The sequence below is a fragment of the Astatotilapia calliptera genome, chromosome 17, assembly GCF_900246225.1.
Source record: "Astatotilapia calliptera chromosome 17, fAstCal1.2, whole genome shotgun sequence".
Lineage (NCBI taxonomy): Eukaryota > Metazoa > Chordata > Actinopteri > Cichliformes > Cichlidae > Astatotilapia > Astatotilapia calliptera.
In genome coordinates, this window is record NC_039318.1 from 15,294,534 (window position 1) to 15,427,766 (window position 133,233).

The window sequence follows — 133,233 nt, forward strand, 5'->3', positions numbered from 1 at the left end:
GTAAACATTAGCTAGAGGTAACGCAATAATTCATGTCTTATTGGCTCATGAATCTTGTCCCCTAGCCAAAGGCTGTGTACCATTCAGCATGAAGTTGGGTAATGGCTGAACAGCCTCCACATCGCTGTCCATTCAGGCCGGTGATGAAGTTTTATAAGGCTGCTTTAGTAGTCAGTCGTGGGAAACTGCCTTAATAACCACCACTATTTCAGTTGTTGGAATGCAAACATTGTGTGACTACTTAAAAAGGTCAGTTCATTCAAATTACAATGTATTTATCACACAGCTCACGGGGACAATAAAACACCTTTTATATTATTACTATCAATCATGTCACTTTCTCTAGAGAAACAAAGATGTTGTGCCCTCTGTATAGGTCTGTATAGATCTTCCAACTTAAATTAACTCAACATCTGATATATGATCATGCAAATCTCATTATCTGCTCAAACAACTGTTTTTAATTTTTTTTTTTTAAATGTCCTCTGTAGTTCAAAATGTTTATCCAAATCATCAGTGGAGTCCTTTTGTGGTTCTTCTTGTATTTGATTTGTTTGTTTGTTTGTTTTTTCACCCAACTTAGGACAAGAACTACCAAAACTAAAAATATATACGTAAAAATGATAAAAGTATTATATGTCCTTTAAGCTGGCTCATACTGGAATGGATTCACTTGTCACACATCACTTTGAAGCCGATTGCCATTTGGTTGCCTAGGTAACCGATTCGGATCTCTAATCAGCGGTATCCCGCGCTCTCATTGGTAGCAATTTCAGTCATTTTTGGCATTTCTATACCATGTCTGAATACCATAGTTAAAATGATTAACAATCAACACTAAAACACTTCTAAAGCGTTGGCAGGTTAACTACCCACAGAAAACCTTTTCTTGAGCGCTAGAAAATGATGGTTACTTTCCAGTAAACATCATTTTCCTCAAGAGGTTTTCCTCTAAGCTTGTTGTTTTATATAATTTACAACAGCTTCACGAGTCCATTTAAAAACTCGGATGCTAAAAAACATGTGGGTTGTGCTGCTGCGTGTGCACATGTACTTGTATTACCTCTACGCCATCATATTCCTGCTCCAGTGCTGTGCAGTACTGTGGCAGTCCCAGCTGACTCAACCATCGGGAAATAGACTGATGCTTCATGGTGACAGATCAACCACACAGATGCACGCAGAGTTGAGTCTTTCAGAGACTAAAACACAATTTTTTAAAAAAAGATTGAGAGAGAGAGAGAATATGTGTTTAATGAGCAGTTAAACATATAATACAATAATACAATTAAGTTGCAAATTTTAACACTACAAGTTGCCTATTTCAGTGTCGGATTTGGTGCTGTATGCAGTTTCTCACACATACACTAAGATTAATCAGTGTTTCTCTGCTTAGTGACCTTGTGTAACTAATGGCTCTGGAATTTGCCAATTAATTATGAGCTGGACTGAATGGTGCAAAAGACTCGCAAACTATGATAAATATTTACCAAACTAATTTCTGTGTGTGCCTGGATGATATCCGTCTGTATCTGTATGATATTAAACTGACAACTTTTCTTCAGTCTTACTCTTTATCATTCTAATGAGCTGTTAGCAGTATCGCTACAGGACACCCCAGAGCGATGATGTCTCAATCTTAACTGATACTGATAATGCAAATCAAACTGTCTGTGCCTGTGCTGCCAGGGCCAAGATACACCCTGAAATCATTTTAAAAAATGAACATGATACTGGGGAATAACGCTGATATAACCAAAACGCCCTTACCGATTACCACCACACATCATTTTATCTAGAAGCCCAAGCTAACATTCACACATGAGCACAAGTCAAACATATAGTCAAACATAATAAAATGCATTCAGAAAGTATTCGCTTCCCTTGGATTTCAAATTTTCTTATTTTGGAGCCTTTCTGGTAACCTGTGTTCAGAATCACTCAATTCAGAATAACTCAAGAGCTCAATAGGAAACATTTGACTGATGAACAGTGAGTAATCGCTCTCTTTGCTGCACATCATTACGCTTTTTCTTTTTGAAAGCTAGTATCATTGTGTATCATCTGTGTGATCATATTATTTATACATTGTGTCATGTAGGTGGCAGAGTACATATGGGGTGGTATTGTGTTTCATGCATGTCTGTGTGTGTGAGTGGTGGCATGTCACATATAAAGACAGAACATCTAACAGCTTGTCAAGCAACGACGGAGTGACTGAGCACACGCAGCGACCCCCACCCACCCCAACCAATCACATTAAGTGACGTTATGAGGATTTACATTTTATCAGTGACGTCCCCAAAGGTTGTCAGAACCTACCAACATCAACCAATGCTGGGATCCATCATCCATATTAATCTAACCTGTGTGTGCCATTATATAGATTAGAGAATAAGAGTCAGTCACGCAGTATAGGGACTCCATTCAGTGTCTAACACTATTTCCAGTTCAGCCCAATAGAGGTCATTTGAGAGAGTAATCTCTGTATATTACTCACCAGCATATATACAGTACATACTCTACACAGTGTATATTATAGGCATCAGAAAAAATATTCACTCCTCCTTAATCTGGATACTGAAGGAAGTTAACTACTGAAGGGATAGAAAAAAATAAATACTACATTTAAACACATTTTGCCTCACCTTCATCCAGCTATCTGGAGACAGGAGGGTTGCATTTCTAATCTGCTGACAACCAGTAATTAACTGTAAGTAACAATGTCAGGAATATTTATGTTTATTTGAATGTGACTTATCTGTTTGACTTAAGTTTGACTTATCTGACTGTTTTAATTCGCTTAATGCGCCTTATGGTCCAAAAAAATACAGTGATAAACTCCAAAAACAACTGATTGTACGTTTAAGGCTTTTTGGATACGTCAGCAAACGTTAACACTGAGTGTATTTTTTCATTTGTGCAAACATCATATATAAAAAAAAAAATGCTGTCAATAAAACTAGCCAATACTTATTTGATCCGGATATAAAATTCTCTATATGGCCATTAACTTACAGTGAAAGCATTTCTGTGCAAGCTCACCTATTCTCTCTCTCTGTGTGTGAGTGCACATACATACACAAATGCACAGTCATTCACTTTACTGTCCAATTTCATTATGGTATTATACTATCCCTGCAAACACACACACTAATATAACTAATCTCCGTACATTATTTGTGAGTTGATCCATCAAGCTGTATTGTTTTCCTAAACATTACTCCAAGTCAATTTTATGAGTACAACTGTGCCACACAATGCAACAAGACACTAATGATGATTAAAGTCAGTAAAGGACTTGTATCACAAAGTAGCCCTATAGCATCTACAGACACAGCAAACAAATTATCTAAATGGCAGAGCTTCAGCTTGATACCCCATTTACTGAACACTAAAATCATCTTTGTGACAGCTGGTAGAGAAACAAACAAAATATGAGACACGGGAAAAAGGTAGACAGTCATTATTCTAATGAAAGCCACTAATACTGGCCACAGTGCTGTTGTTTTGGTCGTCCTTTACACAGATGTGTAGTTAATGTAATGTTTTTGTAAGGTTTTATGGTAAAACTGACATTTTCTAAGGTTTAACAAAAATGAGTAATGAGTACTGGGACGCCACGTTTTAAACACTAAATACATAAATACACACATATTCTGACTCACACACCTTATTACACTTTGGTCACAGGTAACTGGTCCAGTCATCCAGTTTATGATACATTAGCAGACAATCCAGAGGCTTAAAACTCGTTGAGAGTTTTTTTTTTCTAAAACCGCATTATGAGATCACTAGCATAAGCTTTTTAAATTTGTTCTCAATTTTAATCTACTCTTCTAGCATGCCTTATGTGAAGCAACTCGCAAGAACAAACAGAAATTGATCTAAGTGAGGTTCACAAACTGTCCATTTCACTTTCGCTTGTTAACAGATCGAGAAAGGTCGAAGTTACGTGGTTACTATAAAAATTTGCCATCCAGTCTTGGAAATTTAATGACTGGGTTAACTGAGCTTGTGCAGTACAAGGATGCTAGTGAACCAGTGTTGGCCACACCCTGTCTACTACTGATATCAAGACCTTTTCACTGCATCTTTCAGCCAGATGCTTCGTGTAACAACTGAGTAGCGTAGACTATTGAACAGCTGTATATCATTTTAAAGTGTTGAGGCTTCTCCCAGATATTGCGAGTGGTTTATCTCATAAAGATTTTACAAGGCTCCACATGGCTGCTGGAAGATAACAGAGTCTTTCCAGATGATCCCAAAATCTAGGAACAAATCTGAAAACTGTGGTGGAGGTTTAAGGGAGTTGGATAAGTTGGGGGAAAAAGTCATATATTGCATGCCCTTCTTGCCTTCATAAGGCAGTTCGATAGAGATGACAACAACTGGGCAAAGAAAAAGGTCTCATCAGAAATTTCTGGGATGTCTTTTCTACATTTTTCTTTAATATACAAAGAATGGGATCTGCTAGCATATTCCCAATAGAGCTGCCAGAACATAAAAGCTCAGAAGAAACCAGCACATGAGTACAAATAAAGTGAGCAGTAAAGAATCATACAGGAATTTCCAGTAGAACCAGTCAACAAGTTCACCATCAAGAAAACTACACTCTGTCCCTTGAGAGTTCTTCGTCCTCTCCTCTCCACTTCCTGTTGGTTTGACCTCAGCTGTTTCCCATGACCACATTTCTCTGGGGCGCTGTCACAGCATGCATTTTTATTATAGCATATAAATAGACTCCCTTGCTGTATGATCTAAAGAGGCCAGGCTATTTGATAGATACTTACCGAATACCACAGCAGCTATGGCAAACAACAAATTCAAAGGCCAGAGAAGCCAAGACAGCATTAGAGGACAATTTCCCTTCCCCCCCCAGCCACTGTCTAAAGCCTGTATTGGCTGCCTTTTATGGTCCAAGGGCATCCATTTTGCCAATCACATTAGACTGACACAATCCAACCAATTGAATTAAGCTGCAAAAATAACATCAGCATCACCACCAAGGCAATTCCAGCTCCTGTTACTCAGCATCGCAGCAAAGTGTTTGATTATTTTAAATGAAGGGCACTGTGCAGAGAGAAGATGTTTTCCCCTCACATAGAACAAAAGGCCAACATTCCAGGTGGCAGGTAAGGTTTCTTCACGTTTGTCTGCTGAAATGCATCCACCAATTTCAGCTCACTTTGCACATTTTTCAAATGTCATACTCTTTATGCTACTGTGCTATTAGCTGGAAAAATGCAAAAACAACTGGGGGAATTTTAGTTTTTTTTAAAAAGGGTGGGGCCACTTATAGAAGCAATACATAGCAAGAGACATAATCATAATAATGAGGTATTAAAACAAACTTTTGCTATTATAAAAAGGAAAAGAAAACCTTATTTTTCATATTGTTTCTATATGGTGTGCTATTTGTAAAACACCTACCCTTAGTTATGGTAATGCGTTACTGGAAGACAAACAGTTGGACCCAGGCAGCTCCCATCTTTCAGTATTTATTGTAAACTCAAACATGCAGTCATTTGCAACTGGAAATTATCACAGATGGCAGATCCAGCCATCTAACAGAACTGATTCCCCCATTTCAAATTACACACCACGCATGCATCTTTTCATTACTGATCTCAGCTGCTTGCCAGCATTGCTTTGCATCACTGCAGCTCAATGCAGGGTACATTTGCAATACTTGGGCTTTGCAGGGCTTACCTGGCATAAATGTCTGCAGCACATCAAAAACCAAGTAGAAAAACCATACATCTATAATGTGAGCACCATAAACACCAATTTACTCGCTTTGAATGTGTTCACTGAAACTTGAACTGTGCACTGAAATGCAGGCAACATTATAGTTAGTCAAAAAACTCCCCGACCTCTTCAGAGGTGTGAAAATAAATATGTGAATGATGTGGAATATCATTTTCTCCCTGTGGTAGGAGAACAAGTCTGAAGCCGCCTTCAAAACATGTTTATCTGTGGGTTACAGTAACTATAGAAGCAGAAGAAATATAACAGATGAGGAGAAGTCAATGAGTTACCATAGTAGGACAAAATCAAAAAACCTTTCTTGTTGCTTGTTCTCCTCTTAGTCTGCAAAAATACTTTTGAGTCTCTCCCTTTTCACTTTATTTTCTTTTTGAAAAACTTCTTCTTTTCCATCTACTTCCCCTCTCTTCATTTTCTTTCATCATCTGTGTTTTCCTCATCCTCCTCACTTCATGTTTGTGCATCCTTTTCATTTTCAGCTGTCCTCCCTAAGAGAGTGATATTATACCCCTTATGTCAAACCGAGTGATTTATGACCCCCAATAAATTATTCATGAGCTCCGGAAGTAGGAAGTAATTAAGGAAGTAATAAAAACATAATATTCATAAAAATATGATATTCATAAAAATATGATATTCATAAAAAATATGAAATTTATAAAAATATGCTAGTTCATAGCTCATTGCTTTTTTCCCCCTAAAAACAACTAATTGATTATTTAGATACTTTCTTATATATTAAATAGCATTCTTTTATTTTTTAAGCCATTAAAAAGTTTTTACTTTTTTATGCTCAAAAAACGCCATCTGGTGGCGGGTCAGTGTGTGTGCGCGCGCCCGCGCGCGCCCGAGGCTGTGTGTCTGGGTGCGCGGGGGCGCGCCCGTGTCTCCGGACCGTGCTAGCAGAGTGAAGCTGACCCCCCACCCACTTGAAACGTAAAGGCAAATAGGCGGAGCGGTTAGTGCTACGTTTGTGCAGATTTGTGCAGGTAAAATTAGCGTTTGTGCTGCTACGGTTTCCGAGATATTAAACTTTATTTTATAGGTCATTCAAAGGTCACCATCCCCCCAGACTGCTCCAAAACGGGCCAAAATGGTCTACTTTTTAGTGCTACGTTTGTGCAGATTTGTGCAGGTAAAATTAGCGTTTGTGCTGCTTCTGTTTTAAAGATATTAATGAAAATGTAAAGGTCAACCAGCCCCCCCACATTACCCAAATCCAACAAAAGTGGTATCAAACGTTTGTGCTACGTTTGTGCTGGTTTGTGCTGCAGAAATCCCACAGTGCCAGACGTGTTCCGCTGCTGAAGCCAGTGCATGTCCAGGCCCGTCTGAAGTTTGCCAGAGAGCACATGGATGATACAGCAGAGGATTGGGAGAATGTCATGTGGTCAGATGAAACCAAAGTAGAACTTTTTGGTATAAACTCAACTCGTCGTGTTTGGAGGAAGAAGAATACTGAGTTGCATCCCAAGAACACCATACCTACTGTGAAGCATGGGGGTGGAAACATCATGCTATGGGGCTGTTTTTCTGCCAAGGGGACAGGACGACTGATCCGTGTTAAGGACAGAATGAATGGGGCCATGTATCGTGAGATTTTGAGCCAAAACCTCCTTCCATCAGTGAGAACTTTGAAGATGAAACGAGGCTGGGTCTTCCAACATGACAATGATCCAAAACACACCGCCCGGGCAACAAAGGAGTGGCTCCGTAAGAAGCATTTGAAAGTCCTGGAGTGGCCTAGCCAGTCTCCAGACCTCAACCCCATAGAAAATCTGTGGCGGGAGTTGAAAGTCCGTGTTGCTCGGCGACAGCCCCAAAACATCACTGCTCTCGAGAAGATCTGCATGGAGGAATGGGCCAAAATACCAGCTACTGTGTGTGCAAACCTGGTAAAGACCTATAGTAAACGTTTGACCTCTGTTATTGCCAACAAAGGTTATGTTACAAAGTATTGAGTTGTATTTTTGTTATTGACCAAATACTTATTTTCCACCCTGATTTACGAATAAATTCTTTACAAATCCTACCATGTGGATTCATGGATTTTTTTTTTTTCACATTCTGTCTCTCACAGTTGAAGTGTACCTCTGGTGCAAATTACTGACCTCTGTCATCATTTTAGGTGGGGGAACTTGCACAATCGGTGGCTGACTAAATACTTTTTTGCCCCACTGTAAGAACTAGTCCACTTCCCATATTTTGAACCTGTCTGTTGCATGGTACTTTGTTATTCCTTTGCATCCTACTGATGTTTAACTGAATAAAAATTGTTTGGGAGTCTGGAAGCATCTTGTACTTTTATATATCCTTTGAGCATAATTGACTCAGGAATGGCTCTTCCTGCTTGGTAATGCTAGTCTTAGCAAGTCTGATGTGAATTGAAGAACCTGCAACTAAGCATCAGTAAAGTGGGGAGTTGGTGCTGGATTTCACAACTTTTATTGAAGTTGCTTTTTTTTTTTCTTCATTTAAAATAAAATAAAATAAAAAAGACACAATAGTTACTTATACAGCGGAATTGCAGCTTTCAACCAGAAAAACCTGTTTTATGAGTTTGCAGTGACCAGTGCCATCTTCTGAAGTATGCTTTTGTAGTCTGCACTACATCAGTTTTGTTTTCATTTGTTTTCCAAAAACTGGAAATGAGTCTTGAACTTGAGAAAAAGTTAAAATTCCTGTCAACATCCACAAACATATGTGAAAAGTAGAAAATTAGAAGGTGATGCATGTGTACTGTACGCAGCATTTCACTCAGTGTTGCTGTGATTTGCTTTTTCATTGCACTGCTGGCAAATTTTCAATAAATCAATTCTGGCAACCATCCGACTTTCCTGCTGTCTAACAAAAATGCTTGTTAATGTCATTAACAATAATATTTAACACTAAATTACACAGAAATACAATGTTTTTGCACATTTTGCGGCATGTGTAAATAAATGACATTATTAGGAGCTAGGCTACTTCCAGGCTATTTTTTAAAAAAGGACACATAAACCTTTGTAAACATAAGAACCATATGACACAGCTATAGCCGAACATTTTTTCCAGTTTCTACATCAACAGCTAGTTAAATTAAAAGTGTTTTCAAATGTAAAATGAAATCAAATAAAAATGAACCAACATTTTTTTGGCTTTTTCAAAAAAAACTTTATTACATTAGGTATTTTTTACAATATAACAATCTTCCGGGCATCTTCCTCTTATAGTTTAGGTGGTCCAGCAAGTTTCCATCCCTCCATCTTGCCCACTTTTGTAAAGAAAGCCAGTGTTCCAAGACCCAGGCACGCAGATGTACCAGTTATAGCACTGTGAGCTGGAGACACACACACAGACACAGCACACAGTATGATTTTAATTAGGCAAACCAAATGCTACTGTAGAACTGCAGAGACATTTTCTCTGTTACTGAACAGAATCTAACAGTATGTATGATCTTGTTTTCCCCTGAAGGAAATCGGTTGTCCAACATGCACAAACATTTGACCACACAGCACATTATTAATGTCTTTGAAAAGCAGCTTAGAGATGGTGGTGACTCAAAGTGGAGCCAATGAGCATCGTGAAGGGAATCAATAAGAGATATTGATATTAGAATCAGAATCGCTGAATTCTTATCAGTTCCCATCCCCACTGTGACTTTAAATGAAAAATGTTCAGAACAGATTTAATTAGCCATAACAAGCCGTCTACCATCATCACCTGTTAGTGATGATAAGAGTCACTGCAATTCCTAAACTTCTGATTAAGCAGCATTTCCTCAAGCAGCAGAGCGGAGTTTACACAAAGAACTGGGACTTACTCTAAGATTTAAAGAAAGTATACAGAAAACATATCTTTAAATTCTTGTGAATTTTATATTTATATATTCTTCATACTGGCCAATAAGGGGTTTTTCTTTTGGCCACAATCCATTGTGCTATAAGAAATAGTGCAGAAGGTCCACAGCTGTGATTCTCAGCAATAAGTAACACAAAAAAAGGACTGTTTGAAACTTATGCAGACGTAGTAAGTATGATCAAGTAAAATGTCATTTAGAATTACACTCCAGTGCAGTCCAAGTTCATTTTAGTTATACAGCTGATTATTATTGTGGCACATTAGCACAAATATGCTCTAAAGAGTGTAGTGTGTTAATTGCACATCACACTTTTTATTTAAAAAGGACTAACTTTTGTTGTGTTCCTGAAAAAAATAAATAAAATTTTGAATTCTTGTCTAGTCACATCTGTCAGGACTGATACTTACTTCGTGCTCCCAAAAAAATCCCCGAGGCACAGCCGCCGATAAAATAATTCAGCGGGTCGTCTGGAGCTTCACGGGCCTGAGCACTGAGACATGTTGTCATTCCAAAGATGGCTCCCATGGCAGCTGAAAACAGGAAGACAATTTCCCTCATTATTTCAGTCATCCAAAAAAAAGAAAAAAAAATTATGGGATCCAAAGATCAGCAGCTAAAACAGCTAAACCCACTACAGGACTGAACATAGAAAATATATCCTTGTTGTGTACTGCAAACTAGAGCAGGCGATATGACCAAAAATATTTATCACGATATACATTTGAAAATTTGCGATAACGATACAATTGACGATATAATTGACACTAGACAAAATACTTTACAACTCCACAACTTTATTAGTGCAAAAAAAAAATCAATGTATTTTCACTTAAACAAGCAGCTGCTTTTTTATGTGCATTAAAGTTATATAAAAAAAAAAAAAATGTAACAGTGCAAATGCAAATCCTTGCTGACAGTTTAACCAAAAGGCATTTCCAGTGGAAATTGGCCGACATATCCTCAGCATAACCATGTAGAATATCCACAAAATATAAAAAGAAGTCTCTCACACTCACACTCACACACACACGGTAATATTATGTTGAAGCACAGTACGTATCACTCCGCGAGGCTCCTGCCTACGGTAGCCGTAATGCTCCGACAATCCATCAAGCGGTGCGGCTTTGTAGCTTAGCAAAGTTGTACAAAAACATTTCAGATTTTCGAGCATCGTGTATGACAAAATCGTTTCGAGGTCAGTAAACACAACCAGAATTCATACATAAGGCACACGGGATTATAAGGGGCACTGTCGATTGTCAGAAAAATCAAAGGATTGATTTTAAGTGTGCCGTATTTACCAAAAAACACGGTAATAACGACGGCCCGCTAGCATGCTCTACCAAAAATAGTGCTTTGTTGTGTATCTGACGGACGAAAGCCAAACCAGTTCCACACCACTGAAGTTGCAGCTTTTTCACAAACCAATTCTGGTTCATCCGTTCCATTCAACGATCCGCTTTCGCCCTTCTCATACACCGCGGTTTTTCCACGATGTGCGTATGAAAACAAAGGCACAACGCATGCGCGTTCTACCCATATTCTATCGCGATATTTAATTTTCTTATCGTTGCCCAAAATTACACCGGTATTACCGTGAACGGTATGATATGGCCCAGCCCTACTGCAAACCTGAGATTGAATTTTTGACCATTCCTCCAGAAGCGCATTTGTAAGGTCAGACAAGACCTGGCTCGCAGTTTCTGCTCTAACTCATCCCACAGCTTGTCAGGTTGAGTTGAGGACTTTGTCCAGGCCAGTTAAGTGCTTCCATGCTAAAGTCGCTCATCCGTGTATTTATAAAACTTTGCTTTGCGCACTGGTGCACAACTGGAACAGGAAGGGGCCATCCCCAAACTATTCCTACAAAGTTAGGAGCATGAAAACGCCCAAAATTCTTGTATGTTGAAGCATTAAGAGTTCCTTTCACTGGAACTAAGGCGCTAAGCCGAGCTCTAATGACTGAATGAATGAATCTAATGATTATTCTATCAGTTAACTGGATAAGAAACACCGGTGTTATTAAGAGCATTAATGAATATTCAGCTCCATGTTAAACTATGAGACCATCATCATCACTGCTGCTGCTGCTGTTTAACAGTCTTTTTGCTGAAACTCTGGGGTGTGTGTATGCGCTCAATGTCAAACTTTTTGATATTTATATGCTGTTCCTAAATACGTTTGTATGCAGGTCTGTTTTCAGTCGAAAATGTGGGTCAAACAGTCGCGTTTAACACGTCGGCACGCTACAGAGCCGTGTATTAAATGAAGCATCGAAGCAAAGAATTTGTCTTATGGATGTTTTTATAATTGAATTACTCGAATTAGTCAATGAATCATTGCAGCCCTTATACCACCAACCGTTGACTGTCGACTATTTATCAGTGACCGGCATCCTATCACGGTACCACGCTGGAATTCACCGAGCTCCTGAGTGTGACCCATTCTTTCAAAAATATTTGCAGAAGCACTCGGGATGCCAGAGTGATGGATGTTACACACCGTTGGCCATGGAAGTTATTGAAACACCTGAATTCAACTATTTGGGCGGGTGAATACTTTGGGCAATATAGTGCATTTTTACTTTGGCCAAAACTTTTATGATTTACAAACCTATAAGAAAATGAATGAATGAATGAATGAATGACCTTTTAAGGCTGTGTTTTCAGATGGCATTTCTGCACTAGAAAAATAATTTACTGTTGTAAATTCAATTAGTTAGTCAAAGAAGTGACGATATTGAGTGCAGTGATGTTCAAGGAATTAAAAAACAAAACCACAAAAGTTGTGTTCGGAGGGTTTTTTGCACTTAGAATTTTATTGCCATCAGGGCAGCACTTCACACTAGGGCTGCACGATTAATCGTTAGAAAATCGCGATCTCGATTCATGCTTATGTGCGATCTCATTTCCTAATGACAACGATTTAAAAAAAAAAAAAAAAAAAAAAAAAAAAAGACGACGACGATTGCACCGCATTTTGATCCGGGACGTAATCTGCATGAAAACAAGCGCTCACTCTTCCTGCTCAACAAATGACGAGGGCAGAGCCTTATACCACGTGATACAGAAGCTGTGCCGTGTGATGCTTAAATTAGCAGGGAAAAAACAACGGAGAGCACGTCAGGGATGACGAGAAAGTGACTGGAGAAAATCCGTCCCGGTCAACCACCCAAACATCAATAACGGGAACCTTATACAGCGCTTCCCTATACCCGTTGAACTTCCGCAGGCACAAAGAAATTACGGAGGCTATCACTTATCACCTGACCAAAGATATGGCTCCCATCAAGACTGTGCAAAACGAGGGATTTTGGAAAATGATCAACACCCTAGACAAACGCTACACAGTGCCGTCCCGCAACTATTTTTCTATTGTTGCGCTACCTGCTCTATACATGCAGTGTCGAGCAACGGTGGAGACGGAATTTCAAGCAGTACAACATTTTGTGGCAACCACAAAACGTGAGACATTTGTTGTTTTTATGTTTATTTATTGTTTTTATGTTCAGTCTCAACTGTTATGAAGTTGATGTGCAGTTAATAAGTGCAATAAATATTTATACTGGAAAAGAAAATCGTGAGAGAATCGTGATCTCAATTCTAAGCCAAAAAAGTCGTGATTCTCATTTTATGCAAAATCGTGCAGCCCTACTTCACACAATTATTTAAAGTATGGAATCATAGAAAATCACTGTGTATAGATAAAGAACCTTACTCAGTCGTTGTTGATGATAATGTTATCATCATCATCATAATTATTACTATTATCATTATCACTACCTGTGAATCATTACAAAAGTGACGGCAATTCCTAATCTTCCCAGTACTAAAGAAACTGGAGAAATCTCAGTGCTTCTGACCTTAAGGAGTGGAGTTTTCAGACATGCAGACAGATTTAACATAAACCACATACACTGAAGTTCTTGTGGAGTTTTGAATGACAATACATTTACCCATGGTAACTGTTGAGTTGGTAGCCCTCTGTAACGCTGCCACTGCAGAGTCAGGTTGGAACGCCACTATGTGATAAGCTGAACCAACCAGCCCTGAAACACACAAAACAAACAAATTAAGAAACTTTAGAAAAACAAAAAAAAAGTCAGTTTTGCTGTAGGGCTGACAATCACAATCACTTTAGACCAGCTGGTATGAAGGAGTTTTTAAATTGACAGCAACTTGTATTTATTTATAATCAGTTCATTCTGATCACTCCCAGTGAAAATATTCTGCTCCCGTCTTTTTCTTAGTGCTGCAGTCTCTAAACCATACATCATAGCAGGTCTCACTAAAGTCTTGTAAACCTTCCCTTTCACCTTTGTGAAATCCTTCTGTGACAAATGACCCCTGACACTCATCTTTCCACCCTGTTGTACTGCGTGTTTTGCTGTTATCCTCTCCGTTACTTTCACCATAGAGGACCTCTTAGAGATTGGACGTTCCTCTGGGTATTTTCCCCTGGTTTTCATCGACCCTGACGACCTAACTGAAATTCTGGTTGGAGGTGCAGCAGCACGCCACTGCCCAAGATGCAGACGTGGCCAGCGCACTGGTTCGCTCATCAAGCTGCACCAAGGCTCCAGAGCGGTTGCATCGCTCATGGCCGCAACCTCGTCTCGGTCCCTTGTATTTCTACCTGTTGTTAAATTGCAACAAATAAAATATCTTTATAAAACATGTTAAGTGGCTAAAAAAGATTTATTAGAATATAGAACACGGTCATTAAGATCAGAGGTCTCAAGGAATTAGCAGTATTATATTAGCAGAAGACGTTTGAACTGAAAAGGAAAGTGGATGACGAACGCCGACATCGGAAAGATGGACACTGCTGTATTTCTTTGTTGAGTTGGGTGTAGGTGATGTGCCTTTTAGGTAAGGAGAAACTTGCTATTCTGAAGGAATATAATCTCAAGCGTCATTATGCGACTAAACATGGAGAGCATTATGGAAAGAACAAGGGAGAGGAGAAAATGAGCCAAACAGCTACAAAGAGGACTACTATCCCAGCAAGAACTTTTCCACAAAGCCAGTAAGGACACTGATGCTGCCTTCAAAGCAGGTTATGTGATTAGTCAATTAATCGCTAAGGTAGGGAAGCCATTCAATGAAGAGGAAGAAAGAAAAAAAAAGTTTGTTCAACAACGTTGCTGTCGGCAAACAACGTGGCAGAGCGGAATAATACATTATCAAGTAATATCTATGAACAAAGGTCGAAGTTTCACTGCCACTCCGTGGCGCTTGATGAAAGTACTGACAATGCTCAGCAATTTTCATCAGAGGTGTTGATCATTAGTTTGAGGTGACAGACGAAATGCTGAGTTTGTGTCCCATGTATGGCCCAACCAAAGCTAGAGATATGCGTCAGCAGCTGAGCAGTTTGGTGTGGCATGAAACAGACAGAGCACTGTCCAGCTTTTTGCAGACCCCTTCTCAGCTGATGAGCGTGTCCCCAGCATGCTGCAAAATGAACTTACTGACTTGCGGTGCAACAGTGAACTGAAAACTAAGTTCCGAGAGGCACAGGGAAAAGCAGACCAGACTGCAAAGTTTCTGAGAGTTCCCTTCATCCTTGCAAGAGCTGTCCAGAGTTTTCAGTCGTGTAATGCCCCTTTTTGGAACCGTGTGAGAAACTGGTCTTGACAGTGAACTTTAATAAAAGCAAGTACAGTTCAAGGCTTGTTACTACGCAAACACTCCAGAGGGCTTCCAATGAGATGACAGTGCCAGCAGTGGTCGCCAAGTCATTGAAGTTTGAGACCTGTGAGTAAGATGGTTGCGAAACAGGTCATTTCTATATTTTATATGTAGCCCCTTCGTAAGTCACGTCGTCAAAAGCCTATTTACCAATATAAGCAAAAATATTACAAACACAGAAACATCGGCAATCATTTTTTGGGAGATTACGACCTGGTTATTCCACAAAGCATGTGTGCGTCAACCTATTAGTTGAGCATGGCGCTATTGTCACGGTCGTTGGTTGTTCGTGTAGTCTAACAAAACAGTCACGTACAGACTTCATATTGACCGTGTCTGATTTTTGTATCGAGGAAACGCTATGGCGCCATGTTCATCTGTATTGTTTCATCGCCCATTACTATCTCAAGGTATTCTAGGTTGTAATTTAAAAATCTTACAGTACTGGTTTACGTGATTATCTGCTGAGCTGAAGCAAACGCACCGCTAACTAAATAATTCACTGAATGTTTGTATTTTAGGAAACCCAGGTCCATCCTTTAGCAAAAGCAAACCTAGCCGTATGTAGCTTGCTAGGCAATCTTAATCTGCAAGTTCAAAAGCGTTGACTAACCCACCACACAGATGACCTGCTTTCACGACCCTGCACAACATAACTTGCAAGTAATTATGTCACCAACGATAGTTACCTAAAGCCGTGCCAAGTTTCGTAGTAATCCATGTTTTTTCCACACAGTCTGTACCTTCCGGTAGGTCCCAGTACCCCATTTCGGACTTATCAAGGACACAAATCGAATTCTCGCGAGAATTGCTCGTGTGGTTTTTGGCGTCTGGCGAACCCACTGGTGCACTGTCGACACCTGCTGGAGAGTGAAGTAAGTACACTAGCACTAGCATATAACTAGATTGCAATGAATAGTTGTAATGTCTACGGAAGTATATTTTGCACTGAAATTATATAAAATAATCTTTAAAGAAATACACAGGATGCGCATATGAAATACGTGACTAATTTACTCAACGCTTCATATACTCTTCAGTATATCAGGTCGCTGTGTTTTAGATGCTCTGCAAAGATCAGACTGCAGAAAAGATATGTTACATCTGAAAACATTTAACAAAAAAATAAATAAAAACACAGTTAACTAGACTAACTAACCAATAATCATCAGCAATTTTGAGCAAACCAACACCATCACTCATTAAATGACTTGTCAGCCTGCAATAGATATGACATGACATCACGGTCATTTTGTAACAGTGTGGCTATGACAGTGTTGTTTAAAGTACAGACAATGGTTTGAGTGGAGACTCTCTTTTTTGTTCTTAACACTTTCTCTTAAGCTCTTTATACAACATACCTTTGCTTCTCTCTGCAGCTGACTGACAAACTAACAACAGCACAACCAAGAGTAGCCCACAGACAAGTTTTTTTAATACTGCCTTCACCTGACAACTACTCTGCAAACTACCACTAACAGAGAATATAACATACAGTATCATAGGAAGGAAAAGTAGGAAGAACACAAGCTCACTGAAACTCAAGTTGTTCCTGATGAAAACCCCTACCCTTCTATTTTTAACCAAAAGGTACGAGTCTACATAACTTTTCAATTTACTTTATTGAAAATAAACAAGGAAACAGCAACATAAAACAACAAGATATATTTTTTTACTGTTCATAGCAACATGACTGAAAACATACACGGACACATACCTTCTATGCTTCTTTCATGCAGTAGTAGCATAACAAAATTCTACCTTTCACTGCAAAAATGCCCCTAGCATGCTCAGCAACTAATATATAAAATTCATCAGTAGCCATAGTCAAGGCCATTTTCTTTTATGTGATGGGTATGCCAAATCATGAAAGGACTCACTAAGATCCAAGAAGCCAATCAATGTCTGCTGTTTTGAAATGTCTGTTTCTGCCTTACAGACTAAAATACTGTCAAGTTCAGCAGTATTTCCAGAAGTCTCTGTTTCAAGGGGGATTAAAAACTGAACTGGTGTGGACATTACCCAAGTACAACTCAATCGCAATTCAGTTGGTGATCCCTGACATTTTGCAGTATCACTTAAGAATAAACAAAAAACAAAACACAGACACATAACTTATTTTTTATGGATACTGTATGAGTATGCTTTGCATTTGCATATAAAACTCTTATTTCTTCTTCCACAAGTGGCTATATTTGTCCACTTTGAAATCATCTTCATACTGGACTCCTGTTTGTTTTTGAGGCTTCTTCACTTCTCTTTTCTTCAGCCGTACTCGACGTTCCTCTTCTGACAGAGTAGACAGATTTACCGGCATCTTTCAAAACAGATGAATAAAATAAAATTAAAAACAACACATCAGCTCACATAAGCAAAATATTAAGTGACATGCTCACTGGCTTCTGCTACAGGACCTGAGCAATTTGTTTTTTTTTTTTTTATTATCTATTGAGTCTGCTTTCCTCTTATTAGCATGTGGAGGGCTGGGTTTGGGTTGTATACAGTAGAATGTTGGAAAAACTAACTGTAAATTTCTTTTAGACAAATACATACATTATTCATATTAGGGGTGGGGGAAAAAATCGATACTGTGTAGTATCGTGATATTTTGTTTGCTAATAATGTATCGATACAGGGACAGCAGAAATCGATATTTTGTTACAAAAAGGTTTTTGTGCTCTGACTTCAGAGCATGTTGATCCTTTTTCTGAGCAAGAATCCTGACATTCCTTCACTGTCCAAATGGGTTTAACTTTTTTTATGGCAGCAATAAACATGACAGTTTACTTATTTTAATTTAAGACATGTTTTGTTTTAATTAAGTTTAAAACTTTTTTATTTAATGTAAAATTATATTTTGTTTTAATTTACTTTTAAATTCTTCAGTTGCTGAATGGGCTGCATAGTTTTCATAAATTGCATAGTTCAGAATAGCTATAATTGTACCAGATGGTTGCATTCAGTTAAGTTGGACTAGACTGTAATAAAAACCGTTCAGTTTGTCAACAATAAAACTGACTGAAACGAGAGAAAGACTGAGTGTGAGACTTTGATATTAGATAAAATGAATATTGATAAAGTTTACCTTTATGTACAGAATCTGAATATCGCAAAATATTTTTAAAAATTGCGATAATATCGTATCGTGCGTTAAGTATTGTGATAATATCGTATCGTGGGATGTATGGTGATTCCCACCTCTAATTCATATATGCTCATTAAGTCATCTAACTGAAAAATGACAGGTCTTAGAAAATAACAGTGATGATGTAATTTACATGATCTCTTCTTTTTTGCTTTGAGACTGCACATCTATAAGACTCATGACAAACAGCAAGCCAGGGGATTACTGGCTTTTAGATATGGTAAACTAACCATTATGATGCGTCTGGGTTCTTTGTATCTGATGCTGACTGTTGACCCATCAGGACGGACTAACATCACAGGATACATCCTCTCGTATCTCTGCCGACCACAGCATGCAACTGACGCTCTGTTAGAGTTAAGCTGAGGAATCTGAGTGTGGAGCAGCTTAGCCTGGCCGTGCCGATGTGAACGGGTGAACAAAGGCCAAACACAGCTGCCTATACTGAAAGACGAAAGAAAATCAGTACAGACACATAAAAAGCATGCCACAGACAAATCCAATCTAAGCAACACTTTTCTCTTTTCCAAGTATAACGTTAACATTAGCCTCCTTGATTGAACGGAATTTGAAAATGACTCTTCGTCTGAACTAAGAGAGTTTAATGTTTAAAAAACAAAACCAACAAAAGAAATAAATATATTTGTAAACATTAATACAGCAGTCTAACCTTGATAACGAACCACGTGAAGCACAAAGTTTGGTTATAAACATGTCGAGCATTGGAAAGGTTGCTAAACTGTGACAGGAAACTCTTCAATAGAAGGTCGGACACAGGAGTTGATATAATAAAGGTCCCAGTGAAACAGTATATGGCCCAAAAACGTTCCGGGGCGAGGGGATTCTGATTTTCGTTTTCTGTTACGATTTGGTACGATGTTACTCATGCTTCCCAAATGAGTATTTTATAGTTATTGACGTAACTAAAATGACATTAAAGTCAAACCTGGTGGTGGTGGGTTGGCTCCTTAAATCGCCGAGGTGTTCAGTCATCTTAGCGTACCAATCAGATTAGCATATATTTAATTAATAATTATTAAATGTACGCATTTAATAATTCGCACTCTAGAATAATTCTGTCTTGTGTGGAGCTTTCAATTCAGAATACAGACGACAAACGGTAAATGAATGATGTTTATTTAACGTAAGGACATACGGTTAGGGTTACTGCTGGTGTTGCAGCGTATGTGTGCAGTCAGTGTGCTGCATACATGCCGATCTGACAATGTATGTTGACTTGGCTGCAGTGGGGATTGAATAAAATAAAATACATCTTGTTCCTGAACGTCATTAAACAATTCAATCCACTTTTACATATGTAGCAGCAGCAGCAGCACCATTTCATCTGTACGCATCTTTATAGCTGAGTTACCCTGCGGAGGGCAGTAGTACACATAGAAGCGTCTGTTATAGGACGAAGAAGATATCCCGTGATCTGTTAGGGAAGTACAGCTGAGGACGTGTTTTGTCGAGTAGTTTTTATATGTTCGGGTAAAGATTTATTCGTTCATTACTTAACGCAAGCCTATTGCTTTATTATTTGTGTGTACGTGTTCTTTCAGACCAAATAGGTAAGATGAAGACATCGCTTTATCTCAGACAACTTTGTTATTTTATTCGACTTCATTTGATGCATTTGATTCCTTGGAAGATGCGTTTGTCTTGTCTGATCTATATAAACTTGGCTTTGGTGCGCTATACTAAAAAAAAACCCCTCTATACTAACAGTGATAGTTGTATTAAACTTCCTTGTGGTACATCCCCTAGATTTTCTGAAATGTGGGGGAGGTTCCGTCAGTTCAGTTTATTTCTGCTGCACATCAGTAAAATCCAACTATTGAGAAGCAGAGCTACGTGGGGCTCACCTCAAACACTCCATATGAAGACGAAGTGAATAGTTTTAGGACAGAGGCAAAGTTTTTGACTGTGGACTGTGACTATCACCACTTATCAAGGGCAGGTATACCAAATCATGCAGCCTTAAGGCTGAGGGTAACACCATATATCCAAAAGAGAAGAATTTTCAAGCAGGTTGGCAGCATATCAAGGAAGACAACTGTGAATTATTTTACTAAGCTATACTGGTATGAATCAGCTCAACAAGTTTAATTTAATACAGTATATTTAACGAAACACTGTTTTGTAATGTTAAACGTAGAATATATTGACATGGACATGCATTTAGGATGACCTGCTGGTTATCACTTTTGTCGGTGAAGCAATGAAATCAGTGGTAGGCACTACAGCTCCATTTCTAAACTTTCTATGCCATGTTTCATGCTGAAATACACAGCATTTACTTACCTGCCAACTGGAAAGAAATTATTCCAAACTGATTCATTGATAAACTTTGGTTTCCATCGTGAGTGATCCGCTACTCAGTGTCTTCTTTTTAAATCATGACTATCGATTTTAAATCAAATCAGTCACTCTGAGGATAAACACAAACAAACAGCCCAGCTGATGTGATGAAAGGTGTGATGAATGATGAGGCACATTTATTTATTTTATACAATATAATGAGTTAATGCAGCTGTATTATAATCATTTGCAGTTAGCTTAATTTGGATTGTTCTCTGAAGATAATATTGACACCTATATGCATTTTCATGACCTGGGAATTGCAGTCTTCTTTTTTTTTGTGAGGTCAAATAAACTATGATATAGCCTGCTCACAGAAATTGACAAATCTGCAGATGCAACATCTGGAACACGGAGAGTGAAATATGTAAACAAATCTAACTAGTTAACATGAAATCCAGGTAACCCGGGAAACAGATATTTATCTGATTAATCTTATTAAAACATGAAACAAAAACAGGACCTTTGTACTTTCACCTGTGTTTGGCTTTGAATAACAGACATTAAATGATCTACAGCCTACATTGTGTTTTCAGTAATAGTTTTTACTAGGGCTGGGCGATATGAGGATATATCGTGATACACAATATATATCATGATATGTTTAAAAAGCCTCCAAAAAAATATTTATTTTCAACCCTATAGTGCCTAAAATTGCCCTGGTATACTCATTCAAATCGGCCATTTTTTTCAACTTTGAATACAACAAGTCTGAATGAATTGAAATGTTTTATTTTAACCATTTGTTAACCATCAGTTGCACACAGAGGTTTTTCCACAAATGACAATACTGTCACATTAAGTCTCTTTCTGTGGTCAACACTAGACCTTTAACAAACAAAAGATCACGGCAACAAAAAGGACATCAAACAAGAATTCATGAGACAAAATAAAACAACTGAAATTAAGCTGGTTTATTTATTCATCAAACACGGAAAAAATTGCGATAGATCACGTACATGCAGTATAAAGCCCACCCCTAATTTTTACCTGAAGTATCTGTTTAATCCTCTTATCTTACACTATAATTATGATTGCATTGGATAGCTCTGATTTCCAATGACTTCTGGCTGCTTTCTTTTCTTTAGGTTTTCATAATTTTACAGAGATGACAGGCCAAGGTTTGGGAAAGAGATGCCTACCTGCTCAGCTGCTGGTGTTCTGGATGTTGACCAACATGTCTGGTGATGAACTGTTATGATTAAATGAATCCGTTTCACTGCAGAAAAATACATAAAATGTGAAATTAACACTAACGCTGCCCTCCAACACTCTGCTTGTACTTCAGAATCCAGATTGAGTTTGTTTGCTCCTCAGGCTGTTACACTTGAGGAATACTCTAAAAATGCCGTCGTTATTACTTCCAGGTAATAGTATTTTAGATAAGCCATATTACCAGTGTAGATATATATAAGTGTACTTTCTGTGTTTAATAATAGAAAGCCTGTTAAAATTGCAATAAAACGATTCTGTATACAGTACCAGTGTTTTCAGCATTTAAAACATTTACTGGGAAACCTTTTTGATTCTGGGTTAATTGAAATAATTGTAGTTATCATTTGTACTACACATTGAATTATTTGCAAGACTTTTATAGCTACATCATAGTTTTAAAGGATACAGAACTTCATCTCACAGTCATCAGCAACCTTTCTGTTTTTTCTTTTCTAAATCCATTGTTAACTACATTACATAGCAGATAGAACCAAAGAGAAGCGATATTATACCCATATGAAGTAAGATGTGTTACTACTGGCATTTAATATAGACTTTGTTATTGCAAGCGTTAACATTTGTATTGTTCCCTTTGGTGTTTCGTGTCTTTGTGCAGTTCCCCTCTCAACCAGTCAGCTGTGATTCACCTAAATGTAACACACAGCTCCAAGATAAACTACTCGTCTATAATCACAGTGCCTGAGGAGGTAAGAAACCAAACATGAAAAAATGATGCTGCATATGAGGCAACAAAACATGGGCTTAACAAAACATTTCAAGCTAGGATACTTTTGAGGAAGTCAGGTTGGATGTTTGTTTTTTTAATAACTTTGTAATATCATAATATGAACACAACAACACCTCTGATTACAGAAAGGTTAAAGAATGATTGGGTATAAAAAGAGCCTCTCAGAGGTTGATGGAGTCCATAACTATTATCATAGGCCAGTTCCTCTTTTGCTGCTGTTTTTTGAATTTATAAGACAAAATCAGACCTGGGTTATCTAAGTTTGATGAAACTAAATTATTATTTTTTATCAAAATGTATTTGTGACAGTAGGCAGAGACCAAAATCTATGTGAGTTTTTTGTTTAGGTCATGATGCCAGTACAAGCTACCGCTGTCAGTTTTAATGTGACAGCCCATGATGTTGGTCAGGTGACCACATATCTGGTTACCAACAGCACAGAGCTCAACAGGTGGGTGTCAGTCCAGCGCAAAGAAAATAATTTCCTTCACTGAATGCAATAATTGAATATCTTAAAGTGACCACTTTCTTCTTCAAATTTGGTGTCCAAATCTTATAAACTGAGTCTTGGTGCCAGTGAATCTCCTGTTAAGTTTTTAATTCTCTCCAGACTGTACAAGCTATTACAAGACATTGGTTGAAGCAGCAGAGCACAAACGCACTGAAACGTGTTTTCTTTGTCCCCTTTTGTCACGCAAAACGTCTGGATCTCAAAATGGTTATAAGCTAATGGTTGAAAAGATAGAAAGTTGTTAATTCTGCACTACTCAGAGCTAATGATGCTCACGATGAGATGGAATTTTCCTGTTTTTATTGTAAAGCACTTTGGTGTACTGCTGGTGCTATACAAATAAAGTTGTATTGTATTGTATGGATGGAGGGATCCACCAGAGGCCGGCTGATGTCTGCTGCCATTTTATTTTTTAACTGATTAACTGTCCAGTTTCTTTGTGTACATAAGCTATATCTTTTTTTCCAGTGTGCCTGTCAGGATCCGCTTCATAGTTGTCCATAGCAATGTCCTGTCCATAATTAGTGAAGTCATTGGTTGGATTTACTTTCTGGCCTGGTCAGTGTCTTTTTATCCACAAGCCTTCGAAAACTGGAGGAGAAAAAGGTAGTTTTCAAACATCTTTTATCTGTCCCTATGTATTTCCTTCTTATTATTGTTATCATTTTGTAGTTAGACTGACATCTATCTAAATGGTTTTACGTGTGATTTTTTTTTTTTTTTTCCCCTTCATCTTTTTGTTTTTAATAGTTTTGCATTCGGCTAAAGTAAATCACTACTGGTAGCATAAGGCGGTACATCAGTACATAAATCAGTGCCTTTGTCAGAAGGTTTGTTGTGTCTCCAAGTACAGTTTCAAGAGCATAGAGATTTAAGGAGACAAGCAGTTACTGGACCACAGCAACCTCCCTGAACATGATCCAGTAATCATTGCAGTGGCAGACACCCAAGAAAGGGTTTCAAATTTGAAAAGTTAGACAGAACCAGGCCTTGACACGATTTATACCTAACAAGACTGGCTACGGATACATATCTATGTTAGCTTCTTTACATAGATATCGAGCTCAATTCAAGCCCAAAAAGAGTGAAGGTAGTCAGGTATGAGTGGATTGTACTACTAGAAGACAACATTGCAGAAATTGAGGATAGCTGTAAGTACCTTGGAAGGCAAATGAGAACCAGGAAGAGTCCACTATAGAAAAGCTGCAACTACCTGCAGAGAATAAGTCACGGCCAGAGGAGTAAACTGAATGGAAAGAACAAGAGCCAGGCAATCGACACCTACGCCCAACCTAGTTGTCAGAGCTGGTCAAAGGAAAAAATAGAAGTCACTGACTTCAAGACAGGAAAGCTTTTTACCATGCATGAAGGGTTTCACCCCAAGTCCAGCACCCTGAGACTGTACGCCAAGCAGAAGGAAGGAAAGAGGACTAGTGAGTGTCAGAACTGCTATTCAGGATAAAACAGCAAAGGGCCATGAGTGCATCAGCCACAAGTGATCGTGTGCTTATTAGATACCTCGGGCAGCAGAAACCTGAAAAAGGACCCGAGCAAGAAGAGGAACTAAGAAGAGGAATCATCGTGGAAGGACAGGGCACTGCACAGCATGTACTGTTGGCAGGCAGAAGAAGTCTAAAAATCTAAAAATCCTACCAGCGGCTGGACAAAGCTGGACTGAAAGACAGCACAGAGGCACTAATCATGGCAGCACAAGGTCAAGGTCTAGGCACAATATCAGTAGAGGCAAAGGCCTACAACACCAGGCAAGATCAAGAAAAGATCTGACACAGGGCGGAGGGGAGGGAGAATCTAGAAAATGAATGACATTGATTGCCCTGACTTTTTCTCTTCAGTCTCTCTTGTGTGTTGGGTTTAATGTGGTGTGAAATTTGTAGAATGTTTTAAAAATAAAGTTACTCAAAATTAAAACTAACATGTTTGTCTTCAGTGTTGTAGGTCTCAACTTTGACTTCCTGGCTCTCAACCTGACGGGTTTCATTGCTTACAGCGTCTTCAATATAGGACTGTTCTGGATACCGTCTATAAAGGTAACTCCAGCCACTGAATGGACACTCCATTGTTTATACACATGAAGAATAGGATACCAGCCAGTACCAGTGAGTCTAGAGAAACCTTTGAAAGTTAAATGCTTAATTAGATTTATAACTGTATTTAACATAGTGTCTCCTTGAGTACAACTCTACGATCTTTTCACTCAACTGTCTGTGAATTTGAAGACATTCCATCCATTTGTGGCATTTCTTGATGATCAGTTGATGTTTTTCATGACTACACTGGACGATCCACCTAGTGGCTGTTGCCTTTGTATAGAATAACATTAGGTTTTGCATAATACATACATAATACTTTTTGTTAAGCTACTGTGTGCTCCTCCTGTAGGAGGAGTTTCTGAAGAGGAACCCTAATGGAATCAACCCTGTGACTGCTAATGATGTTTTCTTCAGTCTCCATGCTGTCCTGCTGTGTTTGGTCTACTTCAGCCAGGCTACTGTGTATGAGGTATGTGTATGTCATTTCATATACTTACAGACTTTCTGCTTTAAGACACTTAAAGCAGAGGAGCAGAATAATTTAATGTAATGACTTTATTGTTAAGACTGAATACGACATGACTCTCAAAATCACTTTTATCACAGAGTCAGTTTGTTTGGCAGGATGTCTCAGACTCAGGACGGGTGTATAATGCTAGGTGCCATTTTTCTTACAGAGGGGTGGACAGAGAGTCTCTCGGACGGCCTTGGTGTTATTGCTGATTGGCTGGATGTTTGCTTTGATCAGCTTATTTGTTGCTGTAGCCAAAACAATCACCTGGCTGGACTACCTTTACTATTTCTCTTACATTAAGCTAGCAGTGACTCTTATCAAATATGTCCCACAGGTAAGACTCAAACACAAACTGGACTTGCACATTAAATAATGAATACTAGACTGAAACCATATTAAAAAAAATCTTGCGTTGTTGGATGTTCCATCGATTTAATGTGTTTTGATGCCCACCTTCACTGCCCACCAGTGGTGCATCTGTCTACATTTCTTTTACAGTAACAGTGCCACATGTTAAGAGATTTATTACAGTAAACATGTTTTAGAAATACAATGTTCACATCTAACCTGATTAATACACTGCTAAACAAAACACTTTTTAATTAGAGTGTGTCATTAAGTTGGGATATTGATCTTGGTCAGTTAATTAGCAGGGGGTTATTAAAGAGTTTTAGCTGCTTAATGTTAATGAAATTAACAATAGGCGCACTAGAGGGGCACCTCCTCTCTTCACCTGATATGACCTGATGATTTTTGAGCAGTGTACAAGTCTCAAATGTTCTATGCCATATTTATTTTTATCAGCAGTGAATACAGTTGATGGCTTTCCTGTGTTTCCAGGCATACATGAACTACAAAAGACAGAGTACTGAAGGATGGAGCATTGGCAATGTGTTACTGGACTTCACTGGTGGATTCTTCAGCATTCTCCAGATGATTCTGCAGTCTTATAACAATGGTAATTACAGTAGTTTGCTTACTGTACATACAAAAATATTTAATGAAATAAGCAGGATTTCTGAAGCGACGGAAAGAAAGGAAATGTTGACATGAAAAGTAAAAGTGTGTTTACTGTGCTTATTTTACCCCTCAGCTATAAGAAGCTGATGGGTATTGTTGTCACCTCGCCCTGTGGGCGGCATGGAGAAGTGATAACTTGAGAAGAATTAGGATTTTTAAATGGTTAAATAGGTGCATCTACTTTACCACCTGTACTGTTGATGTGAGCACTGGAGCATTTTGACGGTATCTCTGTATTAATTTTGATCCTCAGATGAGTGGAAGCTGGTGTTTGGTGATCCTACAAAGTTCGGTCTGGGTCTGTTCTCCATCGTGTTTGACATCCTTTTTATCACTCAGCACTATGTTCTCTACAGACGATCGTCACAGTATGAACCACTCGTGAACCAACAAGGAGACTGATACTCGCTGGAGTGACCCAAAGAAGCACATTTATGTACAGCTTTAAAGAGAACTTATGGTTGTTGTTTGACTTTCATTGTGAAAATAATCTGGCCAGTTTCTTCAAAGCAGGGATTTACACGTCTCATTAACACCAACTCACGTATGAATATTAATTAAGAAAAGGGAAGACAGAAATTAATTGAAAAAGCAACTGTAACACTAACTGTTATTATCCATGTCATTCGTAATTAAGGTGGTAAACCTGTTATAAACCAGGTTACCATAGCGAGTCAGTTTCTCTAAACTTTCACTTCTAATCATTTTCTGACAACTACTGTCTTGAATCAAGACTTTACTGCAAATGAAACTGTGATAACTAAGTAATTTGCTGTAACACAGACAAGAGACCTTTAGGTGTGATAAGTTACTAATGAGGATTAATAAAGTGCTTTTTCATTGTACTCTTTGTCTTGTAAGCTGCCATGGAAGTCTTGTTTCAGTGTACTCCAGATTATGTGCTACAAACTTTCTTCGCTAAATTACGCAAATAACCACCACATGTGAATATTTGATTCTATAATGCAGAGGCTGTAGTCCAAAATTACCAGGAAAAAAAAAAAAAAGATGCCATGACCTTGACATTCCTTTACAGTATCATTAGACTTTTATTTTCTATTTACAACCAATTTGTTATATATAAATAAATTACATAATTTCCAGAAAAGATTTCAATTCAAGTGCATACAAGAGCTAAATGACAATATGTTGAGGTTAAACACAGTTTGACTCACTGGTCCAGAAACAAAATACAACGTGTGCATAATGAAATTGTAGACTGTTAGAGAATGGGCAGCAAATGCGGTTCAGTCGTCAGTGCCCATTTTGCCTTTGAAAGGACTGCAGACTGAATAAAAAGATGTACAATTCAGGATGTAAACAGCTCTTCTTACAGTATTGCAAAAACTGACGGAACAAATGCTCAGTCTATCCAGGAATTTATGTCAATGGTCCTTGAATGGAGTTAAAACACACAGCACGGTCTAGAGGTGCCTGAAGACCATCGGGCTCGTTTCAGGCATTGCTGATGACTATAAGAGCAGGAGTAGCCGTCTGCTGACTTGTCTCACACATGATGCTCTGCTCAGATGGCTTGGCAAACACTCTGGGAGTGTTGAGATTGTAGACTCCCGCCTGAAGGAAACAGGCTTGCAGTGTTAGACACAATACCTCCTTGGGCTTTAGCTGCAGCTTGTACTGGGACTGACCCACCCAAGCAAATGAGCTGTGGACCTCCAGGGACTCTGGGCTGGAAGAGACAAATAGAAGTGTTATGTTAAAAAACAAGTACTTTTGGAAAAGAATGCTACATTTAAGAGGTCACAACTTATCACCTGATATTAGAAAAATGTGTTATTTTGACCTCATGTTAGAAACCATCTTCACATTCTGCCTCAAGTATCTGTGGTTACTGTTGGATCAACTAACCAAAGAAATGCTTGCTCTTTGACTCAATTTGTTCACACAGTTCAATGGAGTCTTGATGGTCTACTTTTTCAGTTATTGAGGCCCGTGTACTGTTGGGAACACTATAAGCTTTACATCCTGGTCCTAATGTGTGTATCACTGCAATTTAATTGAGATGCTCTATAGAGAGTTGACTTCTTTCAGTTGTCTACTAGTGGATACTCAACCAGGATGCATCACAGGATAATTAGGAGCTACAACAAAGGGTTTGAATACTTCTGTGGCTCAGATTTTCTACCATTTTCCCCCATGGTCATTCCGAGTTCAATCTAAACTTGAGCTAAATTTTAATTATAAAAAATATATCTTGAGGTAATATGAAAAATAAATACTTTCTCAAGCCACTGTATGTATCAGCTGAATTTTATACTGAAAAAGAGCAACGTCAGTCTTATTTAAGTGAAATCCACTGTCCACAACAGTTTTGTCTCCATTTTCCTTACAAAGTAATCATGTGAGGAAGGAACACATGTTGTTTTAAGAAACCTACCTGCTGCTTTTGTGTCTTAAGTCAATGATGACATCTACCTGAGCCAAGGAGCAGTTGGACAGAGTCAGAGTAACTGGCACCAAACAGAGACTAGGCACAAAGAGAAACGCAGCTTTTTATTAACAAAAAAAATATTTGCGAATAGGAAAAATTCTAAACAAACAATAAAGGTCTACAAACAGAGGATGGGATGGATAAATGTAATAATGCTAAATACTGCCAAACATGGTAACATCTTATTATCCTGTCTTAGGATGGCACTGAAAAACTGCTCTGTGCATGTGGTTATTATAAGCCGCACAACTAATTTTTTAAAACTGCAAGACATTATTTCTAAAGAGCTTCACTTATCACTTTATTTTTAAAAATCCAAACAAAGCCAAACAGTCCCAAATAATCGGCCACCATCATATCATAAAAACCCATAGTATCATATATTTGATCCTGAGTTTGGATATGTGAGACAGAATAAAATCCAAGCTCTACTATAGGTAAGGCTTAATGCTCCTTTGTGATAATGCTTTATGTGCTTATAGCTATATCAAAACACCCTGAACCTTCTCTTATGTTGCTATAGACAAAGGCTGTTTAAGGAGCTTCCACTGAATATGTACACTGACCTCTTTTGACTCTCCATATGTTTAATTGTGTAACCATCACTGCATACCATTAACCTTTAAATCGTCTTTCTCCTATATTGTTATTTGTCCTCTCTCTTCTTTCTACCTCACTCTCTAACCAGCTAGCAGCCTTTTGCTTTACTAATTACTTTGCACAGTCTTCTTTTTATTTTCCAGCAGTAAAGATGACAAAATAATCCTAAACTTGAGAAAATAAGGAGATCACATAAAATTTGAATGTTTTTCCTCATTTGGTGGTTCTTAATGGTTATGGTTACAATAAAGACTTGCAAAAAGGAAATCTGTGTTGGTCTAGGTGCCTAAGGGTCTTATGCAGACCTTCAAAAGAATTCATTTCCAACACAGTGCCAAACAGAATTGATGAGATAATTTAGTTCAGCCTGGAGTAACTTCTTGAGTTTAACTTAACTCTATGGATCCCAGGGGGCTTTCCTAGTGTGAAAGCTTTTTTTTAAAGCGAGAGCTATACATTAACCTTTGCTCGTAGTCTGTCCCATCTCTTATCTGAAGAATACGTTTCTAAATCTGATAGAACATTTCAGAGAGATGCACCTGTTTAATAACCTTTTGTAATCACTTGGACCAAACATTGTGTTAGGAAAAACAACACGCCAGGTGCCTCACCTTTCCTGCACAAATGGGTGTGTGCAGGTTTCAGGGTAGTGTAGATTGGTTTTGATGAGCTGACAAAACTCTGCAGAGGGAAGAATGACTGGAGGAGGCAGGTCTGATTTAAACTTGAGGAGCACCATCTCCTGAGCTTCCTGAAGATGAACACACATACACTATTAAAGAAGACTTGCTCTAACAAATAAAAGTAATCATACCAGCATTATATAAAATATTTAAAACCCTCCTGAAATAAAACATTATATTAGCTTTTGGGCTTAAAGTTCTGCATTATTTCTAAGAATAATCAAAAGTGGGATTAAGTTTAGGTTTCTTATGCTGGTTTTATTTTAGAAAAATAGACTAAAAACAAAGAGCTTGCGGTACCTCCTTAGCAGTCAAAGAAGTGGCTTCTTTTCCGATGGTCTGCAGTGCAACATGGAGTTGGCCCTCCAGGATAAGCTGTTTGTTGTCCTCAACCACATAAGCCTAGTTAGACAGACATGCACAAAATGGTTATTGTCCATCAAAATATCCATCCAGGGTTAATATGATCTAATGTATATTGCACATTTAAGAATGATCCCTTAATGAGTATGAGCATGTATGATTTCATTGGTGGTGGTGACTTGTATTTTTGTTTTTGGTGTATTGTTCTTTTATCTTATTTTCTGGCAATCAATCATTGTAACTACAGCGCCACTCACTGGTGGAAGGAAAAAAACACTAAGTGTGAGAAAGAGACTGTAGTGTGGATAGCAGAAACCAGCGTGACGGAGAGAGATTAAACTGCCAAGCAAGTTGAGAACAGATGCATTTATATTATAAACCTTGTGTCCGACTCCAGCCTTTATGGTTAAAATCTATCCTGATTACTTATGAATGAGGATTTGACCTGATTTTTGTTTGTTTTAGCCGAGTGGACAACTTTGCTCTGTGAACCTGTAAAACTGAGATTGTGAAACCGTGATAGCGAGCCACCCCTAAGATAACTATTCCTGCTGGATCAACTTATATTCAAGAGATAAGAACACATTTCTAAACTGTGGTAAGACTACACCATCATTTCTGTCACTGCTACGCACAGAGGACTTAACTGTATTTTTGTTTTCTTCCATTATTTATTTTTATGCTGCAATTTGGATGAATAGATTAATGTGCATTAGAAATTCTCTCTATATATTTTTGTGTGTTTTATATCCCATAAAAAAGCCAGCATTTAAACATTTACAGTAGTCTGGATTTTAGGATCTCCAGTTATAAACTGCTCTTGCAAACCGAGACTCTGGTGCTCGCTATCTGTAAATATCTACAGTGCTACACATCTATCCATCCATGTATCACTAAACTCTCTTACCTTCCAAATGACAATTATGTTGAGGTCCAGCTCACTGCACTCCTTGGCAATATCTGTCAGGTCTGAACTTCTGTTCTCAGTGGGTACAGAGCCTTGACTCTTGCTGACTGATGATATCCTGGATGATGCTCCGTATGCTTCCTGAGTTTCTAACGTCAGGCAGCGGAAGAAGAAATCCCCACATGGTGTGGTAGAACTGATGATCTAGACAAAGACAGCACCATTCACTCTCTATCACTTAGACCCTCTCTCCATGCAGGCCAGTCAGTTAAAGGAAATTTAAACATCGACACAACTGAACTTCGCCAACGTTCCTCCTTAACTCAGGGATACATTAATAGATGACTGTTAGACAGCATATTGAATTAAATAATGCTGCTACATCACTGTTTTCTTGACAACACATTTTCAATTCCACAAAATTCAGAAAGAGTTACTGTTTGTTAAAAAGCTTACATAGAAGTAGGCAAACATTTCTAGATGGTTCCTTCTAGCTTTAAATTTGTTTTACAACAAACACGAGGCAAAAATGTCTTGATGCATGCTCAATCATCCAGATAAGGAAATCCCAAAAGGTTGATTCTGTTTATCTGGACGTCGAGTTTTCAGTGGGAGAAACGTTTCGTCAGTCACCCAAGTGACTTCTTCAGTCTCAGCCGACTGCAGGTCTCCCCAACCTTATGAACAGTAAATCTGCACAATAACTGAAACCAGCCTACTGAGTAAATGTAAATATCCCAGCTGGACATTTGTCAAAGCTGGGAAGGCTCCTAAAGAAAGCTCCAGGTGATCAAGGAGAGAAGGACAACTGCTGCCGAAGTGAAAACCTTTAGCGATCCCTTATCTGTCAGAAATATCGGAACAGTTGAGACACATTTTCTCTAAACACAGCATCCCTGTGGCTTTTAACCCCAAAACATGTTACACCAAAAACTGGTGCACCCCAAGGATCGGGTCCCCCAACACAGAGTAATATAGTATATGCTGTGAAGTGCCAGGAGGATTGCCAGGATTTATACATCAGGGAAACCAAACAAACTCTGGCGAAGCGGATGGCACAACACAGAGAGCTACCTCATCAGGCCAGGACTCTGCAGTCTATTTACACCTACAGGCCAGTGGACACTCTTTCAATGATGAGGATGTAACATCCTGGACAGGGAGGAATGCTGGTGTGAGTGCAGAGTCAAGGAGACCATTTACATGAAAAGGGAAAGACCATCTCTGAATCGAAGAGGGGGCCTAAGGGTACATCTTTCACCATCTTACAATGCTGTGATTGCAGCCGTTCCCCAACTCTGTGAATGGTGCTCATGGCCATTGTTCAATAGGCTTTGATCAGTGGTTGTTGATCGTTGGTCATGACAATTTGCATATTAATGATCAAGCTACTGACCTCAGAGCACATTCTTCTTTCAGTGGTTTCAGTTATTGTGCAAATGTACTGTTTATAATGTTGGTGAAACCTGCAGTCAGCTGAGACTGAAGAAGTCACTTGGATGACTGACGAAGCGTTTCTCCCACTGGAAACGCTTCGTCCAGATGAAAATAATCAACCTTTTGGGACCAAACAAAAAACATCCCCAAAAAACAACTATGACAAAGCATGAGAACATACAACCATAACAGAAAATTGTATATTGTGAAGTGTATGTTCTACTCACCTGTTCATTTCCCATACTCAGGTCTGAAAAAGTGTACTTCTCTACAGCCTTAGAGGTAGCTAGAAATAACAGACAGAACTGTGAAATTCATGCTCACTGAAAATGGCCTAACTGATGGGGTTTGTTTTTTCACTAAAAGTACCTTCACTGGGTTTGCAACGTGTGGCCCTAAAACACAGCTTGGCTCTTTCTCTGCTGCCAAGTTTACATTCTGAAGGAGAAAAGGAAGAAAAAGACAAGTTACGATCCACATCAATATCCAGTTTCTGTCTGATTTCTTTCATTTAATCCATTATTAGACTCAACTCACTTCTCTCACAAATATTAAAGAACTCACCCACCACTTTAATCACACGCTAGATCTCGTTCTGACATATACCAGAGACACTGAAAATGAAACAGTATCCTCAAAGTGCTGTAACTAAGTTTAACCATATAATCCCTCCTTTAATGTTCGCCTTTGACAGTTATACCAGGAAGTCAAGTACTTCTGATTTGGGGGTTTCTTTTTCAAATGATCCACAGTCTCCACAGTCACGCGCAGTGACGATGTAAATGTATTAAGAAGATAATCCGACCTCTGTACAACTAGATCAGATAGCTGCTCCACACTGTTGGCACATGGCATTGAAGAAGAAAACAGTGGAGATCACTTGTATGGTGGAAAGAAAATGACATATCACTAATTCAAAACACCTTCATGTAGCCTGGAAAAAAGTTTGTTGTTCATAAAAAAGTCCTGCATGTTACTGTCCCTCACTAGTTAAAGGAAATAACATTAGGTTTCTCTTGATGTCATCCATATAAAAGAAGTGCTTACTGATTACTCTGTTCTACAGACTATATCCATTGATCTAGTCATTGGTAGTCAGTGGTACTTGCTGGCAACTTGTGCAATTTCCTTAAAGTTGGCCTCTAGTGTTGTTCATCAGGATCCATGTGTGAGACATTGAGTCGTAGGATTTCTTGCAATCAGTCCAGGTGGTGTACAGACTGGTCACAGTCTGATCTTACAGTCTTAATTGACTGCTTTATCTGCTAGTAACTGGTATTTCTGCCATTTCACTCATGTATTGAGCTATGTGCCTGTTCATGTTAGCAGCTATGATACCTGACCGGAGCTTCGATGTATTGCTAATATACTGACTGATCCCTTCTGGGGGATTATTTCCAGGTGCAACTCATCCATTAGCAGCTGGTTCATTTATAAGTGTAAGTCTAAGTGTATTTTTGTTTTCTGACAGTGTAGTATTTTATTCTGTTGTATATAGTATGTTATTCTTATTATCTTGTTCCATTGTTTTTCTTAATTTTTGCTACTGTAACTTTGCACTGTCCACTTTCTGCTGTGACACAAGTTTCCCACGTGTGGGAATAATAAAGGTTTATCTTATCTCATCTTATACTGCCAGGCGCTCATGAATGCCGTTAGCTTCTTCAGTAGGTAGGCGTGAATCATGTTGGTGACTGGTGCTGTCCAACTGTTTATGATTCAGACTTTGTCTTGAATGTCTGGCCTCCTGTATGGGCAGCTTGCTGTACTTCTCAGACATTCCTTTCTTAATCACACCTTTCTGCAGCTCTAATAGTTGGCTAACTTCTCTTAGTGCTGCCTTGATATTGGCCTTCAATCTCCTTCTCCATGGAGAGGTCTGCTCCATGACACTGTTCATCTTGTAGCCAAGGATCTCAGTGATCACTGCTGCTGTGGTGTAGATGTTCCACTTTCCCAAAATGAAAGTGAAAGAGGCATGATTTTGAACCTCTGAAGGAGATCTAGCTTCATCACAAATAATTAAAATTCATGGGCACAGGACCGGTCAGCTGCTGCTCTAGAAGCAATTGTTTTTAATGGGTTGAATCTTTGAACTTCACCATAGAAAATTATATTCATCAATCATGCTAACACTGTATGGAGAAACTGAACTAGCCCATTAAATGAAATGAAGCACAAATCTCCTGGTGTACCAGACCTCACCTTTATCCTTGTTCGGGTTGATGTACTTGTGAAGGCGCCAATGTTGGCTGCTACTCGAGACCTGAACGATGTGGAACTCTCGCACACCACCTTCATTCTGTGAGAAGAGTAATGTTCAATCGTTATTTGTGCAGCAGGCATGATTTAACTATGTAACTGTGTGTGCTATGCTGAGCATCTCACCGTATTGATGTTCTCCACATCAATAAAGACAAGGGTTCCACTACTGCCTTTTTCATCCAGACAGTGATGTGGAGGAACACTGCTGCGACAGGCTGATGCCTGTATGCTCAAAGACCGACTAGCACAGATAAATACTGTGTGGCGCAGCACCCGGTGACTTTACATGCGGAGAGAGGGAAAAGAGAAAGCCTTATTGTTTTTTCCCAAGGATTATGAGAACTTTCAGCACAAACATACACAAACCTGAACTATGGCTTGTGCCATTATGTGACCCCACACACAGCAAACTAAAAAAAATAAATTTCTTTGTTAAGGTCACAGTCCAGTCCGTGCGTACCCAAAACAGCCATGTTTAATCCAGATAAGGATATGATTTATAGACTTTGTCACACAGAACGTGTAAAGAACTTTGTATACATTACATAAAAGTTATAACCTGGTGATATTAAATGATCAAAGTATTTGATCCCCTACAACCTAGGCAGAGTTCTGGCTCACAAAGATCAGCTGCGTGCCCATGTGGCAAACAGATTTCAAACAATTCCAGATTAACTTGTTGCACCCTTGTCCACTAAATCAATTCATTCACACTCCAAGCTCTCCACCACAATGGGCAAGACCACAGAGCTGTCAAAGGATGTCGGGGACAAGATTGTACACATCCACAAGACTGGAAGAAGCAAGAAGCTTGGTGAGAAGTTGACAAGTGCTTGTGTGATTAATAAGAAATATAAAACACCTATCGATGGTTCTCAACTGAAGCTTTATACAAGATCTTGCAATAACAGGATGAGGATTATCATGAGAAAGGTGATATATCATCCCAAGAATACATGGGAGAGATTTGTTGATGACTTAAAGGCAGTTGGGAGGAGAATCACCAAGAACACCATCGGTAATACACTACTCCATTATGAATTTAAATCTTACAGCACCCGTGAATTTGCCCTGCTCAAAAAACGGCACAAGTACAGGCCCATCGCACGCTTGCCAGTGAACATCTAAATGATTAAGATAAAGCATTATAATCAGATGAAACTAAAATCGAGCTCTTGAGCAACTTGAACCACCTTATTTGGAGGAAGAGAAAAGCTGAGTATGACCCAAACGTGGATGACTTCAATACACTACGGGACAAGGTCATAGCACCTGCACGGCTGTGGCTCCAAGCAATCAGAATGGTACTAAAATGTGACGTCATCAGACTGCATGCCACCAATTGGCTGGTCAGTGGCGTCGTTCGATGAGTCATGAGAGTGTTTCGTTCACAAAATTCAAAACTGCCATTTTTTTTTGAAACGGCAACAAGGGAAAGGGCCCGAACAAACAAAATCCAACACAAACACCAAAACAAACAAAAACAACTCCGTGATCCCCTCGACTCTGATCAAAAGCCACAGACCGAGCAGCAGGTATATTGTTGCCTTGACGTCCACCTTTGCTATAGCATTTGTGTCGCATACTAATTACATCACGGGACGCTCGGACACGTTGCTATATCAATGACCACGCACATTAGGTGATACTTGATCTAAGTTGAATTGTGGTGAGCCGATCTGAGTAGGTACTAATGGAAAAAGGGCTTAAAGTTTATGAGTAGCCAAGCCAATCTTCTTCCTCCGTCCTATAGAAAATCTGTAGAGGGAGCTTAACTTCAAGTTTCTTGAATGCTGCCTGCCTGGAGTTAGAGTTTCTGTAAAGAAGAGTGGGTCAAAAGCACCGTCTTGCTGACAAAGCACTTTGCAAGCAAGGGCTTCTCCAAAAAAATACTAAATCATGTTTTGCTTGGGGACCAAATACTTGACATGCAAATAAAATTATAAGGTTTATGTAACGTGTTTATTTCTAGAATGTTTTGTTGATATTTTATCTCTCTCCATTAAAACTATCATTTCACATATAGACTGTTTATTTCTTTGTAAGTTTTCTCTTTACAAATTCAGCAGGAGATCAAATAATTATTTTCCCACGGCTACATGACCCTTTTCTTCACTGGTGCCCCGGCACTGAAATAATCTACTTTTTGTCAATATAATCAAAAAATACATACATAGAAGTATTTTTCAATCCTTAATTTATGTAAGTTACATTTCAGGCTGATCATGTTTCTTTGAAAAATACTAATATGTTCCAAGAAATGATATGTATGCCTACAGGTCAGTTCACAAAAGTGCTTAATTTTCAATTTTTACCTTATCTTGAGTCCTTTCTCTGCGCTCTCATAATAGAACAGAAAGTTGATTTCATGGACTCCCTCCTGGTCTGGTCCTCTCAGCCAGAGAGGCAGCTGAGTGGACTGCCCTGGTTGCAGGATGCTGCCATCTATTGGAATTTCTATCACACCAGATGGCTGTCGGAAATCATCAGCTGAAACCAGACTCTCAGTGGCTTCTGAGGCCCGCTGGAGAGGTGTGGCCACGGTTTTATAAGGTGAACAATTTTCAGCTGACGTCGGGCTGAGGGGTGTCGTGGCCTGGCTGCCAAAGGTGAAGAAAGCGGCGTGTGTGGACACCACTCGCAGGCCACACAAAGCAACACCGCTGACATTACAGAACTCAACATATGCTTTTCGGATTTCGCCACACAGCAGAGCAGTGGGAAACTGCAGGAAAAAAACCTGACATACAAACACACACACAGAGTAATAAACAGAAAGCAATACTGCAGCATCACCACACATAAGTGAAACTACACTTGAAAGCATAGATATTCAAGTAGAGGTTCATTGGAAGCCTGTTTTAAAAGCCCAGCTGCTACTACTAATTTCTAATTATGCTAATTTGTTACACATGTTTCAGATCATCAAATTTAAATATTAGACAAACAGTAAACAATAAAACGAAAATGCAGTTTCTGGTAGAAGATTTAATTTATAAGGACAGAAAGCTGTCCAAACCCACATGGCCCTATGTGAAAAAAATGAATGTCCCACAGCTTGAATCATTCATTAACAGTAATAAACCAGACCTGTTGAATCAATAAGTCACTTCAATAGAACATGTCTAACAAATTTAAGTAGGCTAAAACATCATCATGCAACACATCCTGTCACGATGTCAAGAAACTCAAGAACAGATGAGAAAATCATTGATATCTATCCACCTGGAAAGACTTAAAAAGACATTTCTAAGGCTCCAGCCAACAATAATGGAGTCATTATCCACAAATCAAAAAAACAAAATGAAAAAAATAATAATTCTTTTTCACAATTGTTTTTTAATAGTTCATCCATCTGGACAGGAGTGTTGACTGACCAGTAGCCAGTATGTGTCTGTTGAGCCTTATTTGAAACAAGAACTCTCGACTGTGTCTGTAGTGTAGATGTCATTTTTTGGATTTGAACTGAATTCTGTGACAGATATTCATAATATATATGATACAGCCTGTCAAAAAACTAACATTGCATGTTACTGTCGAATTAGATATGTTTGTCCGTTAGATCCATGTGTATGTGTGTTTATAGTTTCTGTTCTCTAGCAAAGCTTGCTAGCATTATTTCAACTTCAAACTCTACCCTCCCATCAAAGTTTTCCCACATCTGACTCCATAGAACTAACATAGAAAAAAATGTTTTCAACATGCAGAATCTAAAACCCAGTAAAGTGATTTCATGATGACTACATCCATGAAGGTTTTCAGAATAAGTCCTACCTCCATCAGGGGCATAGGTGCTGTTATGATGGGATTCAGACGTCGATCAGGACCATGACGAACTGACATCTTGTCCTCTTTGGTCAGATTAAGACGTGGGCCAAGGATGTTCAAGTCCTGTTTCCCACGAACCATCAAATCTAGAGTCTGCTGGTCTGTAAACAAGAGGAAATCCATATGGTTTCTAACTGGCAGCAAGACAAAAAAAAAAAAAGTACAACATATTGGAATTTTATTTATTTATTTTTTTAAATACCATGTAATGCATAATGCAAATGGAAAAACATTCTGTCTTCATCAAATAATAATAAAGCATATGAGTTGACATGAGGTCAAATTTACCTTCAGTGCTAGAAGCCATTTCGCCAGAGGAGCCTGCAGCCAGGTTGTACACTACACCCACAATGTTCAGCTGACCAGTTCTGTGTGGCAGCAGCTTGAGTCGGGCCTGAGATCAAAGTGATCAGCACAAAATAACTGGATTTCTGTTTAGCATTAGGTATTTGTATATGTCATGATGCATGCTCAATCATCCAGGTAAGGAAATCCCAAAATGTTGATTCTGTTCATCTGGATGTTGTGTTTTCAGTGGTGTTTGCATTATGCATTACATTTTGTCACTCATCCAAGTGACTTCTTCAGTCTCTGCTGACTGCACGTTTCCCCAACCTTGTAAAGAGCACATATGGGCAATGACTGAAACTAGCACCGCTGGTAAACAATGGGTTGCGATGTCAGTTTCTTGATCATTAATATGCAAATTATCACAACCATTTATCAACAACCACTGATCAAATATAAAATCTTAGAAATATGGTATCTAACCAGATTCTTACTCTGGATAGCATTACCTTGGCCTCCAGTAACACTGTGAGGAACCTTGGAGTCATTCAATGCACATATTAAACAAATATGTAGGACTTCTTTCTTCCATTTGCACAATAAAAATTAGAAACATCCTGTCTCAGAGCGACACTGGAATAACTAGTCAGTTTATTACTTCCAGGCTGGACAACTGTAATTCATTATTATCAGGATGTCCTAAAAACTCCATGAAAAGCTTTCAGTTAATCCAAAATACTGTAACAAGAGTACTGACAGAGGCGAGAAAGAGAGACCATATTTCTCCTATATTGGCTTCCTGTTAAATCCAGAATTGAATTTAAAGTCCTGCTCCTCACATTCAATGTCTTGAATAATCAGGCCCCATCTTATCTTAATGATCTTGTAGTACCATATCACCCTATAGACCACTTTGCTCTCGCACTGCAGGCTTACTTGTTGTTCCTAGAGTATTTAAAAGTAGAATGTAGGCTCAAATTTTACATTTCAGTAATGGTAAAGGTGAGCGCTGTCATGCACTGTGAGAAGTTTCCTGGTTGAACCCAGACTGGGGCCTTTCTGTGTTGAGGCAGAGCCTTCATCTTTAAGGCCCCTCTTCCATGGAACTGATCAGTGGTCATGGCAACTTGCATATTAATGATCAAGGAACTGAACTCACAGCCCACTGTTTGTCAGTGATGCTAGCTTCAGTCATTATGCAAATGTACTGTTTATAAGGTTGGGGAAACCTGCAGTCAGCTGAGACTGAAGACGTCACTTGCATGAAATGTTCCTCCGACTGAAAACGCTACGTCTAGATGAACAGAATCAACTTTTTTTGGATGAAGAGAGTACAGTACAGTACAATTAGTATCTAGCAGATATTTTAAATACTCTCTACGATTTTCTGAGGCCAATGTGAATACTTTTTGAGCATCAAAGGCCTATTTCACCAAAGTGCATTCAGTTTGTGCTGTCACTTTTATTCGCCAAAACAGAACGCACAACACTAAAACTGAAAAGATTAAACTAAGCTGTACTTAAGATATGCTTAATGCTCACTGGCATTAAGCATATCTTATTGTACAATTTCACATGAAAGATTATCACTATGTGTAACCTCCTTCCTCATGTGAATGCAAACACATGTTGTGACTCTCTTTGTATTTCCCAACACTAGGTCAGAATTGTTAAAAAATGTAGCAGCATTATGAAACAGAAAAGATTATGAAAAAAGATCCATGAATTTACATTTAGAGACCAGCTTACCATTTTGGTCTCCTCTGGACCCAACTGAAACTCCTGGATAGTCTCAGAGGTTACAATATCATCTTTCTGTGTCATCTGCAAGAGGAAGCATATAATGAACAGATTAGAGAAAAAAATAAGATTAGACCTAAAAACAAGGTGAAAATAAATCACAGTTCCTAAGAGCATATTTGTTCATGTTGCCCACCCCTACAGCCGAGGTCTCCTCATTGGTAATGGTCTCTTCTGTCATCTCCTTTGATGAAGATGAACCGTCAACAGTAAACCTCCACAGGAGCGAGAGGCTTGACAGGGCCAGAGAAACCTTCAAAGGATTCCTGAATGTCACCTCCACTATGATTGGCTCTGTAAAGACAAAGAAGATTGCATAGCGTGTGGGCACAATTTATTAGACATGGGATGGCTCAAACTTTACATTTCAGTAATGGTACAGGTGAGCGCTGTCATGCACTGTGAGAAGTTTCCTGGTTGAACCCAGACTGGGGCCTTTCTGTGTTGAGTTTGCATATTTGTATTGTGCCTTCATAGGTTTTCTCTGGGTACTACAGCTCAATCCATACATGCGCGTTAGGTAACTGGTAATTTTAGCTTGGCCACGGCAGTGACATTGGTAAAGTGGAGAGAATAAATACTATATGAATATATGGTTAAATGTGGCTTGAAGTATTAAGTGCTTTGAGTTGTCAGGAACCAGAAAAGCACTTATAACATTTTAAAGTTCCCGTGTTAGTGCTGAACACATCTTACCTTCAACCACAGCCAGGGGATGACGGAGGTTGTCTGTCTGACTGTTGAGGCAGCACTGAGTGGGCTGAAAATTTACTGGGACAACACCCCCATTTGCAGACGCTACAAGCTGCTCTTCTAGATGGCACCACATGGCTGACAAATCCTGGTCAAACTCCTGGTCCAGTGACACGTGAGTGGCTGCCTGCTTTTCTCCTGAACAGATCAAATATCAGATTAAATACAAACCAAAAATGCAAACCACTTAATTTTGCTGTAAAAAGTCTGACAGTAAACCTCTGCTCGGGTATGTCAGCATCCTATGTACACTCTACATTTTCATGTTACGCTTTGCATTGAAAACAGGGTTTAGACAGGGTCCATAATGGTCATAATATATACAAATATTTGCAAACTGAACGCTAGTGTCACAAGAATTCTGGATATCTTAACTTTAAATGGACTCCTTCACAAGGTTTTCTACTTTTATTTTCTTGGTTAATAACAGATTATGATTCACACAAAACAAAAAAATCTAAGAAGCACTGAATTTATGTTTGTTTTTGTGCTGCAGCAGCCTGTATGCTTCCCATGTGCTTGTATGCATGCCTGACAACATTAGGGCATGAGATGACAATGAGACGACAGATAGTGTCCTGGGAGATCTCCAAGATTGGACCAGTCATCACTGACCTAGTGGTGACCCATCACTGGCCCATCTGACGCTGCAACCTGGGAGCATCAGATGGGCCAAAGCATGATGTCCTAGAAGTGTTCTATTGTATCTTGGTCAGGTTAATCTGGAGGGCAGGCCTATCATTTCCTTCACCCTCCTGGAACTGTTTTATATCCCAGCCACATGAGACAATTCATGCACTGGGAGGGACCCAGAACCCACTGCACCCCTGACAATAGGTCCAAGAATTTCATCCCAATATCTAATGGTAGTTAGGGTGCCATTGCCTTGTCTGTAGAGGTCGTGCATCTCTCCATGGATATGCGTCCTTAGACTATTACTGATCCATCAAACTGGTCACACTCAAAGATGTAATAGGCAGCAAAATGTTCTCCATGATTTCTCACATGTGCTCAGGGTGAACCTACTCTCATCTCATCAAAAAAAAGAAAAAGAAAAAAAAAAAAGACCCACAGGGTGCCAGTGGCAGACCTGGTAAATCTGGTATTCATTTCCACAGTGCCAGGCAGGTAAACACAGGGCCCACTAGAAGACATTGGGCTGCCAGGCCACTCTCACGAACTCTTCAATTTTGCCCAAGCAATCAGAAACAGACATCACACTGGTGGCCTGCTGGGGGCCAATTTGGCTCTGGTAGTGGTGATCCTGTTCCTTCTTGTACAAAGACGCAGATACTGGTCCTGCTGCCTTGTACTAGCATGTCCCGCTCTCCTAGAGTAACTAGCAACAGTGGGAAGGACAAACTCCTTGTTAGCAGTAAGAAACCTCTGGCAGAATCAGGTTTAGGGGTGAAGCCATCTACTGCGACCAGTTGAGAGTGAGGGGAGGAAGACTGAAAAAAGACGCACTATCGAAGAGAACAAAAAACTGATAAAGCCTAATGATTAAATGCAGAGTGGTATATAAACACATTAGCGAGGGGAAAAAACATCTAAAAAGGTGAGTGAAGAAGAAACACTCAGTGGATCATTAGAAGCCCCCAGCAGCCTAGGGGAGACAAATCAGGGTCACCTGATCCAGTCCTAACAATGGGCTTGATCAAAAAGCCGTAAGCCCAATCTTTAAAAAAAAAAAAAAAAAAAGAGCGGTTGTCCGTCTCCTGAAATCAAACTAACAGTTAGTTCACAGAAGAGGGGCCTGGAACCTGAAGGCTCTGCCTCCCATTCTACTTTTAAATACCACAAGTAAGCCCACAGTCTGAGAGTGAAGTCCTCTAGTGGGAGGTGCGGTACTATAAGGTCAATAAGATAAGATGGGGCCTGATTATTCAAGACATTGTACATGAGGAGCAGGATTTTAAATTTGATTCTGGAATGAACAGGGAGCCAATGAAAAGTAGCCAATATGGGCGAAATGTGCTCTCTTTCTAGTGCCTGTCAGTATTCATGCTGCAGCATTTTGGATTAACTGAAGGTTTTTCAGGAATGATGCTGATCTGTATACAAAATAAGGCTTGACACTTACAGATGCGAACCTTGAAATTCACACAGCCCTGGGCATTTCACATTGTGTGTGACAGTCTCCAAAGCAATAATGTTAGTTATTGTCTTGTGGATTAAAAGCCATACATAAGCATGTGCCTCGACTCCTGTAAAGTTTATAGAGGCAGCATATGAGTCGTGTGTGTTACAGTAACGTTGTCATTTATGCCGCATTGCACAAAGTCACCAGGCAGATAATATCTTTCAGCTGCTGATATATCGATAGGTGTACCCTGCACCACTTCCCAAAGTGTTTTGTACACTTTGCTGCTTAGTGATAAAGGAGTAGGCTCGAGGACATTACCTTCTGCAAGGCGGCGTTCGTGTCCAAAGTAGACTCTTGTTGCTGAGCTGTGGATGCAGGGCAGAGGAAGCTGGGGAAGGCTGACTTCATTTCCTCCCAACACGCTCTATAATAACCGAAACAAAACAAAAAATAATACGCAAACATAAGAGTTTTTGAAAGTTGTTTTTTTTCTGAACCAGGTCAAAATGCAGAAATGTTACTGATTACACCAGGTGCTACACACAAAATCCCCAGTTTAAATTTTCACCATCATATACAGATAAAGGAATATATATAATAGTTTTTATTAATGACATTCTTAGACTTGTGAAGCTACATGCTCCTGGGACCAAAGCTACATGCAAACCACGTGACAAAGAATCCAATTTAAAACTGTTGGATGAGGATAAACAGATTTGGTGTGCTTGTAATTAACGTCAGAGGCAATAACACTCTGTAACCTCACTATAATTAATGTTGGGTTGGTGTGCAACTTTGACAAAATAAACTATAGTTCCTTTGTGATAAAGCTATTAAACTAGGGTGCAATCAGGTCACAATCTCATATAATGCTGCTTATATGCCACTACTGAATTTTTACTTTTATTTTACTATTTAACTGAATGGCAAATAGTACAATGGACTGGTTCTTATATAGTGCTTTTCTACTCAACCTAAACACAATATTAAATTTTAATATTAAATTCTATAAAATGTAGATAGAACATAATGTGCAAAGTGCTTGTACCAAGTCCACTGTGGAACGTTTTTGTAGCCTGAGTAAGTAAGTGTGTTATCGTGACACATTAACTAACTAGTGAGCAGGGTAAGAGGGCGTTGTTAAGTACTGACAGCCTGGAGAAAGAAAATGTTCTTGTGCTGTCAGGTTTTGGTTGTGATGGCCCGTAGCCACCTGCCACAGGGAAATGTCATAAACAGTTTATGTTGTGAAGTGTCAGCAGCAACCTTTCTTGCCCATCAACTGAATTGCTGAAATGAAATATAGTGTCTATTCACGTAAATATAGCCATTGAGCTCCTATGGACCTTGTTTTGCTTTATCCACCTCCCATATGAAACTTTAGGAAGGAAAAATAAGGCTGGACACAATATTGTGGTATCCCAGCAAAAAGTGGACATTGATAGTATGTATTTTGAAAATAAAACGGGACAAAAATCATAGAAATTTTTTTTTACATTACCTTGTAAACATAGAGGTACTCTCTCAGAAAGGCGCCCTGCTGTTTAGCCGTCTGTCTGCTGTCATTGATCAGGATCTGTCTGAAAGCTGTTACAGCCTCCTCTGGTTGGCGAAGTGTGAAGGACTGACGCCCAATTGTAAAGTTGATGTGATCTTCTGCCAAAGACCACCCTCTCTCCTTATACACCTGCATGGCTTGGCAGTAACACCGTAGTGCGTGCCTCCTCTACATTATGAAACAGCAAAAAGGATGGGAGACAGAAGGACAACATGAGGATATAAATATATAGAAGACGGAAAACACTAGAGGAGATGAGATGATTGCTGTTAGCATGAGGCCATTTATTATCTACTGCTGGACTACACACTTTATCACGATAACGGTGTATAAAAAACATTAAATATAGGGGCAGCAGAATAAGCAGATAAGCCCAGACTTATTACTCCACAGCCACCTCCTCCAGCTTGTCTGGGGGAACACAAAGGCGTTCCCAGGCCAGTCGAGAGATACATTTTCTCTCCAGCGTGTTCTGCGTCTGCCCCGGGGCCTCCTCCCAGTGGGACACCTCATCCAGAAGGCACACAGGAGGCATCCTTATCAGATGCCTGAACTACATCAACTGGCTCCATCCAATGTTGAGGAGCAGCGGGTCTACTCTGAGCCCCTCTTGAATGGCCAAACTCCTCACCCATTTCTAAGGGAGAGGCCAGCCACAGCTCATTTTCGCCGCTTGTATCCACGATCTTATCCTTTTGGTCACTACCAAAGCTCGTGACCATAGGTGTAGGGACATGGATTTAGCAGGAAACTGAGAGCTTTGCTTTTATGCTCGGCTTTCTTTTTACCACAAAGGACCGGTACGGTGTCCGCATCACTGCAGCTGCAGCACCAATCCGTTTGTTGATTTCCTGCTCCCCTCTCCCTGCACTCATGAACAAGACTTCAAGATACTTAAACTTCCCCACCTGGGGCAGGAACTGGTCCCAGACCCGGAGTAGTGTGGATACTTTTACATTTTGTTTTTTGTTTTTTAAACAAAAGTGAAATGATGCCTAGTTCTGATCATAAATCTATAGTGAACTGTATGCATGTGCTTGTATTTATATGTTTATGTATATATGCAACACTAGAAAAGAACTTCACACGCACATGATTGATTACAAGGATCACAAATGGACGTCTGCAGCCTGTCCACAGCTCGGACACAAAACATTTCACTGCATGTTGTACTCTGATTGTGTATGTGACGAATAAAGCTTGTTTGTTTATGTTGTTAAGTTCAGTCCTGCCCATAAGTCAATAAAGTCTATTAAATAAAAGTTGTAAAAGGGAACATTTTTACATCACAATACAATGCAGGTGTAAAATGGAAGGATAGATCAAAAATGGCAGAAAAGACTCACCTGTCCTGCTTTGCTGAAACGATGACCAGACAGAATCATATGGAAGGCAAATTTGCGCACCATAGGGTTTCGCATATTAATGAAGCAGTGGGCAGCCTGCTCCAGCAGCAAGGCACTCCGTAAATCAGAGTCCTGCAATAATTAAAAACCTCTATTAAGTTTCAAGCAGAATTCTAATGCAGTCTAATTTAATACAGTCTTCTTAATAACTGCACCCCAAGCTGATTTCAAAATAATAGTTTCCTTACCTCACTGGTCATTTTAATGAGAAGAGTGGCAGCTTCTGAGTATTTTCCCTGACTCTTGAGTATTTCAGCACTGAGTAGAGCACAGCGCTCAGCCAGCACCATGTTCCTGTAAAGAGATGTGGGGAAATATACCATCAGGAGAAGAGATACTAACAGTTCCAGTTCAGATGCTGGTACCCCTCTGTTTGTACACCATCTCTGTACATTATGTCACATATTAAACAAAATCCTAAAAAGACCAATTGTCTGTATGATCAACTCGATCACACAGGTGTGTCGAACTCCAGGGTTTTAGATATCACCCTGGGTCAACACACCTGAATCAAATAATTAGTTCATTACCAGCCTTCTGGAGAACCCCAAGACATATTGAGGAGGTAATTTAGGCATTTAAATCAACTGTGTTGGATCAAGGACACATCTAAAACCTGCAGGACACCGGCCCTCGAGGCCTGGAGTCCGACACCTGTGACCTACAACATCTGAAAGTTTCTGGCTATAAACCGCATCCAGAAGACCTTGGATTTTGAGAACAAGAGATAATGACACTATGGAGGCAGAAGAAACAATGTTCTTATATTATGTTACAGCTCTCTTCACTTTCCACTGTTTCCACTTCACTGTTCCAGTCACTGAAGCAGTGGATGTAGTTCGTAAGAGATAACAGGATGAACCCAACTGTTAAGTCTCAGGAGGATTGCAATGATTTATTCATCGGGGAAACCAAATAACCTCTGGCTAAGTGGATGGCACAACACGGAAGAGCTAACTCGTCAGGCCAGGAGTCCGCAGTCTATTCACACCTACAGGCCAGTGGACACTCTTTCAGGTGATGAGGATGTACACATCCTGGACAGGGAGGAATTCTGGGACCTAAGGGTACATCTTTCACCATCTTACAATGCTGTGATTGCAGCCATTCCCCAATTGTCTGTGAATGTTACCCAACGCCATTGATCAATGATCATTGGTCGTTGGTCATGACAACTTGCATATTAAATGATCATGAAACTGACCTCACAGCCCATTGCTCATTCAGTGGTGCTAGTTTCAGTCATTGTGCAAATGTACTGTTTATAAGGTTGGTGAAACCTGCAGTCAGCTGAGACTGAAGAAGTCACTTGGAGTGATGAAAAATATCTCCCACTGAAAACACCAATTCAGTAAATGCACCATCCTCTTGTTTACAAGAAGAACAAGCTTCTCAATAATGGGGTCTTAAAAAACACACAAAAACAAAACAATAACATGCAGTCTCTACGGAGTATTCACAACCATTTTTTTCTCCCACATTTTGATATGTCATGGCCTCATTCCAAAACTGATTAAATTCATTTTTCACCTCAAAAAGTTTCCACTGATCTGTCACATATTTCTGCAACTTGACTGGAGAAATTTTACATTACTACATAGTAGTAGCAGCATCATGTCTTATATATGTTTTCTGACAGCAGGAAGTGAGAGACTAGTCAGTGTTGAGGGAAAGACTGAACTGAAGCAACGTGCAGAGACATGCTTGATGATAAGCTGCTCCAGAACGCTGTGGACATCAGTGACCCTGAGCACACAGCCAGGTAGTTAATGAGTGGCTTTCAAGTCCACTCTGTAAATGTCCTCGAGTGGCGCAGCCAGACCCTGAAATGAATCTTAAATGATTAAATTATGGGATATTGTGTGTGTTGTGTGTAGGGAGCATTTTATAAGCGTAAAAGTTGCTTCAACAGGTACAACAGGTAATTCAGATTTACATTTTTTCTTGCAATCCATGTTTGCATGCCTTCAAGTACACATCTTTAAAGCCTGCCTTTATATGCTAGTGAGAGTTCCTCAAACAACAAAGGGTTGCCTTGTTTAGAGGGAAAATAGAACGTGCTAGTTGTACATTGGCTCATCGTTGTAGTGTTATTGGCCACTTATTACAAACCAGTGCAACATGAGGATGAAGATTTTAGAGGACTGTAATTGTGTGTTGGATTGTCCTGCATCATAAGTGACATATTTGTGGGAATCAAGTAAATTATGCAAAATTCCCACAATCCCAAACTGAAATTTATCCACTGAAATTAAAACACCAGAAAGAAATAGATGATGTAATTAGTTAGTCATCAGTCATACTTGCAGACATCTCTGTACGTTTGTATTGCGGTGTCCATGTAGTGTGCTGGATAAGGTCTCGAGGCTCCACCCTGCAGAAAGGCTGACACCGCAGCCATTTCCTACAAAATAATCAGAATGAATAGATGAAAGATAAAGAGTAATGGTAACAAGGAACAGAATAGAAAATAAAAGTGAGCAAAATAAATATCATTATTCAGAACCATATCCTAAGGAGCTTGGAAAAACAACGCGTGGACTTCATTCTTGAAGACGTTCACCTCTCATCGAGGACGCTTCTTCAGCTCTACAAACCAAATGGTGCCATCTAATTAAACCCTAGTTGGAGCTGTCACTCATGAGGGTCGTTGACCCACTATTTATCATGTTCCTCATCACATGAGCCAAGCTCTTGATGTATACACATTCATCCAGTAAGTAAATCCCCAAAAGTTGATTCTGTTCATCTGGACATAGCATTTTCAGTGGGAGTGGGAGTCACTCATCCAAGTGACTTCTTCAGTCTCAGACTGAAGCAATGTACAGAAACATGCTTGATGACAAGCTGCTCCAAGTGACGAAGCTCCCACTGAAAATGCTACATTCAGATGAACAGAATCAACTTTTTGGAGGCACATGATCATTATCAGCAGAGGTTTTGGGTGAAACCATTGAGACATCTTGCCTTACCCTATCATGTGACCCACTGAAATCATCTGACACAAGATGTGACTGGAGTTGAGGTGCCTGGGAAAGGATCTCAGTCTAGGTGGCAGACAGCTGGTATCGTAAGCCACTCAAAAGAGTGAAATCCTTCAGATGTACAGCCGATTCTTGTCCTGTCGAAGTCTGAGCACTCTGCACTGCGCAGCATACACTATGTTGTTAAGTTTGTGTTTGGGAGTTCTGTCCTTGGGATGAAACAAATTTTGTCTGAGGGTGTTGTGAGGGCTGAAGTGCACTTAGATGTAATGCTTGGAGAAAGTTCTCCTGAGTTTCTCTGATAAACCTGCTAGATAATGGATGACAACGGTGCTGCGTTTGTTATTCTGTTTCTCCCTAGTTGGTTTCTGAGCTTCTTTCCTGTTCATCCACGCTGATTTGATGAAGGCCCAGTTGGGATAAGAACTTGATTTACGAGCTTTCTTTATATGTGTGTATTCCTCTTGAAGATGATTTAAAAAAGGAGTAAACACGTCCACTGTAAACGACCATCTTTGAACAGAGGGTATGGCTTACAACACCAAGAGTCTGCTATCTACAGTGAGATCCCTTCCCAGGCGCCTCAACCCTCACAGCGTGAGCAACGTCCCGAAAATCTCTGCTGATAATGACCCGCATGCCTTCTTTCACACCTTGACTCATGTGATGAGGCACATGATCAACAGTGGGTCAACAACGCTGTTGAGAGACAACACCCACCAGGATTTTTTATTCCTGGGACTCTCCACCATTTGGTTTGTATAACTGAATGAGAGGTGAGATGTCTTCAAGAAACTTAAAGACGTCCAGCTGCTTTCTTTCAAAGCTCCTTAGATTATCATGACCTAAATGACTGACAACATACATAGACATACGCGGCATATTCTTTGTGTTACAGTTTAAAATCTTTTACTTCGAGCGCTTTGAGTACTCCGGGAGAGTAGAAAAGCGCTATATAAGAATCAGTCTACGTACCATTTAAATAAGTAATACAACACTACTGTCAGCTCACTGTAGTGAGTGTAATCTTGAAAAATAAGAATGTGCAAATATATCAGATATGTACACCTAATAATCTTAACAGCATGTGAATGTTCTAATTACTTTACAGTGACTAAAAGCAGGAGCAGTTTAGACCTCTGTATGGAAAATCCTGTATTTATGTGTACTGTAACACTCTCTATCATTATTGTGTTTTTGTTTGCGATACACAGGATATAATAGGTAAAAGTGTCTGAATTTGAATGACTGAATGCTAGTAGTCACTTTAAAAGACCGATAATGTTACATTTCCAGAGTCTATTACGAGGTTAATTCTCTTGTCTGACGGCTGACTTTAGATAATGCTAAATGTTCTGAACTTGTATTACTTTGTACTAGAACTTGTTAGTACTTTGAATTTACTTTTTAATATTGTAATGCTGAGTTCAAAAGCTTCCTTCTGATTTATTCCCTCAAAAGTTTACTGTGGGTCACATATACAACTCTTTTTGCTCTCTAGGACACTTAACAAAACAGAATATTCCATCACTGCAAAGTTTTAATTGAAGTGAGATTTTACAACAAAAGGCAGAAGAAGTTGTTCTGATATCATCACGGTCTGCAGACAGATCAACATGCGTGCTCTCACCAGTGCCCCAGCAGCATACAGCATGGCCTGGTCTGACAGGAAGTCCTTCTTGGCAGTATGATAACAGCTGTAAGCCAAGTCATAGTGCTGAACCAGGAGGCACAGGTCAGCCATCTTCCTGATCTGCAGTTCTGGGGCTTCTGGGGGATATCTGGTATGACAGAAGGGAAGGGTCAAGGGCATTGCATACAATATACAGGGTGTTGCATGGGCTTCATTTATAAGAATAAAATGCATTGCAATGGAGCTTACAGAAGGCCACATGTGCTCTTTGGTTCACTGATGCTCTTCTCTGGAGCTTTTCCTCCACCAAACCACTTCTTTGTTGCAGTGAACAGAGACCGACTCAGGCCCTTCCTGGATACTAGCTGTGGACAGGGAAGCAAATCATGTTTCCAAGTGCTGGGAGAAGTCAGCGAAACAATAGAATTGACTGAAATGGCTAGTGTACTCTCACAAGCCATAAACTCAAATTATGCCATTATGATTAATTTTACAGTTCCAGGGCAGAAATATGAAAGAAGTATACATATTGTTTCAGCATAATGCTCAACAAACTACATTCTCTAAAACAGTTAATATAGTTAGTATAATTTTACATTGCCTGAAGCACATCACAATCACAAACAACAATATGTTGAGGGTCAAGAAATGAGTCGTACCTGATCGTTCAGCTGTCTGATGGTTTTCTCTATGTGTGGCAGTAGACCTCTGAAGGTGAATTCTTGGATAAACTGTCTTATGTAATCATGGTCGTTCAGGGTCAGACAAGCCCCATGGCTACCTGCAGCACAGGCTGGGCTGTTTGAATCTTTAGCACCTTTCTTTAGGTCCGTATGTACAGCACTGAGGTTGTGCAGGTTTGCCATGCTGCTGTCCAACTGGAGAGGATGCCCTTCCAAGCTACTGGACATCTCATCTGCAAGGAAATAGTGTAAAATATAAACTCATAACAATAACCTTACATAATATAAAATAGTACCACTATTTATGCACCCAGAAAAGTAACTACTGCTGGTGCAAGGATTATGTGGAAACTGGTGTTTCAAGCAGTATAAAACATACGGCATAGTCAACCTTTACAAACAGATTTGGTGCCCTTCTGCTCACTTCTGCTCACTCTTGCTGTTGGTGCCAAATTACAAGATTCAACCACCAAAGATGTCAACAATAAGCCTGATGAATACTGGCAGGATGGTCTTTGTTAACATTACACCAAAAATAAATAAAAGGGTTTAGTTCTCATCGAGACTAGCATGACTGGCAAAGAACCTGGTCAGGACCAACACAGCGAATACATAGTGCTAACTAAAAAAACATGGAAAGCGGTACAATGGAGCTGCAAAAAGGAAGTCATATTTATAAAATTTACTGTGAGTGCAATATAGCCAAGCAAGTTGAATTTAAAAAAAAAAAAAAAAAAAATGGTGACCTTTAGATTATTTGTAACTGAAGAGCAGAGAAGCAAAGATCTCCCCAAGTCAGTTTACAAAAGAAGTATTAAATTAACTCACCTTTCTCAGCTGAATAATTGCCGTCTACTTCAGGTCTGCTAATAATGGTCTCTACAGCAGCACTGTTCACAGTTGGAGCTGGATCATCAAACACATCCTGCAAAAACAGGTTCACTATGTGAACTAAAGTAAAATCTTTGGTAAAAGAGAACAAAACTGAACAATCAGGCAACTGCAACAGTTCAAAGTACTATTAATGACTGGGCTGTCCACAATTCAGTCACAACTACCCCTCAAGGTGAACTGACAAACACACACATAAAACCTGTGCTTTTACTGTATTCTTTTGGTTTGTAGTCTACCCAACAAACTTTCCCTGCCATCGACAAACTTTTCCTTCTGCAGAATCGTGTCCACCGGCACTAGTTGTTGCAGGAATATTTAAAACAGCCAGTGCATGTGGAGGAGTTTGCAATGTTTACCTGGTTATGAAGATTATTCTTGTGCAAGTATTGACTCCAGGGATCTGGAATCTGTTCATCCACATTAGCTGAGAAGGTGCGGGAGTTCATTTTCAACAGATAGCAGCCCTGAGAACCATACTTCTGTTTCATATCCTCATAAACCACATCTGCCCTGGAGATACAGGGAGAATACTACTTTAGAACAAAACAGCTTACACTTACTAGAGCATAATGAATTCAACAGTTATTTAAAGTTATTACATATAGTTGACCTATTTTTAAACATTTGACATTGTAAGTTCTGGAGTAGTTTCACTATGAAAGATGATCAAAATGTGGTCGATGAATTTTAAAGGAACTGTATGTTTCTTTTAGTACCTTTGTTCATCCCCTTCACACATGTCATGTAGCAAGACATAGTACTTGAGTGTGTTAGGAATAAACCACTTGGGATTAGTGTATTCTCCACTGTGCTGAATTCTGTGCTGCTCCTGAGAAAGCTTGAGGAACTGCTCCACAGGGACTGCCTCAGTGGATGATACCACTAGCAGGCCTGCCAGAACCATGTGAAGGATACAACAATAAATAGACTACATATAAGGATACTACTATTAATAATACGATAACAGAAAGCACAAGCATACAAAGGAGGAAATTTTTTTTTAAAGATCCTAAATTCCAGTTTGTCAGCTCTTCTATTTAAAAAAAAAGCTGACGACAGAATGTTGACCACTGGTCAGATCTGTGTGCTGTTAAAAGGATACAAGCAAGGTAATGATTGAGGAACTCGTGGTCAGAGGCAGGCATTGACTGCAGGAAGTTCTCCCTGTAGGCTTCAAACCAGGGCGTGGTTACTTGAAATAGAAAAAAGACAAAATAGACAAAAGACTTAAAAAAAGCCAGAAAAATGAGGTAGTTTCTAATACTACATGTAGATTAAAAGATAACCACTTTTGAATGTTTTTCTTTGAAAAATATGGACGATAAACTAAAGATAAAATGTCTTGTCAACACAGCAGCTTCAGTGAGTCTTGGCCTTAAGACTTAAGAATCGCTGGAACAATTTATTCCTTCATCTGGTGTTTTGATGATGCACATAAAGAGCACCGGATTAACAGTGGATTAATCACACAACTCCAATGTGGAACATCACATTCCTTTACCACATGTACCAGTAAAACCATCATGTGAGGTGATATTTCAGTCCTAATTATTAGAACTTCATAGCTGACATACATTAAAAGATCATTTACACAGGACTCAAATGTAAATAACAAGAATTATACTTACTCAGGTTACAAATTCACTCAAATTAGGCCATGAAATATGCGTTTGACCAAAATATCCTTAATTCACTCACTGTTTGATCTAGAAAAAAAAAGTCTACACTTCCTCATCTGAAAATTTAACTAACCACAAATCCTACTTTTACACTTATGTGATGAGTGTGATTAAGTAGTACATGTAAGTTTTTTTTTAATCTGCCATAATGTCTAAAATAACTAGTCACTGATACAGTTTTATAATCCCGGCATTCTTAATTTATGTATAAAATAACTGGCTGCATCCAGTGGTACCCCTCAGTCTCCTAGCAGACACACCTATGTTATTTCAAAAATCCTCTGTGACTTCTTTCTCAGGTGGCCCTGAGGTCAAGGTAACTGAGATTAAAACTCATCTGAGATTTTCTTTTGTACCCATGTTATCAGTTTTCATTCTCGAGTTTAATCTGCCCTGGACAAACGGTACGAGGCGGTGCTCCGCAACTCTTTTACTTCAGCTACCTCCCATTTCTTGTGAACAATTGTGAAAGCTTGGGAGAAAAAAACAGTACACACATGAACACGCATTTGAAATAATAAGGAAATAATAATCTTTGTAAATCATTTAGAGCGACTGTCACTAGTAAAAACAAGAACATATACTTTAAATTTTGTCTAACTTAATCAGTTTTTTGTCAACTAAAACTAGACTAAAACTACAAAAATGTAGATGCCTAAATTACAACTAAAACTAAATTACATTTTAGTTAATAGACTATGACTAGAATTAAGTAAAAATGTTCTGTCAAAATTAACACTGCAGGGAACTGGAAGGTAAGGACCAAAACAGGTGTGACACATCTTATAGATCTATAGCGATCCACGCATGGGCTAGCAGATAGTGATACCTGAGCTGTACTTGGAGGTTTTGATTTCCAACAGTGTTTCTCTCCAGACACTGTACCAGGGGGTGCTAGCTTTAACACAGTCATCTAGTAGGTTGAAGCACAGAGTAAGCATAGAGTACAGTTATGCTTTGATGTACTTTTTTCATTACTGAGCTGTGAAGTCAACATATCAACGACACCTAGGAGAAGTGAGCTCTGAGACACATCTGTGGTGTACAGTTATTTCTAATCATGGATCTGGACAGTTACACACACAAAACTGCATCTAAGCTCATAAGAAATATCAAAAATTTGAAATTGATCTCTTATTGTCCATAACTGACTATCCAGCCAAATATAGTGGATTACCATAATAATAATAATGATTATATTTTTCTATTGCTAACATTTTATCAACACGTTCCAATCAAGCATTAGTCCTTACCACTGAAATTGAGCTCATAATCTCCTGCCATAACCACATTAGTCACAGCACTTTCTTGGGGCTGGCAGGATGACACCACATCACTGAGTAGCTGACGCTGAGCAGGGCTCAGGGACGTAGATGTTGTTGTTGGACTTGTCACTAAATTGTTGACACAGATACGCAGGTTTTTCACAACCTGCAGTTGATTGCTGGGATCTCGGATGTGACCTAGAAGAAAAAAAGAGTAAGTCACAGCATGGCACTCAAACAGTATCAGAAAATATACATAAAAATGTCACTGATGGAGAAGTGTCCCCTTCATAAGAAATATGCATAAATGGAATGCAGCGCAAAATCTCTCAACCGTAGCAAACAGGTAAATAGCAATAGCACTAAATAAATACTGAATTGAAATCAATAGCTCGTCTGCTGCTTAACTGACAAGAGCGATATCCCACAAGATTACCTGAACTGATGTTATAATTTAGATTAAAAAGTGTTGCTTTATATTTTTTTGTGTGACATGTATTAATTTGGAAGCACTAATTTCAGAGTAGTGCAATGTGAAAATTTATCAAAAATTATTACTACAGCAATGATTACTAAGGTATATCAAAGACACAGCCTTATACGTTTCCATCAATCTCCCTTCCACTGTTTTGCTGCTGAAAACTTCCCCTGATAATTGCCTGTCTCCTGGAATCTCCTCCTGCCCTTGAGACTGTGCTGAGAGACACAGCAAACCTGGTAATGGCACGTAACTGATTGTTGACTGTGAAAAACTCAATGAGGCATATCTTTAATATTTACTCAGCTATACAATTTAAACTGCTATCGTATAGTTTCACGGATTTTACATTACCCAAGTGTAAAAATCAAACAAAATGTATATATCCTGTAGATTTCGTTTATACATTAGTAAGAATGTTAATGTATATCAAAAAACTTAATATGTAGCTTTAGCTTAAACACATTTAGCTGCATCGTCGCTTGTACTGAACATGACAACTAACACAATTGCTGCGTGCTCCAAGTAAAGTCTGTTAGCTTGTTTACTATGTGCTGAGTCTAATAAACCACCACCAACAGAACTGTTCAGCTGCTGACTGAAACGCTGTCCTAGAAGACCAAATGCTATTTTTTCCAGCTCGGGTCACTTTGCACTCGCATGTCAACAAGCAGGGCGATCGGCATAGCTGCTTAATCACGAGCCAAACTGCTAAGCGTCTGCTAGCGAGGAGCTAACGACAGTCGTAGCCCCTCGAGCAGCAAAACATCTTTCCTCATTATTTTCCTAAGCAACTTTTACTCATTTTTACCAGCTACGAAGCTGAAAACGGGACTGAGGGTGTGTTTTGAATAGTTGTTCATACCTTCAGACGTAAGTCTGCAAAAAGGCCTCAGCAGCTCCGCAAAATTTAGGTTGTTTTTGCGAGTCACTCTCTCAGCTTCTTCACTGCACAAGACGGCCACCATCGGGACAAACGAGTCCTGAACGAACTCCTGTACAGACTGGACACACTGGGCCATGTCGAAGCAGAGTCAAAACTATTTAACACAATGAACGGAGTCAAGTGTACTATCAAGAAAGCCGGGCTATAGCATTACTTTAGACAACTCCTATGTCAGAAGACCGCAGCCATGTTGAATACGCCAGCCTTCTTCCTGTGAAGGGCCGACAGTCAGGTGATTCTGGAATACGTCACTTCCTTTTCCGTTCCATTTGTTCGGTAGCGGTCTAGACCCTGCTCTAGAACTTCCAGAGCCTGTTCTGGCCCGGGTAGCAAGACTTGATGGAGAAAAACGTTGAACATTTCCCGACTTTTATCTATGATTTATGTACCATCACGCGGTTAGCAAATCATCGATATACTTATTAAACCATTACAACCCTGCAGTATAAAAAAATTAATTTATTAACACATCACATAGTTTTCTTTGAATGCGCGAGCTGTCTATTTGCATTTGCGTCATGACAGTCTTCTATATAATATTCCAGTCTGCCTTAGCAGGGCCGTCACAAACCACAAAAATAAAGTTTCAACTGTATCTTACACTTTAATTCAGTATCACCAGCACTGTAGTAACTTTCTGTACAATCCATACATCACAACTTGGCATAAAAAAAACACTGCCAGTAAAAAAATATAGCCTTAACATCCAGGTCCAAAGAAAGGTGACATTCTGCCCTGCACAATACAGACACTACTTAATGTTTCCCAGGTATAAAGGCTGCAAGTGAGAGAAGGCACACGTTGTACAGAGGGATTATTTGATGTTCCGTAATATGCGACGAGCATGACTGGTTTTCATGGCAGCCAGAGCAGCCTCCAGTGTGGAGATGAGGTGCAGAAGGGTGCTGGGATCTGTCTGGAGAATCCTGGAGTTGTAATCACTGTGGCCGTCACTTCTGGTTAGGTGGACACGCATTGTAAGCATAGGAATCAACTGCTGGCGGACTGAACGTCTGGCCAACTGACAGAAAAAGCAGAAAAAACACAATAAGGTAGTCAGACAAAGAGCGGGAAAATAGTTGAAAACTGAATATTAGTAATACTGCTTACTGACAGAAATCAGTCTATGTAGCTCAGATTACAGTGCAAATCTCTGTTCTGCATTACACACCTGCAGTGATGTGTGATACCACTGATTTCCTTTTCGATCCGATACCAAGTAAAATTCAGGGTGGTATCGACGATACTGATCCGATACCGATACTCTGTACAAAAACTTAGTGTTTCATTGTATTTCATAATACAATATATAACTGTATTATGTAATTGTAATAATAATATAATAATAGAGCTTCATAGTGCTTACAGGACATCTGACTACTTGTTCTTATTGCTGAATGATGCAGAATTATCATATAGAAATGAAAAAACCTAAAGCTGTGCGCTAATTGAACACGGTGCCTGCCTGCAGCACTAAAGGCCTCCGCGAGAGACGTCTGTCTTGCCCTAGCAGCACATGTCCTTCTCCTCCTCTTCAGTTCGCCTCAACATAGCTCATCATATTCTGTGATATGATTTACTCTGAGGTGTTTGACGAGGTTAGCGGTGCTGCCACAACACCTCACTGTCCTGCCACATGTATCGCAAACCGCGTCTTGGCTGTTTGTGGAAGTAAAATACGTTCACACGTCACTTCGTTTACGCCCAGCCATTGTTGTGAGTGCGCACGCCAGGGGCCGTAACACATTTATGCAGCCGTATTTGGCATATGACTATGAAATACGTAAGAGGAAGTAGTTCCTTCCAATTTAGACGATCCGAATGATAGTTTCTTTCCACTGTGTAACTGTTAATGGAAAAACTACCAATTTACCCCAAAGTACTAAAATATCGATATTTTAATATGAGAATCGATTCTAGAACATAAATTATTGGTATCGGAGGAATCGATATTTCGATATCGACCCGCACATCACTACACACCTGCAAGCTTACAGTGTCACCTAATAATGATCACCTGATATAAAACCATACATCACAAGGTCAGATGATGGAAACCAGACTGGACAATATTAGTGTGAGGACCAGGGGAAACTGTATACCCTGTATACCCTTCAATATAATTTTATCCTTCAAGCTAAGTAAAGTGTCTTAATCCATGAGTTCAGGAAACATTTAACATCCAATACATTAAAAACACACATACAAATAAAAAACAGACTACAGAGTTGAGTGTGATATGCAACAATTGCACATAAGTACTATCCTGTATTTCCCACTTTATGTACCACAACAGTCAAACAATAAAATGATCTAGAAACAATACACCTGGACATCAAGTCTCCATTCCAGGTTGTGGTAGGCAGGCATACTGGACGGCAGATGACTCAGGATGCTGCGAATCTGACTGTGGTGCTGCAAGTAGAGCTGTACCAAAAGAGAAAAGTGATCCAGTCAACATCCTGACAGACACACTGCTTAGATAAACAATGTACCGCTTAAACAAAACTTCAACAAACAAAACTAAAACTTAGACTATACAGTATTTAAATCAAGTACACATTGTTTAAACAAAGTCAGTTAAATAAAACTGTTTAAAAGCCACCTGTAAGAGCATCTGGTTAAGCTCTTCGCTAAAGCCCAAAACCAACACTGAATCAAGGAAATCCACTTCAGATATCTACAGAGAGAGAGAGAAAGAGACAGCTGTGACTCTTGGAAGAGCTCACATTTGTTTACAGTTTTTGTCTTAGCTGGTGAAATATTTCTAGTGTTTAAGTATTTCATGATGATGCAGGGCAGAAATCAAGAAAATGACACACTAAATATGGGACATGGACGTCATGGGGGGAAAAAAAAGAGCATTCAAATCACAGCATTCAGGGATAAACAGCACATTCATCTATGTTCACTGATCCAAGGTGTGAGGAGTAAGTATTCCTCACCATGTGTTTGGAGCTTTCTGTCATCAGGAACATCAGGCCTTCCACTCCATGTTGTACCATTTCTACAGGAACACAGAGTTTCCCTGCAACCATAACGGCATGAATCATAAACTTAGTTAAAAGAGGCAGTGCACAAGTAATTATTTTATGTATCAACGCTGTAACAAAGTCCTGTTCTATTTAGCAGTCACAGTAATGAAATTAAACTCTTATTACCTTATAATAAACTGGTTAGACAACACATAAACTACAACTGTATTATCCCAGCACCAGAGCAGACTTGTACCATCTTAAAGACTCTATGATCTGTCCTTCAATTTCCTAATGAAGGGACCCAAACCAGCAATGTTTCCCTATTCATGTAACCAAGAATAGGGAAACTCATCACTCAAACTCATTACATTAGATTCGAATCCTTAAATGGACTAAAAGGCAGACTAAATATTTGAAACAATATTAGCATGATTGTTGTACTTACTTAAAAAGGTATACTAAATAATGTAACAATTTAATATGAATTTCAGAAAAGGCAGTGTGAGATTGCTGCAGTAAAACAAACCTGATAAACAAATACTATGCACTAATGAGCCACAGAAGTCACATAAGCTTGAAAAGAAGCACTAAAAGATGAAGAGTCTTACTAGCTGCTCCCTCATAGACCTTTGGACTAGCTCCTCTTCTTAGAAACTCCAGCGCTATGCGTCCAAACTCTCCCACCACTGAGGAAGTTAAAAAAACATAAATGCATCATTATCACGAATGATATATAGATAACTCATAGCCAACTGTGTTTCGGCATCAATAATTTAAATTGATTCTTCTCAGAACGATAGCATTGACACACAGGACTCAGGCTAACAAAGGTAAAATCCCCCAAATTCCAGAGGAAACGAGGAAGAAGATCATTTAAAGCCTGTATGCCGGCTTTCATTGGACATAAAAGTGTAATCCTAAAGTTCTCAGATTGCTGTAGTGTGATAAACAGCACAACGTTTGCTTTATGATTTACTGAAGTAAAAAAGTGTTAGACTGAATCAAATGGAGATACTCCACGTAGACACAATTTGTATTTAATTACAGAACTTAAATGTTCTTAGTTCCATTCGGCCGCTGAGGTTTACTCTGTTAAGATTCCATGCATTCATTCTCTTCCACTTATCCAACTCAGGGCCACGAGGGAGCAAGAGACAGGTCACACACATCACAAGACTAACACAGAGTAACAGACAAGCAGTCTGTCACAGGGAAACTTTGGACTTGGCTGGTGTACCTGGAGAGTACCCATGCAGACAGAGATACTAGACACACTAGTATACTAGACTATACTAGATACTAGACTATTCTGCGAACTTAACCTGCTCTGAAGCAGGTTAAGTTCGCAGAACACAGATCAACAAATATGAAATCACTGCCCTTTGACCAATCAGTTCTCCAGGAAATAGCATCACCATTCTTGGAATATCCCTCAGACCCCTGTGTGCAGACAGTAGGAAGGTCTCAAGTGTTTTTTTTACACTGTGTAATGTCTTTGTGTATCCCTGATGAGCAAATATTTAAAAAAAAAAATCAAATTTTTTGTTGCTCAATTTTTTTTTCTGTTTGCTTTCTGTTTGCAAACCACTTTACAACAAATTTATAACATTTTATTAAATTGATGTAGACACATAGACAAGTGTAATACAGCTTCTCTCCTGGGGGGAATACATGGTATAAGTGCAAGTTGCTGTACCTTACTAAAACCACTAAAGTACAAACTGTGCTTTGCATTGTCACAGGAATGTTTGGATATTATTTCTGTGATTTTGTTTTACTTGATTCTAATCTCCTGCTGAGTCTCACATTCCTGGACACACGGAACATACATTACAGATACCTGTTCAATCAGTCAGGTTAATGTTACTTTGATCTGCAGCAAACTGAAGAGATTTCCACTCTCCTTGCCTTTTACTTGTATATTTTTATGTTCTTTAGATATTTTCACAACCATTTAGTATCATCTCTTGATTAGGTGGTGTTCCAGGTACATCTGTGTTTTTGTAAAATAAAAAACAAGCCCACATTTTCCTCACGACACCAACGACCAGCTCGACGGTCCCTCGAGTTTCCCTGCACACATCCCGTTCAGCAGTCAGCTGTCAACAGCTGCTGCTAATTCAGGAAACCCGCAATATACCATAATGTCACTAATATTCTGCACAAAATAACAAATGTAGCTCATTTCCCCAGCACAGACCTACTGCAGCTTGTGTTTACCCTCACAGTGACTGACCTGGGATAAATGGCAAATGGGATTTAAAAGGAGGGAGCGATGGACACTGAGATAACTTCATTTGACTTTATAAGCAAACCTGTTGCTTTGATGAGGATTTGGCCAATTTGCATTAGAAAGAAATAGATTTAATGAAACTTATCATTTGGACAGGTAGCTGTGCACCTTAGTAATATAGTTCCCTTGCTCAAAAGACTGAATATCATCCTCTCAAGATGCAAACATATTCAGGAAACCCACCCAGGTTTACTGGTCACAGACAGTAGATGGTTATTGTGAAAAGCATATCATCTTTAAATAATTAATCCCAGCGTTATGGAGAATATGCAAACATAGCCACTGCTGGGTAAGTGTAATATTTTATTATACGTTTATTCAATAAATGGGTTTATGGCACTGAGATTATTATTACTGAGATTATTTCAGCCAGGTTCCTTAAACTTATGGCCTGCTTCTGACTGATCTGCTGCTCAGTGTTTACCATTTGCACCAGCTGGAAATGGAGACCTTTTTGCTGAGGTCTTTAATGTTGTTTAACTGCATGATGAGACACTGGCAGACAGAGACGACCATTCGGTGAACATGAATCTGCCGATGCCAGTGAACCTGAACCAGGTGGAACTCGTAGGGATCATTTTCTGTGGTAGAAGAGTCATATGACCACCCCGATGCTGCCAACAACACGCCTTTCATATAAACGCGCAGGGAAAACCCTGGGTTAACTCAGCGAGCTGGTAACCAACTTCGTGTGACCATTTATCCTAAACGTCAATGTCAGGATAAGTGTATCTAGATAACAGAAGGATATCCTGGATATGCAGAACAAGCTTAAGTGTATGCAGCCCTGATCCTCTGCACCTCCTATCCTCCCTCACGCTAGTTACTAACCTGCGGCGTCAACCTGCGGCAGGAACGACAGATGTTCTTTATGTTCCTCAGACAAAACCAGCAGCATACTGACCAAAGGTTTCCACTTCAAACCCCCGACAAATAATAGACATATGTATCCGGAAAACGATCAGTTTTATTTCTTCTTTGGTGTCTTTTTCTTCTTTTATTTTTTATTAATTGACTGTTGTCAAACAGCAAAATGGCGCATTACCGCCACCACCTGGTGTGGAGTGTGGACTTAAACGTAAATAAAAAAATTTATATATATATTAAATATATATATAAATCAATAAGTCCCAAACAAATTAGTCTCACTACTCGAGTACACTGCATACCACCGGCATTTATAGCACCTGAGAGGAGCAGGCATATACGGCCTTACTGGAAAGCGCATGCACCCTATCTTAACTCTATCTAGAAGAACTGGTTCTTAAAATTCTAGCATTACAGACACACTGTCAACTCTTCCCCTCTTGACTGTTCTCAACAGTCTTTTAATCCTCCTGACCTCGCTGCCAGAAATACTTTGTCTGATTTCTTTCTAGATCTACTAGGACACCTGTGATTAGTCCCTGCACCAGTTTAAACTTGAGCAATATTTTCCCCTCTCTCTCTACACTTTTTGCAGAAACTCTCAGCATTTAATACTTTTTCTGCTCTTCCGTTTTAACTGCGATCAGCAGACTTGCATCTCTTAGTACTTAAGCTACTGTTCCATCTCCAAGCTTCTTTTTTTTTCAGCTCTCTTGACAATACTGTCGGGCTTAATTGCTACACCTAATCCTCCGGCCTAATTTTCAGTATTATTTCAAACTCTTCTCATTGTCATACTTATGCTGTGTGAGCTGTCCCATACAAGGTTGCTTCATCATATGATTCCAAAATATGATTCCTAAAATTATAAGGAGCACACATCAAGCTTTTCTTACTTTTACATTTATTTGTAGCATCTCAGCACTAATGTAACAGAACAGTGTTGGCAAGTGTGACACTGTTCACATAATTATTAAATATTTATCTTTAAAGAAATTTTTTGAAATGAAAAATAAATGGCATTCCTCCATGTTAATGAGCTCATGTGTGGATTCTGATTGTGTGGTTTTTACATTCTCACTTACAATGCATTCTTTACTGGTTATTTGAGTGAGTGGGCCGAGGGCAGACGGCAACATCCAGTCCTGCAGCCAGAGTCCAGCGCGAGACACGCAGATTTACCCTCTGACCCTGGCAGGAGATAAGCAGTTGAAGGCGTTTGGAGCTGTGCGTGTGTGTCTGTTGTCAGTGTAGATGGTTGCATGTGTGTGCGTATGTCCTGTATCAGACTGGAAGTCTGCAGTTGGCCTGGAAGGAGGGACAAAGAGTTCTCACAACTGTATCATGTAAAAGTGGGAATGATAAAAGAAACTGAAATATTTGCAGCTAAAACTGGACACAGATGCATAATTTTTCTCTAATTTAATTTTTTTATTATATTTTATAGAAGTTCAAAATACAAATTCTTAATATCTCTTTTTGGTTCTGCGCTAGTATGTCTATTTTTATTTACTGCATCCATGAAAACATCACATTGTTGACAATTTTACAGAGGGCACCACACCCAGACAGTAAATGTTTTTTATTATGTGTCCTAAACAGGACACTAAGGCGTTTGGTCAAAACAGTTTAGGGGTCTGATGTTGGCTCACATTTCTTCTTCAGCTTTCTGGCCATCTCCAGTTTGAAGAAGACCCTTCTGCTGTCAGTGCTCCCGTAACCATCTCTTGTCCTCCAGTGTAGTGTTAAAAGGAGGGTATAGTGCTGTCCCCGCTTTTGTTCCCCAGTAGCCCTAAACCTCTTGCATATGAAACTCACTACTGTTGTTTACTGGAACTGTTTTCACTAACATGAATCCAATTTGACATATTGTGTTGACAATTTTACAAAAAACAAAAGAGAGACTCTTTATTTCTTTGTGATTTATGCTATATAGAACAAACAACTATCAAGACCAAGGCTGTAACAAAGACCGATGTCCTCTCACAATTTAAGATCTGTCATGAGCAGAGCCCCAACTAGAAGATACAAGAAGATACACACAAAAAAAAATCTACCAAACTTCAAATGGAGCTACAGGTGTATGGAGAAGGACTAATGGGTGAGGAAAAGTTACAAACGGAGTGCCTGCATCAAGCAATAAGGAATCACATAGCCTCACTCTGGGACGAGGCCCAACACATTTTTTTAACTGTGAACTGAACACTGCATATGGTGCCACAGTGTTCTTCATGAGCTTGGGGTAGTTGAGATGCATGCGTATGAATGTCTAAATAGAAACCACAGACCTTCAGCATTCTCCATCATGACTTGTCAGCCAACGACTTGTCAACGACTACCAACCAGTTGCTCTCACACACCTGTTATACTGAAGTGTTTTAAGAAACTGGTCTGCTGCCACATCATGTCCTGCCTGCCATCCGCACTCGACCTGCTCCAGTGTGCATACAAAGCTAACAGATCAACTGAAGACGCCATTGCTACAACGCTCCACACCACCATCTCCTACCAGGAACAACAGGGGTGTTACGCCAGGCTGCTCTCTGTTGACTTTACCTCTGCTTTTAGTACAATACTCCCAGACAGACTAATAGTAAAACTGCTGGATATCGGACTTCCTTCTACCACCGGCTGCTGGATCAGATACTTTCTCTCTGACCGTGTACAAAGAGTTCGAGTGGGTCTTCATCTTTCCTCAGCCCTCAGCCTTAACACTGGCTCTCCACAAATCCGTGTACGAAGTCCTCTACTATACACTCTGTACACAACTGACTCTGTCAGTACCCACACAGACAATGCAGTCATTAAGTTGGCAGATGATACCACTGTGGTGGGGCTCATCTCTGGGGGAGACCAGACAGCACACAGAGCTGAGCTTCATAGGCTACCAGATTGGTGTGCGGACAACAACTTGGACCTCAAGACCACCAAGACAAAAGAGCTGTTAGTCGACTTCAAAAGGAAGAAGTCTGAGCTGCAGCCCATGAATATCAACAGGGAGTGCGTGGAAAGGGTGTCCAGCTTCAAGTTCCTGGGTGTGCACATAGACACAGACCTCCAGTGGAGCTCAAACAACTCAGCGGTTGCAAAGAAGGCCCAACAGCACCTCAATTTTCTTTTTTTCTTTTTTTTCTTTTCTTTTTTTTCTTTTTTTTTTTTTTGGCCTGTCCCGTTTGGCTCTTTTGCCATCAGAATTGTTGTCTAAAGGCAAAGAAAGATGCCCAACGGATTTACTTTACCAAACTGACCATCCCAGCCTTGCCTTAATGGTCCATTTGATTCACCTTTTATTGTTTATTTTATTTTCACTTACTGAATACGGGACAGACTTGACTGGGGGAAAGAAGGGGAGAAAGAAAGAGGGAAAGAGAAACAGCTGAGAAGAGGGACGGGGGAGAAGGGCAAAAGACAAAAACCAACAGAACGGGCAGAGAAAAAAAAATGCATATATCAATCACCTGGATCACCTGCTGAGAAAGAAAAAAGAAAGCAAGCAGAAGAGAACAAGAGTAATAGAATAAACAACATCACAATGATATATGGGAATATGACAGTAAATACTAAATGTTAAACATTATTGTGCAGCACATAAGATCAACAGAACACAGTGTGCTTTGAGGTAGGAGCCAAAAAGGGTGTAGTTTGTGGGTGTGATCACCCGTGTGTACACCTGTGAGCATGGACGCGCTTGTTTTTTGTTTTTTTAAAAGGTTCCTTCATGTAATAATCTGCTAGAGGGTGTGGGGGCCACAGCCCCGTCCTCCAGGGCGTGAAGCAGGTGTGGAGGAGATCAAAACTCCAGACATCCAGAGGCCCCCAGAACACAAGAGACCAAGGAAGACCAACAGAGGGGCAGCTGCGCCACTGTCCCGGAAAGAGCTGAGGAGAGTCCCAGATGAGGGCTCACTCAGCAGCCGCGGAGCAGAAGCCAGGGGGAGTTGCAGTGACGCGCCCGTGAGCTCCGCCGGCAGCCAGCTGCGCCTGAGTGACCGAGCCCCAGGCCGAGAGGCCGGGGGCACCCCACCTCCGAAGTGGCCCGAGCGAGCCCCAGGCTCCAGGCCCCGATAAGCGGCCGCCAAGGAGTGAGCCGGTGTGTACCTGGACGCCCATCCCCGGACACAAAGAACCACCAACGCACCGATGTCTGAGGGGGTCCGCCACTGGCAGGGGAAGTGGTGGTAGGGGGAGATAGGCCTCCAAACCTTGGAGGGCCTGAGATGTCCCCAGAGAGGTGGCGCCTGACACCCAACCTGACATATAGACACAGACATACAGGCACACACAGATACAAACATCCATTCCCACCCTCATGCTCTCATATGCACTTACTCCACACTCAACCAACGTGGAGACAGACATAAAGAGACGTTGTACACACGATCACACTCCCCAAGCGTACTCTAAAAACCGGGTCTAGGTACCCTTGCCCCTGGAGGGGGGAACTGCACCCAGACCCAGGTGGTGTTTCCCTTTTCCCTGCGGTGGGGGGAGGCAGACCGCCCCGACTCCGCAGCAGCAGGAAGGCTCCACACTCCAGACCGCAGTCGGACGGCCAACTCCTCCTCCTAGTCCTAGCCCCCCTGCTCCAGCAGGTCGCAGAGAACGGGGGTGAGAGAAGACTCCAAACCTCCCTCCACCCGCTCATTGTAGTGTTGATGCATGTGTGTTCTAAGGTGCATTTAAAACCCAGGAGGGCTTGGAGCTACCTGCCAGAGAGCAGCAGGTAAGCGCATGGTCCCTCCTGCTAGCCCTCAATGTCTACGTGTATTTAAAATTGAGAGGTGGGTAACGATGCCAGGGGTGGGGTGTACACCCTGATGGTACTTTGGACTCCGTGTATCGTGCCCACCCCCAAGATCCTATATGTATGTGTAATGAGAGTGTGAGTAATGTGAATGTCTAAGTTGTGGGATAAAATTGAGGCAGAGGCAGCCAGAAGGGGACGGGGGGGGGGGGGGGGGGGGGGGGGGGTAGCCTCCTCTGCACCCTGGTGACATACCCCTACTCCAAGTCCCTGCATATGTGGGTGGTTGTGGTGGAGCGGGAAGAGGGAGGCAGCTGGAGATGGGGAGGGAAGGAAGGGAGGGGCAAGTGACCCCTCCCTGGGGCCAGCTCCCCCGCTGACCCCAGTAGGCACCCCCATACTCCGCGACCCGCCAGGGAAGGGGGGCCCAGGCCCATCCAGACCGGGCCCAGTGCAGCAGCGCCGCCCGGCCCCACAGAGCCCGGGACAGTCCACCCAACCCCACCACAGAGAAAACTGCACCCACCCCACCATCCACTCATCTTCCAGACTACATAAGACAATAAACACCCAGGCTGAGATCTTCCTCCATCTCTCCTGTATCTCCCCCTCCTGCAGAGGGAGCTCCTGAGGAGAGGAAAGCTCCTGCAAGATGTGACAATCTCCCCCACCAGTTGAAGAGCCCCCCAGGTGGCTCGACGCACCGGCGGCACGCTGCTCCAGGGCTGGGCCCCCATGCACCCACCCGCCCACAACCCCGGCAACACACCAACCAGGACCCAAGCCCCCGAGGCCCGGTCCGGGTCCCAGCCCAGAGACGGAGCGCCCCCAGAACCTCACGCCCATCCCGGACCCACCCAGGGGCAGCCAGGCTACCAGGTCAGTAACCCACGTCCGTCAGCACAGACCCTCCCCTAGCCCCGTTGCACGCAGCCGCGAGGAAACAGTCACCGGAGAGCCAACAGAGCCCCTAACCGGACATGACCGCTACCCCGGGTTGAGCCCCCCAAGGAAGATGCCTCCGGGGAACCCCCCGACGCCCTAAGCCTGTCCCTACCCCCACACCAATCACAACAGTGAAGGCGGGACCAAACTATGACCCCCCACCCCCACTAGGTGATGGAGCTGATCAAAGGAGCCCAGAGCAATTGATCTGATGTGGTGGCAGAGGCTGTGTCAAGACTAATGTAATCTAATAGATAATTTCTATATTGGTTAGAATTAAGATTATTTTTATTTTTCCAGTTCATGAGGACTGTTTTCTTGGCTATGCATAGGGCAGTGAAAACCATATGGGCGATATTCTTTTCTGAAGTGACATTATCTAAGCTGCCCAACAAACACACTAAGGGGGAAGTTGGAATGTTACATTTCAGACACTTCGATAAGTCTTCACATATCTCGCGCCAAAACTTCTGAACTGGTGGACAGAACCAAAGAGCGTGGATATAATTGTCCGGTGAATTGGTTTGGCAGTGTGAGCAGTTGTTGGTAGACGTAAAGCCCATCTTGAACATCCGATGACCTGTATAGTGCACTCTATGTAATATTTTGTATTGAATTAATTGAAGACTGGGATTTCTAATTAGATGAAAGGTTTTTAAGCAAATCTGAGACCAGAGGTTTAGGTCTAAGTTAACTGATAAATCCGCTTCCCATTTTGCAATAGGAAGTGATATTGATTCATCTGTTTTAGAAAGCATTCTGTATATTTTGGATAGTAATTTGGGGGGTTTAAGAGTAAGAAATTGAACCACACTTGGTGGTGTTTGTAGTTCAACTTGACCCGGTTTAAATTTCTTTTTTACTATGGATTTAATTTGTTGATATTCTAAAAATCTTTTCTTGTTGATCCCATATTGTGTAACTAGTCCGTCAAATGAAATAAATTCTGTTCCTTCTAGTATATGTTCTAAATATTTGATTCCTTTATCACTCCAATCTGAAAAGTTTATCATATTATTGTTTTGTAATATGTCAGGGTTGTTCCAGATAGGTGTACGTTTGCATGGGATTAATGAAGACGCCGTCAATTTTAGAAACTCCCACCATGCTGTCAGAGAAGAGCTGATGTTGATGCTTTTAAAGCATTCATGTCGTTGGATGTTTGAGCTGATAAATGGTAGGTCTGAGATCTCTAGATTATTGCAGAGTGCTTGTTCTACATCTAGCCAAGGTTCATCTAAGAGGGTGTGTTTTAGCCATCCTGAGATAAACTGAAGCCTGTTGGCTAAGAAGTAGTGTTTTTAAGCTTATACGTGGGGGTTTATTTTTCCAAAGGAATTTGGACATACATGAATCTAGAGATCTGAACCAATCTTGTGGCGGTTTAGTTGGGATCATTGAGAATAAATAATTTATTTTTGGTAAGACCATCATTTTTATAGTGGCAACCCTTCCCATGAGTGATATGGGTAGACATTTCCATCTAGCCAGATCATCTTCTACCTTCTTTAAAAGTGGGATATGGTTTAATTTAGTTAGATCTGCAAGCTTGGGAGAAACATTAATACCTAAATATTTTATATTTCCCAATTGCAGTGGTGTAGAAGAGGAATTATGGAAGGAGCAATTAATCGGTAGGACTGTAGATTTTGACCAGTTAATTGAGTAATCTGATATTCTTGCAAAAGAGTTTATCAATTCAATCACCCCAGAGATATTGGTTTGTGAATTTTGGAGAAAGAGTAACACATCATCCGCATAAAAGCTGATTTTATGTTCCACGTTCTTGCATTTTATGCCCTTAATTACTGAATTCTGTCTAATTGCTGCTGCTAGTGGTTCAATAAAAATTGCAAATAGTGAAGGGGAGAGTGGGCATCCCTGCCTGGTGCCCCTCAAGAGACAGAAGCTGGAGGATGTCTGGTCATTTGTTCTAACACAAGCTGTTGGGGAATTATATAATATTTTTAACCAGTTTATGAAAGAGGATCCAAAACCAAATTTGTGTAAAGTTGCAAATAGAAATTTCCAGTTAACTCTTTCAAATGCTTTTTCTGCGTCTAAAGAGAATATTGTAGTTTCTAGGTTTTTACTGTATGAGTAGTCTATCAAATTAAGTAATCTACGTGTATTTGTTAATGAGTGCCTACCTTTTATGAAACCAGTTTGGTCAGGATGAATTAAGAGGGGGGTTATTTTCTCCAGTCTCTTTGAGAGAGCTTTGCAGATTATTTTAAGGTCTACATTTATAAGGGATATTGGACGATAGCTTGAGGGATATACAGGGTCTTTGCCTGGTTTTAGCAGGAGATTAATGTTTGCAGAATTCATATTTGATGGAAGTCTGCCCTTTTCTTTAATTTCCAACAACGTTCTGTAGAAAACTGGTGCTAGAATCGACCAGAATTCTTTGTAGAATTCTGCAGGAAAGCCATCTGGACCTGGAGCCTTATTATTGTGCATACTTATCAGGGCTTCCTGGAGTTCACCTGGTGTCAGTGGTGAATCCAGTGCCATTGCTTGAGTGTCCAATAATTTTGGAAGAGTTATGTTGTCCAAAAACTGATCAATTTCTTTTTTAGATGGGTTTATTTGTGGTGAATACAACGTTTTATAGAAATCCCTGAAAATATTGTTTATTTGTATCGGTTCATATAATGTGTTCCCAGATGAATCTTGAACAGCACATATAGTTGTTTTTTCTTTATTTATTTTTAGCTGGTTTGCTAGAAATTGACTGGATTTATTACCATGTTCACAATTTTGTAGGCGTAGTCTTTGTACTAAGAATTTTGTTTTTTTTATCAATTATCTCATTTAATTCTAGTTTTGTTTTGCGTATTTTGTTCAATGTTTCCTGATCTTGGTGGGACGCGTAGGCTTCTTCTAGTGATTTGATGTTTTTTTCTAATTCCTGAATATTTTTGTTTTCTTTTTTCTTTTTATGTGATGAGAAAGAAATTATTTTACCTCTCATCACAGCTTTCCCTGCTTCCCATAGAACAGAAGCTGATGTTTCGGGAGTGTCATTATAGTCCAAATATGAAGTCCACTCTTTTTTAAAATATTTAATAAAGTCTTCATCTTTAAGTAGTGATGTATTAAATCTCCAGTTTTTTCTTGGCGTAGTATTATTCTTGTGCATTAGTGTTAAAGATACAGGAGCATGATTGCTGACAGCTATAGGGTGAATCTCAGTGTCTGAAATGTCGCTCAGCAGTGAGCTGCTGACCAAAAAATAATCCAGACGAGAGTAAGAGTGATGAACATGCAAGAAAAAAGTATATTCCTTACTGGTGGGGTGAAGAGAGCGCCATGCATCGCAAAGACCAAAGTCGTTCATATACTGTTTGATTATATTTGTGGACTGCCAATTACGCTGAGTTCCCGCTGTATTGAGCCTATCCATGTCTTCATTTAGTCCAAGGTTGAGGTCACCTCCAAGAACAAGTGTGCCATCTAAGTGTTCAGAGAGTGCACTGAAAAAACCGTGAAAGAATGAGGGATCATCAACATTTGGACCATATACACTTGCAATACATAGCTTTTTATCACGTATAGATAGTTTAATGATTAAGAATCTGCCCTCTGGATCTATAACTGTATCGAGTACTGTGAAATTAATATTTTTATGTATTAAAATTGCTGCTCCCCTTTGTCTAGAATTATAACAAGCTGAGAACACATTAGGAAACTCAGGTGTTTTAAGTTCATTCGAACCTCTAAGAGGTCTGTGGGTCTCTTGTAATAGGACAACATCTGCCTGTAGTTTTTTGAGTTGGTTAAATATTTTTAACCTCTTTTCTCTGGAGCCAGCTCCATTTATATTCCATGTAATGAACCTCAGTGTACCCATAGATGTTTGTGTATAACTATGTATGCTGTGTGCCTCGCTTAGACAGGTGGAGAGAATACGTCACTTGTTCATAAATAAAGAGAAGGAGAGAGAGAAAAAATGTGTGGCGAGATGCTCCCTGAGTCTGACTTTGTGTATGCATAGTTACTAATATGAGTAGGCTTGGCTTAAGTGTGTGTGTATCTTATATGACTGTGTGCGCTGTCTGACTGATGTAAATGTGCTGCCGTTGAGCGCATGGTGCGTATGTGTCGAAATAAAGGATGTTTGTGGATGAGTGTCGAAGCAGGTGATCGAGGCAGTGAAAGGAATAAAGAAAGAAACCAAGGACAGGGGTGGGCAGCATAAAACCAAGAGGGGGAAAAGAGAGGAGGAAAAAAAAAAGAAGAAAAAACGAGAGGAAAAAAAAACAGAAACAAAACGTAAACATTCCAATTAAATCACTGACGGAGAGTGACGGTGTTAATTCTGCTATGAAATCACACTTTAAGATGCGATTTGATACTGGTAAGTTAAACAGATGTTAATGCAAGTTAGTGTGAGTGGATAGGGAAAGGGTGTAGCTGATTCTTATCTGGTGTGAGGTTAATACAGCCACGGAGTGATGTTGGGGTCGCGGTGGAGCTGTCCGTCCACGTACAGCCGGTCCACAGCGATGACAGCGCGGGAGCCCTTCTGGATGAAGTCGCGTCGGATTGGGAAGAGGACCCTGCGTCGTTCCAAGATCTCTTTGGGGAACTGGTCGTTCACGCTGAAGTCCGTTCCTTTTAATTCCCTGCCGCGGCTTTTCACATGTTGCTTTTGTTTGAAGTGGCCGAATTTGGCCACGATAGGACGTGGTCTCCCGGCCGTAGCCCGAATGGGGCCGAAGCGATGTACCCGATCGAAGACGATGTTCTTCACAGTGTCCTCCGGCAGCTTCAGGTGGGTTTTGATGAAGCTTTTTACCGTGGTCTCCGCGTCCTCTCCAGCGGCTTCTGGAATACCAGAAAATACCAGATTATCACGCATGCTACGAGCTTGTAGATCGATAACAGTTTCTTTTATTTTTTTATTTTCTCTATTGAGCTGGGTAACATTGTCTGTGAGACATTTCACCGACTCCCTTAGCGTGGCATTTTCAGCAGCAAGCGTTTCCACCTGCTGCTGGCTGTACTCCAGGGATTCTCGCAAGCATTTAAATTCTCGGTGAAGAATCTCCACCAAGGACAGCCTTGCGTCGAAACTGGACAATCGCTTGTCGATTGACTCCAGTATGTCGGCAATATCTTTGCCGGCTGGCGATGTTGAGCCGGGGGAATCTGCCGGGCGTTGTCTTTTCGACGACGGCGTCTCAGCTTTGGCCGGGGAAGCTGCACACGGGGTCTTCCTCATCACGAGATCCTGAAAGCACTGATCGATGTAATCTTGGAGAGTCTCTAAACTCTCCTCGTTGTTCTCCAGGGTGTTGGATATTATTTAGACAAATAGTGTTAGTTATAAGACAATTGATAAGTGTATTTGGTAATGCTGAAGCTTAAATGAATTTGTTCAAATCTAAACTACCATTTGCTTTAATTTTCCGCCAAAATCTCCGGCGTCTGACGTCAGTTACAACATGAGTCGCTTACCTTGTCCGTCACTTACTCACCTGCTGCCCCTGCTGCCTCAATTTTCTGAGGATCCTCAGAAAAATGGACCTGCAGAAAGAGCTGCTGATTGTCTTCTACTGTTGCTCCATTGAAAGTGTGCTGACTGCATCTCTGTGTGGTTCTCCAGCTGCATCACGGCACACAAAAAGACACTTCAGAGGGTCATTAATATGGCCTAAAAAATCATTGGACATCCTCTTCCCTCCCTGAAGGACCTGTACAGCACTCGCTGTCTCAGGAGGGCACGCACCATCCTACGGGACTGTACACACCCAGGACACCGGGTGTTTAAACTGCTACCGTTTGGCAGGAGATTCAGGTTGCTGAGGTTGCAGACAAACAGACTCAAGGACAGCTTTTACAACAGGGCAATAGCCCTTAGCAATGGTAACAGCTGACCTGATTGCCTACCTCCCTGGACTCTTTTTTTCTTATTTATTTATTTTATTAAGTAATTCCTTTCTTTTTTGCTCATACCTTTCTTGCACTTAAAAAATCTGCTTTAACGTTACTGTGCTGTGTTTAGTTGTGCTTAGTGCAGACAGTTTCCAATTTCGTTGTGCTATTGTATTAGGTATGACAATAAAGAGTTATCTTATCTGTCGTCTTATCTTACAATGGCGATCTTCTATGAGGCTGAACTGACAGGGAGTGAATACTGTGTCACGGCCGTTGTGGTTGACAGGCTAAGTGAAAGTGATGTGAATAATTTTTATTTACAATGACGTGAAACTTGACATTAAACAATTGAACATGAGTGAAAGGTGCAGGGAGCGTTTACAGGAGCATGAGTGAAAGAGCTATATACAACAGTGCAGGCAACAATCGGTGTGGAACCTGAGCACTAAAACAATGTGACCAGGAGCAAGCTATACACATGAGTGTGAGCTATGATCTATGGCTACGAAACACGGGTTACATGAACTTGAGGGAAATGTCAAGAGATAATTTTATAAACTTGGACATCATGAACATGATTATGTTACAGGGCTCCAGGAGTCAGTACATGGCGCTGACGTGGCAATGAGAATGACAAGCCGGAGATCAGAAACTTTGCAACAGAGGAAAGGAGAGTCACAGCGATGCCAAACTGACGTTTTGCTGAAATTGTTCCAGTGAGTTTTTCTTGCAGCTTACTTGTTTGCAGGTGGAGGTGTGTGAAGAGGGAAAGGCAAGACTGAGCAGGTCCGGGTGAGTTGGAGGTGATCCGATTCCAGAAGTCCAGGTGAGTTGGCAGAGAGGCAGGCAGGTGAGAGTGAAAATGGAGTCTGTGCTGGAGCTGATGTGGCGTAGGTATTTGAGAGAAGACTAGTGACCAGGTGAGGGGGATCTGTGGGACTGACTGGAGATGACATAGAACAAAGTAAGTAACAATACAAAAGCTACTCCAAAACATGAGTGAGCCGAGAACTGATGCTGGGTAGCAGACGATCTGGCGAAGAGTAGTAGTCAGTGCTGGTCTTAAATACTGTCTAAAATACAAGTGCGGCTCCATAGAGGAAAAGAGGTCAGGATTCCAAATTTACTCTCAAAAGTTTCCCAAAGCTAGTAAGGTTTGTGAAACTAACAATACAGGCACAAGTATTAAAACTCTACGGGTAGCACATCCATCAAAGAAAAGTTACTTGATGAACCACAAATTTATTTCATTGAACTAATACCATGTGCAGGTAAAAAGCATTGCTTGGTGATTGTTGACATGTTTCAAAAAATAAAATACTTATATTGATGATAAATTTATTTGTATAGCATTTTTCAAATCACTGGGATACAAAGTGCTTCACAGTTTGAATAAAAGCCACACACTGAAGATAAGTATGCAGACACATAACCAGACATAATCAACCATGCGATAAGGTTTCGGAGGCTCGCCTCTATATGTATGTAGATGGATGTTAAAATCACGTGCAATAATTATTTTATCTGTGCTGAGCACTAAAAAAAGTCTAAAAAGTCTGAGAAATCAGACTATAGATAATCATTTCTAGTTCTTAGTTCCTTGTTTAATTTTGTCAGTTCTCCTTCTCATGTTTAGTCTCTCTGTGTCCTCCCTGCATTCCTTTATTTTTGTCAGTTTTGTCTCCTTGTTTGTTTCTGGTCTCTGTCTCTGTATTTGTTTACTTTTGTCTTAGTGTCAAGTCTGAAACAACAAGGGTGTGCGATGTGCTCTTCGCTTTCCACCTACAGCTTCATTGGAATGAAAAGTAAAAGGGTTAAAAAGTGCCCTTCATCAACAAGAGCACGTCCAGCTCCAACTAAGTTATGTGCAGAGTGAGACTCCTTGTCACCAATGGGGTATCAGCAATGGAACACACACACCTGTTTAAAGAGTTTTTGTTTTGTTTTTTGTTTTTACTTAAAGTATTGGTGACTTTTCTAATCATTTTTACACATGATAAACATTGAAATGACTCACCAAACATCACAAACAGCGTGTATCAGTCACTCAAGGCACTCCTTTGCTGAGAGTTTCAACTACCCTTCACTAGTCCTGATTTTATCAAAAATAACTTGTGGCTACAGTAATCGAATTTCACAACCAATTCAGTAACAAATTACTTATGCAGAATCTGTATGGCAGCTAGAGTTATAGCGACTCTGGTACCTGATACATGATAAACCTGATCCTCATTTCCACAGTAAATATTACAATTCCAGCTGTAATCTCCTTTGTGATAACTACTACACAAATGATGGATTTTGATAAAGCACCAAATGGCTTTCTTAACTGGTCACGTCTCTCATGAATGAACAAATTAATCTTAATCCCTGGTGTGAAAGCGCTGGCATTTTTGGAAGCTTAATTTTATCAGTACTCCTATATTTTGCATCCAAATATTATACTATAAAAGTGATAAAAAATGATTGAAAGGATGGAAATGTAATGGAAAATTTGTGATTCAACTCCTCGAACCTCAGCATACTATTGGTTTGTAACGTCCCTGTACAAAGACAGGGGAAAAAACAAACAAACTAGCTGGATTCAAGGTCTTGATGCATTGCATTATCAGTCTGGTGTCTACATGATGTTGAGAGTTTATTCCCTGTGTAGACAAAGATTGCATCTGGGCAATACGTGTAAACGAGCTGTTATTATTGTGTTTATTTATCAGTGCTTGTATGAAGCCTTTTCAATTTATTTTACCAAAAGAAAGCGTAGCATCACTCTATGATATTCTTTGAGTGTTATGAAAAGTGCTATGAACCAGTCAACTTACCAATATTTAAAAAAAAAAAAAGATTTTAAATAATTAAATAACAAAAATGAACTCACTATATTCCAAATTTGAGTTCATGGTAGAAAAACGTGGAACTGACACAGGGAGAAAAGTGAACATAAAACACTTGCAGACCTTTAAGTGCTCCATACCAAAGATTTTATTATCTTAAGCATAAATGTTTTTCCCCAATACATGCTTTCCCATTGATATTAGGCCACCACATGAGTGTTCAAATATATGGTAATAAATGGATTGAGTTTTTACAATTTCTAACCATTAAAAATTATACATTCAAAAGGAAATGAATGAAACCCTAATACAACATTCAAACAACTGAAAAATGTCAATGAATTACTGAGTTGAAAGTGTGTGAACATGCAACACAAAACAGGGTCCCCATGTTATCCAACATTTACTTCTAATTGCTTCCTATCTTAGGAATATAAATCTTATGAATTCCCCTGTGCCTCCACATCTAGCAAACAGAGCAAAATCAGCCCACTCAAGACAACAACAAAAGCTACAGGTAAAGCCAAACCAGTTGAAGCTGGTATGAAGGAGAGCAAAATAGGATTTTCCCTATACCACAGCAGGACTACTTTGGAGGCTTTAGTTGCACAGTGTTAGTAAGGCGCCAGCTATCTTTAAGCTGGAAGTAGTCCCATCAGTCACTCTCTCACGTTCAGATAGTCCAATTAACATACACATGCATCATAAAGTTTCCATATTAGAAAGAAAACAAACAAGTTAAAATAATGGTTATAACAAAGTTATATATTTGTAGCCATTAATTCAATTTTATTTATTTAGAGCCAATTCACAACAACCAGTGTCTCAAGGCACTTGATATTGTAAGGTAAAGCCCCTACACTAGAAACACCAGCAGTCATGACCCCTACAGCAAGTGCATTCAACAACAGGAAAAAAAACCCCGTCCCATTTAACAGGAAGAAACTTCTGGGAGAACCAGGCTCAAACTGGGGCAGTCATTTGCTGAGACCAGTTGGCAATGAGGGGAAAGAGAAGAGACCAGAAAAAAGACAGGACACAAGGAAATAGTAGTGGTTTATAAAGTGAAAAGAAAAGTGAAAAGACCTTACTAGTATTTATTGTAATGTGTTGAATACTATATTAAACAATTTGCAATGAACATTTCATTTACTATCTGTACTATTAAACATTTAAACCATTACAGAGATCTTTTGCATGTTTCCATGTAGCATACAAGAAAATTAAGCAGCACAGCTCCCACCCGTAACCTCATATGCACATAGTGAAGTCATAAGAATAGACCTGGAACATATCTTTGCCAAAAGTTTGCACTTTTGCCTTTCTCAGTTAAGTGAATTTCTCCTGTACTTTGTGGGATACAGGGCCAGCGGATACTGTAACAGTAGAGGACCCAAACTTACTGGTCATAGAGCCAGTGGATTGGCTGTCCTTGTAGAGAATTCTTTCAGAGCCAAAGACCTCAGCCTTCTTTGGCAGACCATTTGCATCTTGAACAAAGTTCTCTCTGACCATTAGGATTTTTTGAGATCCAGGAAGGTCTCCTGGTTGTAGAGGACCTCCCTCAACATAGGAAGCCTGATTCCCCTTCCGCACTTTCATTGACCCTGCAGGGACCTTACCCTCTACAACCTTCATGGTCTGAGAGCCAGACAAGTTTGTAGCTTGGATCAAGTTTGCATGACTCCGCTGGGCACCACTGTTATCCACCAGCACCATGGTGGGCTCCTGGGCTTGTCCACTGGACAAGAGAGTGCTTCCCTGAACAAATACTCCTTGGGCAGGTCCAGATTGCGTGTTGTTAACCAGTATCAGGCCTTGAAGGTTGGTGGTTGGTGCTTCAGCCAGGATCATAGTGTTCTGAACCTGTGGTTGGACTACGTAATGCATTGGCTGCAACACAGGAGTGGTTGTGTAGTAGACAGGCTGCTGTTGCTGTATTAGGACCATCTGGCCTTGATTTGCCAACCCTCTTGTCATTGTATTCATCCCTTCCCTCACTGCAGTTGTACTTTCCTTTGCCATTTCAGAATGCTTGGTTGTCTTCATGACCATACTCTGCTCCACTTTGGGCATGGTTGGCTCCAGTTTGGGTGGAGGGGACAGTTTTTGTACACTCACTGAACTTGAAACTGAGGCTGGAGGATTGTTATAGACATTAGACACAGGAGGTGGCACTTGTTTGTCATCATAAGAAATTTTCTCGCCTCTGCACACCTCCGCGAGAGTCTTGAACTTTGGTCCAAGGTTATCAAGAAACTGAAGATCATTGTCTGACTCCAAAAGGCTACAGCAGCCTACTGAGCCAGCAGAGGACCCTTGGCCCTCATAATCATACACCAACAAACCATCTTTTACGCCAAGGTTATCATTTCCATCAGTGACTTTCTGTTGAAGTAAATAGGACACCATTATTCAGATAGTATTTTTCATGTCAACTCTTGGTATGTGCAAGGAATTTTTATGAACAACTAAATACGTTTTCAGCCTTAAGGGCTAATCAAAACACGTCCCTATAATTAATTCAAATCTCTGCTTTGCTTTTCATTAGCTACTGAACCTTTCCAACTCATGAGATTTCTTACCTGATCGTAATATTGCCTCAAAAAGTGGTCTGGCAGAGCCATCCCATCATAAAGTCCTACACCTCCCAACGATTCTCTTGTCTCAGTCTCAGAGTAGAAACCACTTGGATCCTGTTGGTTCATGCCCCAAATTTCTTTTCTGTAACTACCTTGGTAGTTAGCCCCGTTCAGCCTATTAATGGATCCAACAGATTGTGCGAAATCAAAACTGCCCAACGCATCCATTGCTACAGGTTTTTGAGCCATGGCTACATTTAAGACATCTCCATCCAGTTGTGTTGGCAAGTTCAGTAGTGGCACGTCCTATAATTGCGCCAAAAATGTACATGTTAGTACAAAGTTAAAAATCACTTTGACACAACTTTCATGTAGGCATCACCACATTAGCCAATATTCTTCAGTGCAGTGAAGAAAATACAATTCTCACCGTGTTCTCTCCCTGACGTTCAGTATGGTAGTTGATGAGATGTGACTTTGTATCAAATGGCATCTCAGTAAAGAGGTCTGGGAAGGTTGCAGCACCTCCACATTTGCAGAAGAGTAGCAACAACGGAATCACTGTAAAACCAAGTTTTAATTAACCTTAAATGTAAGGTATGAGGGCGCAGTAATCCTTCAAGGAAGAAGCTATAATTTATATACACAATAAAGTAACAATAAATGTATCATAGTCTTACATCTGTCAGCAGCAGCTGTTTATTTAAAAAACTTTAAGGTGGTTTCCCTCTTCTCTTAATTATCCAAAACCAAAACCAATACATTATGGCAATTAGGATGAATTAACACTTACACAACAAGAGTAATAGGCCCAGGAGTAACAGCCCAATGCCTGCAGGTCCCAACTTCGCTTGTTTGCTTGGCTGACCCTTGGCGCCTTTTTTTCCACACATGATTCCATCCTCACAGGTGCAAACTTCAACCTTGACTTTCTGTGGATCTTGACACATGTGCCCCTGCTGATCCTTCACCAAAAATTCCACCTCATAAATACCAGGCCAAAGAGACTCCCGAGACCGCAAGATAGCTGCAGTGTCTGTCAGAAAACAGAAAAATATGTGAAACAAAATGAACATGAATTAGATTATATAATTTCTGTAAAAATTGTGGTGGGATTGTTGCTACTGCCTTAATAAAATTCAATTCAATTTTAATTATCCAACAGTCGCCTCAAGTTGCTTTATATTGTAAGATAGATCCTACAATAATACAACAGAGAAAATGCCAACAATCATATGACCCTCTGAGCAAGCGCTTTGTCATGAGTGGGAAGGAAAAACTCCCTTTTAACAGGAAGAAACCTCCAGCGGAACCAGGCTCTGGGAGCGGTGACCATCTACTGAGACTAATTGGGGTGAGGGTAAGAAGACAGAAAAAAAGACATGCTGTGAAAGAAAGAAAGAGATTAATAACAAGTATGAGTCAATTCAGAGAGGCCTATTAACACATAATGAGTGACAAAGGTGACTGAAGAAGAAATCAATGCATCATGGGAATTCCCCAGCAGCCTAAGCCTAATGCAGCAAAACTAAGGGAGGATTCAGGGTCACCTGATACAGCCGTAACTATATGCTTTAACAAAAAAGGTACTGTACTTGATCTGGGGTTTGCTGCTTAGTTAGCTAAAACAAATCTCAAAGTAGCCAGCATATTAGGCTACAATTGTACTGTGCCTAATAGCATGTCTAATAAAGTTGGTAGGGGTGTAGCTGATGATGTAGCCAGGTACACAGGTGCACCTTGTATAAGTACATGGTGTGGTACTTATACAGCTGTGGTGGCAGGGAAGGGTTTTTGGAGCTCCAACATGTGAGAGGTGAAGCTGTGGATTCAGGAGAAGTAGTGGAGGAGGACTGGGTGGCAGTCTTTATTTTCATGACTATTTACATTGTAGATTCTCACTGAAGGTATCAAAACTATGAATGAACACATATGGAATCATGTAGTAAACAAAAAAGAGTGAAACAACTCAAAACATGTTTTATATTTTTGATTCTTTAAAATAGCTACCCTTTACTTTGCACACTTTACATTCTCTCAATGAACTTCATGAGGAAGTCACCTGAAACAGTTTTCCAACAGTACTGAAGGTGTGCCCCAGAGAGACACTTGTTGGCCCTTGTGCCTTTTCATTCTAAAACATCTAACTGGGTTCAGGTCAGGTGACTGTGGCCATCTTGTGTGGCACTTCATCAATCTCCTTCTTGGTCAAATAGCTCTCATACAGCCTGGAGGTGTGTTTTGAGTCGTTTTTCTTTTGAAAAATAAATGATGGTCCAACTAACTCCATACTGGTTCAGTGTGTCTGCTTGTTGCTTTTCCTGAGTGGTGGTTTCTTAGCAGCTATTTGACCATAAAGGCCTGATTCATGCAGTCTCCTCTGAATAGTTGATGTAGAGACTGACTCTCTGCTGGAACTCTATGGGGCATTTACCTGGGCTCCAGTCTGAGGTGCTGTTAACTTGCAATTTCTGAGGCTGGTGACTCAGATTAATTTATCCTGAGCAGCAGAGGTGACTCTTGGGCTTCCTTTTCTCATGTGAGACAGTTTTTTTCATAGCGCTTGATGGTTTTTGCCACTGCACTTGGGATACACTGGGATACATTCAAAGTTTTAGCAATTTTCCAGACTGACTAACCTTTAGTCCATAAGTAATGATGGATTGTCATTTCTCTTTTCTTAGCTGATTGGTTCTTGCCATAATAGGAATTCTAACAGTTGTCAAATAGGGCTGTCAGCTGTGTACAAACCTGATTTCTGCACAACATAACTGATGGTCCCAACCCCATCAAGAAGGAAAGAAACTCCACAAATAAACCCTGACAAGATACACCTGTGAAGTAAAAACCATTTCAGGTGACTACATCATGAAGCTCACTGAGAGCTGTGTTGTTGTTTTTTAACAATTTTTCCTTTGCTACATAATTCCGTAGTGTGTATTATATAAAAAAATATTCCCGGCTCGCCCCTGCAGGCAGTCTTTATCCTCCTAGCTTGGGTCCTCTACCAGAGGCCTGGGAGCTTGAGGGTTATGCGCTGTTCCTAGGACTGCGCTCTTCTGGACAGAGATCTCAGATGTTGTTCCTGGGATCTGCTGGAGCCACTCGCCTAGCTTGGGGGTCGCTGCACTGAGCACTCCAATTACCACTGGGACCACTGTTACCTTCACTCTCCACATCGTCCCGAGCTCTTCCCTGAGCCACTGGCACTTCTCCAGCTTCTTGTGTCTCTTCTTCCTGATGCTCCTGTCAGTTGGTATTTGTTACATCTATCACTACAGCCGTCTTCTTCTGATTGCCCGCCACTACTATGTCTGGTTGTTTAGCCATCACCATTTTGTCCATCTGTATTTGGAAGTCCCACAGGATCTTAGCTCGGTCATTCTCGACCTCCCATTTTGACCTCAGGACTTTCAGGCCATAGTCGGCACAGATGTTCCTGTATACTGTGCTAGTCACTTGGTTATAGTGTTGGTTATGTATGCCCTGCCTGCTAGCATCTTGCACCCGGCTGTTATGTGCTGGACTCAGGGGCACCTTTACACATCCTACACGTCGGGTCTTACCCGGTGTGATAGACCCCAGCCTCTATGGATCTTGTGCTCAGAGCTTGTTCTTCTGCTGCCATGATTAGTGCCTCTATGCTGTCTTTCAGTCCAGTTTTGTCCAGTCACTGGTAGGATTTCTGAATGTCAGCCACTTCCTATATCTGCCGGTGCTACATACTGTACAGGGGCCTGTCCTTCCATGATGGTTAGTCCTCCTTCTTGGATTTGTGCTGCCTGAGGTATTCACTGATCACGCGGTTGATCATGATCATCTTCCTGATGTACTGGTGGACATATGTTGTCTCAATATGGAATGTTGTACTGACACTCACTAGTCCCCAGGTTCCTTTCTTCCGCATAGCACAGGTGTGTGAAGGACCAAAAAGCTCTCCAGAGAGTGATCCGTACAGCAGAACGCTGCTGCAGGATTGCTCTCCCCCCGCTTCAGGACACCTACACCAGGAGATGCCGGACTAGAGCAGCGCAGATACTGAAGGACCCGTCCCATCCTGGCAACAAACTGTTCCAACTTCTGCAATCTGGTAGAAGGTTCCGCATCCTCCGGGCAAGGACAGAGAGACTCAAGAGGAGCTTCTATCCCCAAGCCATCCGTGCCCTAAACACACACACCCGCCCTCTCACATCATCTATAATTGACTGAGACAGGACTCTTCCAGACACTCTAAACCAAGGCACAATGTACATTTCAATTCCTTTAATTTTAAATATGTTTATATTGTCTATCCTGTAAAATAGTCAGATATCTATTCATATTAATGTACAGAATTCACCTGCTTGCTGCTACTACTGCACATTCACCCAATGTATATACTATATATATATATATATATATATATAATGTTCTTCCTCTACACCCCCCCCCCCCCCCCCCAATTTTTGCACATGTCGAGGAGCGTGTCAGACTACATTTCACTGTGTGTTATACTTGTATAACTATGCATGTGACAAATAAAGAACCTTGAACCTTGAACACAGTCTCAGGGTGCTGGACTTGTGGTGAAACCCTCCGTGCATGGTCAGGAACTGCCTGCTCTTGACGTCAGTGACTTCTATCTCCTCCTGTGGCCAGCTTATTGTCCCAGCAAGGTACCTGATTACAGGCAGGGCGAAGATGTTGATAGCCCGGATCTTGTTCTTACTGTTCAGTTGACTCCTCAGGACTTGCCTGACCCTCTGCAGGTACTTGGTGGTTGCAGCTTTCTTAGTGGCCTCTTCATGGTTCCCATTTTCCTGTGAGATTTGAAGGTGCTTGTAGCTGTCCTTAATGTCTGCAATGTTGCCTTCTGGTAGTTTGATCCCCTCAGTTCTGACTACCTTCCCTCTCCTTGTTATCATCCAACTATATTTCTCCAGTCCGAACGACATTCCAATGTCGCTGTTGTACATCCTGGTGATGTGGGTCAGTGAATCAATGTCTCATTCGCTCTTGGTGAACAGCTACATCTATGTAAATGAGGTCGCTGACAATTGCTTCATTCTGTAGTCGGTATCTGTAGCCAGTCTTGTCAGCGAGGAGTCAATCAAAGTTCCAAACATGAACTCAGAGTAGCTCCACCGTTGTTGATCCGTATTGTTGATCACTTCAAAAATTAGTTGGGGCAAACATTTTCAGAAGGTAAGTGGGAAGATTTCTCCAAGTGGTGAAGACGGCTGCACAAAGGGCATCTACTGTCTGGAGCTGTTGTCCATTTTTAAAAAAAATCCTTTGCCATCCATCCCCCCAAATTTGTAATTGGATTTAGATTAGGGGAACATGCAGGATGGTCCAAAAGAGTGATGTTATTCTCCTTGAAGAAGTTCCTTGTCCTGCGGGCATTGCGTACTGCAGCATTGTCCTGTTGAAAAACATAGTCGTTAACACACAGACGAGGGCTCTCAATCATGAGTGATGGTCTCTGCAACATCTGGACATAGCCAGCAGCCGTTTGACGCCCCTGCACCTCCTGAAGCGCCATTGTTCCACCAAAGGAAAAAGCACCCAAAACCATTATGACGTCCCCTCCACTGTGGCGCGTAGAGAACATCTCAGGTGGCATCTGCTTGTCATGTCAGTAACGTTGGGGTCTTCCACTTGACTTTTTTGTTCCACAATCCTTAGGATCATTTAAGAAATTCCAAATGACTGTCTTATTGTGCCCCACCTCAGCAGTGATGGTGTGCTGCAAGAGACCATACTTGTGCAGTTCAACAACCCAACCACGTTCAAATTGGGAAAAGTTTTTTTTGCCTTTGACGTCAGAAGGTCATGACAGTGTGACCACCTGACAGAAAAAGACAATGAATCCACATTTCTGCACAGATTTGGCCTTTTAAAGGTATGTGGTCCTAAACGTTTGATCAGCTGTAAAACAGCCTATTTCAGTTTAAGTGTTGTTTTCAATAAATTACATGCTCAAAAAAATGTTTTGTCTCACTCCCATTTCTTCTTGTAGCATGTTGAAAGCTCTACATTTTACCTTGTTAAGATCCAACCATGCAAAATATGATTTTTTTGCCGTTTTTCAAGTGGTCTTAAAGTTTCGAACTGGACTGTGTATATATGTATATACATATACAGAAGTAAAAAGGAATCATGCAAATTGAAGTGAAATATAGTGAACTAATGTGATAACTGTAATAAAGTAGCTTTTGCTAGAAAGTGGTCAAAACTTTTATGTGAGAGGTCACAGGGAGAAGGTGAGACGATGCTTGGATGTCACATCAAGTGACTGGATGCAAATATTGGCCATGTGAAGATGGAAAGGTGGAGGGAAGAGGATGTATAAAACTCTTTGCAGGTAACCATTAGCCGTTATTTCTTTGTAGTTTTGTCATAGCGAGCAGAAGATCCTCTATAGCCAGAGCGTCTTCTCTTTCTTCCACTAAAACTTCAATAAAACCAATAGATATACAGCAACAATTTAGATTTGATTATTTAAGATTTTTACTTTTTTCTAAAATTTAAATTGATTTAATTATGTGATTATTATTAACTGATTGAGCCATTTGCTTTTCCCTTGCTAAATCACTTAAATAAAGCACCGTATCTGCAATTAAAGTTCATTTTGTTTATTTCAATTTTTTTTTTGAAAACAGTTCGTCAGATAGGTTTGTTGTGGTACTGTTTTGAACGTGACCAATCACATTTGAGCCATCGTTTCCTTGGAGTCTATTTCTTAACTGTAAAAAGTCCGATAAATTTGGACAAGAAGAAGTTAACACAGAGAAGAGAGCAAGTACACACTCATCTTCTTTGGCCAGTCGGTGGTTCAGTCTGTGTATGTACCACACTCATGATATTGTGGTGATGTTTTCTACTCACCATTAAGATGCTCCACTTGCCATTTTCCCTTAGTGCCTTCTGGGAGGATCTCAAACACAAAAGGAGGTCCATTGGGAAATGCATCCTCATCATTAGCGTTCACTATAACAGCATCCACTGTTGTGCACATAGTCTCCATGTTACTTGTCAAGATGGGGCAGTGGTCATTAAAATCCTCCACTTGGATGGCTATGGTGCCAGTGGCTGTTTTATCAGGTGTGTCTGGTAAATTAAAAAAAAAGAAATAAATAAAAAGCAAGAATTTAACATTTTTCCTTTGATTATGTCCATTTTGTCAGAGATAAGTTCAAGAACTATTTGCTTTACTATTACTATGTTTGGACAAAAAGTAAAACTAATATTGATTTTGTTTATTTACATGAATCTTACTGCTGAATAGCCATTTTGTTTTTATTCATGACAAGTCGGCATTATACAGACCGTACAGATGTATTTAGCCAGCAATGTGATGCACTTGTAGTTATGTTGCATTAGGTTTTTAATCATGCATCAATACCCTGACAGTAAATAATAATTTTTTCGTCTACAAAATATCAGGCAATTTGTTTACAATATTATGTTTAGTAAAAACTATCACCGGTTGTGTTACATTTATGTTTTTTAATTTCACAGTAAAGGAAGTTGGCTTGACTAATAAGTGAGAAATTCCCAGGGGTTGCAATTCCAAAGCTACTTTTCAAGGGTACTCCCCTTACGTAAATAATTTTTGAAGTGTCGGCATTTATACAGTAAAGCAGCATACCTTCTGAAACGCAGAGTATCTTGGCAAAATATGTCCCATTGACCAAGTGTGGAGATTCCCTGTCAGGCATCTTGTTCAGTTTGATCTCAGCTGTGACTGGGTCAATAGTTAGCCAGTTGTTAGGGTCGAATCCCTTAATATACCTACAGCAGAAATAAGCTATATTGTTATTACGGTGAATGAAAGGTGAAATTGACACTGTAGTTTAGTTTTAGTGGCTTTAATGTGCACTTATTTGTATATGCACTGACCTGACATTTTGAGCGGGTTTCCTAGTGTCTCCATCTATTGCAGGGTAGCTGGCAATAACATCTTTAATGTTGAAGGAGGTGCTTCCCTCTGAGACATGAATGGCTTTAACTTTGGGATCAAACTTTGCCCCTTCAGGCTGGTTCTTCACATTGATTTTGATAGGATAGGTTTTAAAGGGTGTCCCACCAGAAATCCCAGCAGCTCCAGTTGCACCCCCTGCTCCTCCACCACCCCCTCCTCCTCCCCCTGCTCCTCCTCCTCCTCCCCCTGCTCCTCCTCCTCCTCCCCCTGCTCCTCCCCCCCCTCCTCCAATAGTTATTCCAGCACTTGTCCCAGATCCATATGGCTGAGCCTTGTTCCTCACAGATAGTCCAAGTTCAATGTCTTTTACATCTTCATAGTCCACAGCCTACACAGATGACAGACAGAAACAAAGATTATCTGTTACAATTCATCATAATAATGACAGATGTTTGCATTTATTAATGGTCTTCCTGAGTTAAATGAAAACAATTAATCATTAATAATTCACAAACTTACTGCCAATTAGTACATGAGGTTAAAGAAAATGTCAAAGATATACAGAAATTCTATTCATAATTATATGGACAAAATTTTAGGCGGACCCAAGAACAGTCAGATAAGAGATGATGATCTCATGGGCATGCACTACTTAACTAACCGAAAAAATTTAACTATTTCACAATATAAAACATGTATTTGTTTTTCTGGACAGTACAGTTTGCCGGACAATTTGATCAAACGGACACTGGACTATTCCACCAGATTTGGTGTTTAAAATGCATATGCTCTGAGATATCAAGATTTCTATTTGCATTGTTTTTATGCTGTATTAAAGACTAGGATTAATAATAATAATAATAATAATAACAACAACAACAACAACAAGTTTCATTTCAAACTGCAGTACCTTATCAAGCATTAGGATTCCCTCGTTGGTGTTGGGATCTGTTTTAATGCTAAAATACCCAGCCTCGTTGCCCTTGACAATATCAAATACAGCTTCCCAGTTGTCAGTGCCTTGCAGGTCCAGGTCCTGTGCTTTGATCCTCATCACCTCCACACCTTCTGTGTTCTCCTCAATGCTACCTTCATACTATAGGTGGAGAATATAAAAAAAAATCATAGGGGTTATTTCAGCAATATGTTGCATATATTTGTAAATAACTACACAGTTGATTTAAAAGAGAGCAAGAAAGAAAACTACCTGCTCTTTTTCCAGAGTTGGTAGGTTGTCATTCACATCACCAACAGCTATAGTAACAGTGGCAGTTCCAGTGTTCCCCTCTGGTTTACCATTTAGGTCCTGACCTTTTACTGTCAAGATATACTGATCACATTTCTGAAATCACAGACCAATAAGTTACTAATTTCTTAGAGAGACTGCATCACACTTTACTGTAGCAATATTTCTGGTTAGCTATCCATTAGGTAGGTAGGCAAAATAGCTAACCAGGAACACTTTCAGTGATCAAAGGGAAAAAAACAAAAACTGTCCACTGATATAAATTTGGTGACTAGTATAGTCCATGAATTTGCCTTTGCCTCATGTTCTCCAGTGCAGGATTAGAGAAGGATCATAGGAGCTCGTACTAAAAAGACTGTTTCTCTAACTCCAAGTCTCTTTGTTCTGGTCACAAAGACCAGAACAAAGTTTCATGACTTTTCCCCCCAGCTTCCACACAGATTGAAGTTTCATTAGTCACTTTGTTCTAAAACTTCCCATTTACAAGTATAAGTCAGTTTAAGTTATTGGTGTTTGTTCTGTTTCCCCTATTGTATGTAAATATTATGGCCAAACCACTATAAAGGTAACCCTGCAGCGTCTTTGTGGTTAGGTCAGTTTGTGCTACGTCCACACTAGCCCGGATTGATTTAAAAATGGCATTTTTGTCTGAAAACGCTCCACATCCACACTAGCGTTTTCAGTCGTATTCACAGAGTTGTGCGTCCACATTGAAACGGCTGAAAGCGCTTATGTTCCAGTATTGCGCATGCGTGAAAAGCAAGAAGATTCGGCCTGCCTCATTTCTGTCTGCCGTTTATTTACTTTCCATCTCTTTGAAACGTCACGGCAAAATGTCGAGGAAAAGCACAGAGTTTTTTTAAATGGACTAACAATGAGGTGGAGTTGTTGCTGCGAGTAACACAAAAGTACAAAGTTGCAAAAGTGAGTGAGAATTAAAGAATTTGAAGAAAAGCTATCTGGAGCATGTACATACTGAGAGCGTTTTGAGTTTTGAGAGCGTTTTGAAAACGCCATCTCAGTGTGGACGGGAGGCCAAAATGTAGAGAAAACGATGCGTTTTCAAACGAAAATGCATTAGTGTGGACGTAGCTTGTGAGTTAAGGTGGATATACTTTGTTTGGTTAGATACGGTTTTTTCCAGTAGAATTTATATTTAGTAGACATCTTTGAAGGGCCCATAAATTATATTTTGAACTTTGTCCTTTTGAACTTTTTTTTAGGGTAAAATAAAAATAACACACACACAGAGACACACACTTTGAAATCCAGAGTTTTCATTAACCTTCCTGCCTTCTTGGGACCTTTTTGTGCCACTGCTATGTGTTAAATGGCTGCCATTTCCACTGTGTTCAGTGGAATATAACCAAACTTGCCACAGGATAGTTTTTACCTGTCAATGTTAATATTCCAGTGTGAATTCCTTAAATCAGCCTAAAATGGCTGAGCAGCAGAAATCCCCACACCCATCACCCTGGGGACCATTTTCTGCCCATTGACTTCCATTATAAACGCTATTTTTCAACCCCAAATTATCATCATATGATTTTATTTTTTCTTCTTTTCTTGGATGTCAATGAAGACTCAGGGCCTTGAAGTTTTAATTTTTAAATTGCAAAAAAAATGCAAAAAAAATAATGGCAGGTCAAAATGTATGTTGGTGCCAATCTTTGGTCCATCTAAAGGCCTACTTATAATGACAATCACATATTACTTCAACTGGTTTTTTGTGGAAATATTTAGTTTCGTTTTTTGGTTTTTGGGGCTTATAACACAGGGCGCTCATGTAATAACACTGGGATTTGAAGGGTTAAAACAACGAAAATATAATTAAAACTTTACATGAATATTTCAGGGAGAAGTAGTTTTACAAGGTTGGCTAATTTAAAGTGGAATAAAATATGGATATATGGTCTTTTTATGGCGTGGCTGAGAATGGTCCCTAGGGTGATGGGTGTGAGTTTTTTAAAGGATGGCAGGAGGGTTAAGCACCAAATATATTACATATCATGTTTTAACTGTTTAAAACGTTTAATGTTTGCAAACTTTCTCATATTTTCTCCGTACTCACGGTCAGGTGTTCTGTAAAAATGCTGTTCTAAGCAGTTTACTGAATATATAGATAACCAAGTTGTTTGTTGAGATTAGGGAAAGCCATATGTATAAAAACAGAATTCCAGAGTGTGGAATTTAACAACAACAACAAAAAACAAATTACCTGAGCTGCAATAAAATGGTTAATAACCAAGATGATAATTATTTTTGGCAAATAATAGAAATATCAGTTGATTAACATCACTGCTCATTACTCTAATAAACATTATGTATTTACTGAACTTTACCGTCTGAAAAAATGTCTTAAACTAGATTTTCATTGGACTTTAAAATTCAGATGCTAGAATAATTACTCTAACATCTGATTGTATTATTAATAATCATATTATGATTATGATTATTATTATCATTAAATATCAAAATTCAAATAAAAAATTAACTACATAGCTCTGAAACTGGTGTGGGGTTTAGTTCATACCTCTCTGTCTAATTTGTTTTTGATGAAGATGGACCCGTCACTGTTCATGTAAAACATGTCATGAGGTGGTGTCTGGTCTATGATGGTATGAAAAACCTGGGAATTGGGATTGTCTGGTTCATCGGCATCCGTTGCCGCGACTTTCATAACAAAAGTCCCTGTAAGCATATCAAGGAATGACATTTTAATTTCTCAAAAAACAAAAACAAACAAACAAAACCTCTCTGTGGCATCTTCAAAAGTTGAGATTACGACGACCTGGATGATGGAGAATCTACACAGACAACATCAAGAGTTCTAGTATCGCCTAATACCTTCAACACAACCCATCTCACAGCTGATGTACATTAAAAAAAAACACCCTGTTCCATAATACATTGTTTAGTTTGAGTATAACATTACATTTAAGTAAGTTCAACCTGTAAGCAATGTAACAAAAACAAAAACTTTGTTTTCATTTATTAATTGAATATTAGTCATATGGGAATATGGAGTCATCACATGCCGGATAGTGATTAGTGAGGAATTTTCATAAAAACGAAGCACTAACCTCTCGGTGTAAGCTCATCCACACGCCCAGTATAGACGTCTTCAAACACTGGTGCATTGTCATTCTGATCAGTAACCTTGAATCGTACGTCGATGTTTTCCTCTGCCAGAGTGCCATCATTGTACCTAGCAACACCAGAAAGCTAAAATTGGAAACCTCGTTAGGTTTAATTAAGACGTTACAAATATTTATGTAAACTGTTGATACGGAATGCACTGAAGTCATGATGGAAAATAACCGTTTTGTCTCACTCACATTGTACATACTGATGAACTCTCTGTCAAGTAATTGGGTCACACGAATAAATCCAGTTCTTTCGTGAACTACAAACACATGGAAGGGATCTTGGTTTGCGCCACGGCCATTCAGGAAGTATTTGAGATTTCCTTTACCATCATCTAAATCTGAATGAATCTGAAAATGAGATGAAAAGCTAAGCATAGCATAATTCACAAATATGTCATAATCATAGGACAATAACAACAACAAAGACAACACAGATTCCTTATAGATTCCTCATATCTTAGTATGTTAATGCTAAAAACCTTAATATATTGTATATCATGATTTTCTAACCCTAATAAAAATTATTTTAATCAATTTAATTAAAATAAAAAATTAAAAGATCATCAAAATAAAAAGGAATAAAAAACTAAATCAATGACTCACCCTGGCAACAGAAGTCTTTTGTGTGTGGTCCACATTTTCCTCCAATTTCAGTGGTGGGGGAAGCCAGGCTCTTTTTCTTCTTATTAGACTGTCTCCAGATTTGGCTTTCGTCACAACAGCCTGGACCTGAAATACAACACATACGCTTAAACATGTTTGGAGAAATCACTAGCCATTTAAAGAAAACAAGAACACCCATTTTTAATCCTTGTCAAGCATTTCTTGGAATTACTGTCTGTAATTTAAAACCTAGAGAGATGCTTAAAGATCAGGTTTTTGTTATATATCAGTTTGAAAAACCTTAAAAGCAACAGTCTGCAATTGTTTGTCAATCTTCTTGTCTTTAGCAGGTAAAATATGACTTGGCGAATAATTCACTCACAGCAGGAAAGTTTCAGGTCTTTACTTTCAAAAATTCTTGCTCTGGCTGAGTTGTCACACATACATGCTCGCTGCACACACACACACACACACACACACACACACACACACACACACACACACACACACACACACACACACACACACACACACACGTATGTAAATATGTGTGTGTATGCATGCATGTGTGGCGTCTCAGCCAGCCAACAAACTCTGCAGGCTACATTGTGAACTAATCATAAATCAAGATGCTATTAAACTGTGCATGTAAAAACACACACCTTGCAGGGGCTATAAAGCTGCTAGCTTTCCCACACACAAAAGCTGACACATCTCTTGCCACTACTGGAAAGGTTCAGTTGAAGCATGTAAGGTAATAATGAGAAGAAAAGTAAGGAGTGGTTGTATACTTTTACTGCCATCAAATAACTCATTCAGAGCACTTAAAAACAACTCTCTATTCACTTGAAGAAATCTCTCTAAGGTCAGAACCTTATTTCCCACACTTTTATAACTATGAAACCAAATGTATTTATTATAGTGACCTAATGGTTTTTCAGAATGTAAAGTGAAGAATCAACAGTTATAGATAATAATAACATTCAGTTATGAACAACAGAATTTTTCCTGAGAGTTTTTTACTTTTGAGTTTGCGGTCTGAATGCCAATAGCTATTCCATCCGAATCACATCTTGATTCAAGCAACACCAAACAACTTTAGTTCGGTAAAAAGGTAAAATAGTACAAAGGGGGGAAAAAGCTCAGGCGTGTCCAAGCTGGCCTAGTTAATGCAGAGGCTGAACTAGAGTGTAAGCCAGTGTTGTGCCAAAAAGCGACTGAAAAAAAGTGATTTCAGAGTTTTCTGTGTGTGTTTTGTAGTCTACAATGCTTACTTATACTGTTAAACAGACCTTAGTGAACAGGATTTATGAATGGGTTAGATTCAGGGGTCTCAAACTTAGTGAGCTGTAGGCCACTGCTTGCGCAGTCTTCTTATTGGAGGGCTGCTTACGTGTTCAAATAGTAAGAAAAAACCCCAAGAATACACCCACAAATATGTCTAAAAATGCAGTGGTTTGTTTTTTTAAACTTTAAATATTGTATAACAAGAGAAAACTGCAAACATGAGTGCAAATCTTTTTTTCCCCTCACTCTTAACTGAAGCCTTTCAGTGAATTACCAAATACACAAACTGATACTCTCTTTCTGCCTAGACACGGTCCAGCACTTCTGCTATGATTTTGTTCGTATTTAACAAAATACAAATGCAGACATAAGAGTACACATTAGGTTTTGACTGTTAGTGAGAATTGTTTTCTTTACAAATAACTGTCACTGAACTAACACACCCGGTCCTTCAAGATGTTTGTACTCTCTGCTCATATTGCCTTCATATAAAATATATACTTTTTGCTTTTTACAGAACTTATTTTAACATTGCACTCAGCAACAAACAAATCCTCCCAAAGAAAAAACACCTAAAGGGCCAAATCGCATTATATTTTTTCACAGCAATATACAGTAGGGGTGACACAGTCGTAAGTGGTCCCTGCACTCTAAAAAATGATTCATGGGGTTAGTAAGTAAAGCTTAAAATTAATAGCTTTTTCTGCATAAAAAATTAAGTTTGTTGCATGTACACATTGTAATCAGTTGATAACTTAATTTAATGAGTTGGTCGAAATGAAAATAAAGAAAACAGTCTTAGCTCAGTAATATATCGATTTTGAACAGACATTTCTGTGTTAACTTAACATGAAAGTGTATTCAGTTAATACAACTTAAAAATCTCGTAAGCGTCCTTTAAAAGCTGAGTACAAGGCTGACTTGCCCGGACATGTTGTGCTCTCAGACCACTGATCGAAAGAAACGGAGGCAAAGAGAGAAAGCGGAGAAGCGGCATTTTGTACGGAACATTATCAAACGTTAAAGCTTTGTGGTGAGTACAATTTTTTGCCTTGTTTTATTCACAGCAGCTAATAACTCTAAGTTTAACTCTATCAACACGCACTGCAAGAAATCCTTTTTACACAACACTAAACTCTTCCTTGGCGAGTGGTGGTGATAAGCTAGTAACGTTACACTTCTGGCTAACTTGTGAAGTAATTCGACCGTAACATTAGTCTTTGTTAAGTTTTGTTTTACGGTGGCAGCCAAATGGTGTTAATTGACACTGAGCTTCTGTAGCAGTAGTTTTAACTCTGCAAAGACAGGGTAATACATGTTTTTCTTCTTTCTACTTTGAAATCGTTGCAGCGTTGATGAAGGTTTGACCAGCAAAAGGCTGGGCCATTTTACATTCATGACTAAACAAATGTAGGTTACTGAGTATACATTCGGTTTAACATCGATGCATTTTGATGTTTAAGTCCTAGAGTTATTTTTATGTGAGATTGAAGTTTGTTAATTGAGCCCTAGCTGAAGAACAGCCTGTGTCAAAGTTCAGTCAAAAAACGCGGGCGAGGAAGCGAACGCCATGTTGTAGAAACGCCACAGGAAAGATCTTAAGTAACATTCATAAACTAGTTGTTTTAATGACATTACATTGAGTGTGCATTAGCACATAAAATATAATTTTGCTCTTTTGGGTGTTAACTGCAGATACATAAGCGCAGTTGTATCACTTAAGAAAAAATATCTTTGATTTGGAAACATAACATAACATTCTCCATTCGCAGGCAGGAAGTTGTCAATCAAGCACCAAAAATCAATGACCTGAAAGAAAGATGGCCTGCTCTTTTTGATGCAGTTCAGGTAAATATTTTTCCATAAGATAATTTGCAGTATGTATTCTTTTAAAGTAAATTGTATACATTAACATGTTGTGCCTATTTGTGCCTTTTTTTTTATACAGATAAACCAAGAATTCAGAAGGATCACCACTGTTAACCTGGAGACAACATTCATGGCAAAGCTGGACCAGTACTCTCAGAAAATAATGTCCTTGCTTTCCTCAAGAGGAGGGGCTGCAAAAATGCGCATTCGGTGCATCCAGAACATGCTGCTAGAGGTATGAATGAATGAAATGTAGTTTATTTCAAATAGGATAATCCACTTTTTTTTCCAATAGGTGATATTGAGTCTTAAAAGGTAGCTGTTTACAACTCAACTATGTCAAATTATTGTTTAGAGCTTGAGGCACAAATATCAATTAAAACTATAAATACTTAATAATAAAACAAATTATAGGTGATGTGGATCATGATTGGCAGAGTAATTTGCAAGATTTTGCAGTTTTTCTATTTGTTACCTGGATTTTTCAAGTTCATGAATTGATCATTTCAGAGAAATGGCTCTTTGAAATGATCAATTCATTATTTTGATTATCACTGGAAATCTATAATTGGTACAGTTCAGGCCATATAAAGTCAATCCTTTTTTTTTTTTTTTTTGGATGTAATTATCAAAAACCCATCCTCCTCGAAGAGCAGTTCGACATTCTTTTTCTTATTCACAGGACGATTCTGTGGAGAGAAGGCGAGAGGTCGCTATCCGTGGCTTAGTGGTGTATCTCAGGGAAAAGGAGGAGGATCTCTTCAAAGAGCAGGTAAATCAGACATGACTATACTTTGTATTAGAGGTACGATCTAATCTATTATTAATTGATTTCTAAATTAATCGGCAACTATTTTGATAATTGATTGATCGGTTTAAGTAATTATTTTAGAAAAAGAAGTCCAAATTCTCTGGTTTCAGCTTCATAAATGTGAATCGTTTCTGGTTTCTTTACTCCTCTATGACAGCAAACTGAATATGTTTGACATTTGAGGTCATCATATTGGGCTCTGAGAAACATTGACATTTTTCACCATTTTCTGACATTTTCTGGACCAAACAACTAATCAGATAATCGTCAAAGGAGCTTGCAAAGAGAACCTTCACAGACATAATCAGATAATCGAGAAAATTGTTAGTTGCAGCCCTATTTTGTGTTACTCTCATGTATAAGTATGATTACTTAAAACATTTATATTGATTCTGATCTACCAGGATGGTGGCGGGGATATTACCAATGAAGTGATGAAGATTGTAACCAGAGGTGCCACAACGTCTGATCCAGCCAGCGCAAGGATCATACTTGAAGGAAGAGAAGTCCTAGCAGACCTGGATGTACCCAGAGCCTGTGCCTTGCTAATGGGGCTGATATATGCACTCAACCTCAGCTACCCAAAAGAACTGAAAAACACTTTTGAAAAACACTTTTGAAGTGTTTCAAAAGATATTCCTCGAGCTGGATGATCTGAAAGCCAGTCCTAAGGTAATGTCACTAAAAAGTAAACTGTTGTACTAAAAAATGTGAAGAGTGAGGCTATCCTCAAATTAAACGGGAAATGTTCCACTGTTGTTTGCAATGTGTTGTGTTACATACTTTACAGTAGGCAGTAGGTGTAAAGTTGAGCGTTGAGCATTAAGTACACCTAGTTAAAAATAATGCACTTTAAAAGGATAGCTCGGGTCTTTTGAAGTGAGGCTGTATATGAGGTACATATGTATTGTGAGTGTATTACACACAGTAGATGGCAGTCAGTAAGCTCCACCTACGGAGAAGCAGACGGGGCCACCGGCACGCAAGATGAGCCTCCATCCTAATAAAACTGATGTCAGTTTAAATGTACATTATATCAAGAATATGTTTACTGCTTTATTTTGCTATCAGACAGCCTTTTCTGTGAGGAAAGAGAAGTTCTACTGCTTGTTGTTTCAATCGCTCTGGCCCACCAGCGTCCATGGACAAAAACAGCAATTTTACCTGACAGCACACAGGAGTTGCTGGTCTCCTGCTGCCTTGATCAGTAAGTGTAATTGTGTTATTTGGTGACTTTGGTGTTAGTTCGGGTTAGTTCAGATTTACCAAAGTCACACAAACAAACTGAGCCTATCGTGCGTGTTGGTGGCAGGAATGTGCTGACTGCTGTCTACTGTGTGTAATACACTCACAATGTACTTCATACTTAAAAAAACCTAAACTATCACTTTAACACAAACAAACTTGAATCAGAGCATGACTGTCAAAATGTTCAGTCTTTTTGAGACAGATTTACAGGGGTGTTTTATGTCATTTATTTTATGGAGGCAACAATTTTGTCTGCTATTGAAATGTCAATGAGTCTGGAATGGTGGACTGGTGTTCTAATAAACAGTTTGATCATAAAACTGGAATTTCAATGTGTAATTTATTGTATAATTGTAAGTTATAAGTTATTGTAAGTTACTAGTACTCAAAAAAATTAAGGTAACAATTTGCATGGATATTTCTGAGTAGAATAAAAGTAAAAAAATAAGTTTGAATAACTAAATGGAGTAATTTTTTAAACAATTAAAATTAAGTTGGTTCAACTTAATTAAGCTTGTAGAGGACAAAGCAAATCATGTTGTTTGTACGTAAGGAATAGAGTTTGCCTAACTAGAGAACTCTTGTGGCATTTACGCTATAGTGGCTAAGCTGAAGTAACTTAAAAAGATCCATGCAAATTGTTACCTTAATTTTTTTACGTTAAGCCAGCAGATCTTTTTTTAGAGTGTGGGCCACGAGTTTGAGACCCCTGGGTTAGATATAAAATAGAAGAACTATTCCTTTTTGAAGTATCTTTATGACTGCATCATTTTAACCATATTATAATCAATCCAGTCCTCCTTGGTAACCTATCACATCACAGTTCTGCTCTATTTGTTACAACTTCTGCTAGCCAGCTCTCTCCCGAAAAATACATTTTTAATGTCAATGGCACTTTTTGCCGGGATAAATAACAGGATAAGTAACAGTCACTTTCCAAAAATTGATTAGAGCTTCTGATAGGGATGCTCCCTCTACCTCAAAATTACTTGATATATTTTAGGAGAGATGTGTTTGATCTATTTTTTGACAGATTATAGATCAAGCAAGTCATTTATAACAGTTTAAATGTGAGCAATCATTTTATGGCAAACACCGGGGTCTTGCCAGTGAAGCTGCCCCGACACAATCTGTTTCCCCTTCTGGAGCGCGCCCTGGGCAAGGACAGCGGATCCAGTCGACTCCGCCTCAATTCCAACCAACAGTCGTGGCTGATATTTTACTTTAGTAAAAAAAGTTAAAGACGAATGTCATTACATTGCCGTTCATTTGTTTGGGTCACGACAGAAAATTATACATTTATTGTTGTCACGTTGTGCCGGAGGGGATTATTTCAGCAAACTGAGGACGTTTTGCCTGATAAGCGCATAATCACGTCTGCGGGAAGTCGACTTTTCTAAACTAACGCTCAATATACCAGATTCTCAAACCACATTTGTCAATGATTTGGACAGGGGGAGGAAATTGCGGCAGGTTCAGCTTGATATTATTTATAACACATATTTGATTTTATTTATTACAAATTATCTCCGGGATAACTACCTTGACACGGCATCACGTTTTAGCAGACGATCGCTTTTTAGCACCGGTTTTGCTTCATATTGCCTGCTGAAATCACGATGATGCTAATTTTACTATTCATAATTGTGATTAGATTTAAAAATGCTTGACTATAATTTGTTGTCTTTAATCTATTATACATTTTGATTGATTTATGTTTTAAAAAGATGAAAAACCTAAATAATAAAAGCAACAAAAGAATCACATTATGAATTAAGCTTGTTTCATAGAAAAAAAACTACTTTCCATATGAAAGTCTTTTCTAATCGACACAAAAGTCTTTCTGGACTCACCACAAAAAGTAGCAACACAAACACGGGCCAACAAATCCGAATCATGACTGAAGAAACGTCTCAGGGGAGTCTCCCAGCGGCATGGAGAGTTTCTTACTGTCTGGATAAAAGCTGTCAAACGACTATCAATTTCACTGGCATCTACTTAAGACTTGGAAAAGAAAAACATCACGCCAACGCCAACAACTTTTACTGCGATACAAAAGACACGTGGGCGTTACACACACTCAACAAAGGCAACACCCTGGCTGTTTCGTGCAGGTGTGGCATTCACTGAGCGCATGCGTGTAACCTGCCAAGTGCAAAGTAAGCCACACCCAATTGTTCTTATAAGCTCATAAACATAAAAAACGCATAGTAACACAGGATACCTTACAATTTTAAAGATAATTTAAACATGTGAAATGATTTACTCCTGCACTAACCTCACCAGGCGGATGGATAACACTTCCCTTCCTTTTCTTGTTTGTTTTTGTGTTTTTTGTTGGCTCCCCTCCCGGGCCCCTGTTTCCTCCTTTATGTGCGTGCGTGCGTGCGTGCGTGTGTTCATTCATGCGTGCCAGTTTATGGGCATCATCAGGCCAAAAGGTATTTCCCACGCTGAAGCCAGCCACACCCGTCTTCCATCAACACTCACCAGCTGCCACTGAGTACCCTCGTTAGTGGCAACTATTTAATTGTGTGGCCGACCTTCTGTTGATGCTGGATTGTTGAGTGGAAATTATCTTTACGTGTTGTGACTGAGTACACTAAACTAACCTCTACAGTACATCTTGTGTTGTTAGGAACCTAGAGAGGAGTGTGTTATGGTGGGAGTGGAGCGTTTGTAATTATCCAAGGTTGGAGCCATGTCTTTGAAAGTGTTTCACTATTGTTCACATTCTCACTGTAAATAAATGTATTGTCTTGGATCAGAAATTCCTGCATTTGGGCCCCGTTCTTGCCAACTGCATCTCCATGAGAAAATGTTTAGAGTTTTAAGGTGTGTTTCAGACCCAGTGCTCCAATGTTGGAATTTGTTCACCTCCACCATCAACGCTACATGTTGCTGCCTCCTGTCCTCTTCCTCCCTCTCCTCCCCCTGTTCCGTGGTAGCAGCAACTGCAGACACCAGATAAGTTTTCGGTAGAGTTGGAGAAAAGTGGGGGATTTCTCACCCAACGTGCGCTTGTTTTTAGGCAGCAGAATCGCACCTTTTCCTCAGACAGTGCCAAGGTTTCATTCATGGTGGAGCTGCTGATGGGACAAGCGCTAAAATGGGCTCAGGTGGTACTCAAAACTGACGGGGAGGAGCAGGCGATGCAGCTCGGACCAGCTACGCTATCCCATTCCAACCGGGGGAGAAGACTGCTGGCGGGTGAGTGTTTCTGTTGTGGGAAAAGAGGACACTAAATTGATACTTGCCCGTCGCAGCCAAAAGAGTCTGCCTGTCAGTAACTGTGGGGATACTAGGGTTCACCACTCAAGATGTTTCCCTGCCTGGTCTTACCTGCCAAGAAAAATTACTGTATATGACCCACACTCACTCGTGCGCTGTGCTGATCAAAGGCTCTGAGACTCTTGCTCAGAGCCTGTGTCCTTCAATCATGTGGAGGAGGTCAACCTGTTTTTGTTCCATGCCCCTGGTACTCCATTGGTTCTCGGCTGTCCCTGGCTTAGCCATCATAATCTGCAAATCGATTGGGCTAAGAATTGCGTTTCTGGTTGCAGTACCTGGTGTTACAAAACCTGTCTGCGGTCCACTATGCCCAGTATTTCCATTACTGAATCTTTCTCCTCTGCCTCACCGTCCCAATGACTGCAGTATTAACTTATTTCCTGGTGCTCTATTGCCCACCAGTCGGCTGTATAGACTTTCTAAAGCCTGAGAGAGAGGCAATAGAGAGCTACATCACTGACTCACTAGCTGCAGGAATCATTTGGTCATCCAAACGTCCACCTTCATCTCCACAGTCTTGAACTGGTTCAGCTCTATGTAGTTCTGCCTGCACCAGTGCAACATCTGGTCCACCTCCTGTCTGTATGCGGACTGTCATCATTCTGGATCAAACCAATGAGAGTGATATCATCCACCAACTTTCGGAGTTGATGTGTTTCATCTGCGTTCGTCCTGCTGTTGTTCCCTCCAGGTTTCAGGTTTTTCCTAGATCTTTGTCTCTGGTTGCATCTTTTTGTTAGCATTCCTAGTTTAGGTTTTTCTTAGTTTAAGTTATGGCCATTCTCTTCTCTTGTTTGTATGTTGCCTCCTACTGTAAATAAAGCTCTCTCTCAGTAAGTCAGTCTTCAGTGTCTGCTCTTGGGTCCACACTCTCTTCTCTACATAATCTGCCTTGCAGGACGTAACAAAAGTACGAATTTTAGTAATTACACATTAATAAATAAATTCGATGAATAGACCACAAAAAACAAATGTTAATTTCTCACATATGCATTGAGAAATGAACATTTTTCCCAAACCAATTGGATGGAAAGCTTCAACGCTTCATTAGCCTTCAGGCTGGAATGTTGGGAGGCTGTTCTGCTCCAGGTTGCCACTATATTGGAGGTACAGAGTGTCAAACATGAAGTGGCAAATTCCAAGTCTTTCTATATTAGGGTGGAACTGAAAGCTTACCAAGTACTTAAAAAACAAAGGAGAGTTTGACAGTCTTTTGTTTGGTATTTTTATCATTGTGAACTAACTTCTATATTTGAATAAAATCATTAGAAGTAGTAAATAGAATATCTTTGTCATGATAATAGAAATATCGATTAAGGTTAGATGATTGATGCATGTATGGTTTGTTCTGGGGAGGGGGCTTAAGCTTTAACCTGTCTTCAACCTGGCAAGGTGGCACTGTAGGATTCAAGTTTTGACTAGTAAGGTTATTATCATTAATGAAAAACAACAAAATAACTAGAACTAAATAAACATTTTTTTAACTCAAATAAATACAAACAAGGGTTTGTGAAAAAAGGAAAACTAACTGAAACTGTATTGAGCGTTCCCGAAACGAATTAAAATCAACTAAAATAATCGAGAAAACGTGCTTAGTTTTTTTTAGTTCTTTGTTTTTGTGTGCGTCAAACAATAGTCCACGGTTAATGTGAAGTCTAGTTTCTATTTTTTTTTTCTTGTTGTGTTGCATTATGCCAGCAGATGGCAAGTGCATCATCATGTCAGGAAACATTGGGAGAAAGTGCAAGAGTCTAATTTGAGATTACTTTGAATATGACTGTTTGTTTGTTTGTAGAAAACAAAACAAAAAACAAAACACACAGTGCTTTTCTCTTTTTTTTATTTTTTACATTTTATTTTATTTCTTCTTTAATGCAGTGCTTCTAACAGCAACCTGATGGCTACTGGTCAGTTCGTAGGAGCATCACAAACAAGCGGAAGCATTGCGGAATATGTTTATTGAGACTGGGATATCAACATAACTATGTGAGTCAGTTGCTTTCAAAAAGTTCAAAAAGCACTTCACTTGAATCAAAAAATCACAACACTTAATGCTGCAAGAATCAATGGTCTCATAGGGACTAACACTGATATAGCAAAGCAGAAAAAAAACTAATAAAAGAGGCAAGAAAGCAAACCCTTTGTGTAGCTGGCTGAAGCATAAGTGTGATGATTCTGGGTCTTTGACCCAGTGGTTTGTGTTTCAACCAGACCTAAACTAGTATCGGTATTTTGTAAACAAATTGTATGTGGGATGAAAAAAATTCCTGTGTGCAAGTGTGCCTCCTCCATCGCGTCCACCTGCGACGGCTCCCGGGCCTGGCAGATCCCAATGTACTAAATAGAAATGAAGAAGTTAAAGAACTGAGAACAAGGAGGGAGGGAGGGTGGGGCACGTAAACGAGAATGAACAGCTTACAGAACTGGGGGAACCTATAGATGACAACTGGAGGGAGCGTGTTTGGAGACGTGGTCCCGCTCCTGAAATTCCGATACATAATCTCTAATAAAAAAAGAAATCCCCCACTCGCCCTTGCTAGGTTAATAATGAGAAGGAAGACAAAGATGCCAAGTTTTCACAATTTTATATCAACCTGTTACAATTTCAATTTCACTTTTTTCCGTGGTGCCATGGACTTCAGTCTCTCTGGCTCAGAGTGTCTCTCTGGTCTCTGGTCACTCAGGAGACCCAAACGAACAAGGAGCACCACAGCCAGGCAGCAAACACCTTTACTGCGGGCCACAAAAACAAAATGTTAACATAGTTTGATGAGGTTTAAGTCTGGAGACTGTGCTGGCCACTCTTTGTTTTCAAGCTTACCTTGTTCTTTTTTCCTGAAGTAGTTCTGGCATAGCTTGGACTTATGTTCTGGGTTATTACCTTCCTGTAGGATGAACCCTTGACCAACTTGGTACATGCCAGAGGTATTGCATGGAGCTGGTTCAGGGTGCCTATCACTCTGTACAAGTCACCGACCCTGGATCCAGCAAAACAGGCCCAGACCATCACACTTCCTCCTCCATGTTTTACATTTTGCTCCATCAGTCCATAATAACATCTTCCAGTCCATGGCGGTGTTTCATCGCCCAGGCAAGCCTCTGTGTCTTATTCTGATGTCTTAGTAATGGCTTTCTTGCAGCAACAAGTCTTATCAGACCTGCATCTCTCAGCTAGTGTGGACAGAGTATTCTTACAACTCTTTGACTTCATCACCCACTGGACACCCATGCTTCAAATCATCCTGGGGCTCTTAGCCACCCCTGTTTTCTTCTATTGAAAGTAAGTGCTCTGTGTCGTCAGTTCAGCACCATCTCAGCTGGTGTCAGCAACTCTAAGGGTGACACGGGCTGCTCAGACCGAGGAGTGAAATAAACAATGTGCAGACCATCGTTGGACTCCTGAACCCCGTTATTAACCTGATCACAAAGTATGGCTCTCTATCAAGTATGTTCCCTTACACACTGAATCATGCAAACTCTCACCTAACCTTATTAGACCTTTTAAAATAGAGGCTCTGATCAACCCTGACTCTGTGCAGCTGAATCTGTCATGCAAGATGTGCATTCAAAGTGTTTTTCATGTATCTCAGTTAAAACTCACCCTTTCCAGTCTCCTGTGCCGCCATCTCACCTCACCTGACCTGCCCAGCTCATTGGTAGCCCCCCAGTGTACATCGTAAGGAGGACTGTGGACAAGAGAAGATTCCTGGAGTCCACAGGCAGCTGCTCTGGACAAGGCCATGCTCTGGGCCTTTCACCGCCTCCACATTGATAAACATGGTTGGTTTCCAGCATGTTCCCATTAGGAGAAGGGGGTTCTGTCATAGCCCACCAGTCCTCCTGTGTGTTTGTGTGTGTGCACGTGTGCACATTAGTTAACCACACTTTACTTTTACTCCACCTTTTTCCCATGCATACCTGTGGTAATCAACCCACCTGCTTGTCGCCTGGTGATCGGCTGGATCACCACATCCAGCAGAAAGGTGGCATAATTCCCTGTAAAGTATACGCTCTACAACACTGGTCATAATTTAGAATTTTATATGTTTTTATTGGCAAAAATATTCTTCACAATCACATAACACCCCAGGTTTTACATATCAACGCAGCCACAAATCCTTACCAATGTAATAGAAAACCCCAAAGATTTAAAAATAATTCTCTGACTGGGGGGTCAGCCCAGAAATACCTATATCACCAGAAGCAAACCTATTTTATTAAGCCTTGCATGAATGTTTGAAAGCTCTTGTAATCACAGTGTATTGTTGCCTGCATTGACATGATGGTATATATGACCACACATGATTGTATCTGTCAAAGGTCTATTTGACCTTTGATAGGTCAAGGTCACCAAATTATTCAAGTTCACTGTTAGTAGATATGCCTATGGTATCATAACTTTTCTTGAGTTATAGCATGCACCAGATTTTCAGAAATGAAATCTGCGAGTTTTAACAGATGCAACTTATGGTATCAATTTGAAACTTATAGATGACGTCTTTATCAAATTGTTAAATTCGCAAGATTTTCAGAAAACTTGACCTCTGTCGGCAAGATATGAACTTGTCTGAGACTTTTAGTAGACGCACCTATGGTTTTCTAAATGCCACATCACATCATTCTTGAGTTATTGTGTTCACAAAATTGGGTTGTTCATTCTGCAGTACCCATCAGTCTAGGCTGAGCAATAACAATCAAATTCAATGAGCTAAAAGACTTTAATGTTTTTATTTTATTAGTGTAAAAACACACAGATTGTATATAGGTATAAAAATAAAACAAGACAATGAGAGCAGTGATGACCTAAAATATAACATGAGAATGTAACAATTGATACCAATTATACCCACACACATAATACAGTGTTAACTTGAGAACAAAGAAGAGCAGGTAAAGTTGATAGTTACATGAGAAGATGATGTCCTGATATTGTAGTGAGCATTTTGTTGTCATGATTTGAGTCCACTTGTCTTCTTAGAGGCAAAGTTCATTCCAATTGGAAAAACACATTCTGATTTATCAGCTTTATGATGTGATGAGTAATGTGAAAGTGATCTCTTCAATGACATAAATGCACCATCCAAAGGAGATTATGGATTACTGAATGGTTTGATTATTCCCACAGGTCTAAGTTTTGCTTGATAGTAGCAACATTTCAAAGTGCAACATCTACTAAAATGTAATAAGGGTATCCTTTAATCTGTGAAATGATTACATTTCATCCAGGAAAAGCTGCACAAGCTGCATATCCCTCCACACACACACACACACACACACACACACACACACACACACACACACACACACACACACACACACACACACACGCACGCCACCACCCTTCACCACCACCATTTGCTCTTACAGGCTTCCCATGAAAATACTGAAAGCATAAGAGTAATGCACTATTTTGAAACTAAAAAGGGTCGTCTGTTGTCCAGGAATTCATCTGCCATTTAATGATTTTCTCTTGTCACCTTAAAAACCAGTAGGTGGGTCACTACAGTGAATGCTCTACTGATTTGCCTTTAAGGCAGTAGATTGGCTGCTCCTGCTGTAGATGACCTTTTCAGAGCCAAAGACCTCACTCTTCTTTGAAAGACCTCCCTCTTGAACCAGCTGCTCTTTGGTCATAGTTGGCACTCCAACTGTCAGCACTTTCTTAGATCCTGAGACCCCTTCTGACAGTAGAGTACTTCCCTGAACAAGACGACCCGGGCTCCCCTTTAGCACTTTCGTTGACCCTGAAGGGGCCTTGCCTTTGACAACCATCATGGTCTGGGACCCAGACAAGCTCCCAGCTTGGATCAGGCCATCACTCCAACTATGGGTGTCACCATTCTCCACCAGCACCATTGCAGGGCCCTGGGCTTGTCCACTGGACATTAGTGTCTGCCCTTGAACGAATACTCCTTGGGCAGGTCCAGACTGTGTGTTGTTAACCAGTACCATGCCTTGAAGGTTGGTGGTTGGTGCCTCAGCCAGCAGCACAGTGTTGTGGACCTGTGGCTGGACTACATAATGCATTGGCTGCAACACAGGAGTGGTGGTGTAGTACACAGGCTGCTGCTGCTGCTGCATTAGGAGCATCTGGCCTTGATTTGCTAACCCTGTTTTCATTGTGTTCATCTCTTCCTTCACCTTGGCTGTACTTTCCTTTACAATTTCAGAGTGCTCCGTTGTCTTCCTGACCACACTCTGCTCCACTTTGGAGATGGCAGGCTCCAGTTTGGGTGGAGGGGAGAGCTTTTGTGCACTCATCAAACTTGATACTGAGGTTTGAGTATTGATGTAGGCATTAGGGGTAATGGGTAGCGCTTGTTTGTCATCACAAGAAATTGTCTTGCCACTGCACACCTCTGCGAGAGTCTTAAACTTTGGTCCAAGGTCATCAAGAAACTGAAGGTCATTGTCTGACTCCAAAAGGCTACAGCAGCCTACTGAGCCAGCAGAGGACCCTTGGCCCTCATAATCATACACCAACAAACCATCCTTCACGCCAAGGTTGTCCTCTCCGCTGACTGTCTTCTGTATAAAAAAAAAAATCAATCAATAAAAAAATCAATACACTTTAAAAATAACGAAAGACATATTTATTGACGACAGTGACAGCCAATAAAAAGTGAATAATATCCACATAAACATTATTAGTTGCAACATTAACACGTGTGTTCACCTAACATCATTAGTAAAGCTACTACATATCACATTTAGTGTTAAAACTTTCCATTTAATTGGATTTAGTTGTCCATTTAGTTGTCAGCTAATTTCTCACCTGAGAGTAATACTGTGCCAGGAAGTGACGTGGCAGGGCAATGCTATCAAAAAATCCACCTTGCCTTGATTCTCTGGTCTCAAACTCTGAATGGAAATCAGTGAAACCCCTCATTTCTTGTCTGTAGTCAGTTGAAAAACCACCTTGATAGGTGCCAAATTTCATCCCATCAATGTCAGTGAGAGATGCCTCATAACCAAAACCTCCCGCTGGTGCCATTGCTCCATTTTTAACTGTGCCAAAAGTCACAAGTAGTGGCCCTTCCTATAAAAGTCATACAATTGTTAGAACAGTGAACAGTTTTTTATTGTGATTAAAAATCACTTTGAAGGAGCTTTCACAAAGACATCATCATCGATGCCGAGATTATTCCCGTTTTCAACACTTAAGGTAGTTGCAGTCTCACCGTGTTTTCTCCCGGCCCTTCGGTGCGGTAGTTAATAAGGTGTGACTTGGTCTCAAAGTCAGGCATGTCACTAAAGAGGTCTGGAAACTTTACAGCAGATCCACATAAGCAGAAGAACAGTAGCAGAGGAATGACTGTAAAAAAAAAAGTTTTATTTAAAGTTAAAGCTACAAATGTGGTGTGAGGTCAAAAGAAGGTGAAACAGTTTTTCAGAATGTGTAAAATCCCTAAAATAGATGTAATTACTGGGATTCCTTTAAGCTTTGGTAAGCTTTGGGGGATTTTAAATTGTTACAAAAGTCTAATCTGTTTAATTTTTGTAGTTATTGGTAGCAAGTGTAGAATAGTTTGGTCTGTAATTACTTTTGGCTATGTATTTCCTATTGGGAGAGACACAGGGTTTATTAGGTAAACCCTGCTAGTACCAGTTTATGCCTCTTTTCCTAACCTGCCTTTATTCTCCATAGATTCCCTATAGATGGTGTTGTGATGTGATTGGCTGATTATATATTTATATAATTAAAAGCTGACCAAGTCTACCTATAAAGTAGTCAGTAAGTGTTTTATTTAAATTTCTAGGTAAGAGAGTTACATTTTGTTATGGTTCGAGTATCAGTATAATTCTTTCATTGTCCTTTTTTATCTTATCAAATTTCTCAAATAAAAAAAAAAAATCACATAATGCTTACTCAAGAGCAGTAGTAGGCCCGCTAGTATTAGCCCAATGCCCGCAGGTCCTAATGATGTTGTTTTTCTACCACGACCATTGCTGCCTTGGTTTCCACACACAACTCCATTCTCGCAGGTACAAACTTGGACCGTCATTCTCTGAGGTTCAGGGCAGGCGTGTCCCTGCTGATCCTTCACCACAAATTCCACTTCATAAACACCAGGCCAAAAAGCCTCCTGAGACCGCAAGATAGCTGTAGTGTCTGTCAGAAACCAGAAAAATGTGAAATAAGTATGTATATGCATTACTCATAGATTTAGTCTTAGAGTGTATATGACAGATTGTAATCCACATTTTTATCTCAAAATAAAATTTTAAAATTTGTAAAACAAACAAAGCAAACAACAGCAACAACAACACTTTAGTATATTGACCTTTTTTTGTCTTTTGTCATTGTTTTCTTTATTTAACTACTACATCTAAAAAAAAAAAACCACCCCAAAAAAACTGAAATCATCATCTCACCATTTAGATTCTCCATGTGCCATTTCCCTTTAGTATTTTCTGGGATAATCTCAAACTTAAAAGGAGGTCCATTAGGATATGCGTCTTGATCACTGGCATTCACAATTACAGCATTTGCTGTGGTGCACAGAGTCTGGAAATTGCTGGTCAGGGTGGGGCAGTGGTCATTAGAATCTTCCACTTGGATGGCTATCGTACCAGTGGCTGTTTTACCAGGCATGTCTGTGGTGTAAAACCAGAAACAAACATATATAATCCAGTATTTATTTATTTATTTTTTTGCGTTGATATTTCTCCAGAGAGTTCTTCAACATTCATGCCGTACCATCTGAAATGCAGAGTACTTTGGCAAAATATGTCCCATTGACCAGGTATGGAGACTCCCTGTCAGGTATCCTGTTGAGTTTGATCTCAGCTGTCTCTGGGTCAATAGTCAGCCAGTTGTCAGGGTCTGAGCCTTTGGCATACCTACAGCAGAAATAGACCAGTTATGAGTATCACTATTATTGTGCACAGAAAGAGAAGCTGACACATATGTATGTGGACTGACTTGACTGCCTTAGCTGGTTGTCCAGTATCCCCATCTTTTGCAGGGTAGCTTGCAATAACATTTTTAATGTTAAAGGATTTCCCTTCCTCTGAGACAGGAATAGCTTTGATTTTAGGATCAAATCGTGGCCCCTCCGGCTGGTTCTTCACATTGATTTTGATAGGATAGGTTTTAAATCTTCCACTGCTTCCGCCACTTGCTCCACTTGCTCCACTGGCACCACTGGCACCAGTGGCACCACCTCCACCACCACCTCCACCACCGCCTCCACCACCGCCTCCAAATGCTGCACTTGCTCCACTGCCTCCACTTCCAACTAATGGATTCTTGTTCCTGACGGCTAAGCCTAGTTCAAGGTTCTTTACATCCTCATAATCCACAGCCTGTAAATGACGGATACAAGAACATATCTTTTAGCTCAAAAAATAATTAAAATGATTGATGACACATAAGAAACAATACAGTGTTTTATATGCATCTATAATTGGAGTGTTGCTATTGTTGATGCATTTTTGCTTTTTGTAAAACAAAAGGTATTATGGATTTTATATAAACTAACCTGCAAAATTATGCTCCTGTGCTATGTGTTATGAATGTTCTGAAAAAAATTGTTAAAGTAATGGGCAGTAGTCATATAGCAATGGCCAGTAAACCTCATACAGTGGTAATAGTTTTGTCTTCCAGCCAAGTACTACAGGGTAGTACAACAGGGACTTGACGCAAGCTGAATAAGCAAGTCAATGACAGCTTAAAATATTGGAAGGCAAAATTTAACGACTCCGAGCTTTATCGATAAGAGACACTTATCAAATTTTGGAATACTTTGAGTCTAAGTTCACATTGTAGGGTGTAATGCGTTCCAAAGTAACATATTATTGGAATGACATTATATAACTCTGTAACAAAGTAATGAAATGTGAAACCAAAGTAAAACAAATCTTCATATATGTGAATAGCACTCTTGTGAATGGCAGCATAGTCAACCATAGGAAACAATCATCACCCTGCAGTGATCAAGGTTCTGATCCTTACCTCATTCATAAGAGGGCCATTTGCCACAGAGTTTGACTTTGCATTTGCCAGATAGTAAAAAAGCTGAGTAACAGCACATAATTTCTTCTTAATTAAAAAGGTTGTACCTTATCAAGCATTAAGATGCCCTTGTTGGTGTTGGGGTCTGTTTTAATGCTGAAATACCCGCCTTCATTGCCTCTGACAATATTAAAGACAGCTTTCCAGTTGTCTGTGGCCTTCAGATCTAGGTCCTCTGCTTGGATCCTCATCACCTCCACTTGTTCTGTGTTCTCCTCAATGCTTCCTTCATACTGTAAGTGAAATGCATAACATGAAATTAGAGTTCAGCTGTGTCCGGATGTGTTCACTTTGCCCTAATCTCCTCCTATGTATATACTGTCTGTGCCACTCTGTTCTTGGTCACATCCTCACTCGTGTTGTGTGAGCCTCCTCAGTCTGTTCTGTCAGTCCTATCCTGCACATTATTTGTTTTCTGTGCCATTTGAAATAACTTTTTGATTTCAGCCAACGAAATAGTTATTTCACGCAATGACATGCAATTGGCTATTGTTCACGTGTTACTGTAAGGTGACCTTGAGGGTCTGAAAGGCACCTATAAATAAAATGTATTATTATTATTATTATTATTATTATTATAAATCAATTCATAATTCTATGTAATGTTCTTTTTTTCTGGATTTTTGGTTGATATTTTGCCTCTCCCATTAAAATGAAACCACGTTAAAAATGAATACTTTTCTCTCTATGTGGCAAAATCACAAATTCAGCAGGTGGTCAAATAAATATTTCCCCTGCTGTATATGTTAATATAGAGAAATGTAAGGAAGAGAGGTACCTGATCTTTTTCCAGTCTGGGAGGATTGTCATTTACATCAAGGATATTTATGGTAATAGTGGTAGTTCCGGTGTTTCCCTCTGGATGTCCATTTCGATCTTGACCTTTTATCGTCAGAATGTACTTACTACATGTCTGAAATTAAAAGACATCAAAATAGTCATTAAACAAATACGTTTGTACTAGAGATGGCACGATACCACTTTTTTATGTCCGATACCGATACCGATATCATAAATTTGGATATCTGCCGATACCGATATGAATCCGATATAGTGTTTTTTAATCAACAAAACTGTTTTTTTTAAATATCTTGCTGCATTTTGTATAAGTTCATACTCAAGTTTAAAACAACAACTACACTAAAGCTATTCTGTTATACCTGTATGCAAAAAAAATATTTCATAGTTCAGCAATACTGATCAATCTAATAAACTCAAACCTACACCATCCTCCCTATTCTGGTATTTTAAAGAGTACTTAGCATAAATATTAAGCAACCTAACTAATAGGGTTCCAACTCCCAGCAACAACAAAAATAAATAAATAAAAAATAGGGAACCACCCCTCACGCTCCACCTCATGATGCTTAATCGACGTAATCAACCTTAATTTGATGCAGTGTGAAAAAAAAAATGCACAGAAATCAATTATTTTTCAAGAAATATTAAATAGATTCAACATCTTTCTTCAACAAAATTGCAGACTGCACAGATGGTACCTTCCCAAAGGAAAAAGTACTATAGCTTACTAGGGTATATATATTAGACTTAATAGTTACTATATACAGTAATTGACTTCTATTCATTTTACATCAGATTAAAACTTTGGGTGTCAGATAATTATTTATTAAAAGCTAGACATTTTAAATGAGAATAAGAAAGAAAAGTATGTCTTTGTGCCCCCTTTTCCCTGTTCATGCCCTATCGGCCCCCCTGGCTAAACTTTGCTAGATCCGTCCCTGCACAGTTACCAGCGTCAGCTACGTAGAAAAAGATCCTCGAGTAGAAAGTAATATTAAATAAATTCTAACAACAGCTTATCAAGCTTAAACGTGCTGCTGTTGTTCAGCCGCTGGTTTCCTCTTTCTGGTGCAAAGTGGGCCAAAAGCAAACTAGAGACACGGACTCGCGACAGAAAAGCCGATCAGCTGACCGTTAAGCAGTTTCATGATTGAAGTAGCAGCAGGAGAGGCAGTCGCTTGTTAAGCTTAAAGCAGGAATGCTTTACAAACAGTTAGAGATGGACTTACACACTTGCTTTACTTCTCTCGGGAAAACTTTGTCGGAGATGAAATGCCGGGTTGCTAGCGAAGCTCCACATGCTATCCAGAGCACCGACAGGTCCCGCATGCCACAGCCGCTCTATCACGTGATGCATACTGCTCCGACGTGCTAACGTTCTGAGGTGAGTTACGGCGTGTTGCAAGTTTTGTGAGGTGCTTTCGTGATATTTAATGGATCGGATTACATTTTTTTATTTTTCTCCGATATCCGATCCAGTAATTTAGGTCAGTATCGGACCGATACCGATACGTAATATCGGATCGGTCCATCTCTAGTTTGTACAATACTGGAGTTAGAACAGAGACTTGGGATGTTATCAAGATGTTTCATTCATCATTTTTGTCATAGTATCTAACTGAATGGACTGAATGAAAATAATCATTGTTATCTTGTAATTACTTAAAGGATTTGAGTTTCATTAACACAAACACAATAGAGACTTTTATTTATGGAATGGTCAAAAGGTTGACAGATTTGTTAAATAGGGTAACAAGGACCCTCTGCCTTTACTGTATCCAGAATATTTGCCCTTGGATGTTTGCTCTGGCTTGCTAAGCTTGTTCCATAATAATGTCTCTAAAGGCCCTTTCTGAGGACACAGAGATCGAGGAATGAATATGACAGGCCATCGAAACACAAAATAAAAAACAAGCTCAATTGTGTCGACGACTGTGGTTTACTGATAAAACCTGCCCCTTCAGCTGCCACTGATTTTACTATATGCTCTTTTACTATATGCTCCAGTGTATAAACAAATTTTTTTTTCTGATAAATAGTTATTCCCCCCCCCCCTCCCCCTCCCCTATATAGCCATATATAGTGGTTATATATCTCACCACTATCCCATGTTATTAAAAGAACTTTCTTGAATCATATAGTCAAACATACATAGTTCATACCTCTCTGTCCAGAACAGGCCTTTTAACAAAGATGGATCCACTTTGTCTGTCTATGTAGAACATATCTTCCGCTGGATTCTGAACTATGATGCTATAAGCAATCTGAGAATTGAGATTTCCTGGTTCATCAGCATCAAATGCAGTGACTGTCGTAACCAAGGTATCTGTAGCATTAAATGAAAAAACAAAACAAAACTCAATTTAATTTGAATTTTAAATTTTAAACAAAACTTAATTTCACATTCATTGACACTGTACATGAGAAAAACAGACATTCTGTTCTCCATATTGATATTGTGCAGTGTCCTGCCCTGGTTTTAAAACAATGATACAAACTTGTCAAGAAGAGCTCCTAACTGTTGTGTGCCAAATAATGCTTTTTACATAATGAGCAAATGTTAACAGAAAATTGTTATTTACAAGATCAGACAATAAATAAATATAAAATAATAATAATAGTGAAATAACATGAACTGCAGAACGCAGGCTGTCTGTAACCTCCAGCAGCTCATTGGAAAGACTTTAGCAATTTGATCACTCAATTACACAAACACTAGAAAAATCAAAATCCTTTTTGTTTAATTTATAATTCAATCATTTCGTTTTACACCGCTCACTACCATTACAAATTTGAATGAGATTCACACCACTGACCTTTAGGACTGAGCTCATCTACTTCAACAGGTTCAACATCTGGAAATACTGGAGAGTTGTCATTCTCATCTACAACCTTGATTCGTAAGTCAATTTTTTTTTCTGCAATTGTGCCATTCTTGTACATAGCAACACCAGACAACTGAAAGAGTAGTAGATAGAAATGTAACCATTGTTGTTCGTTATTTAGCTTGACATAAACTACAACGCCTTGCAGTATGGATTTACCACCAGTAAAGGTGCATTTTACAAGTTTAGGTGACAAAGGTTAGTGAAACCAATTTAATATCAGAGCAAATACTATATATTACAGTGAGCAACACAAAAAATATCTTTGTAGAACGTTATATTATCATGGCAAAATTGGTCTTTCTTCTTTTCTATAAAATGCCATCACTTCATCTTTCTTTACACAACTATGGCTGAAATGGTATCCTGTAACCTTTAACATGTTTCTAATTGGCCATTGATATGGTCGACAGCTGTGGTCACATGTTTACATGCATTCATCATAGGCATGAGTGCCATGGTCGTTTGGAACTTTTAATTATTTCTTTGAAGTGGTCCCAATTATATATACAGGCTTTTAAGCACAGTCCACATTCATTTGTGCAATGTATCAGCAGCACTGGGAGCAAATAGTTCCAGAACATGGTGCAATCATCACCATGCTGAAAAGCTGGTACAGGGTTTTCTGGGCTTGAAAGACCGAATAGCCTAATCTTTGTCTCGTCTGCGGCAATAAAGCGCAATTTTGGCTTGATCATGTGGGCAGATATAAATCTGTGTCAAACTTTGAAGTCGTAGATTTTGGAGCAGGAGCTTCATTCTTGGTCAGCACCCTCTCAGTCCATGGTGATGTAAAACTCACTTCACTGTGCACAGTGACTCTGGTGTTCCAGCAGTTTCCAGTTTATGGCAGGCTTGAGTGTTAGAGGTTCCTGGATTGTTCCTGAACATCTGAACCAATGTCCTCTCATCTGAGGGTAACAGCTTGGATCTTCTTCCAGAACTTGGCAAAGTGGTGGCATATCCAAAAACTTGTACTTGTATATAATTATTTTGATGATGACCTTGGAATCTGTAGTTGTTTAAGAGTGGTGAGAGGTGACCTTCCTAACTTTTGTAGATCTGCAATTCTCCTCCTTAGTTATTCACTAAGTTCCTTGGACTTTACCATTGTTCTGAGTTCTTAGTGAATCCAGTGAGTGGTTCAAAAAAATCCTTTTTATGCTGTTAAAGAGAAACTACCTGTTGTAGTCAATCATGACTAACTCACTAACGAGAAGTTAATGAGTCAGTCAGCCTGTACAATGACTGTGCAGCCGAAATGCTGTACAATCATTTGGAAAAATGATTGACATTGGATTTTTTTTTTTAGTCCTTTATTTAACCAGGTTAAAAAAAAAATCTCATTGAGATTAAAAATCTAATTTCCAAGAGAGACCTGGCATCATGGCAGCAAAAGTCAAAAATACATGTACCACATGAGTACATAAAAAGAAGAGGTCAAAGAAATGGCCCAAAATTACCATGACATTCATTCCGATGATGAGTATTTGTAAACGTCCACCACAGCTGTAGATAATTCTTAAACTATGTAGACTAAAGCACTGTATGAATGTATTGCTTAATGTTTTTTATAGTCTGAGGTGGTCATTAAGACGAGGAAAGGCGTATATAAATGGCAGTCCATTTTGAATTATCTTAATATTTAATGTATTGAGGACAGCTGTTGAATCTTATTCCATACCAAAGAAGAACTACAGGAGGACTCACGTTGTAAGTATCGATCACTTCCCTGTCAAGCAATTTAGTGACACGAACATCACCAGAATGTTGGTCAACCACAAAGACATGGAAAGGAAATTGGTTTGCCCCAACACCTTCCAGGGAGTAGAGAAGATTTGAGCCAAACTGAAGATCGGATCGAATCTGAAACACAAGGTGGAAGACTTCATTATTTCACCACATATGCACCAAAAAACTGAAGTTGTCTATTTCTTTAAATAATTTGTTTTTAACATGAATTCTTATTATGTGTGAAACTGATTTATTCTTATTCTTACAGCTGGTGGTGTTAAATTGTCAAATAATAAAACATTTTTTAAACAGTATGCTAATAATCAAAATCAAAATATTTCAATACATAAAGGAAATTAGGGGGTCACAGGTGCTCCAAGACAGTAACTAACTAAACTAAATTAAATAATACAATAAGGAAATAAAAGAAAGAAAGTAAAGAAAGTAAGAAAGTATGGAAAACTAAAGCAGGCTGCATGATGGCTGACACATGCACACTAATTATAGGTAATAAGTTTATTACAATTCTTCAGTGTTCTCTTCTATATGTTTTTGGTTGCATAACTTTCAAATAATAATCTGAATGCATTTGAAATCACTGTCAGCAAGCAAGAAAATAATGGGGGTTTAAAGATCCCTTCACAAACAATTAGACAGTCTTTATATTTCATGAAAGCCCTCTTACAATTGGCACAACCAAATCCAATAGGATCCCTATTTTGAGCCAGCACCTAGAAATGCTAATGCTATTGTTCAGAGGACTGATTGCCCAGTGGTTTCTTACAGTCGATGCTTTATCTATAACATAAAATGTTTCAGAAAAGGTTAGGCGATACCTGAAGAAAAACCATCTTGGTGGCACTAAAAAGTCATGGTTAAACATTGAATTACTTCACTGATACATGGGTATTTTTTGTTTATGACAGGCATTTATGCTTAATAATCAGGAGACAGAATTAAAGTGAAATTAAGTATCAGTGACTTACCTTAGCAATCGCCTTCTCTTTAGTGTAATCGAAATTTTCCTTAAGAGGCTTTGGAGGAAGAACCCATTCTCTCTTTTTTCTTACCAAACTGGATCCAGAGTTGTGATTCTGTACAGCAAGAGCTTGGAGCTATAACACAACAGACACAACACAACAAACTTCAATACTCTTACATAATAGCTTTAGTGTCTGTGATCCAGAGTTTATGTTTTGGGCATTTTTGACCTTGTTTACTTTTATTGTAGTGATCTGTCATCCTATTTGCTGGTGCTTCCTCGCTTCCTGAAATGAATAGTTCTTAGTTTCTTGTTCGTTTAGTCTCATTCTTTTGTGTTTCCTGTTTTATTTTGTCTGGTTAAGTCTGATTGGTTCCTCGTTCCACAGCTGCCTCCACTTCCCTGATCATCCTGCTGTGTATTTATTGGGTGAGTTTCCCTTTGTCCCTCGTCGGATCATCAGTTCATCTGCTCATGTTTAGTTTTGCCCCGGTTAGCTTTAATTTGGGTCCACTCTCTTTCCACTTCACACGATCTGCCACCGCAGACCGTGACAATAACATTTAGGGCAAAATTAGAGTTTGTTTGATTCTAACAATCAAATTAATATTTAGTATGACCACCTTTATTCTTTAACTTTGTTAGGCAAACTTTCTTGTAATTTAAGTAGTTTTCAAGAACAATGCTTGTCTCTTTTGCCTGCTAACTGCGTTTTGTCTCATTCTCTGTCAAGATGATGTTGAAGTCTCTAACCTCTTAATACCTAGTGTGACATATTTGATACATACAGTTTTTGTGAGTTTCAAAACTTCTACATTATCAGTTTGATTTCCCCCTCCTGAAAAACCTAAAAAAAAGTGGCACAACACACTTTAAGTAATTTAAAAAAAATGCCAGATGTAGCAAATACAATACAAATTAAAAAGTCATATATGGAAGTTAAAATCTTATTAATATTTAAACAGTTTTGTCAGATGGTTCAATAAACTCTCCATTTCTCCAACTTTCCAAAAAAGTTGACTTTTCTGGCAATTATTTCATCATTCACTGTGGGTTTTTCTATCCATGTATCCTTTTAGTGTACTGACAGTACACTAAAATTATACAATATAACTGTCATACAGAAAAATGAAGCCACTCAGATGGTCCTGGCTATACTTCTGTTCTGTTTTCATAGTTCCATCAATTTTGACAAGAATTTCCACCGTGTTTAACCATGGCTGTAGACACTCGCTGTTGGAATATCTCAGCCTTTTCTCCCTGTTTTCCTATTTTAAGAATGCCTTGTTAACAGCCACCCTTCCACTAGGACCATTTCTGAAAAGGCTTCAGTGACCAATAGATGGACCAAATGGAGTGTGAGATTCTTCTCCTAAGCCTTGCGTCAGTTTTTCCCACTTCTTTAGACATAGCTTTAAGATGCTGTCCATGTACAGCACATATTTTTTTAGGCTGGCCGCATTCTTTTTTGTCCTTCACTTTTCTAGCTCCTCAAATTTGTCAGGGACATATTAATGATAATATATGTCAACACTCTTAGGACCCAGTTTTATATTGATATAGTTTATTTTTGCTCTCACGTTTACACAGACTTGTTCTTTATTAGTCAGGATCAACGTTAGAAAGCCTTGCCAGACTGTTTGTCTTTGAAAACATATAGAGGACTTCTGCCCTGTTTTAATCATCCTGATGTCAATGATGCGTTCAGTATCACTTGTATTGCCTTCGATATGTGCAAAACTACACAATTAACAATATGAGTGTCAAAAGTGTCAAAACATTAAAGTAATGTTAAATGGTTAAACAGAGAGACAGACAAGGAAACCTGAACAGACATCAAAAAGATAATGAAACCAAAACTAGAAAAAAAAAACATTTTAAGTGTATCTGATGTCTGATATCCTCGTGTTTGTGTTGTTCCTGTGATATGAAAATAATGCTAATTCAGGCTTGTCATTGCATTGTATGTCGTATGTTATTAATGTTGGTTTATTAGTGATAGTTTTTAAAAACTATATTGTCATTATAATACTGGTCCAGGATCAGCATCACAACTGACCAATGGCAGTAAATAATAGGAACAACACCAGCACACTTCATCACATACACCCCTGTATGTCATACCTCTCATTAATCTAAGTGGAAAGGAGCTGAAAGTAACTTTAATGTAAATGGCTCGACCTTTACATTTTCTAATCTAATGTTTTGAAATTAGAATCACCAGTTAATCTAACGTAAGTCGGTAAACAGCTTTCTAGCTGGTAAAGTATTGGCATCACAGGAGAAACACACCCAATCACTCCATCTAGAGAAAATTTTCACATGGAATACTTCAAGCTTCCAGAGAAGGGAGTGCTAAGTAGAAGATGCACGGCCAAGTATGCAATGACGGCTAAACATTTTCAATTACACCTAGTTATAACTACTATCAGTGAGTTGGATGAGAAAATTATGTTGTGTTTCTATATAATAGCAACAACTCATTTGCTGAAACATCTTCCAGAATTCAGATAACAAAAAATAAACAAAGACATTTCAAAACCAGTTTTGTTAAGTGGTGAAATAGCTTTTTCTTTTTTGTCTTCTTCTTTACTTTTTAAATAAAAAAAAAAAGCACTGAACTCACCGCAAACACCAGCAACACAAACACGGGAAAAGAAGCCCGAGTCATGATCGGGGAAAACTCCAAACGAATGTTATCCGATCAAGTGAACCGACAGAGTTCTGGAGGCTATGCTTCCTGAATGTGACAGCTGAAGTGAGATGAGGTGGCTTATCACAGAGCTTATCAAGGAGGAGGGACTCTTTCTCCCTCTCTCTAGCTCAAATACACAATGACACCCCCCCCCACAGCATCAAATTCAAGAGAAACATAGATAGTCGATCTTTTACATGACTGTTCATGTAAAGACTCCTGTGTAAGTGTGTGAAGTGAGGGCAAAGCCAGGGCCTTGTAAGGTGAAGCATGTAAAGGTAACTCAAGGTAACTTTAATGCCAGTGTTATCTGGATTCACTTATCACAACATCAGCAATCAACTGTTTCATGTAGCTGGATAACAACATGCTAAGTTAACCCAGGTTTTATTCTAAGCATTTACATGACAGAGTTGGCGTTGGCAGCATGTGGCCATCCGTAACTATAAATAAGTGTTGTGCCAGCAGAAAGACTGATTTTACAAGGGCAGATAAAACTTTGTAGCCGTATAAATGTCTGTAATAAATAATAAAATTATTAATAATAAAAAAGTTGGACAGTAGTTTAGTATTAAAAACCTGTTCGAATGTTTGCGTGCTATGTTTAAGAACAGAAAAGAGCTACTATTTTTGGCCTATGTGTAAGTTAACAGACTTATCAATATGACACTGATATAGTCGACACCTTCATAACTTATTACTATCATAGGTTTGAGGAGTCTTTCAGCAATGATGGCACTTTTTTCCAAAGAGACTGGTCAGTTGTCCGAGATCAATAGATGTAATTCTATACCTGCTCCAGAGCAGGTGAAGTTTGAGAAGGAGATTGAACGGAGGGAGACGGACAAAAAGGACGAGACAAACAAACCTAAAGACAGGACTGACTTAACTGGGAGACATAAACTAGAAATACTGATAAACTCAAGAGCACAAGCAAACTGAACTAGAAAATAGAAGACACACACAGAGAAGATAATAATGAATAAAATAGACTCAAAATTGTGTAAACAGAAAACACTGGGTCAGTAATCCAGGTAATTTTCACTTCAGCCACAGTTTATTAATTTAAGTATTTATTTGTATTATATGTTGTTTTCCTTAATATGTCAATATAGTGAACTTGGAAAGTGTTAACTGAGGTTCCATGCAGTCTGATTTTTAAAAATGTGTTTATTTTTTTCTCCATGAGAAGTCAGACCCTTCTGAAAGATTAAATTCACTGTCCACACTTACATTAATTATTCATGATTTCTTAGACTTTTCCCATTCAAATTTGAAAGAGTTTTTTCTGTGGGTTTACCAGTCAAAATGTGAAATTCTTTTTGAAAATAATATCCTCTCTAAAGACAGGGACTGTCCATACTATGAACTATTTGTTTTTAAATAAATGGTAAATGGTCTGGTTCAGCAGCACTTTTCTACAACTTTCCTATTTTTTAATCTATGCTTAAGTGCTCTGACAGTCCCACACATGCATCCTTCGATTGACGCATCACAGAAGGAGCAGCCAGGATCAGTAGATGACCTGCTCTACTACCAAGTCATTACTGCTTATCCAGGTCCAAATGAATGAATGTGTCGAAAAGATTAGAACAAAATACATGATTTTAGAGCAACCCTGAATTTGTTGGATGAAAATATTAAGCAAAGAACAACAGTGCTCACTGTTGGGTTTGATAATATGTGCCACACCCAGACAAGTCATATAGTCTAAACATGTATGTCATTGTTTTTGGTTAGGGTTTTTTTTTTTTTTTAGGTATATACCTTATTTTTGGCACTCAGATATATATATCCTTATATGCTGCCATGATTATTTCCCGCTCATGATTTGGATTTCTTCTGTTAGTGTATACTGGCCTTTGTTGAATATGAACCTTGTTAATCCTTGTTTTTATTTTAAGCCTGTGTTCTATTGTCATATATTCACCATAGATATGGTTTGTTTGTGTAAAGTGCTACAGCCTGAAGATAACCTCCTGGCTTCTTCCAACAGGAAGAGGTGTGCTGATATATTCACACAATGTATAGAATCATCTATAGCTCAGGTAATAGCATTTTTCTAGTCTTAGTAATCACCCAAAGCACTCCAGACTACAAGCCAGATTTTACCCATCTTCATCTAGCTCATATGATTAACTAATTCGGAATCACCAGTTAACTCAAAACATGGCTTAAGACAAGGGAGGGAGGGAGCAAATCCCATACAAGTGCAGGGAGATCATGCAAATGTTTTACTTCTGATATTTATCTAACGGAAAAAGCAACTGAAATGTGAGAGCAATTCTGTGGAACTCCATAATCAACTTAAGTGTTTGGAACCGCCCAAGACTGTCATAGTCAGGAAAGGTGTGGTGTTTTTCCACTTCAAAACAGGTGTGTCTCTATGAGTCATCATGCTACAAAACCAGTTTTTAATAGCACTGAGTTCCTACCTTAGGGCAGATACTGCCGTTGGAAATTTGGATTGGTTTAGCTAGGGAAAAAAAAGAATGTTGGCTGCAGAATACAGAAATAAAAGCAGCTGAAGAAGAGTTTTTGGCATGGTTAGATTGTTTTTGTCAAAACACAGGGAGGGGCCAGTCAACCAGGTTCAGTGTTCTCACGTCCTGTTCCAGGAAGTTTCACAGTGTTTGTAGATTGTCAGTGAATAGATTTGTAGTTTATTGTATGTTCATGTTAAAGCTTTTACAGTTTTGCCAGAAGGTTGTAATTTTGACAAAAGGAACAAGATGACTAGGTACAAATTTCAACCAGCGAGTATTGAGATATAGGTATTTGGCTATGCAGAGTAAAGCACTCTCAAGTAAAGGAGTATGCATATATGAAATTTTCTACACTGTGATAAACCCTTGCATGCAATACGTTTGTTCCTGTTCCTGTATTTTCCTGGTATAAGTGCAGTAGAAAAACTGGGTACAAAAGTGCTGTATAGGAACCAGTCCATTCAATAATTCAGTAATTCATCTGGCAAAATAAAATCAGTTTACACTATTAACACTGTATAGGAAACCCTTCTAGGTGTGCAATCAAGGGGAGATTCGAGAACTGAAATCGGGACCAGTTTAACAACAAAAAGGTGGGAAGCAGCAACCTATGCAAATCAGTGACAGAGAAATGAACAACTGAAATACCACCTCTCACCCCCTTACCCACCCCAGTTGCTTATCATGTGGTTTATGGTGTTGTGATGTGGATATGTGTGTGCTCTCTTTGTTTTCTGTTCTCATGCTGACCTCCCATAAGGAGCCCAGCAGAAATAAAAGCAATTAATTATTTGATTAATTAATTGATCGATAAATACACTCACATCTATTAATTTTAAACTAAACAACAATACACAATAAAATAACAACCACAAGCTACAAAACTTGATGGCACAAGGATGGACAGCAATGGGAAAGGCATGGTTAGCAACAATACTGAGCTATAATACTCAGGCCTAGAACGTATCCCCTACACCAGTATCACCAGTCTTGTGCTGTCCAGTTTTGGTGAGCACATATTGCTTGTAGCCTCAGATTCTTGTTTTTAGCTGACAGGAGCATTACCCGGTATGATCTTCCACTGCTATAGCACATCTGCTTCAAAGTTTGATCTTTTGTGTATTCAGAGAAGTGATTATTTAACTACTGTTGCCTCTCTATAAGCTTAAAGTGGATGAGCATGTCTGGCAAAACAACCACACATTCAAAGTCCAGTAAAATCTCCTTTCTTCGTCCTTTGTACCAGGTTAGATCATTACATGCATGTTAGCTGGCTGAAGCAATTATAAGTATGCATGAGGATTCTGGCAGTGAATTGTTGTGTTCTGTACAGGGGCTGGTTGAAGTGGGTCAGAAATCATAGGATAGAGTCATATGTTTCAGACTGGTTGAGAAAATAGTGCTTCAGTTGACTGGGTTTAAAGTGTTTCACCTACCAGTTAGCGAAGAGCTGTTTACTGTCATCAAGGGATAGTACCACAAACAACAGGCTGGTGAGCTACTTATGCTTGTGCTGTGGTGGCTCCCTCTGTGAGTTCCGGAGAAGACAATAGTTATAAGATACAAAAAGCTAAAGTGAAACTAAGTGTTAAAGTAAAGTTAAAAGATGCCGCTGCATTTTTTTGAAGACTGCACACATACACATTTGCGTAGGTTGCACACTCCCTCATTTCAGAGTGCTTCACTCTGCATAGCCAAATACCTTTGCAAATGACACAGTCACAGACAGAGACGGGGTGGTGTTTTCTTTCACTTGAAAACAGGTGTGTCTGTATGAGTCATGGTCCCAGAAAATAAAAGTGTCTATAACGTCAGTTAATGTCTATCTTAAACATCTACTTTCATGAATTCTGCATGAAAAACAATTAACAAAAGACTATCAATGGGAATAAAAAACACTTTTCACTGACCTATAACAGGATGGTAAACGTATTAGAAAGTCAACTAGGCAGCCAGAGTCTGGAATGTCTGCTGGTGACTACCCATCAAAGCAATATGCAAAAGTGAATTCCTTCCTGTATGGACATGCTTTTAGACATTCACTGTTAAATGAATGACTAAGTTAAAGGAGGGGTGGGGGTGGGGGGGGTTCTTGCTGCCAAAAAGTCCGCTGAATCTTTGGGAGGACATAAACAAAAGGTTTTTGTGCCAAATGCTGATCACACACTGAGTCAAACAGTCAAAATTAAGGTAAAAAAAATTGTCTCAGAATCAGTTTCCTCACCAAATCCAGATTTTGTGCCTCCATTAACTACACTAAGATTGCTGTTGCTCTTTTGTAACCTATGGCCATTGGTATTTGTAATTTATAAATATTATATCATTATTATTTATTATTCATAATGGTCATGATCAGAAGAAGAAGAATTTATTAATTATAATACATTGGGAATCTGCTTTATCACAGTAGCTAAAATATGAAAAAAATGAAATAAAAATAAAACGACTGACTGAATAAAATCATGTATAATTAAGTGCATGGCCAAAAACAAACACATGCTGAATTTCTCAGTAAGTCGTCAAGTAATGTTGGGAAATTTTTAATGGAACCAGAATGGTTCCACAACAAACATGAAAACACAGGGTGTAAGGACGGAGAGGTGTGTCTGTCTGGTTTTTCAGGTTAGGCTTCTCTGTTATGTCCCTGATCTTCTTCCTTTGTCCTCTAAGCTCCCTCCCCACTCGAGCTTTTACAACATTGCCTCTATAGTTTAAAGAAACCTGTTGTAGATTACAATGAGAAATTACATGAGCCATTCAAACAAAGACGATGTCTTTCACAGAAGACTAGAGAACCTGTAAATTTTGTGTCGTTTTGGTAGTTTTACAACATTATTTGAAAACAATGAAGTGATGATTCATGTAGAAATATACTTTACTGTAGCTAAATTATAAAACACTTAGTTCTGCTAGACCACATTATCAATAAAAGTGCCAAGTATTTTATAAATGAACTATAATGGCAAAAAGACTAAAATATCTGTGTATGTATATAAAACATTATAAATAAATGCATATGTTAGAATTAAAAAAAAAAAGCAAGCACACTGTATTATTAATTAATTAATTATTAATCCTTATGATTAATTGCAGAACCCACAATATGTTTCTGTGTCACGTTACCAGCTTTATAGTTGTGTGGACTGAATTAATGTGATGTTTAGTTACACAACCACACAAAGGGGCGACCGTGGCTCAGTGGGTTGGGAAGCACATCTGTAACTGGAAGGTCGCCGCATTTTGCAAAAACAAACCAAGAGTTTCTCACAGCAGAGGAACGGGATATTCTTCGATGGCCAAGTGTCTTGTTCTCACCCCAATAGACTATGCTATTATTTATTAAATAAAAAAAAAACTATGTAGAAAGACCCACAACAACCAGTAGCTTAAGGTGGCTGTGAAAAAAAAGACCTTACATGACTGAACATGTATTACTTGTTTGGAAACCATTCAGATGCCATGTTAACAGTTCACTGGAATTCTCTTCTGTGGGAAAGAACAAAGCTGTGACAGGTTGGTTGTTAAGTCTTGTTGTTTTTATGTAACATAACACTCATTTCCAAGAAGGAAGTGGCTCAGCAGTCAATTCCATTTAATTATATCTCTTCTGTAGAAGCCACACCACAAACTGCATCAGCTAATAAAATTTAAAAAAAAACACACAAAAATATCAACACTGTCTGGGTGCAGCGGAATCATGCTTAACCAGCATGTATGTGTCATCAATGGAAGTCCCCCAGTGTATGATAGTGCCCTGGTTTAACCTCCTAAGACCCGAACTCTTCCACGGCATGCATTCTTAATTTCTCTTTGATATTTGGGCTGATTGGGACCTGATGAATGTAAAAACAAAGAATTACCAGATTTTTTTTTTACCTAATTTTTGTTTCTAAGAAAAATGAGAGCCACATGTGAGGATATTCATTTAAAATTGTGGTAGAACAGTTGCAGTATAATGTCCTCGTAAGTGGATTTCAGGCCCTTGTAGAGCAAGATTTAGTATTTTGGTCTAATTAACCCAAAAGGTGATGTCGCCAGGTCCTAGGAGGATAATGATGAAATAATATGGGAAATGAATATTAAGTCTTATCTGTACAACTATATATATTTTTAAATGTATGTGCAAAAATCTTTATGCATGTTATTCTTTTCAGCTCCATGTCTACTGTATAAATACATATATGATTACATACATATATACACAAGAGTGTGTCTGTGTGTAGTGTATATGGCTGAGTCTGAGGTTTGCTGTGTCTTGACTCCTGTGGGACATTGTCATGGAGGACGGAGGGTTGCCACTCCGTACCAAGCTTAACTGGTTGTTGGTGCTCTCCAGTTTCTTTGTCTTCTCCTCTCTTATTACGAGTATGAGTTTTTTATAATCTGGTAGGACATTGCTAATGACTTTAATTTCTGTATTTTTAAAAGCCAGCTGTCAATAAGCTTGAGTGGGATCTTTAGTTCAGGTCAAAACGTCATTCATATTTTTAAAACAAATGTAGAAATGAAAAAGATTTTCACTTTGGTTCTGAATGCTGAAATGAACAAGGGAGTTGAGGGAGTGAAAATAAACCCTACATATATTAAGTGAAAGTTTTTAGTGCGTGTATAGCACCATCTTGTGCCAGTACAAAATGCGACGTCACTGGATTCATTTGGTGCACCAGTAGTACACTGGACTGGCAAGCTGGAATCAGACAGTGTTTGATTTTTCAGCAGAAAACTGACTGAATTTTTGATTGGTAAATTTACATATTCCTTCATTTTTCTACTCATTTATTCACTGAGGTTGTCAACCTGCAAATTGCTCTTTAAATCTATTTTCTAAATCATTGTCCTCAATAGGATCAGATATGAGAATTAAGCAGGAGATACTCATTCCCTGACCACAAGCAAGTGCCTTCCCGGAGAATTCTAAAGAAAGACATCAATCCCATAGTGCCGACTGACATTGATATTTTACATTACTGCCATCTTGTGATTGTCTCTTGAAGTCAGCTAGACCAACAGCTATTGAACTTGCTGCTCTATCATTTTTGTGGGTGTGTTTCCTGTTGAAGGCTGGAACAAAGGCAAGGTGAGAGGGTGGCTGCTTTTTATGTCTACTAGCATATGCCCATTATAAATAAACCTGTCCTCTTTAACAAGAGACTGAAAAGACCTCGGTGTGTTAGAAGTTGCCCCTGTCTCTGCTTTCACTGCTTTGACATCAGTTACTATTTGTGCATTATCGTGTACATGCACAGATGTGTATGTGCAAATGCAAGTAGAGAGGCAAATTACTCTGTATTTTTTCATCTCAAGTAATGCAAACATGTCAACATGCTTAAGAACAGTGTTTAAAAAAAACACACATAAGAAATTACAGGCAGGCATAGATTTTGCAGTCAACAACTGTTCATGGTAAATGACATAGTAAAAAACAGATACAGCCAAACCAAGACGCATGGTTAAACTTTAAGTTTTTACATTTACATAGTCTCTCTAAAAACATACTTAACTGATCCAGCTGCGTGTCCAATATGCAGATAAATAAGTGGTGAGGTTTTGTTTAAAACACCATGCCTGCATGTCTACATCAATATGAAGAATAATTCATGGGAGAATAAAGAAACATGACAAAAACTAGCCACTTGCCAAGGAACAACTGGAAGAACTGACCCAAGCAGTCCTTCTTCCAAAGACGGTGGCTGTCATGAAATGCAAGAGACACCAATGAAACTCAGCATGTGTGGCTAAAGGAAACAAAGCAGCTGACCAGGCAGAAAAAAATGGAGGTCTTGATGGAAGAATAGTGGCACCAGCAAAACTCTGCCAGCTTTTAATCAAGCAAGTGCGTGTCAATAAAAAGCTAACTCAAAGAAATATGGAGGAGTTGTGGTAGCACATTGTGAGTAACCACGAAGCTGAGTGTGTCACCTGTAATGACCACAACTCGAAACAGGTGTTCCATGGGAAGATTTTTGGTCCCAGATGCCCCATTCAAGGACATTGCCACTGATTTTACTGACATGAGAACACAGAACAAAGGGATACCAATATCTACTGGTAATGGTGGACAGATTTACCGAATGAGTGGAAGCAATTCCCTGCGAGAAAGAAGATGCAAAGACTGTAATAAAGTGGCTGAGGAATGAATCAATAGCCAGATATGGAGCGCCAAGAATCAACAGGTAATGCATCACATTTCAATAATAAGCATCTATCAAAGTTGAGAGAGCACTAGGCATAACAGACCGATTTGGGGCAGTATATCATCCGGCATCTCAGGCCATTGTAAGAAAACCAAACCCTGAAAAGACAAAATGCCAAAATACGTATGCCACTACACTACAATGACACGGGTAGATGCATTACCATTGGCATTAATGTTTTTGGGATTCACACCACATAAGTAGACAAATTTGACAACACATTAACTGATGACATTGGTGTGAATTTTAAGAGACTGTGAGGCCTGTGTTTGAAAAACACGGAAAGGATTTCAGCGAGACATCTGCAACAGTCTAGTTCATCCACTAGCTGTACAAGGGATTTGTTATAATTGTCTTGTAATATTGTCCAAATTTATAATCTATGGTGTTCTAATTATTTTATACGTTAATTTCAAATGCACAAGACTATAAGGTTATTCCTCTAGGATCTCCAAAGCGGGAGGTTACTTTTAAATGACTGAAGTGCCTAAAGCATTTGCGTTTTATGTTTGTAGTTTTCACAGTGTTAAAAAAAATTAATTAAAAAAGCAAAGCGCCTTTCTTGAAGAAGCAGTGCTGTGTTGTCATTTTGGAGATACAGTAAAAACTCGCCCTAGCCCGCACTGGTGAGAAGCTGCTGGTAGAAGCTGCAGCAGTGAGTGGCAGTACAGCGGTGAGACGCAAGAGGGCGCCATCACACAAGCTCACTGTTCACAAACAGCCAAGCACAGCAGCAGCAACGCTGGGTAACTGGATTAATGTGAAAATTAACAAACGGTAGTGTTTAAAGTAGAATAAGAGTGGTTAAATTCAAGTTTAAAGATCCACAATAAGTTTCTATAACACATTTGTCAAAGGTTACTTAATTTCTACAGTGTTTCAAAGTGATGCTTTGTAGTTTAGGAAAGAGTTTTGTGTGTTTGCTTAAGGTCAAACTATATGTGAAGTTTACAAAGTTCTTTAAGTTAAAGTACATCTGTATTAAGAGTGAAGCTCAGTACAGCTAAAGTATACAGTAACAGTAATCCCAAAGTAATACTTGAGATACATATAATAAGTTACAAATTTAAAGAAGTATTTTGAAATTTAAACATAATGCATTGACTGACATTTAACTAGACTAACAAGATGGTTGACAATGATCATGAAGAGCACTGTGCTGTTCCACCTACTGACTGAAGCAGAAGACAATGATGCTGAGCAACTTATAAAACGGCAGACCGTTAGTTACTCTTTCGCTTTTACAAACTGAAAAGGGTAAAAAGCTTCAAGAGAAGAAACTTGAAAATCTCCAATACATATATGCAGTTGTTTTTGGAAAACGGAGATATGAAGCAAAGTAATATTAAGAAAAGAAGTTTCAGAGAATGAACTGAATGAGCTGATTAACAACGCAAATGTCACCTGCGAAGATGTACAAACCATTTATGAACAAATACACCAAATACGAACCCCTGCTGCAGACGCAAGGCACAAAATAGATGCATGTACATCACTTTCCTCATTCATTGTTAAAAGAGCTGAAAAACAGCCAAAGGCCCGATGCTGGGCTGTGCTTAGGATCTGAAAGTATTAAAGCAAGGTCAAAATCGCGAAGGTCTAAAAGTGGTTCAGGTCAGTCATACTCACAAACAAGCGATGGAAGCAGAGGTTGAAGTAGCTGCATTTCAAGAAATATTAGCAGTCATGGAGGAGCAAGAAAGGGAAGCAGCTGAACTACAAAAACTGGAACATGAAAACTTGGAAAGGCAGCAAGCAATGGAAACGCAGTGCAGAGAGATCGAACGCTTGGAAGAGGTTAAAAAATTGAATGCTACAAGAGCTAAAGCAAAAGTTTATGAGGAAGGGGAAAGAACAGGCATGTTCAGCAACAAAAGTCCCCTTAAGCTCCTTAATAAACAATTTAAGGAGTGGACTAAACTCGCTTTATACACACGACTGCACCCCCGCCCACCAGAGCAACACCATTGTAAAGTTCGCAGATGACACTACTGTGGTGGGGCTCATATCTGGGGGAGATGAGTCTGCCTACAGAGATGAGGTGGAGCGGCTGTCTTCATGGTGCAAGGATAACAACCTTCTCCTAAACACGAAAAAGACCAAAGAACTCATAATTGACTACAGAAGACACAAGACAGAAATCCAACCACTAATCATCAGCGACGACTATGTGGAGAGGGTGGCAGACTTCCGCTTCTTGGGAGTCAGCATAGAGGGAAACTTATCCTGGAGTGTGAATACCTCTGAGCTACTGAAAAAGACACAACAGAGACTGTACTTTCTGAGAGTGCTTAGGAAGAACAACATCACACAGAGACTGCTGGTGTCTTTCTACAGAGCCTCCATCGAAAGCATACTAACGTACTGCATAGGCATATGGTACGCTAGCTGCACAGTGGCTCAGAGGAAAGCACTCCAGGGAGTAATCAACGCTGCCCAAAGGACAATCGGCTGCCCTCTCCTCAAACTGAAAGACCTACACAGTTCCCGCTGCCTCAAAAGAGCCCATAACATCATAAAGGACACCTCACACCCTGGACACTCCATGTTCGAACTGCTGCCTTCAGGTAAACGGTATAGAACAACATACACAAGGACTAACAGACTCAAACACAGTTTCTACCCAATTGCAATATCATGTCTCAATGCTACTAAAAGTAGATGACTTTCATTGCCCCTGTTGTCATTTGTGCCCTTGATGTTGGAATGCTTTCAGACATGTTTTGTTGGATGTGCTAACAAATTGACTGAGTGATTGATTGTTTGAGTGATATATCAACTAGGTCGTATGTTGAGTGTCTGTATGGGGCCTTAGGCCTGGATTGCTTGGGTGTATTTACTGTATGAGAATACTGTATTTTATATGTATTTCTATCTTTTATATCCTATCTATTATAGTTTTTAAGTATTTATCTTTCGTGATGTTGCACTGACCGGAGACATCTTTCAATTTCATTGTACTTGTGACAATGACAATAAAGAATATTCATTCATATTCATTCATTCATATTCATTCAATTCGTAGGAACACACAGGAATTGGC

The 133,233-nt window shown here is 39.5% G+C and overlaps 7 protein-coding genes across 13 annotated transcripts; 1 reads left to right on the forward strand and 6 right to left on the reverse strand.

The window, feature by feature from the left end:
• Nucleotides 1–8,897: 8,897 nt before the first annotated feature.
• On the reverse strand, nucleotides 8,898–16,122 carry ndufa11 (NADH:ubiquinone oxidoreductase subunit A11). The gene is made up of 4 exons (XM_026147663.1): nucleotides 15,996–16,122; nucleotides 13,569–13,661; nucleotides 10,021–10,143; nucleotides 8,898–9,088 (listed from the first exon to the last, which is right to left on the reverse strand). Exons 1-4 carry the CDS (start codon nucleotides 16,072–16,074, stop codon nucleotides 8,976–8,978), a joined length of 408 nt encoding a protein of 135 aa, XP_026003448.1. The 5' UTR covers nucleotides 16,075–16,122; the 3' UTR covers nucleotides 8,898–8,975.
• A 787-nt stretch (nucleotides 16,123–16,909) lies between these two features.
• Nucleotides 16,910–19,459, reverse strand: mrpl55 (mitochondrial ribosomal protein L55). Of its 2 annotated transcripts, none has more exons than XM_026147662.1 (3): nucleotides 19,398–19,459; nucleotides 18,682–18,895; nucleotides 16,910–17,623 (listed from the first exon to the last, which is right to left on the reverse strand). In XM_026147662.1, exons 1-3 carry the CDS (start codon nucleotides 19,442–19,444, stop codon nucleotides 17,474–17,476), a joined length of 411 nt encoding a protein of 136 aa, XP_026003447.1. In that variant the 5' UTR covers nucleotides 19,445–19,459; the 3' UTR covers nucleotides 16,910–17,473. The 2 variants fall into 2 exon arrangements, with proteins under 2 accessions (XP_026003447.1, XP_026003446.1); XM_026147661.1 differs by lacking the exon at nucleotides 19,398–19,459 and adding an exon at nucleotides 19,122–19,242.
• Nucleotides 19,460–19,853: 394 nt separating this feature from the next.
• Nucleotides 19,854–27,716, forward strand: ctns (cystinosin, lysosomal cystine transporter). 2 transcript variants are annotated; one of them, XM_026146032.1, is made up of 11 exons: nucleotides 19,854–20,022; nucleotides 21,901–21,996; nucleotides 22,101–22,179; nucleotides 22,644–22,734; nucleotides 23,123–23,226; nucleotides 23,755–23,892; nucleotides 25,235–25,334; nucleotides 25,687–25,806; nucleotides 26,015–26,185; nucleotides 26,692–26,809; nucleotides 27,125–27,716. In XM_026146032.1, the coding sequence occupies exons 2-11, from the start codon at nucleotides 21,921–21,923 to the stop codon at nucleotides 27,271–27,273; spliced, it is 1,146 nt and encodes a 381-aa protein (XP_026001817.1). In that variant the 5' UTR covers nucleotides 19,854–20,022; nucleotides 21,901–21,920; the 3' UTR covers nucleotides 27,274–27,716. The 2 variants fall into 2 exon arrangements, with proteins under 2 accessions (XP_026001817.1, XP_026001818.1); XM_026146033.1 differs by having other exon boundaries at nucleotides 19,854–19,942.
• Nucleotides 27,717–27,896: 180 nt separating this feature from the next.
• trappc8 (trafficking protein particle complex subunit 8) lies at nucleotides 27,897–58,126 on the reverse strand. 2 transcript variants are annotated; one of them, XM_026146028.1, is made up of 30 exons: nucleotides 57,779–58,126; nucleotides 56,424–56,633; nucleotides 56,000–56,083; nucleotides 54,594–54,683; nucleotides 54,208–54,382; nucleotides 53,848–54,001; nucleotides 53,426–53,522; nucleotides 52,574–52,830; nucleotides 52,164–52,279; nucleotides 51,912–52,062; nucleotides 49,601–49,701; nucleotides 47,486–47,591; nucleotides 47,238–47,369; nucleotides 45,835–46,059; nucleotides 44,652–44,757; nucleotides 42,191–42,385; nucleotides 41,631–41,788; nucleotides 41,444–41,518; nucleotides 39,695–39,800; nucleotides 39,353–39,507; nucleotides 37,894–38,318; nucleotides 35,702–35,858; nucleotides 35,519–35,615; nucleotides 33,683–33,751; nucleotides 33,541–33,599; nucleotides 31,877–32,080; nucleotides 30,907–31,008; nucleotides 30,535–30,674; nucleotides 29,270–29,359; nucleotides 27,897–28,561 (listed from the first exon to the last, which is right to left on the reverse strand). In XM_026146028.1, exons 1-30 carry the CDS (start codon nucleotides 57,933–57,935, stop codon nucleotides 28,327–28,329), a joined length of 4,428 nt encoding a protein of 1,475 aa, XP_026001813.1. In that variant the 5' UTR covers nucleotides 57,936–58,126; the 3' UTR covers nucleotides 27,897–28,326. The 2 variants fall into 2 exon arrangements, with proteins under 2 accessions (XP_026001813.1, XP_026001816.1); XM_026146031.1 differs by lacking the exon at nucleotides 56,000–56,083.
• A 317-nt stretch (nucleotides 58,127–58,443) lies between these two features.
• On the reverse strand, nucleotides 58,444–65,714 carry commd2 (COMM domain containing 2). 2 transcript variants are annotated; one of them, XM_026146035.1, is made up of 7 exons: nucleotides 65,650–65,714; nucleotides 65,083–65,305; nucleotides 61,446–61,523; nucleotides 60,805–60,887; nucleotides 60,465–60,539; nucleotides 60,188–60,286; nucleotides 58,444–58,880 (listed from the first exon to the last, which is right to left on the reverse strand). In XM_026146035.1, exons 2-7 carry the CDS (start codon nucleotides 65,087–65,089, stop codon nucleotides 58,674–58,676), a joined length of 549 nt encoding a protein of 182 aa, XP_026001820.1. In that variant the 5' UTR covers nucleotides 65,090–65,305; nucleotides 65,650–65,714; the 3' UTR covers nucleotides 58,444–58,673. The 2 variants fall into 2 exon arrangements, with proteins under 2 accessions (XP_026001820.1, XP_026001819.1); XM_026146034.1 differs by lacking the exons at nucleotides 65,083–65,305; nucleotides 65,650–65,714 and adding an exon at nucleotides 63,962–64,144.
• A 12,813-nt stretch (nucleotides 65,715–78,527) lies between these two features.
• LOC113009077 (desmoglein-2-like) lies at nucleotides 78,528–101,527 on the reverse strand. Of its 3 annotated transcripts, none has more exons than XM_026147154.1 (14): nucleotides 101,383–101,527; nucleotides 93,890–94,015; nucleotides 93,476–93,634; nucleotides 93,221–93,362; nucleotides 92,671–92,828; nucleotides 90,099–90,233; nucleotides 89,802–89,987; nucleotides 88,870–89,279; nucleotides 88,619–88,761; nucleotides 87,856–88,077; nucleotides 81,779–82,021; nucleotides 81,416–81,546; nucleotides 80,989–81,291; nucleotides 78,528–80,791 (listed from the first exon to the last, which is right to left on the reverse strand). In XM_026147154.1, the coding sequence occupies exons 1-14, from the start codon at nucleotides 101,509–101,511 to the stop codon at nucleotides 79,733–79,735; spliced, it is 3,546 nt and encodes a 1,181-aa protein (XP_026002939.1). In that variant the 5' UTR covers nucleotides 101,512–101,527; the 3' UTR covers nucleotides 78,528–79,732. The 3 variants fall into 3 exon arrangements, with proteins under 3 accessions (XP_026002939.1, XP_026002940.1, XP_026002941.1); XM_026147155.1 differs by lacking the exon at nucleotides 101,383–101,527 and adding an exon at nucleotides 100,958–101,182; XM_026147156.1 differs by lacking the exons at nucleotides 93,890–94,015; nucleotides 101,383–101,527 and having other exon boundaries at nucleotides 93,221–93,345; nucleotides 93,476–93,527.
• A 4,892-nt stretch (nucleotides 101,528–106,419) lies between these two features.
• Nucleotides 106,420–121,556, reverse strand: LOC113008785 (desmoglein-3-like). The gene is made up of 14 exons (XM_026146528.1): nucleotides 121,442–121,556; nucleotides 118,820–118,948; nucleotides 117,810–117,965; nucleotides 116,031–116,172; nucleotides 115,377–115,540; nucleotides 113,192–113,326; nucleotides 112,461–112,646; nucleotides 111,322–111,704; nucleotides 111,097–111,239; nucleotides 110,772–110,993; nucleotides 110,266–110,508; nucleotides 109,577–109,710; nucleotides 109,171–109,434; nucleotides 106,420–108,923 (listed from the first exon to the last, which is right to left on the reverse strand). Exons 1-14 carry the CDS (start codon nucleotides 121,484–121,486, stop codon nucleotides 107,910–107,912), a joined length of 3,360 nt encoding a protein of 1,119 aa, XP_026002313.1. The 5' UTR covers nucleotides 121,487–121,556; the 3' UTR covers nucleotides 106,420–107,909.
• Between the last annotated feature and the right edge of the window lie 11,677 nt (nucleotides 121,557–133,233).

Excerpts from the sequence above, each read along its gene's own strand:
- commd2 (XM_026146034.1), bottom strand. The coding sequence starts at position 64,028 with ATGCTGCTGGTTTTGTCTGAGGAACATAAAGAACATCTGTCGTTCCTG. Across the intron at positions 60,287-60,464 it reads TTAACCAGATGCTCTTACAG|CTCTACTTGCAGCACCACAG; the intron begins GTGGCTTTTAAA and ends CTTTTGGTACAG. Across the intron at positions 58,881-60,187 it reads AATGGAGACTTGATGTCCAG|TTGGCCAGACGTTCAGTCCG; the intron begins GTGTATTGTTTC and ends TTTTTCTGTCAG.
- mrpl55 (XM_026147661.1), bottom strand. The coding sequence starts at position 19,174 with ATGCTCGACATGTTTATAACCAAACTTTGTGCTTCACGTGGTTCGTTA. Across the intron at positions 18,896-19,121 it reads TCACGTGGTTCGTTATCAAG|TATAGGCAGCTGTGTTTGGC; the intron begins GTTAGACTGCTG and ends TTCGTCTTTCAG. Across the intron at positions 17,624-18,681 it reads AACCCAGACGCATCATAATG|ATGCCGGTAAATCTGTCTAC; the intron begins GTTAGTTTACCA and ends CTGTTTTGAAAG.
- LOC113009077 (XM_026147154.1), bottom strand. The coding sequence starts at position 101,511 with ATGAATGAACACACGCACGCACGCACGCACGCACATAAAGGAGGAAAC. Across the intron at positions 81,547-81,778 it reads GGGCCTATTACTCTTGTTGT|TGATTCCGTTGTTGCTACTC; the intron begins GTAAGTGTTAAT and ends TTGGTTTTACAG. Across the intron at positions 81,292-81,415 it reads AACGTCAGGGAGAGAACACG|GACGTGCCACTACTGAACTT; the intron begins GTGAGAATTGTA and ends GCGCAATTATAG.
- LOC113008785 (XM_026146528.1), bottom strand. The coding sequence starts at position 121,486 with ATGACTCGGGCTTCTTTTCCCGTGTTTGTGTTGCTGGTGTTTGCG. Across the intron at positions 115,541-116,030 it reads AGATGAGCTCAGTCCTAAAG|ATACCTTGGTTACGACAGTC; the intron begins GTCAGTGGTGTG and ends TTAATGCTACAG. Across the intron at positions 109,435-109,576 it reads AAGGGCCGGGAGAAAACACG|GAAGGGCCACTACTTGTGAC; the intron begins GTGAGACTGCAA and ends TGACTTTTATAG.
- ctns (XM_026146032.1), top strand. The coding sequence starts at position 21,921 with ATGACAGGCCAAGGTTTGGGAAAGAGATGCCTACCTGCTCAGCTGCTG. Across the intron at positions 23,227-23,754 it reads AACAGCACAGAGCTCAACAG|TGTGCCTGTCAGGATCCGCT; the intron begins GTGGGTGTCAGT and ends CTTTTTTTCCAG. Across the intron at positions 26,186-26,691 it reads TTATCAAATATGTCCCACAG|GCATACATGAACTACAAAAG; the intron begins GTAAGACTCAAA and ends CTGTGTTTCCAG.
- trappc8 (XM_026146028.1), bottom strand. The coding sequence starts at position 57,935 with ATGGCCCAGTGTGTCCAGTCTGTACAGGAGTTCGTTCAGGACTCGTTT. Across the intron at positions 35,859-37,893 it reads GAGAAAGGACTCAAGATAAG|TCACCGGGTGCTGCGCCACA; the intron begins GTAAAAATTGAA and ends CCGCATGTAAAG. Across the intron at positions 28,562-29,269 it reads TTAAGACACAAAAGCAGCAG|CCCAGAGTCCCTGGAGGTCC; the intron begins GTAGGTTTCTTA and ends TGTCTCTTCCAG.
- ndufa11 (XM_026147663.1), bottom strand. The coding sequence starts at position 16,074 with ATGGGGTACTGGGACCTACCGGAAGGTACAGACTGTGTGGAAAAAACA. Across the intron at positions 10,144-13,568 it reads CAACTCAACAGTTACCATGG|CTGCCATGGGAGCCATCTTT; the intron begins GTAAATGTATTG and ends TCCTGTTTTCAG. Across the intron at positions 9,089-10,020 it reads GATTTTTTTGGGAGCACGAA|CTCACAGTGCTATAACTGGT; the intron begins GTAAGTATCAGT and ends GTGTGTCTCCAG.